This window comes from Aythya marila, assembly GCF_965140915.1.
Source record: "Aythya marila genome assembly, chromosome: 3".
NCBI lineage: Eukaryota > Metazoa > Chordata > Aves > Anseriformes > Anatidae > Aythya > Aythya marila.
The window spans coordinates 42,719,687-42,861,396 of record NC_139044.1 but is presented as its reverse complement, the minus strand read 5'-3'; the positions used below and the strand labels follow the sequence as shown (position 1 = coordinate 42,861,396).

Genomic DNA, 141,710 nt, shown 5'->3' with positions numbered 1-141,710 from the left:
CTGACATGCGACTGTGAATGTATTTTCATGGTCTCTTTCTTTTTTTCTTTTTTTTTTCCCCCTCAATAAAATTGGCCAGAAGAGCAATTACATTGAGACAAGGACTAAATTGTTTTGATTTAAGCCGTTCCCATTTGGAAAGGGGCATTACTGGAACAATGGATATAATAAAGCGATACTTGTTTACATGACTTTTCCATTAGCAGAGGAGAATTTGTGGGAGGTGTAAACTTTTCCAGACATTCAACTCGAGCTGCTTAATGAAACATTTTAACTAAAGCATCAGGATACGTAAGGGTGATTTACCACAGCTCATTGCTTCGTTGGGGTGGCGCAGAACGTCCTAAAAGAGTGTAAGCAACTGATCCCATAGTCTCCTTCTGCACATCTGGGTACTTAGCAGGTCATGCAGACTTCCCTGCTCTGTTACCCAGCTCCAAGCCCAGACCTCGGTCACCATCTCCAGGCGGTCCACGGCAGCCCCACCATGTCTGCTGAGGGAAGCAAACACTTCGCTCAGAAGCCTCTGGTCACGGGGCTGGGTCCTTCGAGGGCAGCAGGGCGCCTGTGTTGGTGGAGGCATCATTGCTGTGTCAATGCTGTGCAGACGGCAGCGGAGGTCAGAGTTGGTCGGGATGCTCCCGTATGGTCCAAGCATCAGGAAGCGCCGCGAGGAAGCATCTCTTGCTCTGCGTCAGGTATCGATCCATCACAGAGCTGCTGCTTGTGTAATTAAGTCCCCAGAGCAGATAAGGGAGAAAAAATAACTTGGGAAAAGAAAAGTATCAATAGCCGCAGCTGAGAAGCTAAAGGGTTTTATGGATTCAGGATGCGGGAACAAGCACCGTGAGCTTCTCTTATGGAGAAACAGACATTTCTTACACACACACACACACAGCCAACACCCAGAGGTCAGATTATGGTCCCAGCCATTTCAAATGGAGTTGTAAACGAGAGGAGCTTGTACCCTGAAGTTCAGCCTTTGGGCATATCTTCAGAAATGCTGGCTTTTGCTGGGGAAATACTGAAATTTCACCACGCACAGCAGCAGCCCATGGCCATGGGTGGCCCCGCTCTCCTGGGAAGGGCGAAGGGGCTCTGCTCCAGCACTAGGACACATTTCAGACCCACCGAGCTGAAGTTCTTGGTCTTCTCACAGTTTTCCACTACTGTAAATTTCTTCCAATAATGAGCTCTGACTGCATCACCACCAGGCTTGAAATTTGTGTGCATTTCTACCCTAACAAACCCTGCTCTGCCACACAAGTAGCCCAGCAGCACTAATTGCTCCCATTAGCTAATAGCGCTTGAATCATCTTTGTTGGTCAGCTGTGAGTTTGTGCACATGACATCTACACGTGGCATGGGAGAGGAGGTCCCTGCAAATACAATTAAAGAAAAGAAAAAACATGAAAGAGCAAGCAACACTAAAGAGAAATGAAATACGAGAAATACAAGTGATGAGGTGACACCGGGGTGGCCAATGCAGCCCTCTCAATTTTGAAGGACCTAGTGACCCCACGGTTCTTGCATTTGGCCCTACAAAACAGAGGAACTCTGCCACAGGAATAAATCACAAGTGCAGCAAGCTGTCCTAGGAGTAAATGTACGAAGAGCTCAATTTGTCCTGATGGATGGATAGACAGTGTCACAGTTCACTTCATCTGACAGGACTAAGATTCGTACACAGCACAAATTGATTCAGAAAAGAGAAGACTGCCATGTGCTATTACCGTTACATTTGATCTTAATAACTATGTACTATAAGCAGATTTTGGTGCCGGGCTTCTTCAAGGAGAAAAAAAAATACTAAAAACAACAACTAAGAGAAGCCCAGTGCATCTGTACACAGCAGGAATCGAGCCCCCTGAGCACGCTCCTGTTGAGAGAAGACTATGATGGGTGGGAAGAATCACGCTAAATCCTGGCCCATTTTCCCCCTTTCGTCTTCTCCCTCCACCCCCATCATTGCAGTGCTTGGTACTCCTAAAGGCTCTGCTAAATGCAAGGGAAGGAAGGCACATCGTTTGTGCTGCGTGTGAATCCAAACACTGTTACAGCTGTTAATTCTTCTCCTGCCCTGTTTACGGAGCAGTTCTGGTTTTGTTTACCCTCCTGTCACACGAGGCAAGCAGGACTTTAGGATTCCTATATGCTCTGGCCACTTGTCACGGTTTCTTTGCCTGGACATGCAGAATGGCTGCATCCCCAAAAAAGGGGGATTTAAGTGAGAAGAGGTATCACTGCAGAGTTAATGCAAAGTAGTTAACCCTTCTTTTGAATAGGAAAAAAGGAAAGAAAAAAAAAAAAAAAAAAAAAAAAGAAGGGAAAAGACGGCGTTAGCAGGGAGTTACAGGTTACATCCCTCGTTCCCTTGCCCACCACACGGCACACGAAATGCCAGACAAAACATCTCCCAGGTCCCACAGCCGGCGGTGGCAGCTGAGTGCTGGGAGACGTTTCGGGCAGCTCAGGAGAAGCCGAGCAGCCCGGCACACCCTGGGCTGGTTTCTGTCCTCGGAGAGCCCACCCCGGCCCTGGCTCCTTGCCCGCCTCGCAGTGCAACGGGATCCTGGCTGTGCCACTGCTGGTCCTTTTGCCGGGAGTAGAGCAGCCTCCCATGAGGAGTGGGGGGAAAAAAAAGACATATTTGTTTACATGCGATCGCTTACTGAATGTATCTGCTTTTTTTCTTTTCTCATGAATGGCTTTTATTTCTTCTTGGGCACTTCCTGCCAACTGGAGCAGAGGTGAAGGGAAACAAATCTAATCCGGGTGTTAGCAAAAGTCACCCTTTGCAACCAGAAAAGCCATAAACATCGTCCTTTTCCCTTTTTCTTCCTTTTCTCTTCTAAGCAAACAATCACATGCAATCCACCAGGGAGAGTGATTCACCATAAAATCTCTCTGTTTAATCAGCATGCCCAAGAAGATTGTCGTCTTCTTATAATTACGTGGAGCACACAAGTTCGAAGCCGTGCTCCCTCCCAGTCCGAGTGAACCGGGAGAGGAATCCCTTGGAGTCCCACACCCCATATGTGACGGGCAGCCTCATTCCCTAGTCACAAAGCCAAAATTAAATTCGGTGTCATTACCGCCAAGGGCAAGCAGCCTGACACCAGATTATCAGACTCCTTCCCACCTCCCGCTCCTCTCCTCGGCCTGCCACTTGTGGGTGTATATACACGTACACACTCCTCTCCCTCTCTCTCACACACACACACTTAGCCCAATTTCCTTATCTACGTGATATATCACCACTGGATTTTGACAGCTATACAGGTAGGGGCTGTGAGCTGAGAATCTTTATGGAGAAAATATTTAGCTGCGGCGTGTCAAGATAGAAGGCGAGGGAATTGGAGCAACGTAATGAAGAGAACGGCAGCAAATGAAAAGATGGAGTGGATAAGTAAAGAAGAAAGAGCCTTTAACAAAAATGCACAACAAATAGAGGAATGCAAAAGATTGTTTCTATGGCAATGTAAGAAAGACTGCAAAACTGCTGTCTGCAAGCAAATGTATTTAAAATGAAACATGAGGTAACTGAGGTAACAAAGCCTGTGTCACTGATGGCAAAGTACTTTAGCAGCAGTGAGCCTCCAGCGTCCCCTTCCCTTCCCACCAGCTGCAACACGAGAGCATGGCCACCACAGCTCGGCTGGGGGACTTGTGGCGGTGGCCCCACAGCTCAGGTGGCCAGGCTGCTCCTCGATCCTTGCCAGGAAAAGCCACCCTGCCCCTTTCTCACCCACGCCTCAAAAAAAAAAAACAAAATACACGTCCCTGGAGGCCCCCTTCCCGTGTGTGTACCTGAGGTGTCAACTCAGCAGCTTCAGCCAGTCCCCAAGGGATCCTCATGGGATGGGGCAGCCTCTGAGTGGGACTGGTGTCACCTGCTGAGCCCCCTCTTTCTCCTGCCTGAGACCTGAGGCAGGCGCTTGCTGGGGCCGTGAGGCTGTGTGCGCATAACGTGCCAAAAAACAAACCCCATTACTTTGCATATAAATTGACAGGTCAATTAGAATTCATTCTTAGGTCAAATTGGCTGAGATAAAAGCTGAAAATAGCGAGGAAACGAACTCAGATATGTCTACCTGTTGATGAACCTGTTCCTAATCCACTGCAAGGAAAAAAGAAAATTAAAAAAGAAACCTGAATTTCCTCTACACGACCCCTCTCGCAGAGCCCGTTTGTCTGCACTAAATGCTGCTGGGGGGGGTCTAAAGCACAGCAAGGGGGCTGTGGCAAGGCAGAGGATGTAAACAGAAGAGCAAAGAGATTACTTCAACACAAATTCTTATCAGTTTTGCTATTCAGTGCCTGTCTTTCAGCTATGTGGCATTTCGGCTCCCGAAACTCTATTATGCCCTATTTATATCCATTTTCTGAATGGTAAAAGCTGTAACCTAGCACCTCGGGCACTGGGCTGAGGCTTTGAAGAGTTGGGTCTGGCTTGTCACTGCGTATGCAGCCATAGCAATGCCTTTATCCAAAAATCAGGGATAATACATCCCTGCTGCAACCAAAGCCAGCTTATGAGATCCTCTTGTGTGGGCCCTTTAAGTGCCGAGGGCTTATGCTGCTGCATGTATTGCCTTTGAATCAAATTCAGCTTTCTTTCAACATGACAGCTTATTTATTCTTAGCGCTCTTATTTGTGCTAATGCCACTGTCATCTATCAAAATGCAGCTGGTGTCCGCTGTATTTCTCTGGTGTCAACCTGAGGAAAATAGCAGTGAATTAGGCCCTCTCCCTTCAATTAGCCACCTTTGTTCCCGCGAACACTCTGCCTGGATGTGCTTCCCGCTATATTGACCGAGCTGCGGAGCCTTCCCGTTGCAGCCCCTCTCCCCAGGCTGTACAGACACCACTTCTGGCTGCCCACGGTGCTCCTTGCTGCAGCACGACCAGAGACCGATGGCATACACAAGGAAAGGAAGAAGTGCTGGGGCCTGAAATACTCTGAATGAGTGATCCCTTCTTTGATTTCTCAGTCATCCAGGCTTTGCTTCACCTGTGCGTTCAGCAAAGCTACCCTCAGCCTGCTGTTAGGACGGGCTGACAGGCACCTTTCCTGCTCACAACAAACACACAGACACGGCACATCCAGAAAGACATCAAACTCTCCTTTCCCATCCCCTTCAAGTTCAAGGTTTGTTTTTTGTTTTTTGGGGGCGGTTCGGCCGTTGTAATCACGGCCCGTGTGGAAGCAGTCTGCCTGACAGCCTTGCTGACTGAAATCTGCTGTTTATCCACAGAGCAGGAGCGGTTTGTGCTGCTGGAGCTTTCTTATTCACATCACCTACATGCCGCGAGTCTGCTTTGAAGAGGCACCTCTAGGGGTGAAAGCATACTTCTGTCTCTAAGCTAAATTCAATCCCTGATCTCTTTGCAGAGACTAACAACAAGGGAGACATTTGGCATGATTGATGGGAGCCAAATGAATAATTCATGGCAGATCATTTATTTTGATGAATTTTAGCCTCTTTTTCTGTTTGCAAATTGTCTGCGAGTAGCTTATGAACATCTCAAATGTATATGGGATTTGAAATTAACTGCTGGATACTTTCCGGAAATAATTCCTAGCCAGCAGATTGCTCACCAACCATTCAGGGGAAGCATTTGAAATTTCAAATTCCAGCCATGTCGATTAGCTTTGATTGCTCTCATGAGCCAGAAGCTCATCCACAACACTGGTGTAAATGCAGAGGAACTCCGCTGACTATGCTGGAGCACGACTGCAGGTTTACTTTGGTGCTACCAGCCTCAGAATCTGCCCAGAGAACATTTCTGTTCTCTAGGCAGGTAGCTAATGTTTTAAATCAAGTGTCCTCAGTGACCGGGAAAGGAGAAAGTAAAACAAAATAATTATATGTTTACATTTCTTTTCCATGAATCACAAAATATTTTGCTCCAGTAACTCTCCCTGCCAGTAAATACCCATATCTTTAACATGCCTGGCTATCAGTCAGACACCTGTCATTTCTTACCTGATGCATTTCCCATCAGTTACCGTGACTTTCCTCCTTCTAGAAACCCATTAAATGAGTTTGCTGAGGCAAACCTAGAACTAGACTCCCCATCAAGCTCTGTTTTATGCCGGTGTTGCCAGCTGAAGCCAGTGGCATAATACTGGTGGGGTACAACGGGGAACCACACTTGCATCACACATGTCACAGTGCGCGCTGGTCTCTTTTGGTGCCTAAAGCTGCCTGGGTGCAGGGCCAAGCTTGGCACGGTGCAGACTTCATGTCCCGATGACCCAGTGGACCAGGCGCCTGGTACAAGGCATAAAAGGGTGCCTAATGCTGTCGGAGGGGAAACATCTCTGCCTCCAGACCCCAAATCTTCCTGACTGGGAGGAGAAACCGAGTTCAGAGGGAAAGAAGGGAGGGGTGAGGGACAAGCTGCGTCTCTGACCGACAGGATGAGGCTGAGGTGGTGTGTTTGGGGCCAGGACCAGATGTGGCTAAAGCAGAACAAGGACAGAGCACCAAATTCAGGAGCAGTAAGCCTGGGGGAACCCAAGGGACAGATTGTGTATTTTGGGTGGAATATCTCAGCTTTGCAAAGGGCGATGCAGTCTCCCGGGGTGAGAGGAGGAAGGAACTTTTGCTTTAATGTTTTAATTAGTCTTTTAGTAAAGCAGACCAAGAGAGGGCTGCAGTTAATGGAATGCTATTTTGGGGAAGCAGAAGAGAGAGCTCCGATTGGACTGGGTACATCTGGATACCCTGTCATTCAGTGCATGCAGTGTCACCTGGGCCCGGCAGTCCCTGTGCCAGACTCCTGCTGGCTCTCTGTGGACCACCAGGTCTATTTTACACAAAGCAATGAACAGCCAGGCAGGCAGCAGAACCTGCCACACAATTCACATCAGACATGCCAGCAGTGAAAGACTAAGGCACCCAGCCCCTGAGCAACAGTTGTCACTGAGAAGCAGGCAGGTAAGATCCTTAGTTAACTGAAAGCTGACAATCTGACCGAAAATCCTCTCCAGTCGGGTTCTCTGGCTTCAGTGAGGCCACAGCTACTCAAAAGTCAAAACACACTGCTCCAGCCGTGGAGACAGAGTCCCGTCTGAGCTCTGAGCGACAGCTGGGTGTTTGTTTCCTCCAAACCTCTCTGCAAACACAGCACAGGGAACATAGGAAGCTCTCCACCGATGGCAGCCAGCAGCTAATGCTGCTCCTTCTGTACCTTTTCCCACCTCTGCCCTTGACCCTCACAATTACAGACCTCTGCTGGCCTTCTTCCATCTGCCACGGCTGCGTTTCACCACGCCTGCTGCAGCCTATTTGTTTTCTCACCCCGTCCCGATTGCACCAGAATCCGCAGGACGCCGGAGGAGGAGAAGGCAGGTGCCAAACACGAGCGCCCTTCACTGGAGGGCTGGCATGGGTAAAGGCAGGACGGGGGTGACATTTCCTCATGGCAGAGCCTAAGCTGCGTGGCACTGCTGGCCCACCCCGTGCTTGCGTGAGCCTTTCACTGAAAAACTAAGCTTGTCATTGCTGAAGGCTTTTTGGCAGCCAAGTCTTAAATATAGATTCTAATCACAACTGCACATGCTGTACGATCAGCCCCAAAACTGATTAACTTTTACATAAGCTTATGTTCAAGGGGCAATTCAAGATGTGGGAGCTGGCACCGGTTCAGGGCCTGAGTTGGTGTCTCTACGCTGCTCATCCCATAAAAACAGCGTACTGCATGCTTAAAGAGAACCAAATTATATATAATGGGAAATTAAGACGAACAACCATGGAATAGCCTTCATAAATTAAGTAGACCATCAGGCTGTATTACATACACGTATGTATGTACATATAGTGTGATGGAATGAACCGCTGTGAAAATGCTTATTTTACTGAACTCAGCCTTCGTGTGTTTTATTATTCAGTAGTCTTATTTCACCAACAGGGGGGTTTTCATTTCATTTTGAGAAAAATGCAGGAGGGAATAATAAACCACTTCAGTCCATATTGTTCCTGTAGAAGGAAATGGATGGTGTGGGAAAAGGAGGCATTTGTCAGTGGATGTATCCAAACCCATCACGAAGGTACATAGCTCTGTGAGTTCAGCTCAAAGACATTGCAGTAGATGTCTGTAACACAGCTAACATCATAAGGGACAGCAGTCGTACCTCAGCACGTAAGCAGGTCTACAGCCAAGGTCCAGCAAGAAAATTCCCTCTGGAACTGAACTCCAGAGAACTCTGCACCTCCACTTGAAACGCAGTCAGAAGACAAGGAGTTTGACTCGATGGCCATTTGCTCTGTTCTGGTACTTTTATTGTGCACTGTGAGTTTCTGGTTTTCCTGAGCAAATGGACATTATTTTCCATGCAATCTTCCATGCAAAAATAATCCCTTTATGGGTCTGTAGTCCCCACTGGTCGTATTTCATATCCCAAGCCCCCAGCACTTCTCACTGACTCCTGGTACACTGAAAGTGAACTGTAAGGCAGCTAGTGTTTGAACAGCTGCCAGGAAGCGCTCCTACTCACAGGGCTACTGGCTTTCTTTCCCAGGCAGTGGGTGCTTCATCTTTAAAATCAATCTGATGCATTGGCACAAGCCCAGCGAGTGTTAGTCCATCTGCTGCCTAACTCTCCCGGTTTGTTTGCAGAGGCTTGCCATCAGCTGTTCAAATCCCTCCTTTTTCCCCTCCAAGGAATTTCCTTCCCCCCCCCCCCCAACTCTCCAGGATCCCAATAATCCCCACTTCACTTTCTCTCTCTTAATCAGCCTCCAGAAAACCATGGAAAGGAGCTTAGGAGCACACAGTGCAATTAACACTACTTCTAATTTAGCTGGCGTGGTGATCACAGTACAATGGGGTGGGTGAGGCGGGAGAAACCCAGGTCTCTGCGACAGTGCTTGGCACAGTTAATCCCCAAGCCAAGCATTATTTCTCCGTGGGGAGAGAGAATAGGCTCCCGCTCCCCACACTTCCCTCCCTCCTGTTGCAGTTAACAGCAGCCTACAAATCATGCCTGGTAAGAGACCAGTAGAAGACCCCATTGATTATCTGCTGCCTGCTCTTTTGGTGCATGTATCAGGAATGCAGCTACTGCAATTAGCCAGGAGAAGGGTCAGGAGAACGACCAGGGGCTGACTAGCTATGAGACAGGGTACTTCAGCCTGGGACCGTGGGGAAGGTTATGTTGCTGCTGTCTACAGTACCTTGTTCTGTGGCTGTTGACTCCAGTCTCTGAAGCCTCAGGGGACACACTTTTCACAGCCCAGTGTGAGCCTTGAGTCGCCTGGAGAGGGACTTTCTGGGCTGCCTGCAAAGGGTGTTGAAGTGAATGCTGGGCCCAGTGTTGAGCATGCCTCAGCAAAGGCAGGAGGGGAATGCCAGCCACCTGTAATTTCACCTGGTTGAAATCAGGTGTCTGAAGGAGGCACAGGGCCCTGCATCTACACTTCACACTCCTCCTCACCACCCTACTGAGGCCTCACCTAGGGAGGAGACCCTGCCCCAGCCACCTAACACCTAGTGCTGCTCAACCTCTCCCTGGCATCCCAGCTAGCTGCAAGAGGAGGACCTCCTGCATGGCTCGGCTCACCCCTGCCTGACCTTTCCTCCCAAATTCCCCTGGGAGAAGCACCAGCCCATTTCTCCTTCCCTTCTCAGCGCAGAGCTGAGGCCACCCCAGCATGGGCAGGCCCTGACCGCAGCCCCACGGGAGAGTCACTTGAGGATGGCGCTGGCTTCCCTTTGCTTTCTGGCAGGAGGAGGGCTTCTCGGTGTCAGGAGCACCTCCCCTGGGGCACAGGAGACACCGGGTAGGCCAGGGAAGGCCTTTCCAGCGTGTATTTTCTCTCCCTCCCCCCTCTGGTGCTTGTGGCAAAGCTGTGTGACACGGTGCTTTGGTCCCGATTTGCAGTGCTCCTGCTGCTCCGGCCCCGAACAAAGGCAGCCATTCAGCCCCAGCCACACAGCGGTTTCATGCTACAGATGAACATCTACCATTGTCGCCAGGACTGCAGCCCAGAGAAATTAGATGCAAATTGTCGTTGTTCCCAAGCACAGATCCCCACTTCTTCAGCACCAGGAGCCTAACAAACACCCTCTGTGCTCCCCATTTGTTCTCGGCGTATCACCTGCTTGTCAGCTAATGCTCTGCTAGGCTGTGGATTTAGCCATGGGCACAGGCTGGTTGTGTGTAACAGCATACAGATACTCTCTTAGGGTTGTAGCTGCGTATGTATCGTGTACAATGGGCATGTTTCAAAATAATAATAATAAAAAAAAATCTCAACCAGGGGTCAGCAGGCAACACGGGTAAACGCAGGAGGTTTCCTGTTCGTGAGGGAAAGGCATTGCTGCTTCAAAGCCTGACCATCCACAGCTGCTCCACAGCTGGGGCAACGCTGATGCTGTGCCTCCAAATCCTGATGCAAGAAATCCTGCATCTCCTACCACTGTCTCTTGTATCCGGGAATAAGAAGATAGAATTGATCCAGTGAAAGTCAGGCTGGAGATCAAAGAAAAATTTCCATTACATTAGCCTTCAAATGTGGGAAACAACTTGCTGAGGATACTGAGAATGCTCCATCGTTTGGAGCACTTAATCCTAGGACAAAGGAAAACAACACAGAAGGAAAAACCTTTCTGATGGTACAGGTGAGACACTACCCAGTTTACCAAGACACTTCTAACAAAGCAGAGGCACCCATCCTGTGAGGACCCAGAAAACACAGACCCCAGGACCCACAGAGAGCTCTACCATGATCAGCTGGATCTCCTTCAAACACAACCTGAAGCACACCCTATAACAGCGCCCTCTCCTTCTTTTGGCTGGATCACAGATAGTATTGCAACAGTTCAGTCTTGCAATAGCAAGGATGGGCCTCTCAGCCCCCAGTTCAGATAGGTGAGTTGCTATAGCTCACAAAGTATATCCGCTCAGCTGCACTGGCAGGCCGCATACACTCCTGGCCTATCGCAGACGTGAGATAAAATGTATTTGCTTAAATCATTTTCATTGAGGCTTAAGTAAATACACTTTGCCTTGTATTTGGTCACTATGTGCTTGCCCGTCTGAGCCTCCAGCTCACAGTGGTTTGTGCTGTAACATCCACAAATTGCAGGTTGGAGCCTAGATGATGATAGTGCTGAAGGCCGCGATGTTTTACCAACACAGGACACATGACCTGCACAGACCTGTCAGCTAGGCCACCGCTTGCATGGTTACATCAGGATTATCAGCACGTATCTGATCAGCTCTATCCACCACCAGCCAGCATGTGCCTCTGCACAGCACCAACATTCAGGTCACCAGTTATGCAATTTGTGAGCAATGAGGCAGAGTAATATCTGATATAGAATAGATGAACCTGCAATTGGCTGATGCATAAAATTAGCTTTATTTAAAATAGCCAAATATGGGTTTTCCCCCACATTTAGAAATCTGCACATTAGCTTATTGGCTTCCTCACACACACAGATTCACTCTCCCAGCACACTGGGGGAAAACTCCATTTTCATGAGTCAGTTCCTGTAGGGAAAGCACAGAGCTGGATTCTCCCTTGCCAAAAGGAAATGATTAAAGCCATAAATCAGCCAAAACCATATGGCATCGAACTGTTGGGGTCCATTACCCTCCCTCTGTTAGGGTAGGGCAGGGTTCTTGCAGATGTTGAAAATCTCTTGGCTTCCAAAATGTGGATTAGTCCATTTGTTCAATACTTAGATGCAGAAACACCCAACCCAAGACAGGAGGAGCAAGATGATCAGCACAGTAGCATGGCTTCATGCAGCTGGCATGTGCAAGAAAAGCTGTCACCAAACTGACAAGTGGCAGGGTTTATGCTTTGCATGATGCTGCAGAAGACCCCTGGGAACTGTTGCCACTGGAATCGAAGAAGGTGAGGGCATTTCAGAAGATGTGCATTGAAAACACAAGTTGAAAATATGTGGGACATTTAGAGCAAGTTAAGCGGCTCAGTGATTTGCTATAGAGCCTGCCTTCCCCTCAAGTGCCCTGATGCACCACATTAATTTCTCAGTTTAACATCTCAGAAACCTGAGAGCTATTGACACAGTTGCCACATCGTACTGAGGAGCATTTCACATGAAATACCAAGCTACAGCTTTTCTTTTCTTTAACAAACACAATAGCCTGCATTTCTGGAACCCACGGAATGTTGTACAGCAGGCAAAAATTATTTCTGTAATCGGTATGCAAACAGAGGAAGTGCACGAAGGGGTGAAATACTGCAGATGCTGGGATACAGCCCTTCGCAGGGAAGATAAGCGGCCTGCCAGAGACGACCGTGCCCAGTACCAAAGAGTAGAACCAGGACAAGATAAAGGCTCATGAGCCAAGGTATCCAAAAAAGCTGAGGACAAAATCATCTCAAGCTTTGGTCAAAGAGCAACAACAGACATTACCTTGTACAAGGCCACAACACAAGGAGCCCACACTCACTGCATCCCAGCTCACGCGGCAGTTGCTAACAGGCCACAGCCGAGCAGGGCTCGTGTCCAGTGCTAAACATCTTGACAGGGAAGAGCAGCGTGTCCTGTGGGAATCCAGGGCAAGGAAAGTGGAACCACCCACACCGTAACGCATGCCATGCAGCCTTCAAGAGCTGCTTTTCAAAGCTCAGGAAACCACAGCTCCAGCTAACATCTGTCAGCTGCAAGAAATTAGTCCCTCTGTTACTCACCTGCATTCTGCATCGGCTCTAAAGGAACAGGAAAAAGGGGCTGCCCCTGAACTGCCTTTTTGTTTCAACCTGTCCCACTCTATGCTGCAATTCCCATCCCAGCTGTCTCTCATACCAATAAAATAAAAGCATTCTTGAAATACTAAAAATAGGAACAGCAGGGCAGGCCATGCTTTGAACCGGGCTGCACTGGGAATTTCTACTTCTGCTGTCTGTGTGTGACTTGAACATTTCCTACTGGCTTCAAAACAAAATCCAGAAACATACTTGTGTTTGAATCCCTACAAGTTTCATTTTAAGACTGACTCGAAAGGATGGATTCCCAATCTATCTCGTTCCCAAACAAGTGTTACCATTGCACCTTTAAGTAGGGAAGCCTCAGTGGCTCATTTTCTTCTCATTCACTGAACCAGGGTGAAAGCTCAGTTCTAGCTACACAGAAGAAGCTGCACAACGAGCCCTACAACCACAAACTTCATTTCACTCCTTTTTTTTCCATTGCACTCTTTTTCTTCCCCTCACTCTGCTGCACAGTCAGAACACTCCCATGCTGCTGCAAGGAAGAGAATCTGTTCTTGTGCCCATGGCCAGGTTTTAAAGCCAAAGTATGCCCTGCCATCAGAAATATGGCTGCAGCACTCCTGGCTATGCTTTGGCCAGCTTTAATCAATGTAGCTGTAGTGGCAGCACCTGTGGTGCTAGGGCAATAAGGGCTAAAGCAAAGGCTGCATTCACAGCTAAGGCCATCAGGTAGCCAGGACTGAAGCCTGACTTTTCAGCACTTCAACATGCGGGACATCAGCTGAGATCTTGTTTGCCTGCTGGTGCTGTGAGTGCCTCCAAGTGACTGAGGTCACTTCTCAGCCTATTTGTTTGTTTCCCCCGCTCCTGCAGATGGCAGGCAGGCAGTGGCAAACTCTCCACAGCCAAAAGTGCAGAAGGGAGGAGGTGAGCTCCTGTTACAACCAGGCAGGTGGTTAAAAAGGATCCTTCCATTCCTGCCCTGACACGATTTTAAGTCAGCATTTTTTTCCTTCAAGATTTCAGACAAGCTTAGCTTTTTCAGTAAAAAAGGATGATGACAAACACGTCTTGGTCTGACAGAGTTTGAGTGAAGCTGTCAAAGTGTCAAATGCACATTAGCCAAAAGAACTCTTACCCCCCAAAAAATTGCTCTATTTGGCAAGCCACTCTCCATCAAAGCAGCACAGGCATACTACTTGAACTTTAAATTAGGCATTAAGATGTATAAGAATAGGGCTGATTGTTTATGTTGTTTAATAAAAATCTACAATCAGACTCATAACATTTATCCTGGATGCCACCAGCTGTAGCATTTTACTCCCTTACTACTTTATGGAGCTCAGTAACTATTTGCGCCTAACTGCAAATTTACATTTGCTGGAATACAGCTCCTAGCTATGTTTTTTTTTTTGTGAATTTGTTGTTGTTGTTACATCCTCCTCTACTGTATTAAACAACACTCAAATACCTGGTCTGTTGCCCTACAGAAGTATTTGCATACCAGAACTGAAAAAACATCTCTTAGTCTCCTTTCTGCAGCGATTCAGTTTATAATTCTGAAGGCTACAGATGATATATAGTAGTTGGCTTCACAGTTTTAAAGCCTTTGCAAGCTTAACCAATAAAATATTAATAGATTTTTCTAATTAAAATTATTGATATCACCCTTGTTTTTCACGGTGTTGATGTTGGTTTAATAACTACTCAGAACACACCTCCTGGCCTGAAGAGCTTAATGTCAAACATTGGGTTTGGTGGAAGACATGCTACAACTACCCACAGGTTATTGGGCTCTCTACAGCCCTAACTATATTAAGCTCAGTGGACTGCAATGTGATACACGAGAGGTCTAGCCAGACGATCTAGTTTGTAGTCCTCCCTGCTTATAAGCTTCTGGATCTAAATAAACAGTTTAGGAAGAAGACAGAGGTGAAATCATTTAGCAACCAGCAGAGCACTGCCCAATATACAAATCACTGAACTCACAGTGCAACACTCAAACCTCTAAATCACAGGGCCTCAGCGCTTTAGTGGGGGTATGCCCTTATTCAGAGCAAACATTTTATGTCCTTCCCCCAACATTTACTATAACAGTAGGAGCAAAACCAACATATGTATGGTAACATCTATATACTGTGCATTTGCATGTGCTTTGAGGATATAATAATGTTTGAGGGGTAAAGACGAGGATGGAAAGCAAGATTTCATTTGTTTTAGATTAAAATTTTCAACCTGAATAGAAAGGTGACCTGCCACGATCTTCTTTCATGACCTTCCTCCACCCCCTGAGTCCTGCAACTCACCCACTGTGAAATAACGTGCTAGATTATACACTAGTTCTCATAGAAACACTTTAGGCATTGAAAGCATACGTAATTCAAACATTCAAATAGGCTTTCTTCACCTTGCAACTGCAAGCTATTTCTACATTTCCCTTTCCTGCAGGTCCCCAACATACATGACCTCCTTTTCTGAAGTTGTGTGTGCTGACATAAAGGTTGGATAGATGTGTGATGACACGGAGGTTAGGGGAGACAGAAGCAACAAAGGCTGCACAGATGCCAGGTGGGAGTTGCAGGGGTAGGTGGAATTACACCAAGAAAGAAATTGCTCCTCTCTTTTCGCAGTGCAGCTTTATTTACCTTTGTCCCTTGTTCTTCCCATCATCCCTGTTCCCTTTCATGTCTTGGCTATTAACGTTATTAGGAAAATTATTCATTCGATTACTTGTAGAAGCTGCCCAAAATAAATACATTCCACTTAATAAACCTTCTTAGCAGGAAGGAAGGGGAGAATGCCTAATTAATGTATTAATGATTATAATGCACTTTGAAGATGAGAAGTGCCATGAGTTCTAAGGGCATGTTTCCGCCCTCAGAAGTCCCTGGGAATCGTGTGTAGAAGTTAATTCTGAACATTACCACTACTGCACTCTGGCAGGGAACAAAAGATGCACGTACAACTGCTTCTCGAGACCCTGGACCTACGTGTAGAGGTTGAACCATTTTTCAGGTACTGCCTCTGTGTTAAGACAACATTGCTTTATATTCATCTCCAAAACCAGGAATGAAAGAGTGCTAGGAGGAACCATTTAATGCAATTTATCCACGCTTTGTGGACACATGGCCCAGCTGTAATACCATTATACTTACCCAGAAAGAACAAGTCAAAACCTCAAGGCATTGAAGTTCAACACTACCACTCACTAATGGATTTTCCCAACTCATGTGTGCTCAGCCTCCCCTCAAATACGAGCTGCTGGGGCACAGTCCCCTTGCTAGTAGGTGAGAAGCGAAAGATCTGGTGCTGCTCCTACAGCAACAGCAGCTTCAGGCAAAAGCGAGGGCAGTAATACCATGAGAGATGATAATCCCTAGCTATTGCAGGGAGAGAGCGTTTGGGTCAAAGGAGATTTCCAGCTGGTGAAGTTTCCATGGTTCAGGAACAAAAGTATTTCTCCTCACCCAGACAATACAGCACAGGCTGAGATCTGAAGAACAGATTTGCCCCTTGCTGCAGTAAGAAATCTGCCTTTGCAGCAAGGGAAAAATAAGTAGCTTAGGAAGTCTCTCAGATGTCACTGCACAAACAAAATATGAGCTGCTAATAACAGGTTTCTTAGACACACATTTCTTTTGGATGTGCTACCAGGAGGCACACACTCTAGGCTCTCCCTGTTATGGGCTTGGGTTATGAAACCATTAATGAACATACTTTAAAATGTCAGTTTGAAAGAATCAGGTACCGGCAGCACACATTTGCATAGCCATCTCCTGAAAACACTGAGCGGTCTCGACAAGTCTGAGAAAAGAAAGTAAAACGCACATTAAGAGAACAGCAAGTTTCACGCACGGCTAGCGGGAGGGCAAAAGGGGCAGGAATTAGGCTGTCAGTCTACACATTTTCTGATAATCACTTGGGATATAGTGAATAAACGCAGGGATGCTGTACTGCTCACCTCTAGCACAAAACAAAACAAAGGAGCTCGTTTCAGCTGGGAACCCGTGGAGCACGTTGTGCAAACCTCTCAAGTCCTTTCTAGGGAAGACTCTCGTCTGCGCGAGGGCCACAGAAAGCACAGCCTAGGCAACACAAGTGACCTGCAGCAGATCCAGGAGCGAAGCCAAACGAAAGCTTTGAGCTTTCCTCCCAACAGAGCTGAGAATCAGATGCATCGCTGTGCCCCATTGTCAGGAACAAGCAGCAGTCCCTTTGTTGGGACATACATTATTTATTTATTTATTTTTTAAACCAGACTAAAAATCAGCATCTGTTTGCCCTAGTGCTTTTCCTCAAGTGATGAGCAAGGACGGGTACTTTCCCTTTTGGGCTGACAGCCACTGAGTCAGCCCTCCCTCCTGAGTTAATGCCCTGCCCGATAAAGCTGAGGCTTCCCCCGCGCAGGCCGTGTAATTCACCCAATGGCAGCAGCTGATCAGATTCGTTTTTATGGATTTTTCCGTCTGTGTCATAACACGAAAAGTTGATTATTTTGTAACGTTGGCATTTACTTTTCACTCCTTTTCCCAGAAAATTAACAAAGAAAAAAAAACAAACCCAGCAATACGATTCCCTGAGGTTACTGAAGGGAACTCCCACAAGCTGCTCTAAAACTGGCACGACAAACTGAACAGAAACCAGCCTCTCCTCCCTGCAATGTTGTTGCTTCTCCCACCCACTGTCTCTCACACCTGGTGGTGTGCTAGGACAGCGAGTGCCCGCTCACAGTTCACACCACAGCACACGACAGAGGTCTGTGACCAAAAGAGGTTTCTAGGTGCTTTCAATACCACAAATAAAGCAGCGGATGTTTAAGATGCTCTGAGAACCAGAAACAGCCTGGTTTTCAAAGCTGCTCTGCTTTCTGCTTACCAGAAGCTTCTTTATTTTTAAGCTGCTGATTTCCTACCCGAAACCAGATTGTTAATAAGGTCAGCTCATCAGCAAAGAGCCCCGGTAATAGTGTGGCTGCATCCTGAGCCTCCTTCCCTGCTCTTTTTCTTCTCTCCTTTCCAACAGCAGAAGCAGCCCATGGCCCTCACCCGTAGGACAGTGATGCTCAGTTTTGTCCCTGTTCCCGAGAAGCCCCAGCACAGCTCTGTGAATGTCTGCAGAACCAGTCCCTCAAGCTGGGGCTTGAGAAATAAAGCAAAGGCTGCCTGAACAAGCACAAAACTCAGCTGCTGCATGAATTAACAGGGGACATGTCCCTGGCTTCCCTCTCCTTTTCCTCTTTGCTTGCCATCCAAATCCTCTCCTCTCCACTGGCTATCAGCAGAAAAACTCTCCTCTGGCTGTGGGGGAAGAGTTGAAAAGATGTTACATCTGGAGAGAGATGGCCCAGAATCTGTGGCATCCTCCCTAAATGACATCTACTAGAGGGCAGAAGATCTGTGGAACATTTCCCTCCGGGAAGCAGTTTTGAATCTCATCTCAGCAGGAAGCAATCAAACCAATGCCAATTGCTTTGGGGCATAAGCTGGTCTCCATCAACCTTAAAAATGCCAGGACTGTGTCAGAATCAGGCTCTCCTATACCTAGCAAGAACCAAGCAGATGCTGCTGCCAAACTGCTGCAGGCCTGTACCTCTTGCCACCCCACCCTTGCATAAGATGCCTGCAAAAGACCAAGTGATTTTTGCCATTTTCTCTCCTTACTGTCTTTAGAAATAAGTACACAAAAAGTCAGCATTCTTCTGCATGAAGAAAGGGCTGGCAATACGGCGTCAGCACCTGGAGTACCTTAATTTATTCTTCCCAAATTCTTATGAAGAACTGATGAAGAGTTTGCTAGAGGGCTCTCCTAGACTAAAAGCTGTGAGAAGGTCAAAAGGACACGCTCTCTTTCACAAATTTTCCAGGCTTGAAAGTTACCAACCCCCTTCTTTCATATACTCTCACTCACATCTGATAATTTGTACAGTGCAGATGCAATAACACAAGCATCCTCCTTTTTGGGAACTTGAACCATTTGCAGGATACCTCACTAATCATCCTACAGTGGCAAAACAGCCCCGCCAGAAAGTGATACAGTGGCACTTTTATGCTTATTATTAAGTCATTTTGCTGAAAATAACTAAAAATATATATTTTTTTTCCTCACTTGCAACCACTACTTAAGACACAAATGCAGTCCCCATCTGAATAGCTAAAATCTACTTTGGGTTGAAAAGCAATTATGGCACCTCAAGGCAAGTGTCTTCACAAGTCAGTAAAACACAAAAGCCCCTTCAGTCCCACTACGGCTACCATCGCTGCCGACATTTATTGTTTCAGTAACAATGATACAGGAATCTCTGAGTCCTCCTTTGCTCGTGCCATTTTGTTTTAACCCAAAAGGGAAGCTTTGGAAGGAGACGTCTCTTATCCAAGCCACAGCCCCACAGCAAGAAGAAAAGCAAATCTGACATTCCTGGACCCATTTCAAACTCAAAGCAAAGCACTCGGTACGTTGTCTCCTCCCACCAGGTAAGAACAGGACAAATAACTTTGTAAACGAGCACAATAAACCATCTTGCACTATCATCTTTTGGGGTATTTCTATCCTGTAAAGCAAGATCAACTAGGAATCAAGCCCCACCCTCAATAAGTAGAAAAGTCTGACAATTTTCACAGCAGCTATGTAAAAATAAGGGGTAAGGAAAATCAACGTGATGACTGCCAGTTGTGACTGTTTTTCTCGCCCATCCTGTCTCTTACTTCATACCTGGGCTGATTTGGGCATAGGGGAGCCAGGTTCAGGTGCTGCCCAGACCTAAATAAAACCAGCAACCCCATGTCACAGGCTGAGCCTGGGGTGCAGCCATTGGGACCCTAAAAACCTCAGCCTGTCAGCAATACCTATGTGAGGCATTTCTGCAGGCATGGTAGCACAGAGAGAAGCCCTCGGAAGGGATGCACTGCGTCACAGCTGGAGCTCTGGCCAAGATGAAGTCCCAAAAGCCCCTAAGGACCACGCAACTGAAGCTCAGCTGGGAGGCAGGTGGTAATCCCATCCTGTAGTCGTCAGACGGGGTTTCTGCCAAGCCCCCTTCCCGCCTGGTGCTCCGAGCTTTCAGCTAACCCAGCCTGGCAGAGAGAGGACCCCAAAACCAGGAGCTCCCGAGCTGCTTCTGTACCTCTGCAGGATGGCTCCATCGTGCGACAGCAGAGGAGCGCTGCAGCCCAGTGGGAACGCGCTGGAGAAAACAAAGCCTGCTTTCTCAGCAGGTGGTCCTATGCCAGTGATTTAATTTATGCGAGCTAAAAAGCCCAGAGCAGCTCTTGGACAAAGACCTAGGATTAGCAAGTGAAATGCAGCCTTATTTTTAACCCCTCTGTAGCTTCCACGCTGAAACGCGGCTTTGTGCTTGCGAATTGGGATGGTTCGTCTGGAGAAGGGAGAGGGCTAAGGGATAAGCAGCGGTTGCATAGCACGCTTGTAATAAAGGTTTATTTGTGGCAGGGTTTCAATTTCGCATTCATTCAAGCTCCACGTCCTTTTTACAGCGAGAGTTTGTTCCTTCCACCACCGCTGGCCGTAAAAGGCACTTACACGTTTTCATTTCCAAGCCAAGTTAAAGCTGAGAAAGATTAAGGAGTTAATACAGATGAAATAAAATTGATACCAGCACTTTACCTCTTGTAAAGTGATGAGTAAGATGTTATTTACGCTGTGGTCTACACTCGGGGAGCTTTTGAGCTGTGTGTGTGGCTTGCAACCATATGGCTATATCGAGGGAGCCCTGACACTTACAAGCCAGAGCTGCTACCTCACTTCCTTCCTCCCACGCTTTAAACCTAGCCCTTTTTTCACTACTCTTTCCAGATCCTCTCCCACTGTCCATAACCCTCCTTTTACTAGTGTATCAGCAGCCTTCCCTTCAGCACAGAGGCTGCGCCCAGCTCACACACATTTCCCTTCTGAAACCTACCAGGTACTTCACTGCCCCACAGCCCTGGGGGCTCGATGCAGCAGGAATTGTTCTTCCAGTTCTGCCCCACAGCAGTGTTTCAGCTTTGAAATAAAATACAGAAGTGGCACAGGACAAGCCAACAGTGGCAGGCACCAGGAAGCTGCCCCAGGCACTGCTTGGAGCCACCGAAGGGGGCCACCCACCAGGGACCTGCCTCTGCTCTGCAGCCAGGGTCCCAGCAGAGGTTTGTGGCGTGCCAGAAGCACCCAGCCAGGGCTGCAGCCAGCGGGCAGACCAGGAGGAGCTCCAAGGCTTTACAACATCAGGCACCCAGGTCCAGCTGCCCCACAGCACCGCTCACTTTTTCCATCTTTGCCATGTGGAGCCTCCTGTGGCAGCCAAACTTCATCCTCTGGACTGGTGATGGCACTCCCCATGTCCCCAACAAGAAGCTTGGAGAAAAAGCCTGAATGCTGTGCAAAGACCATTCAGCAACAGCTGAAACATTGGCATGTTACCAACTTTTAACCACAAATGCAAAGGCCGCTACCAAAAGAGCTGCTATGAAGAAAATTAACTCCATCCCAGCCTGACATGGTACGTTCCAGTCTTCCTCCACATATATTTTAACACAGCTAATCACGTTAGAGTAACGAGGCCTAGCTACTAACTGTGTGCACATGTGAGGAGTTCCACCACTTACAGAAAGTTTGGATCTTTACTCTCTACCATTCTCAACACAATAATCTTCAGTAGTTTGGCTAATGAAAGACAGTTATTTGATGAAGCTCCTACAGGCTCGAGTGTGGTTAATTTACCACAACTTATTACTGTCAGCTGGGTTGCAGTAAGTCCAGGGCTTGCTCTTAACCTAGAGTGAAAGCAAAGCAACAAGGCTCGGCTTAGACCAAAGAGGTCTCAGATAGGCCTCGGTACCTAGCATTTATCACAAGCTAAAAATGCAATGTGAGAGCTAGCAGAGTTCAGATAACCAAGTGTAATTGCTTAATGACAGTAAATCGACCAGAGCTTTAAGTAATCAGTCTTTCTGATTATCAGGAGGATCGCAAGATATGTCAGTCGAGAAGGAAACTCAATAGGTCAGGTCGGGTTGCTCAGGATTGGACTCAGAAGCAAAAACAACCACGTAAAAATATAAGAGTTTTAATTAATATTTTTTTTTTTTTTACTATATTTCCACAGTATTGTGACAGTAGCCTACCACACAGCTGTGTGATAGTCACAAAGTTCCTCAGTAACAAATATGAATTATCACCATACAAAAATATGCATCTAATTGCTTTAATTCTGCTTACCATGTAAGTGAGTTACAACCCTCAGAGGCTTTTACACTAGGTTATTGCTTCCACAGAAAGCACCGTGATGTGCCAAAGCCTGAAACCCAACATCTGCTGCCAAGACTGCAGCAAGCTTCCAGAAAGTTCGCTTGGGGGCTGCACAGGTGCAGCAGTTCTGCCATTCATGGCACGGAGCAGGACAATCCTTCCTCCCTGATCCCCTTTTCCCCATTATGAAGGTTGGTTGTACAGAAAAAAAATGCAACACGTGCTTAAAGGACCCTCTTCAGATTTGATCTTACTCGTCATCCCAAAGCAAACTGAACTGAGGGTTTTCTGAGCACTGCTGGATCAACTCATAGCTGACCATGCAGCACCAGGCAGAATTCATCACGCAGTATATTTTTCCTCCCCCTGCTTTTTTGCTTTGTGGTAGCGGTTGTAATCATTGTACAGATCCTTAAAGACCTCCCTTACACCTGCTGGTAGCGACACATTTAAGAACTTGACGTCCCGCTCAATGCAAAGGTCAAGGATGTGATATATCCCCTCTGTGAGATGCTTCTTCACAGCTGGGTGCAAAGTCACCTACAAGAAGAACAAAACTGCATTAAACTTGAAGACAAAAAAAAAAAAAAAGCATGAAAACACCCTTTCCATGGCTAGTGTACATTAAAAGTGCTGACAACATGTTATTGAATGCATGAGACCACCTGGAATAATCCATTAGATAAAATCCAGCATGTCATCTTGTGTAGCATTTTCCTGATTTTTGCAAATATATTTTGCAGAAGAAGCATGTTCCTTGCAATAAAGTGCATGTGAGTGCTACTACACACACTGCTGCAGAGACAAAGACACTGATCATCTTTAGAAACAAATGAAAAGTCCTCAGCAGGAAAACTGTAACTAAAATATTTGCCCTGGATTACACATTTCTATACATTCTGTACATATCGTTAGCTGTATGCTCTGAAGTCCCAGTTTCAAACAAGCACTGACTTGAAGCTAGTCTATTGTTCACACTGGGTAATCAATCACTTAACAACTTGGTATTTATCTAACAATTTGTATCTGAGGATTTGAACGTGTAAGGTTTAGTGAAAGAAGCTTTCTGAAAGCTCAGGAGATGTGCATTTCCTTGATCTGACATTGCAAATCAAGTACCTCACCTGAAGTCACGCAGAAAGCTGACGGCAGAACTGGGAATACAACCAAAGACCCCTGACTCAGTGCCCTGCTCCTGCCATTATCCCTGCCCAACCCCACAGCCTGCTAACCAGCCACTAACCAGGCTAGTTAACCAGGCCACTGGAGGTGGTGGACAACCCTGGAGTCCTCTGGTGCTCCACATAAACTGGAATTTGTCCTGTGCACACAAATCACTTGCTAAATGCTTCACTGCCTTAGGCAGTGCTGGCCTCTGGCATAATCACATTATTTTTGCAGCAGAACCGCATCTTATCTTTGCTGAATCCCAAAATTAGCTTTATACCTCCAGACCTAAGCCTCTGCACTCCAGGCCTGATGAAAATTACATAAAAGGCTGCCATTAAAATTCAGAGTTCTTTCTTCCTCAGGCAACTAATAAACTTTCCCCTAATGAAGTGCACTCCTAATCACTGTGACAAGCTCCTGCTCTCCTTCTGCCCTAAACACAAAAGAGAGAATATATTTTATTAGGGCTGCTAACATAACTTGGAAGAACATATAACAGGCATTAAAGCACATAAGCCTTTCTTTTGATCTCTGACCCTGAAGAGTTTGCTTGACCAAAAGTTTGTCAGCCGATCTATTAGAAGGTTTGTAAAAGATGTTATTTCGCCCTGCCATGCACTAAAGGAACAGAACAGCTGAGCATCACAGCTCCCAGCAAATGCATTGGGCTTGCTTCTCCCTCCACAGAGCAGAGAAGGGATTGCAGGGAATAAGGCGAGGGAGACACACAGCTATTGACGACATGGATTAGATGGCCCACTTGGGATGAGCAGATACCTCAGAGCTACAGTTAATGGAATTACATCCTTCACTTTGCAAACCAGCCTGCACCCGTGCCTTATTTGGGCCATTCCTGCTTTGCCGTGCAGTTTCCTATAAACACCTGCCAATAACACCATGGGAAGCAAAAGCAAAGATTTAAACAGCTGCCACTACTAGCTGGCACTTAATTATGCTTCTAAGTGTTTTATGGTCTATATAGTTAGCACAACCAATTTGTCAAGCATTACAGAGCTCTTGATGTGCGACATTAAGTGTGCGAAGAGATATTTCACTATTGCTGAATCAAGCAACAGCTCATACACAACAAGGGAAGAGCGCTGTCAAGAGTATGAAGGAAGCTAGAGATGCCACCCACTTCAGCAAGAAATCTTTCTAGGTTATCACAAAACAATTTGCAAGTATATTTATTTCCTGGTATAAAAAGGACGCGCTGAGGGAACTATTACACAACTGCATTAGGAGCAAATAACTGTTTAGGCCAATGGTTTTAGTCTGCAGACCCTTAAAAAGGGTTCCATTAAGTGTGCAGATGCCTACGTGAAGATTTAAATTTATCAACAGCACGTTTTTCTCAGTGATATTTCACAGACACCCAAGGTCTTTGGACCATAGGCAGAAAGTCACTGATCTGGACTCGGATGAAATAAATGGCTAGAGTTTTTCTCTTCATCTGCAGAGCAACATAAAAGATATGTATGATATGTATATGCCCCTTTAGGACCAGCACGCTGAGTCCTCTCCTTCCTCTGATACCCACCAACTCTCACTAGGCTAATGGTGAAATAAATCACCACCTACTTGTGATCCATCTATTCTGTCAGAGACAGAAAACACCCCTTTGTTACAGCTTCTCACGGCTCACTACACAAATTCACCTTTCCACACTCAAATGCTCCACGCATACATTACCTATCTGCGGTTTCAACTATCATCCATCACTTTCCATTTATCATTGAAAGCATTACACAAAATTTTCCTAAAATCTTGTGAGACTTTGTACTCAGTCTTAACACTGAATAAGTCTCCTTCTGACTTGAAAAAGTCAACTTAACTCAAAAGGTCATTTGATAACTCAAGCCAGGCCCCATTTGAGGAAAGGCTCCATATTCAGTGACGAACAGAATTCGGAGAAGTTCAGAGCAAGTTATATAGAGCAGTAGTCTTAATTTATCCCTAGTTTTGCTGGACTTCTGCATATACTGTGGCACTGAAACAGGCTACCAGGACAGTAGTCATGGCACCCAGCCTGCTGGAGTTCAAGAAGCATTGGAACAATGCTCTCAGACATATGGTTTAATTTTTAGGTAGTTCTGGGTGGAGCCAAGGAATGGACCTTGGGAGTCCCTTCCATTATGGGATATTTTCTTCTGTTCTCTCCAGGTGCTGTCTGCCAGAGGCTCCAGGTGGGGTCATGCTCCTTGGCTATGGTGCAAAGCACTTTTTTTTTTTTTTACATCTTGTCCTGTCCAGACTGGCTCAAGGGCTACTGCATGAATTGCCTGGTTTAATTTGCTCATAGGCTTGTGGCTGGCTGTTCAGGGCCCCCTTTGAAATCATTCTCCTTCCAGGTCACTTGACAGAGAGGACTTACAATCAGACTGTAACTTGGAATATGCATTCAGACTGTACACTTGGAAAATCCATTTTCCAAAAACCCGCAACACCTAAGAAAGCTTGTGCTTGTTTGCTGTTAGTTGGTAGAGACAGCTGTTACTTACTAATCATATCCACTGGGGTCTGATAGCACCCATCTTGCTATTTTATTCTTAAAAACTGGTTCTCCTGTGCAGGTCCTTTGACCATATTTTGATTTATGGCAAAACCAAATTACAGAAGAATGTGAGGTTCAGACTAGAAAACAGCTTTCAGGTGAGCTTCAGACTAGATATTAGGAATAGGCTTTACACTGGAGCAGGCTTTTTAGTCAGTGGCTGATGCCCCGTGCCTGTCAATTTTCAAGAGGCATTCAGGTAATAATATGCTTTAATTTTTGGTTAAACCTGAAGGGTCAGGCAGTCAGACCCTATTCTGTAGGTCCCCTCCATTCTAATAACCAACACACCAGGAACAGTAAGTAACTGACATATCTTATTGTTTTACTCCCAAACCTCTGAAAAAAGCCAGGCAGGCAACAGAGAAGGCAGCTGAGTTTAAGCTTCAGTTTTCATTACTTACACTGCTTAACATAATCCTTTAGAAACATAGAACCAGTTAGGATATTTTTGTGGAAGGCCTAAAGAAGACTACAATTAATTTCTCTATTTTTGGCCCACGTCCAGGCCTGAGCCACAAATAATCAGTTTGCAGGTGCTGACAATGCAGGCAGCATTCAAATCCTCGTGAAATTTAAACCATTAGGTTGGAGGGAATGACAAGTTGAATTTAAGTCTGGATGTGAGAAGCTGGTGACAGGCTCTGGCATCAGTAATAGCAGGAATAGCTGTTTTCAGTAAGGATACTAATGATACCTTTGGTGTGGAAGGAGAATTACTGAAGAGCCAACAATTCCCCAGCTTGGTAACTTTTTTCCTTTCACTCATTCATTTAACTCAGACTAAAAGAGAGTTTCATGAAGGATTTTCCTTCATTACTTTGCCTAGATGGGGCTCTAACAGACATCAGGCCTGGACAACTGACACTGCCTGGGAGAAGAACCTGAACTACCACATGAAGAAAAAAACAAGACTCAAAACATGATAGAAAAAGCAAAAGTTATGTAAATAAGTATTGCATTGTTTTATCTAACACACACACACAAAAAAAAAAAACAACCCACTGCCCACTCCTTTAGAAAGTTTTTAGGAGCTGGGCGTTATCCCAGTTCCTAAGTCCCTGGATTCTGAGGGATTTGGACCAAAACTGTATCCCCATGAGGCACATGCCAATACCATGGCGCTTTTAAAGCCGATGAGAATGTATTACCTTCTGCAATTCGGTCACGTACTGAGCCACAATGAAAGCAGAAAACACAGTGAATTCCTCTGTTTTTGCAGCAATGTGACTATACATCCGTTCCACTAGGTGTGCACACTTCAGTATAACTTCAAAGTCATCTGTGTTGCCTGAAACAGAGAGCAAGTTGCAGTCTGGTATTTGAGGCTTTAAAATACTACTTAAAAATATTAAGCAATCTTCCATGATTCTTTAACTACACAAAGCCAACATCTGCTTGCCCATTTTATCTTATTTTCTTATCAAGCCACAGCTGAGAGACCCCCTCCCATGCTCACAACACACCATACACATCTCTTACAATGGCTAGTTTGTAAGAGCACACTAATTCCAACTTCATACGCACTGCAATGCTAGAAGTATTTGTTAGACATGCTGAGAAGTGAAAGCAGCAACTATGGTCCCTGCCATAATTCAGTCCCAGCTAGCACTGTGGAGGTGAAACCAAGGAAACTGGAAAATCATATTCTCTACCTGACAGAAAATCAGAAGACGTCTCTTAGAAACAGCATAGTAAAAAAGCTTTCTAATGGCATTTACTATGTGCAGTACAAGAGAAGAAGCCACATCACTGGAGACTGGAGAGAGCACTTGAATTCACTCTTTCAGTAGGCAGTGAATGAGGAGAATCAACACAAACAAGAAGGGAAATCTAGAAGTCATTTTCGTGTTATTTTTTATGCAAATAAAACAATTCTGCCAAGATAAACAGCATGTTTTTTATTTTGAGGATGCCATGTAATGATACATTTTCTGTGACTATTGTCTCACATACACACATTACAGAATGCAAATTCTCTAACAACTTCCAGTAGAGTCCTTTTTTTTTTTTTTTTTTTTTTTTTTGAGATACTTGAGCCTGTAACTTGAAATCCTTGACCACACAGATATATCATCTAATTCCAACATATACTAAAGATATGTAATGCCTTGGCTTTATGCTTAGCATAGACTAGTGAATATTCAGGTCTGAAGTAAATGGTTTCAGTCTCAAGAAGCTCCAGAAGCTCCATTCAGCACGACCAATTTGGGGTTATCACTCAGGTGTGCTAACATGTATCAGCAGAGCTCACAGCCACCCTGCTATGAATGTCTACACTACTTTCAGGAGCAAAAGTTGATAGGAAGAGCTGAAATTGGACACAGCAAGCCTTACTGGTTCCTGACCACTTGCCAGCCAGTTAGAGAAGAATACCTTACTCCCCCAAAAGCAGTGTTGTCTGGATGCAGCTCCAAAGGAGGCCTAGTTATCTTTTGAAGTCCAAGATGCTACGAAGCTCATCCTCAAATTCACATGCAAGACATGTAAATTTGGGACTGACGGTTTCCATGCCACAGCTAGGTTTCGAGGACTTTCCTTTTGGTGTCAGACTGCCTTCTTCTGCAACTCCTCTTGCAGAACACACAAAATTATTATGTGTATATACAGTGTGAAAATGGAAAAGATATGGTACCTCTGTCTCCTCTCTGCCGTCCTTCATGCATGACAGAAGCAACCAGGCGATGAAAACTGTTCAGAAAAGATGGTGCAGCTTTCAACATCACCTGCAAAAACGTGAAATAAAAACACCTGAGATTACGTAGTAAAGGCAGTGGAGAGGGCAGATGTACACTACCCCATAGTCGGGGGGAAATCAATTCCTGTGAAGGAGACTATAAAGCTTACACAGGTGTCAGGAGCACAGACTATCTTTTCATTCTGCATCTGTACAGAATCTAGCACATGAGAATCCTGGAAAACTACACTCCTGAGTGTATTCAAATGTAAGTAACAAGTAAGCGTCACGTTTCCTTTTTGCTTTCACCCCTATCTGCCTCTTCTTTGCATGAGCACCCCTGACCCTGTGCAAGCCCTGGCATGCTTTCACCTTCCCATGCCAGCAGGCTGACAAGAACACCCAGATGATACAAAGTCTGAAGGTCACCAACTTCTAACATGCCCAAGCCCCATTTTCAAAGGCCTGAAAAATCTTGGTCTCCCGTGAGACCGATTTGCTGGACCCTGAGCTATTTTTGCTTCCAGAAGTCAAACTGCATGGGATGTTTTATTTTAATCTAGCATCAGGTTTATAAGCAATCTGCTGCCAAAGACTAACAAAGAAGGCCTAAAACAAAGGAGGAGAGCAACTGACAGGAGGTGACTTCAAAGCTTTTAAAGAACAAGCTCTACAAAGTACTTATATACTACAAGGGGAAAGTGTATCAAAACCACTCTTTAAAAGTTTCTCATCACCAGCTTCTGTCTTGGTTCTTGACTTTTTTTCCCCTTCTCCTACCACCCCGGAGATGTACCTTTGGATGGCACTGTACGACAGAGAACAGCACTTCATGAACTCCCAGAAAGACACTGCCATAGTCTTCGGTCTTCAGATGATCCAGAGGGATGGTGAGGAGAATATTGAATGCCAATGCAACGTGGTGCGGATTCAGGAGAACCCTTTCTCCTTGCCTTAGCAGAGCTGCTGCAGTCTCCAGAATAGGCACAACTATGGTGGCAGTCAGTGACTGGTCCTGGCAGGCCTCTTTGGTTTGCATCTACACAAGGACAGGACAAAGAGGGAGTGCATTAGCCACCCATTGCAAGCATTCAAACACCAGACACTATAATGCTCTGACTTGAGTCAACAGGACAAGACTGGTGCAAGCTGGGCTGCAGGGAGACTCCTTCATTTCAGTAGTTTTGGTATAACTGCACCCTGGGCAGAGGATGCACGTGATGCATTTCAAGCAGGCACTGCTCTGAGTGCGGAACTGTACCTGTTTCCCAGTCCCCTGACAAGGTGGAAAGGCTACAGCAACCCGCACCTCCCCACAAGTGTACCAGTCCAGTTCTCTCCTGCCCAAGCATGCCAATCTAACAAAAAGGGCAGAAATTACAAGCTCAGTTTCCTGGTGCTGCAGAGCAAATCCTGGTCTAGAGACACCATCACCAAGACAGAAGGAAAACCTACATCACTAGGTTTGCATGCTGGACAATCAAGGACACAAAAACTGGATTTGGTTACTGCCAATTAAGTTTCCTATTCTAAAGTCAGTGACTTTTTTTTTTTTTTTTTAATATGAGTACTTTTTTCTTTTTGTTTTGCTGTCATTACTGTCTGCTGTAACACATGGCTGATAGTTTCCTTCTCTTTTGGACAGGAAGGAGGAGGATAGGAGACCCAGACATATCCGCAGCCTAACAAGCCTCTCCCAAACTCCAGGTTACACAGTTCAGCCCCAGAAAATTACTGATAAGAAACGTCTGACCTACACATTGCACCCACAGGGAGAGACTCACTTCAAGAAGGAGAGGAAAGATCTAAAGGAGACAGTGCCATAGTGCTGGTGAATCTGATAGGGGTTTGTCTAGCATCCACAGTTGTTTTGCTCCCATATTCCTCTGTGCTGAGTTACAGATGCAATCACTACAGACTCCAACAAATAAAAGGGATAGGTAATGAAGTTACAATAAATAGATACTTACAGCTAAAGCTGTGATTATCTGCGGGCTGGCAAACCAGAAAGCTTTCTCTTTGTCTCCACTTAATGGGCAGCTGAGCACCAATTTGATTAGCATAATAGCTGACAATACTTCCTGCAGAAAGCAGATTGACAACCAGTCACAGGTACAAGACTCACTGGCTCCTCTCAAGTACAAAAGAGCCCTTTCAAGGGCAGTGACAGTTTTGAGCATTACCAGAGCCTTGATACATGGAAGTCCTCCTACCAACACACCTCTTTGGAAATCGTGATGTAATCAGCAGCTCAATGAAATTCTTTGTGCCGAGGGCAGCACTGGCCCAAATGTGCTGACACTGCATTTATTTTAGAGTCAACTTACTGTACAAAAAGGTTTGAAGTGGTTTTTAAGAAAGGAAAGCCTTTTTTAACTGCCACTACACAAGAGAGGGAAGCAGGGGGAGTACAGGGATACTGGAACACTAAGAATGCTGCATTCAGCAGCAAGGTGGGTTTGGTTTTGTTTAAAAAAATAATAATTCTGACCATTAAGCCAAACTGATTAAAGAAACATACTACAAGCCAAAACAAATAGGTCTTATCAGTGTGTATCAACCCCAGAGTGCACACATACATATTCCAATGCTTATGGTGGCTGGACTTAGAGGCACACACAGGAATTCCAGATACACTTTGAAAAACAGGTATCAAGAATCAAGGTGGCATAGTCACATCTATTTCTGACAAGTATGACCGAATCAGATAAACCCCGATTTTAATCCCAGTTTTGATCTCAGGTCACTGGGCCTTCTATGAAGGGAGCAGCTGGCTTTTTAACCTCAAGTGTTCTGGGTGTTACCAGTACTGCCTAAGCTTCTCTGGAGAAAGACATAGTATTTAAAAAGCTACTGAGCAGTATCTTGTTATTACAGAGTAAAAGTCATTACAGAGACAAATGCTGAAAGCATGGGCACAGTTTTGGTTTTATTTAAAACTACTAACATATTTAAGAATGGCATGCCTTTAGCCCTGTTAAGAGCCATAGACAAACAGTGGTTAACCTCACTGACTGCCAGTGTCTGCTGTGCTACAGCTCTGATCAGCAAGGAAAAAAAAAAATTTCAGCATCACGTATAACATCAAAGACACAATTTCTGCTGACAATACAAGGAATTAAGGCTATTGAGTCCTTAAACTAGATGGAAAGACTTTCCAGGAAATTTCCATGACCCTTCCACCTCTCTCAGTTTATGTCCAGAACGCCACACAACCCACTTACCAAGCCCTTAATCACGTAGAGTTATTTGACTCAACCATAAAGCAGAAAGAGGAAAAAATCTTTAACCAGATGTCATTCAGCTAACACATTTCTTCAAGTTAGAGAAAACTGAAGAAAGAACTTGACAATAAACCGAGCTCATTCCTTACTTTAGCCTTCTGTTGCCAAATGGTCTTCACCTCAAGCCCCTGCAGCACCAGCCTCATGATGGCATAAAACTCCTCAGCAGAGCAGCTTCCCAGCAGCTGGGCGAGCACCTCCGTCAGCTCTGGCTCTATGCTTTTAATCATCTGGATTGTGATCGCAGGACCTGCACATTCAAGAGACACAAGCATGGCTCAACCAATTCCCCAAGACAGGGACCTCCACAGGTTAGAACAGGGGAAATCAAACCTTTAGACAGCTCTGTGCATGCTTTTTCACCACTTGAAGGCACAGAGAACCCCATGAATTCCCTTCTCACACACACACTAGTGCAATGCATTACCATTTTCAGGAATTTACTACCCTGGAGTTTACAGAGCAGTCGTCATACCAATAAAAAGCCCTCAGCAGCATGGAAAGGCTTCTTAGTTCTACACGTATCCACTGGATTTGTGTCAATGATGAAAGAGCCTTCTTCACCAGGAATCTGTATTTCAACTTACTTAATGCTTTACACATTTATTAAAGATTCTTATAGCTTTTACAGTGATTAATTATCCCTCCAGGCTAGAACACTTCACCAATGTTCAGTAAAGTTAGGCACAGGATGAGAGAGAGAAGTCAGCAGAACGATTACAGCAATTGACACCTCCTCATGGTCCCTAGTCCTGGTGTGAAACCCCTGCCCTCACAGAGCAAGAACAGATTTTCCTGCCATTTCTAGCCCCAGCTCTTTATTTGATGGGGATAAAGGGTCTGATCTGCCAAACTCCCCCTGATTTTGACAGAATTACCGGTGTTCAGCAACCTTAAAATCCAGTATTTCTGACAGTAAACCAATACTGAAGATTTCTAAAATAAACAAGCAAAAGTTATCCTTCTCTTCAGTGCAACACACAATAAGGAACTGTGAGATGCAGAAGACATGCACGTTTACAACATCCAGAAGATCCTTACCAGATTAGATGGCTGCTGTGGCCCAGGTACCACAACACTGCCTCCTTGAAAATTTTCTTGTTATGTATTTAAAAAAAAGGATAGCTTACTGATTTAACACAAGCAGAATTTTTAAAAAGCTGTATATTTTGCAAAAGTTTGTGTGGTTTTTTTTGTTGTTTTTTTGTTTGTTTGTTTGTTTTTAAACTTGCCTCTATCCTGCAAAATTAGCAAAAGAAGTGAAGAAAAGGAGTTTTCATACCAGCAAGAAGCTTGTTTATAGCAAAAACAACAGTGACTGCAGTTTCTTTCCCAGGACACAGCTCTGGCACCGAGCAGAAGACAGTCAGGAACCGCAAGGCAAACTGAAGGAACTGCAAGTGGCCTCCTGCAGAGGGCAGCTCTCTCAGTATCTGAGAGTAAAACTTCTGGTACAGTTCAACACGGGACGGCTCCAGAAACCCACTGGGCTCCTCGGGATTCTTCTGCCAGCCTTTTGTGACAGCGTGGCTCAGATCTGCCTTGAGAAGAGTCGTGACAGATGGTATAAACGCTACAGGCAAAGGCTGGTTTTGGGTGTTACTCTGAACACCGTGTTCAACAGTTCTTCCCATCTGCTGGACTACTGGCTCCAGCAAAGCAGACAGTATGTCTGTAGACTGCAGCTTCTTCTCTGGCTGCTGCTGAAGGTAGAGCGTGATGACATGACACAGAGTGGTGAATGACACGAGCAGTAACTGCTCAGCTGCAGGATTCCAGTTTTTACAGCATATGCTTTTGGCCACACCAACACCTGGCTTGCAGCTCACCAGGAAAGACATGAATTTTTCCAAGTTAAGCCTCGTACTTTGCCTTCTTTCAACAATCATGTGGAGAAAATGCTCCAAAGAGGCTTGGACTTCCTGGAGATACTCTGCCCATATAGGATCAGTCAAAGTATCACTGAAGAATTTGCTAACTGTAAGCTGGGAGGTTATGACGGCTTCCAGAACATCGCTGGCATGAAAAACCTTAAAAACAGAGTTGGCATTCCTGCCAGCTTGCAGGCACCTCAGGAGGTGGAAGCAGGTACGTAAAAATTTCAGAGATAACTGCTTGCTGCAGGAGGCGCTGGCCCTGGTATTGGCTACCAGGGACAGCAGCACCAGAAAACACCGGTTACAGTCAGAGGGAAAAAGGCTGTCCAGCTTCAGAAGAGAAGTAATTTCTAGCAAGCCCAGGCAGCTTTCTAGCTGGCTTTCCTTCAGGATGACAGGGGAACCAGTTTTTGTTAACTGTAAGATACACTGGGCAACTTTCTCCAGGGTTTTCCACGACAAACTGAGCTCCTCCTTCGGCTGATTGTTTCCTGGTGGTGCTTCTACCACACCAAAAGGTTTGGAAGGAGCCAGGATTTCTTCATGCCACGAGATATTACCTGCAGACAGCTGCTGAAGTGGCAGACCTACCGAATCCCTAGCAGCAGAGGGCAGCACCCGAGTGAACTGATGAATAAGGCTGGTCAGAAAAGCACAATGCAGAACCTTCATTTCTGGGAGAAAGGGACTGTGCATGAAACTGAGACAGATCTTTCCGATGCTGATGGAAGGCTCCTGGTCTGCAGCAGCTTCCTGAGCTCTGGTCAATACTAACGCCTCCAGAAGCACATCTGCAATGTACCGTACATCTTTCAGGGAAATATATGGCAACAGGATAGTCAGGTTGGAGATGACGAGGTGCCAGTGTGCTGTGGGGTAAGTAAGCTCATTTATTGTGCTGATATCTCCATCCCATGGTTGAGATTCTTCCCTGTTCATGGCGGCTCTCCCAGCTTCCAGGATGAAAGCTGCAGCACACTGCAAGGCCTGTACGTCACCATGAGCCTGCATTAAAATCATCTTCATTTTCTGAAGCGTGAGCAGTTCTAAGCAGTATTTACCAGTGGAGGCAAAACTACTCGCAAGTTCCACGACTCTCTCCCAACACTGCTCTTCCACACCAGGGAAGAAAGCTGAAACATCCCAGGGCTTTGCAGCAGACATAGCAGCAGCACCAGCATTTTCAGGCAATGGAGACTCATATTTGGTGCAGCTAATAGCAAACAAAGCATCTACCTCAATCCAGGTGTAAATGAGAAGGAGAGCAGAGTCGCTGGCCTTTCTTAGCCAAAGGTCTGGCTCCTCTTCCTCTCTCCCAGGAGCCTGCAGCAGCTCTATCAGCGGCTGAATTACTCCCTCCTGCATCTTGGCCAGCAGACCCTGGGTGCGAAGGACCACAGGGGCAGGAGTGATATCATCTAGGCTCCCCATGTTGAAGAGAAAAGCGTGCAGCACCGAGCTCACTGACATCAGCTTCAAGGCCATGTCGGCAGACCCTTCAACAGCAGGAACCAGGATCTGGCACTTCTCCACTAAGAGACCTACAATGTCCAGAACCTGGTTGGGCGGCAGCTCGAGGAGGCACTCGCGAAGCTTTACTGTCAAGCCAGCAGACAAGACGGGCAGCCTCAGTTCATCGACAGCGGGCCAGCAGATGACTGTCAGCACCTCCTCAAAGAGCCGTGGAAACTGCCGCAGCTTGGAGTACGTCTGAAATACGGCGTGGAGGAGAGCCTCCTGGGGCTTCTTCGTACGTAGCTCAGCGACCTTGGCATCCACCCAAGCAGAGGCCACCAAGTCAACCAGGTCTGGCTCTATTATGAGGTGGTTTAAGGATATCAAGAGCTTGAGACACCTGAACCAAGCCGGGATGGAAGCTTGGGAGTGACTCAACAACATCTGCGCCAGCTCACGGTAAAACCCAAACTGCACCTCCTTGTGCCGGATGCGGTCGCTGGCAACGTTGTAGATATCGCTGCTCAGCACCAAGCTCAGAAGCTGCTCCAAAGCAAGCAGCTCCGTGCTCCAGTCTGCAGGGGTCAGCGCGTCCTCCCTCGCTCCTTGCTGCAGGCCCGAGAGCCTGAGGCAGCCATACAGCCTGCTGAGCATGTGGAAACACACCAGGTGGCTTTCTGCTTTGCAGTAGGAGTCCAGAAAGAGCTTATATAGCAGGGACACCGAACCAGCCACCACTGCTCCATGGATGGCAGGTTCACAAAAGCCACTGGCCAGCTTGGTCTGCACGGTGTTTACTGGTAGCAAGAGGCTTTTCAGAGCTCCTTTCTTCTTCTCCTGGAGCTCCCGTTCCGGCAGCAGCTCCTCTTTGTAGGATGAGAAGAGCTCAGGCTGGAATAACCCAGCCCGCAGCAGTGTTTCCACTTGATTTCGGATTTCCCTGCTTAAGTGCTGACGCACGTGGCTGTCATCGGCCTGCGTCCAGCTCCTCGTCGTCAGCAGGTGCCTCAGGAGCAGGCTCGGCTGGAGCAAATGACTTGCCACTTGCCCAAACACCCGATTTGGGTTGGTTTGCTGCCTCTGGATCAGGAGGTACTGAGCAAAGGTGAGGTGGAGGATGCTGAACAACTGGGAGTCCACAGCATCATCAGAAGCCAGCTGCTGACACGCCAGCTCAGCAAGCTTGCTGAGGAGATCAACCAAGAGCTCACACTTTGCTGTGTAAATGATGGAGAGTGAGGGAGTAGAAAGAATGCCACTGGAGCAACTCAGCACCGTGCCAATGTTTTGCTGTGTTTTTTGGGAACAGGCCTCTGATAGCCTTTCATTGATGACCTGAAGGTTGAAAGAAAAGAAAAAAAGTTGATTTTGTACACAAAGACAAAGCTCACCATAATGAACTGATGTCATCTTCTAGGAGCTCTGGCTGCAAGCAGGAAGCACCAGGGACCTGCTAACAGTTGCTGCTGGGCTTCTCATATTATACATCTCAAACTAGGAACTCCTCTGGCCAAAAGTGTGTCCCCTCATTTGTTTGCTAAATAGGATATATGCGGAACCACTCGTTCAGTATGAGCATTACCAACAACAGAGCTAACTGGACACATTTTATCCTAATAAATAATCTTGCAGAAAGGGAAGAGAGAGAAAATTCCCTCCCTTCTTGTAAGGTCCCCCAAATTGTGTTCCAAACAAATTAAAACAAAGAAAAAATATTCCAACTTTTGATCCAAGAAGTCTACCATAAGCAAGCATGTCTATGACTAAATACCATTGATCCCTTCTAATAAAACCCAAAGTTTCCTGTACTGATACCTGGAAGACAAGCGTCCTCTCTCTTCTTTGAGATTCACAGTTCTAAAGAACTGAAGTTTAATCGAACTTTCACGTCCCTTCCTTTTCTCAAACTTTGTTTTGATTTTCCTACACTTTTCTCCATTAATTTCCCTTTTATCTGCTCCCTTTTCTCATCTCCAAATAGTTTTGTCTTTAAGCTACTCCAGCCTACTACCCAATCAGACAGACAAGTTTAAATTTGCACACTTGCACTGTAACTTCTCTGGAGCACAGCCCCTCTCATCAAACCAATTTTCTGTAGTTTGCAACTCAATTTCTGCAGGTAGACAGTCTTCTCCCATTTCCTTCCAACCAGAGCACAACTGAAAAGGTCATTTTTTCCAGCCATTTTGACTGCTAACACAGGCATCCATTAATTTTATCATCTCCGTAATCACGCAGCTGAATAAAACTATCAGGTTCAATTTTGAACAAAGTTCAATTGTAACTGAAGCTTCCCCCATCTATTTTCATCTGAGACTAGAATAATGATGATTAAGATCAATAATGATTTGATGTCACTACTAAACTGGTTTAACTTAGTGAGCAACATAATACTTTAAATGGGAAAGCTGTGAGACAAAACAGGGTTTCAGCTGACAAAAAAAAAAAAAAAAGTCTCCTGCTCCCTGCTCTCCTGCTTCACAGCCAGCCTTTCATCTGGGAACGTGACTTATTTCCAGTACAGCACAGTAACATGTACCAGATTCATGCAGGGTTCTTCAGATGAAGAGAAACTGGGGAGAACTGTGCTAGAAACCCAACACGTGTGAGATGTGTACCAATGAGTATGGGTTAAAGCCCTTTTTGATCTCCCACACGCATAAAGAGATAGCCCAGAGAAGCATAGATGTGGATGTGGCAGTGCACAAAGTTGGTCTGCTGGGGAGAGAGAGCAGAAGGGGAAATGAAAAGGGCATCTCGTTCAGAATCATCATAAAAAGTTGCAAGGTCCTAGGGAGGGCCTACTGAAGAGCACGTCACTCTGCATAAGTACTCATGCCAAACACACTGATGAGCCTCATGTTCAGGGAAAAATCTCTCCTTCCCAGGCAGAATAATAATATAAACAGTTATTAATATACAATAATAACATACGTCAATGAGCCTTTACTTACCTATTGAAATACGTAAACCAGTTCCTTCTCAGACAGTTTGGAGAAGTTAAAGACAGAGGGGCAGATTAACTTGGAGGTTACTGTTAGAATGCTCTGCCATTTTCAGTCTTAGTTCTGCACAAACACAAACTGTATTGCAGAACAGAAATAGGAAAGTTTGTAGTAAAGGTCCTAAAAAACATCAGCTTTATTATTATTTATTTCATACAACACCCTACGCTGCAAGGAAGGGTCGCATATTGTAGAAGACAGGCACTGCTATTCAACATATTACAAAATACCCATAGTTTTAGTTACCTGTGCAATTGAAAAGCTGAGAGTGATTGTCTTCCCACTCTTTAACAGATTCTGTAGTCTTCTACTGCGGATAACATCATCTAGATACGCCCAGAGCTTCTCGACAATTTCATCCTCCAGATCAAGCTTCTTATTGTAGTATGAAACCAATGTATGGCTTACCCAATCAAGTAATACCTGTTAACAAAATGGAAGAAAAAAAGTGAAAACGTGACAAAAGTAGTACCTCTTCACAACTGCAGCACTTGGGCCATGAGAACTGCTTTATATCTGAGTAAAACAGGCACTGAATAAGCAGAAAACTTCACTTTTGAAGGCTTCAGTCAAGGCCTAAATTCCTAAAACCTTTAATTCTTAATCCAGCGTTGGCCCCGTGCTCCCCTGAACCTTCTCAAGACAGCTTTCAGGAGCCGACGTCCTAATGGCTTTGCATCAGCTTCTTCAGCAGAGGCTGAAAGTCTGATTGTAGTTATTAATGATTGTTGTTGTTAATGAGCAAGGGCAATCTTTTGAATCAGAGGCCTGAAATCGTGGAATAGAGTCACAGAACGGCTTAGGTTGGAGAAGACCTTAAAGAAATCCGAGATGATCTTTGCTTTCTGACACTTGGTGTGCCTCTCAGATCTTCCTTTGGGCAGGTTCAGATTTACCATATAGAAATCCAGGCCTGGGAATTTAGAGGTGCAAAATGAAAAAGGTTGAAGGCTACTGATTTGCAGTGTTGATTTCAAAATAGGGTGTGTGGCTACATGTATTATCTAAGTAACTTAAAGGACGGGAATGCCAAACACTGGTGTCAGACGGTGCACACCCTGGGTTCCCACAAGACCACCGGGCTGGAGGCCCAGCACAAGACGCCCTTGTTTAAGGGAAACACCGACCTTTAGGGTGCAAACCAGAGACCTGAGGGGAGAGGCCTGGAGCTGCTGGAAGCACCCACAGCTCCGGTCAGCTCTCGCACCCTGAAGCTCTGCTCTCACCCAGCTCCGACCCAGCCGCAGGCTGCGCAGGGGCTCAGCGGGCACATCCCACAGGGCAGCTCTGCAGGCAGCGGCTTCCCCTGGAGCCACGAGGCGCCGCACACGTGCTGCCCGAGGGGCTGCCTCTCCGTGCCTTATCGCAAACCCTCCTGCCGATGAACCCCGCCGGGACATTTCCCCGCAGCACCAGCAGCTGCGTGCGCGCTCCCACCCGGCACCCACCCCCCCGCGGCGGCCAGCTGGGTGCCGGGAGCTGCTCCTGGAGGAGGAGGAGGCGGCTCCCCCTTCCAGCCGGGCACCCCTACCTGCTCCTTGTTGGGCAGCACGCACTGCTGCGACACCCAGGCGAAGCGGGCGAGCTTCACCTTCTCCCCCCACGGCGTGCGGCCGCTCTTCAGCTTCAGGTGCACGCCGGAGTACACGGCCGCCATTTCACCGCTCCCTCCCTCCTCCTCCTCCTCCTCGCGGTCCCTCCCCGGCTCCCTCGCCCCGTCCCGTCCCGTCCCGTCCCTCGCTGCCTCCCCCCGGTCCCTCCCCGGGAGGCGGCGCCCATCGTTGCCGGCCGGAGGGCGCCTGCGCGGGGGCCGCCCCGCTCCCTGCTCCCCGCTCCCCGCTCCCTCCCCAGCCCCAGCCGCAGCCGCAGCAGCAGCAGCCATGGAGCGGCCGCCGCCGGCCGCCGGTCCCCGGGCAGCCCCGGCCGCCCCCGCCAGCCCGGGCGGCAGCGGCGGCGTCGCCCCCGCTCGGTGCCGCCGGGCGCAGTGACAGCGCCGCCCGCCCCCCGCCTGCAGCCCGCAGCCCGCAGCCGCCCGCCCGCCGCCGCCGCCGCCTGCGATGCTCAGTGAGTGCGGGGACCCCGCGGGGACGCGGCGGGGACACGGGGACGGGCAGCGGCGCCGCCCGGCGGCGGGAGGAGGCGGCGGGGGCCGGCGGCAGCCTCGTGGCGAGGCCCCGCAGGCCCGGCCCGGCCCCGGCAGGAGGAGGCGGCGGCGGCGGCCGCGGGCAGGGCAGGGCCGGGGCTGGGCGCCGGGAGCCGGGCGCGGGGGCGCGGTGGAGGTGGAGGGGGCGGAATCCGCCCTCCGTGGGGTCCAAAGGGGGAGCCGGGCAGCCGGGGGGGCTCCCCCGAAACCCCGCTGGGGCCGTGGGGAGCGCCCCTCGGCTGCTCGGCACCCCCCCGGCCGCTGAGCGCGGGTTGATCGGCACCGTGCTGGCTGCCGAAGTTGTGCAGCTCCGAGATGAGCCGAGCATCGCCAAGCTACAAGCCAGGGGGATTCACGAGCTGAGGCCCGGGACGCTGTTTTTAGTGGAGAACGCTCCAAATGGGCTTTCCTGCCGGTGGCTCTCTGTTTGTTTGTATTGGGGTTGCGTGCTCCTGGTGGTTCCCTGCCCACAGGTCTTCCTGGGAGCGAGAGCGGGCTGTCCCAGAGGCAGGGCAGGAAGGCAGAGTCCCAAAAAGCAGCGTTTCCAACACTGGTTTTCAAGCTTTTTTTTTTTTTTTTCCCCCGTACGTCTGTGCTGGTGATGTTTCAGGGCCGGGGAATCTGCCTAAACCTGTATCCAAGAGGTAGGACAGGCAGGAAATGAACTTCCTTGGCCTAATGCTTGGTGCTCAGCTAATCTTCTAGGAAAGAGGAACTTGCGTTTTGTGCGATCGGTCTCTCTGCTGGGGTTCTTCTCCGTTTTTGGTTCCTCAAAGAAAAGTAACCCCGTACCCTTTTTTGGCTGCTCCGACTTGTGACACTTCAGCACTGTAGCTGGGCAGACCCTTGATGCGATATTTCTTCTCTCTTTCCTTACGTGTTTGGCTTATCGGTAGAAATAATGAGTGGTGTTAGTATTTATCGCTCTCTCTGGGTGTTTGAGAAGAGTGAGGCAGCTCAGCCTCGTGCACGATCGTTTCACGCTTTCTGCAGACACAGGCAGGGGTTGCTCCGTGCGTATTTTGAAGGTTATCTTCAGCTACGAGATCTAGTCTCAAAAGTGATGCAGAGGTTAAAACAGCAAAGTTGTCTTTTTTTTTTTTTTGTCTTTAAATTCTGCATCATTGACCTGTTGTGAACTGGCTCAGCTTGAACCCATTAAAGGCGTTTTGGCAGGCCTTTCTCCTGTTTATTTTATGATAAACTCTAGTTTCGAGGGCTTGCTAACGAACATTTGCAGGAATGTTGGTTTTGCTCTTCTGGCACTTTTTATTTTATATCTTTCACTGTGAGCGCGTTTCCCTGCTCCTGTGATGTTTCCTTATGACATGCTGAGGGTGAGAGATAATGGGAAGGTGAAAGAAACCTGAAATGAAAGTAGGGGTGGCAGTGTGGGTCCGGTGAAGACTTGTTTCCTGGAAGGCAGTTGCTGCTCTGTCACCTGGGAGTGGGGAAGAAGACCTCCTTGAGATGCCGCTTTAGCACTCAGTACTCTGGCAGCTAGGAGGAGCGCACAGAGTCTGCGAATGGAGCAAGAAAATGGACAGATTGCACAAAGCAAATGTCACCTTGCTGATCCTGGCTGAAGAAACTGGGGCTTCCCTGTTATCCCCAAAGCTCTGCAAAAGCTCGGACTTGAATCAGCTGCCAGTCACTGCTCCTTTCCCGGGCCCTTCTCTCTTGCTCCTGAAATACTTAAATCCTGGTGTTGGAATTTGAGGCTACAGGTTAATCAGTTGTGTATTTTTTTCCCTCTGTTTTCAAATGATCTATTTCTGCTGCTGCTCACCTGCCTCTGCTCAGCAGTTGAAGACTGATTTCGGTGCTCCTCTTGTTTGTCACTCCAAAGGCTGCCCTGCACTTCTGCGTTTCTCACAGATCGGTTTTCAGTTTCTCTGCTCCACGAGGAGTTAATGAGGAATGATCCGTCTATGCACGGTGTCCCCTAATGGATAAGGGCTTTCTCGCCAAGTCTAGTGCAGATTGGTCCTGTAACTACAGAAAAATGCACAGGCAAGGATATTTCTAGATTCTCTTTGTTTCTGAGCCACAGACCTGAGGCTGATTTGCCCAGTTTTGATTGCTAAACCACTTCAGAAACGAGGAGTTGAGTCTGTTCAGTGCTATTTTGGGAGCAAGTTTCTTTGGACTATAATCCAAATCTAGCAGTGTTAGATGCAAACCCTCCAAAACAGTTTCTAGAGCTGAAATGCACAACCAGGAGAGCATCACAAATTCAATTAGGTTGCTGCCCTAACCCAAGCTGTGTGGCAGACTGCATGCAGAAGCATTAGGGTGGACCTGGGTGGGAAATTCGTACACGAGCCCGTGCTGCTGGCTGAAATGCAGAATGTCAGTGTAACACGTTGTGAGGCTTAGATAAGAGCTGTTTTTTGGGAGGGTGCTCAGCTGCTGGTCAACCCCTGTGTCCACCCTTCTTTGTAGATTTCACTGGTGTTGTGTCTTCTGCTGTTTTGTGCAGCAGAAAAAGTGTTGGATTTGAGACAGGGTAAGTCGATGTAATTTATTTTAATTGCAAGGAAGATTAAAAGGAAATTTGTTTTTGGAGTGGAATAAGCTGTGGTTGAAGCTGATGATTTTAATAGGTCTATCTGGAAGTGCTTTCCAAACTCCACACCTGTTGGTGCCCCTTCCCCACCCTCAACAGTTACTTCACCTGTGAGAACAAATGGAAAGCTTTTTAAGGTTTTCCCCAGAGCATACGGGTTTGCAATTCCACGTATCTGTTTGAAGCGAGTTTTGCTAAAACCTTGCATCCCATCTGCCTGGAACTTCACAGAGAATTTATTGCTCTAACACCTGGGGTAAGCACTGGAGCGTGCATGGGTACTGTAGAAGGCATCATGGTTCCAGCCATGCTTTTAGAAATTCTCTTCTTAAGAGGGAAAAGAGAAGGCATCCCTGTCTGCCTGTCTTAGAAGCTGTGTTTTGTAGGATTTAGCTGCTCAAACCAGAAAGCAAGAGCACGTGCAAAACGTGTGCTGGTCTTCAGTAGCAGTGCTGTAAGGTGTGGAACTATTTTGAGGCAGCCAGTACCGTGTTGTTCTAGTAGAATAAAACTGTCGCTTAGTTCTTTTTGTTTTAAAGCCTTTCAGGTTGTCTGAAGTTGTCTGTAGAATCGATAGCTATTGCCTAAGGATTGCCAGGCCACTGACTACTGGTAGCTGCTCAAGTAGCAGGGGAGCTGTTGCATTCATCTTCCCGAGGCTTTCAGTACAAGGCAGAGGCTAAAAGCAAGCACCAGGCTCCTTTTGGCTTGGAGATGCTACCAGGTGGTGTTTGTGAGGATGGCTTTCAAAATCTATTTAGCGGAACCTTCAAAAGATTATATATATATATATATATATATATATATATATATGAGGGAAATGTACGTGTATTGGGACAGGTGTAAAAGGCAGAAGGCTTTGCTTTTGATTTTAGTTTCCTTGTTTTTTTCTGGGAGCTTACCTGACTGAAGCACCAGAAGTCTGGCTCTAACCTTTAAATTCAGGCTATAACCTATTGCTCCCCAAACAGTTCAAATAGGTGTGCTATTTAAAGCATTGTGATTCTGAAATTTTCTTCTTTGTATCTTAACTTCTCATTTCCTTGACTCTCGGTATCATTTGGTAGAGGAGAAACCTTCACTTTTTTAAGAATTGTTTTTAACAAAATCAAACACTTCAGCTGATCACTGCAGTTTTAGTCCAGAATCCTCAATGGTATTTTGGATTCCTCAGTGAAATTAGTAGAATTAGGCAGCAAAATATCTTCAGGGATCTGGTTCAAAGTGTCTGATTATGCCTTAGTACTGAGCCTGCAGGCTTTATTTCATATTTCAGTGATGAAGTTTTTTGACTTCAGCAATGAAAATGCTGAGCTGTTTGTTGTTTTTCGTACAGCTCTGGTGTATGTTGGTCTTAACAGATACCTACACAGTAACAAACCATCATCTCTTTCTTGTCTTTTAGGTCATGAAACGCGTACGCACAGAACAGATTCAGATGGCGGTGTCCTGCTACCTCAAGCGCCGTCAGTATGTGGACTCAGAAGGTCCCCTAAAACAAGGGCTGAGGCTGTGTCAGACTGCTGAAGAGATGGCAGCTAATCTCACAGGTAATCCTAATGTTTTCTGTGCGTGCAAGCGTGAGCAGATATGTTGGTAACTAGGTGAATTTGTACCTACGGGCAGCTTTCCTTTTGAAACAAAGAAATTTCCCAGTATCAAGTTGGTATGAAGTATGAGCCTTTAAAGAATGAAAATATGGATGGAAATGGAACAAAACAAGAGGCATGGGCAGTGAAACAGCAGGTTTGGATAGCGGAAAATACATGTTATATCCCAAAAAGTGTGAAGTCTGGTGAGTAGTGGTGCTTTGGGACAGAGGTGAGAAGAACCTACATGAATTAAGTAGAAGCAAGAAAATGTACCTTTGCACTCAAGGAGAGCGGTATCATGTAAAACCGGAGTGATGCAGGCTGTTTCATTTTCTGGCCTCGTCAGTTTCAAGTTGTGAAAGCTCCGATGTGTCACTTGGAAAAAAATTAAAAAAATAAAACCTTCAGTCCATGAGACAGTTTATTTCCCGATGTGCCCTTTCTCCTCTTTCTTAAAGGCTTCTGGATCCTGCTACACTACCAGCTGGTCCAAATTCTGCCTGTGACCATCTTCATAGGAATTATTATCTTTGTTATAAAAAACTATGCTAGTACTTGAGCAGGTACAAATGTTGAATGGATGCAAGCAATGTGGAGGATATAAAGATTAAAATTAGATTTAAAAGTAATAGAAGATACTAGGCCAAACTCTGGGTGAGAGAACAAGGAGAAAGTGTTTTCTTTTAATGAACCTGCTTGGTTTGTGACTGTATCCCAGGCTAAGACTGGTAGGGACCTTATTTATTTGTGATATAACTTGATCTGACACAACATCAGTTGCTGTATAACTCTGTGATTGTTGCTAGATAAGACCAGATGTCAAAATGGCTTTTTCTGCCCATATTTTGCTGTAATCACAATCCAAAGATGAGTGGTAGATAGGTAAATGTATAGGCTGACTTTTTTGGGGACCTGAAGGAAATTGAGTAATATTTTGTTATAAGAGGTGACTTGCACCTTCTTAGTACTTTTGATTTCCTTGCTGTTTTCAGAGTTAACAGTCAGACACGTGCTGCAACTCCCTGAAGTAATACTGGGGCGAGCTGGGGGAGAAATGGAACCAGAATAAAATGACAAATTGTTTTGGACTGGCTTTGCTTTGGTAAGAGGTTTTAGGAGAGAAGTGGATAGAAGGGTCGGTGTTGGAATGGAATTAGAACTTGAGACCAATCAATACCAGGAGGAGGCAAAATATCTCAATGAGAGCTGGATTGGATTGCAAATTCTTTCATTCACATACGGCATCATGCAGGAAAAGAACGTCAGTGAAGTGTGAATGAGTGTGTGATTGATTTTTGTCTTTTTACTAATCTTCCAACAAACGTTATTAGTAAATTTCTTATAATTAGTCTGTATCTTCATGCTAGCGTAAGGGCTTTGTGGCTGGTGATTCAGAACTTAGTCATCAGTTTTCATTAGAACTGAAAATGGCCTGCTATCATGTATTCTGCTGCTGCTGACTACTTTTCCACGTCAGGCATGCTGGTAGTAAGCTACCAGTGAATATGCTGCAGTTCCGTGAATGAATGTGCCGAAAAAGAAAATCCCAGCGTGTATGTATCCTGATAAAAGAGGCAGCTGAAGGAAAGCTGACCAGATTCTGAAGCCTGTGTTGCTTTATTTCAGGGAAAGCAATTAAGTATTTTTTTTTCTGAAGACGTCTTTGTTTGTTAACAAAACTCACCTTGCTTTTTCTGTTCACATCTTTTTTTTTTTTTTTTTTTTTTGCCTTTGAAAGTAGTCAGACTCTATAAATGGGAGAGTTGCCTACTTCTGTCTTTAATTCTGTGATTTCTTCTTTCGAAGTGAAAAGTGTCCGCTGGTTTGGGTGTTTTAAATAGTTTTCTTTTTCCGTTTTACCTTGGCATTTCTTTTTGTCTTACCCCAGAGCCGCCTCTGTTCATCCCTTCTCCGCACTTGCTATATTTGTACAACTCTAGTTTTTGCACTAAAACACAGCTCAGAGCTTCCTCGTGACAGTTCCATACTTCTTTAAAGAAGCGGAAGGGTGTCTGAGGGACAGAATAAGTGGCGGAGGAACAGGTTTCTCTGATGTTGTCCGCAGGATTCTGGCAACGCGTAGGACTGTCGGAATTAATGTAAAATTCCACTTGATCTCGCTCACATAAAAGAGGAGTCAGTTGCTGTGAAACGGTGTTGACAGTAGCAGAGGAGCAGCGCTGCTCCTGCCACAGCAGGAGACCAGGAGGGTGCTGTCAGTGTCCCTGAACTAGGAACGGGTTCCTTGGAATTTGCTCTCGAGTTGCAATTACAGGAAGTGCAGTCAAGGAGCAGATGTTTCCAGTAAGTGTTCGTAGGGCCACTGGGGAAACTGGAAAAGAAACTAGAGTGGATCTGTTAATGTGCAAGAAGGATACAGACAGTGTTCTACTTCCAGCAGGAGTAAAAAAAAAAAAAAAAAAAAAAGAAAAAAAAAACCCTGAAAATTTACTCTCTTGTTTTGGGATCAGTTGATCCCCCCAAAAAAAAAAAGGCAAGAAGTCCATCTTCATTTTGGAATTACATTATTTATACAGGGAAAATTAAGGAGGTGGCAAGGAGGGAGCACGTTATAAAACCAAAGAAGCACGGCTCGTGTTTGTGTGGCACAGGCAGGGTGGCAAGTCATGCATGTTCGTGCTGAAATGAGGCCACCAACATGCCGTGAAGAGTTGGCTGTTGCATGCAGCCCTGTGACAGCACAAAAGTCAAGCCCTCGTATTTCTGACTTTCTGGTGTCCTTTGCCATGAGTGATAGGGGTGACATTAAAAGCTGTTGTTAATTGTTCTGGAGTTGCCGCGTTTGTGTGCAGTGCAGAGTTTAATCAGTATTCATCATGAGAGAATATATTCATTTGTCAGCCCAAATAGAAAAGATTCTTGAATTAATTAATACCAGTATGCTGCGTTACAGAAATGTTAAAGAAAAAAAGTTGCTGCTTTTATGAATTGCTGCTCTGAGTTTTCATGCAAAGCCCTGAGCCTGGGACTGTTACCAGCACTGTGTATGAAGCAGCCAGGCTGCAGAAAGTGTGATGTGTCTGTGTCTTTGAATGGGGTGTGCTTGTTTTGATACTGACTGGATAGAAGATAAGGTGTTGGTACTGGGATCTGTATTTCTTTTCCCATGGGGGGATGATGAGCACAGCCCAGCTCTGTTTCTGAAGCTGAGTTCAGGGTCTGTACATACACTTTCTGTACTTCTGTAAGCTCTGGGAATATGGAGTGAGGGGAAGATGAAAACAAGATTAAAACTCTTTGATTCGTCATGTTTTTAGAAGAGTAGAAGAATTCAATATATCAGTTACAATTTAGAAAGGTAAATGTTATTTCAATTTCTAGTCATTAGAACTTGTGTAGGCTTAGGTGATGTTGGGGGGTGTTGTAAACTTGCACCAAGCCCCCTGTCAGGTTGTGAGTGTTTAACAGAAGAGCAAAGGTTTTGTGCCAGAAGAAGAAAAGCCGTTTTCCTTTCTAGGTAATTCAGAAAGACATTTACGAGAGCTGATCCTGACTCAGAAAAACAGTTTAATACCATCTCAGGTGACCGTAGTACTCAGAGGTGGTGTTACTGCACACCTGATGTCCTCGATGGGTGCTGGGTCTAGCTGAAGAACAGACTTTGTTTTGGAGGAAGATGTTGTTTGCTTTCCTCATCTTTTGACTGTGAAGCAATAAAGCTGCAATTATCTCGTAAAACTCTAAAGGGATCTGTGACAACATTGCTCTGTTTCTTGTAAATTCAGTGTTATATCTGAAAGCTTAGAAACATGTTTGGGGCAGTGGGGGAGCAAGCAGAAGCTAAGCTTTTTTTAAATAAAAAAAACAACCTTCAGTATAGTTCTCCATTCATGATATGTCTAGATTGTGTGACTTTAGATTAAATTTAATAAATGCTGTGCTTAGGTGCTTCAGACTGTGTCTTCCCTGGACAATATGAAATATAAAACGTCATCTTGGTGGCTGCATTAACTGGGGTTTTATGAGAAGCTTTGTTTCAAGACACACATGCAGAACTTCTTAAATCCTAATCTTATTTTATTTCGTTTCACAGTCCAATCTGAATCTGGTTGTGCCAACGTTGTGTCTGCAGCTCCCTGCCTGGCGGAGCCACAGCAATATGAAGTACAGTTTGGACGATTACGCAATTTTCTCACAGGTAAATATCAAGAAGCAAGAAAAAGAAAAGTATGTGAATTTTTGTCATTTCAATGAGTAAATGACAGAGTAATAAAATTTAAAGTCTTTTTTTTTTTTTTCTAACTGAAACTTTTGATTTCTAGTTTTGAGATTTCAGCTACTACAATTAGAAAAAATATGGATTTTCTTGGCTTTGAGACTAGATGTATATGACAGAAAAGGAAAATACTATCATTCTGTAGTGTGGTGCAGAGGACAATCATGTTGTGTTGGGTTTGGTTTTGTTGGTTGGTTTTAATTTAAAAATAAAAAATAAAATTGCTCCTGGAAATGTCCTTATGAGTGCCAGAGGTGGGAATAAGAAAGCAGACAAGATTATTGAGAATAGTACATAGAAAATAGAAAGTTAGGGAGGGAAGTAGGCAGGAAGAGAGAGGCAAAAAAGTCTTAGCCTTGCCCCTGTTTTCAAGGCTGAGCAATTTGGTGAGAATTTCCCTTGCTGCAGCTTGCCTGTTACCCTTCCCCTGTGCACCTCTGAGAAGGGGCTGGCTCCGTTTCCTCCATAACATCCCACTGGGTACTGAAGGCAGGAGTTAGATACCTACTTTGTCTTCTCCAGGCTAGACAGAGCCAGGTCCCTCAACCTCTCCTCCTGTCTTCTTGGAACGTTTTCATCCGTCCCATCTCTGCCAGCTTCCTACATCTTCCCCGTTGCTCCTGTTGCAGAGTGAGGTCCTTCCCTAGTTGTGTTTCAGGACTCGAGCACCTGCTGACATAGCAGGAAAAGAGCAGCTGCCAGCTGCTTCGTGCTTTTATTACATATAGACCACAGATTTCAGAATTCCCACAGTAATTCAGATGTTGTACTTGCACATCTGGGCCCCCAGTAAATCGTTGTTGTGGCCCCGTGTGGTGCCACGGCGTTGGGCAGCAGGGCTCAGCTGCGTGCAGCCCCAAGAAGGAGGGGTGGAGCTGTTGCCCAGATCAGTCTCTGCAAGGTACAGCATAGCCTAATCAGGAGTTGGTTACACTGTGTACAAGGAATTACTGCTGGGATTTGCCTTGGCAGAGACAGAGGGAGCGTGCTCATGAGCAGGCACAGAAATAAAACCAGCCCGGCGTACTGCAGTACGTTTTGGAAGCTGCAGCTTCCTTTCCCCTGGAGACAAATCAGTTCCATCCAAAGCACCACATGCAAGCTTTATTGAAACTGAAGAAAAAAAAGCCACCAGAGTTCAGGCCCACACAAGCCAGATAAATAATTTTGACTTCTACTTAAAATAGCATTTAATATGTTTAATGAATATATTTTAGAGTTATTGCAATAAACACTGTACACATTTTTTTCTTAAATACATGGGGGAAATCCAGTTGTCACGTAGCTCGAGGTGCTATTTTAATAAGTGACCCGCACCTAAAAGGGGTTTTGAAATCTCTGCCTTTAATTCTGATAATGTACCTCACTTTTAAATCTCTGGTGAAATCTGTAACAGATACCGGGTGTCCCCTCTAAGCAGATGAAGGGGTTCAGGTAGATGCACCTACAAAGGTCTCCAGAGCCCTGCTCTCTTATGCCACCATTGAGACTTTGTGCAGTAATTGACCTTGCTCTGTTTTATTCCTAGAAGAAAGTAGATTGAGAAATCATTCAAAGCTTGTTGCTTCTTTTTTTTTTTTTTCTTTATGTATAGATTCAGATTCTCAGCACAGCCATGAAGTGATGCCTCTTCTGTATCCCCTCTTCGTCTACCTCCACCTGAACATGGTCCAGAATGGCCTGAAAAGCACAGTGGACAGTTTTTACAGCCGCTTCCATGGCATGTTCTTGCAGAACGCCAGCCAGAAGGATATCATTGAGCAGTTGCAGACTACCATGACTATTCAAGATATCCTGTCCAACTTGAAGCTCCGGGCTTTTCTGGACAACAAGTACGTCGTCCGCCTTCAAGAGGACAGCTACAACTACCTTCTTCGCTACCTCCAAAGTGACAACAACAACGCCCTGTGCAAAGTCCTGACCCTGCACATCCACCTGGACGTGCAGCCCGCCAAGAGGACCGACTACCAGCTCTACGCCGGCGGGAGCTCCTCGCGCAGCGAGAGCAACGGGCTGGAGCCCAGCGAGGTGCCGGCCGCCATCCTGCAGAACGAGGCGGCGCTGGACCTACTGCAGGACAGCATCAAACGCGTCAAGGACGGGCCCCCTTCCCTAACCACCATCTGTTTCTATGCCTTCTATAACACGGAGCAGTTGCTGAACACGGCCGAGATCTCGCCCAACAGCAAGCTGCTCGCTGCCGGCTTCGATAACTCGTGCGTCAAGCTGTGGAGCCTGCGCTCCAGGAAGTTAAAATCTGAGCCCCACCTCGTCGATGTGTCCCGCATCCGCCTGGCTTGTGACATCCTGGATGAGGAGGTCTGGATACCCCTTCCCCAATTCCCCACCCCGCACACGTATCCCTTTCTGTTGAGGTATTTCTGACGTGCGTGTTTGAGTGTCTTAGGGGACTGCGAGGCCGTTCACAGCCTGTCTGCCCCGACACACAGTTTTCATAGCCTGCTCTTATCCCTATTCTTCCCTGCCGTGGTTGTAAGCACTGCGCTGAGGTGTAGTGAAGATGTTCTCAGGTCACAGTTTTAGTCCTAGGTCCTGATTTCCCTCTTTCTCTTGACCTTGACCAGATCCCATTATGCCGGCAGCCCGTTAAGGACAGGTCACTTGGGAAGGTTCCCTTCCCTAGGACGCGTGGAGCCTTCTTATGGGTGGGAGGGTGAAACAAGGAGATGTGGGCAGTACAAACACATTGTAGCGAATGGAAACTGGAAGACGAGCAATTCAGAACAAGCAGTCAGAAGGATGGAGAAAAGGAGAGAGAAACAGGAAGAGAAAAATAAAGTAAGAATGGTCTGAGGGCTCAGGACAAAGTACACCTAAGTGAAAAACTGTATTTTTTTTCACCCTAGTCACCCTAACAGAGGTGAAGAGTTAGTATGAAAAAAAATATGCAAAATAATTGTGTTAAAAGAGTCAGCAGGGTAGAAACTTCAGAGGATTCTCGCTTTCTCGAGTGCTGGAGATGAGGACAGGGATATCTGTGCCTTCGCATGCTGGGTTAGATAGCATCTTCTAGTGTTCTCTCTTTTTTTTTTTTCTTTTTACCTCCTAGTCACACCCTTCCACCCCTCGTCACAGCTGCCCACGTAGTGTCTTATATCTGGTTAGAGATCAGAATTTATGACTCCTCCTTTGTTTAATCACTCCCCTCTTGAAGGAAAAAAGAAGAAAAAACGCATTTGTTCTTCTGTTGAGCGTTTAGCATGGGAAGCATCCTTTTTTTTTCCACTGTTTTATTTTCTACCTGTAAAAAAAATACCTGGTGGCAAGGTTCTGTTTGTCTTGGAAGAATGCAGAGAGCTTGGAGTACGGAGGTGTCTGGTTAGGGATTGCTTTGTTAGTCAGCTGGAGACCTAGAGGCAGGCAGCCAGGTGAGATAGCAGAGCTCGCCACTGCCCAGGTTAACCCCTTCTGCTGAGGTAAGTGGGTCAGGCCAACCCAAGGTGAAGCTCCGGGTTTGTTTTCATTATGAGCTGCAAGAGTTCATAGGACACGTGACAGTGGATTGCATGTCATGGAAACCAAATGTACATAACCTGTGACAGAGGAGGATTTCTCTGGTAAACCAACAGGTCACCTTCTTTGGCTCCAGACTAGAGAAAAGAGAGAGCGCCAGGTTATCAGGAGCGTGTATGAGCTTTTTGTTGGCACATATTTGCATATCTTACATGCGTTAGGAAACAGCTGCAGGAGCTTAAGTACAAATGGCTGCCGTTGGTTATTTAATACCTTGTGTATCCCTCAGTATTTATGCACAGGTGTTAAAAAAAAAAAAAATGGTCAAAGACAAGCGCAAGTCAAAGTTGTCATTGCTCTGAACAACTTCACATGCTAAACAAATAGTGACCTGACCAGGAGTTCAGAGTGAAGGGGGAATACCAGCCTGAATGCGCTGTTGTGTGTCCTGAATGCAAACAAAAGCCTGAGGACTATAAAGGAAATAAATGCTGGTGTCTGGGAGCACTGAGTGAATATATCCAGGCACCTGTGGGTTCATGGGTGGGAGCAGACCGCTAGCTGCATGGGTACCACTGCAGCAGAAGCCACAGGTGCCAAGACAGAGCAAACAAAATCACCCTGGCCACAGCCATAAATTTGATGGAAACTGCGACGACAAAAAAATCCTGATGTGCTTTGACATTGCTTCAGTGAGTTCTGTAGAATAGCTTGTGAGGGTGTTACACTTGGCTGATTTTTGTAGGGTTTCTTCGTTCTGTTTGATTCCTGTATGGTATAATTAGATTTGGATGCAGTGTTACATTCAAGTAGAGCCCCAAATGATCAGTCTTTAGCTCAGTTTCTGACCTGCTGCAAGCAAAGAAGTCATTCTGTTTATGGAGAAGTTACAGATGTCTGGGACTGTGGTAGTTTCAGTGGATCTCTTCCAGGATGGCACTAAAATTACACTGTTGGGTTTATTAGCTCTTATTGTGTGTGTATGTATATATATATAGATGAGGTTGTAGTTTGACAAAAGTGTTAGAGATCAACAGTTTTTCCTAGTTGATGTAAGGTTCTTGAGTCAGTGAAGTCAGAGTTCTCTTCTGGGTGTTACCAGATGTATTTTTAGTGAATTTTGCTCAGCGTGATGCCCTGGTGTGCTTACCGGCCTTATCATTTGTCTCTTTGCACCATTGCCATGGTTGTTGCTGGTACTACATAAATCAACAACAGAAAATCATCTTTGTTCCAAGCCGTAATTGTGGCAGCCCTTTAAATTCTGGGGAGCCAGACTCGACCCCATTTGGCTTCACTTTTAGGGCGCTGAGTGGCAGTGGTCCTTCAGGTGGCGGTGCGCAGGGATGATGCTGACAGCTCGTGTGGCAGAGGGGAGAGAGTTTGGGAGGAAGCAGTGAAAATATCCTGCAAAAAAAGCCGGGGTGGCTGCCCTCTCACCTTTCCCTGCTAGGAGATCCCTGCTGTAGGCAGGTAATGGAGCTTTCCTTTTCACACCTTAGGAATGCTGCAGGATGAGAGAGAAGATGGAAACTTGTTACTGGTTAGAGCAAAATAAAGCTTATTTTGGGGTGGGGAGGGAGGGGCTTTTTGTTCTGTGGCTTATTTGGTTTTGGGGCTCACACATTCCCTTGCGGCTTATGCCGGGTGGAAGGATCAAGATAATTTCTGTCAGCTAGGTAATGTTTGCTCACAAAGTCAAATGCAGTAGAGCACGTAAGTTTTCTGGGTCCAGATAACTGCCATGTAACATCCATTGCTGATTTCAGCAATAGCTGAGGAGTTGGGGTAGCCTGTTCACGGGCAGCTCATTCAGAAGGTGTCCTATGTAACAAAACATGGCAATGTTTTAGTTTTTTTTTCCAGTTTCTTAATAATGTAACTTTGGGGAGTCTTGTACTTGCTGAGGAAGATTTCCTACTCACTGTTGAGGAGTAGAGCTCATTTTAATAGTGTTGGCTTTCCAGTTCTCTTCTATTACTTAAAATCTGTTTCGATAGTCAGTCTTTTCAAAGTGGGGAGTACAAATCATAAAAGCAGCTTCTAGGTGTGTCTGTAGGTTATTGATTAAAATAGGTGTATATAACTTAATTTCTTGAACAATCCAAGGAATTACAAACTGTTTGTGCTGACCGGCAGCAGCAACCACTTCAGAAGGAGCTAATGGCTGTCTCGGTAGTGCCCGGCGGTGTGTTACACCCAGGAAACATACTCAGTGCATGCAATGGGAATCCTGGAAAAAATAGTACGAAGAGGGTTTCCCTGCCCCCCTGCTGACTTATAGCACAGGCTGTAACCTTTCCGTAGCTGCTGTAATCGCTCGCCTACGTCGTGGTAGCCGCAGGATGCGAGGAGGAACGTGCTTGACCTGACAAAGAAAGGAAGATGGGCTCTGCGAGGCAGCAGTTCAGCGGCTGCACTTCCAGCTGCTGTGTTGATCTGGTCAGCAGACCGACTTGGACGGGGAGGAAGCCGAAAAATGCGGTGACTCAGAAGCATTATCGGTGCTCCATTTTCAGTGAGTTCTGACACAAGTGTGCAGTGTTTCTGCTAAGTGATTCCAACAGAAGAGGAAGATGAGACTTGCTACCTGCAACCTTATAGGAGTGTGGTTTTGAATGCTTCTGTAGCAGCTTATTTAAAAATACTGTAATGTAAGGGAAGAAGAGCGTGTGCTTGTAAGAGGAAAAAGTGTAGGGCCTCCTCTGCTAACTTGTCAGGAATCTTTTGGCTGTAATTAGGGAGTACAAAATGCTGCAGGTCCCAGTGTCTCTTTTAATGCGGTAAGGTAGCCTGGAGATGCCGTGGATCCCAGCAGGCAGCCAGCGCTGCTCTATCAGAGGCAGAAAAAAAATCCATTTGAATAAGAATGGGGCTCTGCGTGCTGGAGCCTGCAGTGCCTGGGTGCCTCACCTCTGTGGCGGGGATGGAGCTGGCTCCGAGCCATGCCACGGAGCTCCCATGGGCAGCGATCGCTGCAGAGAGTTAGCGCTGCTGAGCACGGCTTGCCATCTGCCCCTGAGTGCAAAGCTGGGAGGGCAGAGAGCTGGCAGAGATGCAGGGCGTGAAACCAGGGGGTCAGTGCTGCTAGAAAGGGTCAGCGTGACAGTCCTGAGCAGGGGTGGGCTCGAGAGACCAGGCAGAAGTATTCTAAGCCGTGGTTATCTTCTTGTACTCTGCCATGAGACCCCAACTTGCTGGGTGAGGACGCTCTTGGGTTGAGATGTGTTGCAACCTGTGCAGTCTGTAGCCTTGGATTATCAGGAGGTGCTGCTTGAGCAGGCTCTGGGGTTGATGCCCTCTGAAAGGAGCCAAACGTTCAGATTCCTTCAGCACAGCTCACCGAAAGGTCTTTAAACCTGGAAGCCTTTGCTTGGTGATCATCTGCCCTGGTGCTTGAATTGGAGAATTACGGGATGAAAAGGTTTCCACTGCTGTCCTTTTTGTGATTATTCATCCTCTCCTACCCCAAAATAGATCATTTGACCTAAATAAGCCGCATATATTTTTCTGTTCTTGAAGGGTGGGGATGTAAAAGCGTCCTGGTGGAGCTGGCACAGAGCAATGGATACCACGGCCTTGCTGCATCAGGTGTGGGGCTGGGAAGGAATTAGCAGGCAGCTTGTCAGATACGCCTTGTCCTTCCATCTCCTGCCTTTTGTTGAAGACATCTGGGTTTCTTTTCCTCTGCTGTGAGTTTCGTTTCCAATAATGACCACACTGAAAGAGCAGATGCCAAGATCTGTTTTAACATCTTAGCCAAAATTTTAGCAGAGAGCGGGCAGGGAGTAAGCAGATGTTTTTAGCAAGTGTTTTAAAGCGAAAGACGTTTGGAAAAATATCTTAAAATGCTGCTACTCTTTTTTTTTTCCTTATTTGCATACAGTCCCAGGTTAAAAGTGCCTTCTTAAGTGGGCATGAGGTCACATAAAATAAGGGTAAAACCTTTATTTAAAAAGTCTGATCTCCACATCTTTTTCAGCATTGCTTAGATGTAGCGGGCACGCCAGCAGCGTGTCTCAGAGTTGCACAGAAATGCGCCACGTCTAAAATAAATTCTGCTGTCGTAACGCCAGCCTGCTTTCCTCACGGCGGTTCCTGTATTCGCAGAACAGATAAACATGCTTCTTCTTTGTTTGTTTGTTTTTTTTTCCTCCTCCCCGACCAGGAGGAAGAGGATGACAGCGCCGGCACAGAAATGAAGATCCTGCGAGGACACTGCGGGCCTGTGTACAGCACGAGGTTCCTTTCGGACAGCTCGGGACTCTTGTCTTGCTCTGAGGACATGTCCATCAGATACTGGGACCTGGGAAGCTTTACAAACACTGTGTTGTACCAAGGCCATGCCTACCCCGTCTGGGATTTGGACATCAGCCCCTGCAGCCTGTACTTCGCCAGCGGCTCCCACGACCGCACGGCGAGGCTCTGGTCGTTCGATCGGACGTACCCGCTGCGGATATACGCGGGCCACTTGGCGGACGTGGACTGCGTCAAGTTCCACCCCAACTCCAACTACTTGGCCACGGGCTCCACCGACAAAACCGTGCGCTTGTGGAGCACCCAGCAGGGCAACTCGGTGCGCCTCTTCACCGGGCACCGCGGCCCCGTGCTGGCGCTCGCCTTCTCCCCCAACGGTAAGTACCTGGCCTCGGCGGGCGAAGACCAGCGGCTAAAGCTGTGGGACTTGGCTTCGGGAACCCTCTACAAAGAACTGAGGGGGCACACGGACAACATAACCAGCCTTACTTTCAGCCCCGACAGCAGTTTAATCGCTTCGGCCTCCATGGACAACTCCGTGCGGGTCTGGGACATCCGGAACACGTACTGCAACGCCCCTGCCGATGGGTCTTCCAGTGAGCTGGTTGGTGTATATACCGGGCAGATGAATAACGTACTGAGCGTGCAGTTTATGGCCTGTAACCTTCTTCTAGTGACTGGAATTGCACAAGAAAATCAGGAACATTAATCGTTGTGTTTTTTTGTTTTTTTTCTTAGGGAAGCGGGTGGGTGTGATGAATGCCAGAGTCCATTACAAGCTGAGATTACTGACTGTGAAACACTTTCTTCCTCTGCCCCCTTGGAAGGCGTGTTCAGAGTGATGCTAATGCTTTGCAATTTCTTGCCCACAAAAAGGCCTGTGCTGTTGAATGGAGTAAGGAGGGAGGCGGAGCGATGGAAATCTGTACACGTTCTAATCCTGTATTTGTAGGGATGGGGAAAAGGGGAGAGGAAGTCCAGTAGCTTGGGGAAACCAAAAGCCTGGTCCAGACAACCGAAGCTGCCAGCCAGATAAGCTGCTGACCTGCACTTAAATATCCTGCGTTGATCGATGGGCACACCTTACCTACTGTTAACTGAGGCTTGAGCGTGTGGAGAACTACTGGCCCAGTGTTTTTTGTTTTGTTTTGTTTTCCTGGTATTGCAGAGGACCAGCATTTGAAGACCCTTATATTAAAAGAACATTCTGTATTTTCTACGCCGATTGTGGGTCCAAATATTACAGCTCCCTATAGCACTTCTGCAATATTTTGGACGAGCTAAGTAGAAAATACCATCTTTCTTTTTGCATAAGGGGATGGAAATCTGACCTCAGTTGGGGCCCATCTCTGCATTGTCATTTGGGTTTGGTTCCTGGTACTAGCTGTGATACTTGTATTTATGTTCCATTAATTAGGGATCTTTCTGAATCTGGTTGCACTGTGTTTTGAGGGTGGGAGAGGACGGTGAGGGCTAGAGTGGTGGCTTTAGGGGTGATAAGTGACTTGCCTTGGCTGGAGGGAGGGCATGATAGGACTGAAGGGGCTAAGTTTGGACTCCAGTTTGGAGCAGGGCTTGTCAATCCACCACGGCACCTCACAGAAATATTTCCGTAAATGGAAGTTGGCAATCTAGGAAGAGGGAGACGGGGGGAGAGAGAGAGAGAGAGAGGCACACACAAAGTGACATGGGAAAAAATAGTATTACTAAATTATTGTGCATACGCAGAGGCAGCTTTGCCAGTGTTGGATTTTTCTCAAAATGTTGCAATATCAGTTTCATGAACACTTTGTGAAATAAATCATCAGCATTTAAAGCAAGGATCTGCAGAAAAAGCACGTTCTAATTTGTCATTTGGAGAGATTAAATATTTCTGCTTTCTGGAAAGAGTTATTTTGTATTTTGTTTTCTATTAAAAGCATTTAGTTTAAAAAAAAAATGGTTTGGTCCCTTTCTGGGGAACTTGCGTGGGAAGGAAAGGTCAGGAGCATGTTTTTGCACTGCTTGAGGCTGCTTGGAGGCTGAATCTGGTGGTCTTGGTGACTTGGTTTTTATATCCCCCTGCTTGTTTTCCTCAGAGCTGACCCAGCAGGTCGTGGTGTTCCTGACACAGCTTTGTAGGTCAGCTGAGATGCGTGTGAAGGAGCTCGGTCCCACCTGAGGTCAACACTGCACCGCAAGGCTTCGTTCTATAGGGCTGTGTTTTTGGTTTGTGGCTTGATGTTCTGAAACTCTTCCTCCAAGCAAAGGCACGATCCTAGTATCACCTAGACAGTCTGTATGGAAGCCAGTCATTTGGCTTCCCTCAGACTTTCTGGACCTTCATGAGCAAATCCTTTTGAGAACGTCAAACAGCCTAAGAGTTTAGATGACATGACGCCTCACAACTGTCTTTTAAAAATAAAATAAAAGCCTTCTTAGGTTGGTAAACGACAGAAACCTTTTATCAGAAAGGTGTGTGGCCTTTCTGAGACGAGTAACTGTGTGTGCTGCAGCTCTGCTCTGAGAGTACCAGAAGCTCCTTTGTACGTGTGAGTTGAATGGCACTGCTGATCTTCTGGCAGCTGGGTATCAAAGCATGCAGCAGCTCAGCAGTCCCAGTCCAGGACCAGGGATTTTTGAAAAAACAATACAGGAAACAGTTGTATTGCTGATGTGTTGTGTTGTACAGGTCTTCTGGAGAGATCTCATCCAGATTCACTGAGCTGAGGCTGCTCACCAGACCAAGCGCATTGTGTCTTCAACCCTGCAGTAACATCTGGGGTTATTTAGAGCATTTCTTGCTAGATTCTGTTGATTCTAGCCCAAATATTTCATTATGAAATGATTACTCTTGGATCTTAGCAAAGTATCAAAGCGGTTGGTTTGATAGCTGGGTGAGTACCTAGGAAGGCCATGGCTCATCAGCATTCACTGGAAGTCGTTTGCTGTTTGTTGCCACATCCTTAGCAGTGTTGAGCTTTAGGACAGTTAGGCTTTTGGTCCAAAGGCAGATCCAACAGCAACCAAAATGAGGGGAAAAAAAAAAAAAAAGGTGAGGTGGGCAGTGAACAAAATTTTATTTTAACATTTTTACTTTTCTAATGGAATTGGGCTTTTTATTGGTTGGGTTTTTCCAAGGTATTTTGCATACAAAAGTGATGTGAGAGTGAAGAGAGTTAGGAAGCCAATCACTGCATACACACATAGGAAAAACAAGCAAAAGTGACTTTCTGAGGTGTTAGGAAAATGGCACCACTAACGAGGTGCTTCCAACCTATCAATTTCTACTCGCTGTGTGGACAGCTTTTGTTTTGGTGCTCACAGGATCTAAACATTTTGAAGGCAGGAAGCCAGGAAACAATCTAGACTGTTTAAAGTAAAATAAAATAAAATAAATCTGCATATGATTGACAGCCTGAATTTCAACGCAGAATTAGGAGGGAAGTTTGAGTGGGAGGAAGAAGTACCTTTAAGTCTGGCAAAAATTGGGCAGTAATTTGTTAGCTGTGTGTTTCAAGTAACTGCATTTGCACAGACCTCTTCCTTATTGCACTTTAAATACATGATAAAACACATGAAAGCATTTAAGCAGGCTTAGCTCTGCTGGCTTCGTTTGCAGCCTGGATGCTGCACGAGGCACCGCGTGGTATCAGACAGTGGCTAGAAGCAGGTGCTCAGAGAAGGAAGATGAGAGAGAGGTTGTATAGACACAATCCCTCCATGGTTTATATACTTGGGCCTTCTTGAAGTTATTACTTTTGTTTTTAATAGGCCTCTTGAGCTGTAGGCTCTGTATCAGCAATAGCTGCTGATGGATTTGGTCTCCCATTAATTTTGTCTCAGCCCATTTATTAATTGGCCACATACTTCTAGCTTCTGCAGTTCTCTGCAGCAACAAGTTCTACACCTTGATTTTTGTGGGTGGGAGCCTATTTCCCTGTTTTTTGGCATCCCTTGACTGGTACTCTGTTCCCTAACCTCTTGAACTGATAAAGGCCTTGAACAGCGAAACACCCTTTCAGGTGTCAGGTAGTCCAGGACAAAATAAATATAGATGAAGTGAGGTAGAAGTCCATGCTGAGTCACTGAATGCTGGTGAAAGGAAAGGCTATTTGCTCTAATAAACAAAGTGCTGTGCCTATTCACGGGTCTATCTTAGAACTGCCCTTCCCACTTCTTACATTTGCTTCTCTGATTAGTGTCCCGCCTCACTTCAGTCTGAGTTTTCGCTCCCTTGGCAGTGGAGTTCGTATTTCTCCCCATTCAGGTTCTTTTGTTAAAAAGCTGTCTCCTACAAATGTCTTGTAAGTCTAAGAACGTGTTACAGAAGTGATATTTCCATTAGCAGAACCTTTGGGTTTGCCAAGAAAAATAAAGAGGGCTCCGGGCAATTCTGCTAACTTCGTTTTCTAACTGCTGCCGACTGCTCGTCCTCCAGGCTCGGTATGTTCTTCAGCTAAGTCCTGAAATGGCCTTCCCTGTGAGCGGTGTCTTGTTGCCAGCACTGAGCCAGGGTCTAAAACCGTACCATTACAAGACACCAATGTGACAGTTAAATTAACTGCCTGGATGTCCCTAGCCAAAGACTATCCCATCATGCTGCACGTAAGCTATGATTTATATTTTTATTTTTTTTTTTAAGTACTGGATAGGAGCCAGAACTGACTGAAATAACTCAACAATGCTCACCAAGCTCAGTGCATTTCAAGTTCAAAATTGTCTCAGGACTGATATTTTTTAATTTTTTAACAATCATAAGCTTGCATCTGGCTTTCTGTTTCCTCGGTGCTGTTATGCAGCAGTCTTCAGCAGCAGCTACACAGAGAATATAGCACATTCCCTATTAAGTGCCCGGTTTAAGACACCGTGTTATCCACTGCATCTATCTTCCTGCAGAAATATTCTCCTGGGACTGTGAAATTCTTGAATGAGGCAGCTGTAGAAGCTATTGCAATAACTTAATTATCATAGGTGTTGCCCTGCAACTAAAACCTGCATCCTGTTTCCAGACAGAAGGGGTCAGCTGCATTAGCTTGAGGTTCAGAAAAGGAGGAAGACTTGCTTTCTTTATCAGCAGCCCTGCTTTCTTTACTTCAGATCTTCACAGTTCAGTTTAGGATAGAGTTGTCTCCTCTTTGTGTAGGTTTGTAATCTTCTGTGAAGTCACGATCCTCCGTTGATGACAGGCCTGATAACAGCGCTACTTTTAGCATCAGCTGAGGCATCAGCTAAGAATAGGACTTTATGGTGTTTGGTAGTGTATAAGCATATTGGTTACCCCAGTTCAAAGAGCAATAGGGGTCAGCAGAGTGAGCTGTAGGAGTTTGCATTGTCAATTTGCTGCAGGATTAATAAATAAAAATAGAAATACTTTTGAAAGGGTGAATTCACCTTGTCTTTCAGTTAGTTGACAGGAAAGTCTTCCTCATTCTTTCACAGTACTGTGATCTTTTTGGAATCACTGTCAAGGTTTGGCACGTATGGAAGGAAGAGCCTGACTCTCTTCTCTCTGTGCACTTTTTCCCCTCAGGCCTCAAATTTTAGGGACAGCCTGTCCCTGGGAAACTCTGCGTTGTGGAGCAGAGCCCAGCATGATACCTCCTGACCCCAGCTGGTCTTCATCTCCAGACATGCCCCAGGCCCATGGGCAGTGCTTCTCTGATGGAAGGAAGAATCCCTGATTATTATTATTTTTTGTAACTGTGGCTTAAAAATAGTTTAGCACAGTTAAGTGGTAACGTACCTGTTTCTGTCTGACAGAAGCCTTTGATTTTTGTGATATTCTTTTGGATATTTGGGGGATATCCCACTTCCCCACACCCTCTAATTTGGAAGGTGCCACATCAGACTTTCACTTAGGTAAGCAGGCTGCCCAGACAGAGCCATGGCACTCAGGGTGTTCCTATAAGTGGTCACTAGAGGAGGGGTGGGTGGACAATAAGGGGAACAAGGCTGCTAGATTACTCTTATTACTTACACCAGTTACTCTAGGACCCTGGGTAGTAGTGATAGTACCTGTCTGCCATGGAAAGCAAAAATCTTTAAGGGAGAATCTCCAGTTCATCTTTTATTATTTTTAAACAACTTTCCTGTGAGAACTTCATGACAAAACACAGACAAATCAATTATTGGAAGCAGAGAAAGAAGGCTGTTCCTCCTCCGACTGCACCCGCTCCACAGTGTGAGTAGGGGTGGTTTGTTCCCTATTCACCGTATCCATAAGCACAGCCTGTGATGTCTGCCTTTGGCCAGCGCTGGACCTGGTTTTGTGATAGCTAGCGATGCTTCACAGGTCACGGAGAGGGTAAAGGTAAGTGCCGAAACTGATGTGTGCTTACTGCCGTGGTAAACTGGGAGCTGCAAGACAACCCCAGACAAAAGTTAGTGCTGATTGTGTGTTGAGGATGGCCCAGCATCTAGAAAAGCACAGCAAAGCACATATACTGATATTTTGTCCTTTAGGACTAGCACAAATCCTTCCTGAGCTGCACATAGTTCAAAAACAAAAAAAAAACAAACAGCCAAACCCAAGCTATTAGCTCTGACATCCCGAGGTTTGGAGTTGTGAGCGCACACATGGCTTTGTAGTTTTTTAGGTTAATACATCATTGCAGTCCGTGGCTGGAGTTGAACCAAGGGATGTTTGCACAGCTTTTGCTGATTTTTGTGCTGGTGAGCAGCTTAGCTGGAGACTTGCGTGCTGCGCTGCTGCTGCTGCCATTTGTGCTGAAGGCAGTAGCAGAGCAATCTGCATGTGGGGTAAACAAACTGGAAGAGAATAGCCAGAATTTTAGGCACCCTCTTCCCTCCTGGCAACTCCACTAGTGCAAATATCTCATGACCGCTTAGGCGGAGTGGATAACCATCTGTGAGTTTGGGGGTTGATGTGTTTTTTTTTTTAACACTTTTTTTTTCTTTTTTTTTTCAGAACCGAAGCTTAGGACAAGTTGTAATGTAAAGCTCTGCTGCATGTGCCTTCAGCTGGCTCTGCAGATGAGTAGGTATTGCGGGATCTGGACGTTTTATTTCGCTCTCGCACCGCTTCAACGCGGCTCGGGGCTCCCCCCCTCAGGGCAGCGGGCCCGCAGGCAGCCAGCGGCCGCTTCCCGCCCAGGCCGCGCCCCGCCCGCGGGATCGATTGGTCGCGCCTGCGGGCCGCGAGCGCCACAAAAGTCCCCAGGGCGGCCGCCGGGGGGGAGCGGCGTCAAAAAGCGCCTCAGGGCCCCCAGCGGCTGGGCCCTGCCGTGCGGCGCCTCGGGCCCCGAGGCTGCTCCGGGGGGCATCGAGGGGAGGGGTTGTGGAGGGGCGGCGTGTGAGGGCACCGGGCCCGCAGAGCTGGTTTAGCCCAGGGGTGGTGGCTCTCTGGGTATGCTGGCCCCAAAATGTCCCCCAGTGCAGCGGAGTTCGCTCGTGGTAGCCAGAGAGCGTGTTTAGAAATTGTCAACCTGCAGTGTCGCTTCGCCTCGTAGCGGTTCAAACGCTGGTTTTGCAAACCCAGTCTGGCAAGTTGGTGGTACAAATTGGCTAAAGTTTGACTTTTTTGACAAACTTTGACAAATGGTGAAGCGCCGGCTGGACTGGGTGGGAAGATGGGGACCCCACGTGCGGGTCAGCACGCTCGGTGGCATGGGACTGCAGGAAAACGTGTCCCTGATAACCCAGTTTCTTTAACACAAGGTTAAGGGCAGCTGTGTTATTGGGAAGTTTATTGGGAAGCGGTGTGTGCTCTGCGCAGCGATATGTATTAAAATAAATAATAATAATAATAATAATAATAATAATAAAAGAGAATGGAGGCTTATTTGAATGTATCCCATGCACAGGATTATTCCCATCAGGATTCACGGGGTAAATCCCCAGGGACACCACAGCCGGGGTCGGGCACGGCAGCCGCCGTTTCTCGTGTGGGACCCGCGGGGCAGAGCGGCCGCCGAGGCGATCCTGAAGGACCCGCCCGGGGCAGAGCCGCCCTGCCCGGCCGCCATCTCGCCGTGTCCCTCCCTCCCTCTCTCCCTCCCTCCGTGCGGGCGGCGGCAGAGGGCGCTGGCAGCGGGCGGCCCCCCGCAGCCTTATCAGCGCGCCGCAGCCCGGCCCCAGCCCGGGCCGCCGCCGCGAGGGTCCCGGCCCCCGGCCCATGGGCGGTGGAGGCGGCGGCGGCGGCCGTGAGGCGCCTCCTCCCGCCGCAGCGGCACCGCACGGAGCGCGGCCGGGCCGGCAGCGCCATGTCGGGCTACGCGCCGCGCCTGCCCTGGCTGCTGCCGCTGCTGCGCCGGGCGGCGCCGCCCCCGTGGGCTCGGGCCGCCGCCTTCAGCGCCCCGCCGCGCTCCGCCAGCGCCTGCGGGGCTCCCCCCGGGCCGCCGCCGCCGCCGCCTCCGTGCCCGCCGGGCCGCCGCCGCCGCCTCCTCCTCGCCCCGCCGCGGGCGGCCGGCGGCGCCCCGCGGCCCCTCAGCAGCGAGGCGCGGCGGGGGGCGGCTGCCGGCGTCCCCCCGAGGCTGCCCGCCAGCAGGCTGCTGGCCCTGGCGCGGCCCGAGCGCTGGAGGCTGACAGGTACCGGGCCGCCGCCCCGGGCTGCAGGGGGAGGCGAGGGGGAGCCGTGTGGCCGTAACTGGGTTTGTGTTTGCGGAGAGTTTCTCGTCTGAGGCTCGTGAAGGTGTTTGGAGAGCGCTGTGCTGCTTCGCGGCTTCTCCAGGGTGAACTCCTGCACCTCTGCGCCGAGCAGGAACAGGCTGCTCCCGCTGTCCCTGCTCACAGGGATCAGGGCGTGATAGCTCCTCGTAATAAGGAAACATCAGTGGTTGTGGGTTTTAATTATTTATATATTTTTAAGCACCTTAGTGGTGTACAGCTACATGGTGGCATTGGCCCTGTAGGGCTGCAAAGCACCGTAATTTCGTGGGGCATGTGTGCTGCGTGGCAGCGTTAGGGCTCTGCAGGGCACTCGAGTGGCTCCTTCCCACCGTGGACAGGCGGCCTTCCTCTCCCTTACCTTTATTTGGTAGCAGCAAAGAGGGGCGGCGGGGAGGCTGCTTCGAAGACGTGTCTGTGCGGCGTGGGAAATGCTCCTGTGCGAGTCTTTATTCACAGTGTGTAGCTACAGAGCCTCTTGACGTGTTAGCGCAGCCAAAATAACTTGGATCCAAAGGATTGTTTAAAAAATAGTAGTATTTCTGTGCCACGAGCGCCTGCTTCGTGCAGCTAACACAGCTGTCTTGTGTGTGCGGAGTGAAAGCAAGGAAAAATGGGTGGATGGAGGGAGCAAAAGTGGTGTGCAGTAAGGCTTCAGCCTTCCTCACAGTTATTTTTCTTTGCTGGCTTATGAACTAAAAGTTAAAATCCCTTTGCCAGTAACTGATGTCCAGCCTATTCAGATTCTGGTGAAGAATTGATCAGAGATTGCCTGCTGACTTTCAGTGAGGTTCTTATTTGTTTCCATGCACAGCCTACAAAAACAAAGAGACCAGTTGCTTTAAAGAAGGGTTTTAGGATTCAGGGGCTTAGAGCTGAGAACTCAGTTTACAGTTAGGTACAATAGTGTGCAATTGTGTTCTAAAATAGGGCTAAGTGTCCATCACCTGTGCAGTATCCTGGTGTTTTTATCTAAGTAAATTGACTGTCACAGTTACTGAAAATCAGCTACATGCAGTTTTATCTTTTGAGATAACAAAATGGCCTGAATTATTAAAATAATAATAATAATAATAATAACCTGATAATACTAATTCATGAGAGTGGGGTGGGGGACACATGCAAAAGAAATAACTACTTTTTTATTTGTCTTCATTCTGGGAACAAAGTGAGTTTGTGTAAAATTTTTCTTCCTTATTGACACATTAATTAAGCAAAACTTCTGTTGTTAAGTTGTAATAGAGTGGGAAGATGGAAAAGCAAACAAGGAAGGTACCTTAGGTTATTTCAGAGAGCAGGAATAAAAAGTATGTGTAAAAATGCTATTGTAGGTGGTTGTAGGGAAATCACATATGTGTGTTGTATCTAAAATATGTTAAAATACGTTTTCTCCTGTTCCTGTAATATCTCTGTACTACAACACTAGTCCTTACAAACTCAGCATCTTTACCTCTGTTCTCTAAGGAAAGAGAAAGGTTAATGGTTTCACAGTGCGAGACAATGAATCTAGGGTGAAACATTTAATTTCCTCCTCCAGCCCATGTAACAAATGCAATGGGATCTCCTAAGAAGCTTACAGGTGCAGTGTTGTTTTGCAAGAAAGTTGAGCTCTTCCAGACCTTCTGCAGGTTACGCAGCCTGTGGCTGGTAGCAGAGGCTTGTGGCATTGCCCCGTGGAGTCGCGTACCTCTCCTGTGGTAGCAGGTAGCTGTGATGTGCTGCTCCCTGTCATTGCTCCTTCATGTTCACAGTCACGGAAGATGGAGCCCTCACATTAATATCAGGGCTAGGGAGCAGAGGAGGATGATTTGTGAGGAAGAGCAGCTTGTGCAAGACTAGGTTCACCTGGGTGGGTGCAGGGGGGATGTGGTGTCAGCTGAGCAGGTGCAGAGGCAAAGGGGAAGGTGACCTGCCCTGGCTGGCACCAGAGGAGGTGTTTTCATCTTGTTTTACACATGGCCTCTTCCCTGTCTTTGGGCTGAGGAAGAAGTGACGTGCTCTGGCCAGGAGTTGCTGTGCACTGGCATGCAGCACCCCCTGCAATGCTTCCTTCCCAGAAGGAGGTTCTGGCCCTCCAGGGTCCATTAGAAGGGAAAACAGAAGTGAAAATTACCAAATGTCGTCCTGCCAAAAATACACACACACACTTATCTCAGTGTGATACATCCTATCTTTCATCCTCAGTTACTCCTAGAGCTGGCTAGAGTTTACACAGGACATGTCTGTTAAATATCGTAGTTCTTACTAACAGGGGTAAAAAGATGACTAAATACTACAATGGGAATTTACTCCATTAGTGGCTACATTTTTGTGCAGTGAAATTACGAGTTTTTAAATTCTGTAATACCTCCCAGATTTAACAAAGGTGGAGAGTCATTTCAAGAATTCTCCATCTAATGTTGTGCAGTCAGTCAGGTAAACCGGTGTCTTCAGCTAAACTCGGTTCCCAGGGAGCAGGATATAGCCATTGCTGAAATTACTAAATCCCACTGTTTGCGAGGCCACAGAAATGCCTTCTCAAAACTATCCTTTTCATTTCTTCCCACCTCCTTGTTTCTCCCTGTGAGAATCTGTCTGTTGCGCTTCATCCAAACCGCACGCCAAGTAAACAATGGCTCTATTGAACTGCAGGGTAAGCACAAGAAATTCTGAAATTTTTAATCCAGCAGCAAAGTGTGCCCTTTTCCTGTATAACACAGACTGAATCGAAGAAAGAAGGTTTGGTTTGTACTCAGGTCTTCTTTAAAGATGTGCACGAAATGTTATTTTCTAAGTTTCATTTTAGAATTTTGGGCATCTTTTTAACAACCCTATGAGTTAGGGTTGCCATGAAATCAGAGGAACGCTGCCTTGTTCGTAATCTGGTTTTTCTGTACTTTGAAGTTATGCCAGGCGATGCACTTTCTCATACTTGAACGAGGAATACTTGAATTGCTGTAATTTTTCCTTTTGTAATTTTTAATTAGGAATAAATCGCTAGAAAAAACAATTCTTAAAGAAAGGCGATTTAAAAAAAAAAATAGGATCAAAGTATTTTACCTAAGAGTACCTTAAGTTTTTACGTTTCTTTGTTATGTAGTTCAGAAACTATTTGAATAATTTACTAGTTCATTTGATTGGAGTAGTGAGCAACTTGACTTTTTATTTTATTTTAATTTTTGTACAGAATGCAGATAGAAATGTGGAGCGCATCAGTTCCCAGTATTACTACTGGAAGACCAGACTTCTAGTTATTAATACTTACAAGATGATTTTTTTTTGTCAAGTACTTGAGTAGGAGTATCTTTGATAACTTACATTTTTAGTTATTTTAGGAAATGAAATCAGGCAAATAATACGTATTTAGCTTGTAGTAACACTCGGTTAAATTTTGAAACTTTTGCTCTTCCAAGTTTTGCAGCGTGATTTTGAACGCCAGCAGGCAATCCATGCACTGTTTTAAAGATATATTTTTGCCTCTCCACTGAAAAATTAACTAAAAGACTTTGAAACAAATCAGTTTTCCTGCACTCGCTAAAACCTTGATGGCGAGTCAAATTAATTCTGTAGTGTGCATAACAGGAAGGAAGCTGGTGGGAGCCAAGGCTGACAGGCACCAGAACGCCCTTCTCTTTGGAACTTGGATTGAACCCCATGCTTGTAAATCTTGCTGTTTCGTGCTGCCACCCAGTAGCTAGGACATTCCTGGCCAAAATTTAGGTTTACTTCCCAAGTCCACGTAAGCGGCCACTGTTTTTTAGTACTACATTTCATTACTGTAAAGCAGTTCTGCTTGTGTAAAAGCAACTCAACAATCGCACCTTAACTTGAATTTTCTGAAGGCAATTCTTGTGGTTTTAAAATTGTAATTAATGTATGTATGGTACTTATAAGGGTAACGTGCTGATTGTTTTCTCATGTGCCGTGTGCCTTTTGTAGAAATCAAAGACGCTGAATTCCCTCTCCTCCCAGCTTTTTTTCTGATTTTTGTTGGTGTTTGTTATTAAGCTTTAAGAAAAGATTTGAGCAGCCTTGTAGCTTTATCACACACACAAAAAAAATCCATTTCTTTGGCCGGTTGGTGACAGTTCCTTATCTTAAGTTGGTGGTGAACTGTTGGTGAAGCTATTTCACCAGGACATTGCAGAAACACTAACTGCTGACCGCCCTCATCAATGAGGGGCTTGGGACTTTGTTTCTATGGGAAATGTTTTTGCTGCACTCTCTGTTTGAGGGAACTGTGAAGATAGAAGGAATAATTGCTAGGTTGGTCTGACGTAAAACCATCTTCTACACAAGATGAATATGAAAGAGATAAGTGCTTTATTTTTAAACATGTCAAAGGTAAATTAAAAAAAAATACTTCTCCTGAAAACCTTGAGTTATTTTGTGACTTTCCAACATTTGGTGGTTAAAAGCTTGGCTGGTTTTTATAGCTGAGGAAAATCAATATCATGAGAAAATAAAATAGAAGCTTTAAATACTTTCTTATTGGAAGGAAGTCTGGTTTTTAAATATCTCTGATTAAACACTGTGAGCCCATAATTAGTTGTTTAAGCTATTTTAACGTATTGTGGTAAATACACAGAAACTTCTAATGCTTTCCTACTTTTCTGAGTAAACTCTGTGCTTCTGCTCTACCTGAACTACAGACAGGTCCAGCATCCTGAAATAACAGCCAGGGAAGGTGCTGAGAACATACAGGGGATTCTGGCTGGGTAAATAAATGGGCCATCCCTTTGTAGTGGGTTTTGATAGGATAATAAGCTTTTCCTCCCTCCTAGCCCCAGCAAAGTAATTGCTTTTACACTTTGTGTGGGGGTTTTTACATTTTGTGTGTGCACTTTTACGCTTTGTGTGGGGGTTGCAAAGGTTTTCCACAGTGGCAGAAAGCTGTGGGGAGGCCTGTTTGTGACAGGCTCTCTGCGAGTGTCTTCAGGGACCAGCTTGTGGTACTGGGCGTGTTGATAACAACCCATTGTAAAACAGAGATACCGTGCTTCTTGAAAGAAAGTGCAGGCGTTTCCTTATAGTGGAGTCCGTCCGAGTCCAGCCTCCCTCATTGCTCTCGGGCGCAGGCTTTGCACAGCTGTGCTTGGGCCTTCAGGGCCGCGGGCCTTGCTGCCTCTTCCTCCTTCTCCCCTGTGCAAAGCAGCAGTCCTGCTTGCTCCTCCCTTGCTTGGGCTTCCTCAAACCACTGTGTTGTGCCTCTCTCATTAAGTATCTTCTCTGAAAGCTCTTCTGACAACCCCCCGTAACCTGCTCTGCAAAGGCTTGCTGTTATTTCGTTTGCTCTGTGGCGAAGGGCTCCTGGCAGGTCAGTCCAGTGAGGAGCTCCTGAGGGTGATTTGTGTGAATCCCAAACATGTCACGACTCGAAGAGCAGGCTTTCTTCAAGATGATAGACTTCCCTAGGTTGCATCATGTAAATGTGCTGAGCACAAGGGATGCACCCAGCCGATACTCGGGGGCTCTCTCCAGCACTGGCATCTATCTCGCTGTGCCCCTCAGACCCTGGGCACTGGTCTTATCCCTAAGAGAGACAGGCTGTACCTTCAAAATTACATCTCATTTAATTGCTGTTCCACAGCAATTTTCTCTGACAGTTCCTCCAAAGTGTTGTTGTATCATCCTGGTCAGTCAGATGACCCACAGCATGCCGGCCTTTTCGTGAGCTGTCTTCAAGATATTTTAAGTTGTGCAATGGTATTGTTGGTGCACCAAAAAAAAAGTCTTTGTCATTCCGAAACTTGAACTGTTCCTTTTGTGCTTAAAAAAAAAAAAAAAAACAAAAAAAAAAAACCACCAAACAAACAAAACACCAATGATCCAACAACCACATCAGACTGTCTTTAGAAATCTCCTATGCATTTTTTCTAAAACCCATAATCATCACAGAAAATAGTAACTTGCAAGATTCAGTATGTTGGCCACACCTGTGAATTAACACACCTGCACTAAGCGAGCTAGCAGCTTTCCAGAATGTCCTGGATATGTCCTACACAGCTGTGCTGTCAGACACATGCTGTATTTCTCCCAAGAACAGTATTAGAGTTATTCTTTAACGAACTAAGGAGGACTATTAGAAAATCCTTAATTGCTGACAGTGAATTCTGGAAGAAGATCTTCTATCCTGAAATCATTATTTGCAGAACTGCCTCTTCACAGTGTTGATAACAGCCATTCAGCCTTCCTGCATAATCCAAAACAAATTCCTTGTGGGCCAGGATTCCCCAAACAGAAACGGGCTTCACCTACCCAACAAACATGGCATTTATCAGTGGGTATTTCTACTCTAAAATAACAACGAATAGCCTGATCTCTGTGTGTGTGTGCATTATAGGAGATTTTATTCACCACTCCAAATACATTTGTGGAAATTCATTGTTAAGCTTAAAAAAGTCCATATGTACTGGAATAAAACTGTGCGGATAACTAGTAAAGGACAAGTATTCTCAGTTTCTAGTAGAAAAGCATCTCTTGCAAATCCAGAGCTCTGTCCTGCCAGCTCTGATGTTCAAATGAAACCAGGAAAATGCATGAAATATTCTGGGAGGTAACACCTACAACCTTACTGAATAGGAAAAGCTAGGTACTCCATTTGCTGTGTCAACATGTGTTGCCAAGCTTCATTATTACCTTGTTTTAATGTCCTTTGTCCCTTGATTAACTTGAATGATCGTAATTCTTCTGAGGTCAAATCATGATGTGTCTGTGTATAAAATTGCTTGCAGGCCTTTCTGGGAGAAGGGCTGTTTCTTTGCTTTGTACTCTTCCACATACTGTATGCAGTGAGAGGGATGCTCTGGTAAGGACCAGCGAAATTAGAGCTTTTCATAGCACTCTTGGTGGTGTTCCTGCTTGTAGAAAATGGGTATTATGACCCTTCGGAGTCACTCTGTCCCTGTTCTGAAGAGAGACTTCTGATAGCTCTGGCTAGTTACTGCTTGTAAATGCCCCAGTTTATCGGTTGGTGGCCTGTCCTCTGCGCCAAGAGCAGCAAGAGCTGTGTCTAGTGAAATGAAGTTGCAGATCTGCTGTCAACAAGCAAGCCCACTTTAGCTTTAATAGAGAGCACGCTGATCTCTGCAGCGATAAAGGCATCACTTTGCACAGCCAGCTAGGCTTCTGTGCAGGCAGACAAGCAAAATGTTTGTTTAAGATTTCCAGCAGGACTTCTCAGCCACTCCTGGAGCCAGGTCACCTTGTCTTTGCCTCTGCTGTCAATCTGACATAGTCCCAGGTTTGTAAGTCCCATTGATTTGCTTCACATTTTCTCTGTTTTCTTCTCATAGCCTGCAAAATTGATTTACTCTAAATATATCTGTATTTATACATATATATATGTATATATATATATTATTTTCATGAATGCACCATTTCATTTGACACAGCCTTCTAGCTAACAGAGTAGGCTGTGTGAAATGAATACTAGAAGTTTACTCTGACCTTTTTTTCTGTCACTGACAGCCTCCAGTGTCACCGAAGTGTCTTCCTATCTGCTTGCCGAACACCTCCCTTTACTCCTCCCATACTCCTCCCTTTAGCCACTTATCATAGTGACAGCTCTTCTTTGAGCGGGGAGATAGGACTGCTTGCTGATTACTTTTTCTTTAATTAGTCAACAGTTTAAAAAAAAAAAAAAAAAGATGAACAGCTTGGCATCCGTGCAATTTTCTAGTTATTCTGCTGGTGTAATCAAAGTGAGAGTTTCAATTATGGAACCTCATTTTGTGTGTGATTTGTGATTAAATTGCTGTAGACGTGCATACTGCTGAAGGGGAAAATTAAAAATAACAATCTGGATCGTGCGAGCCTTCATTTTCAGGGCTGCATTGTTCCCATATATTTTTGACACTTGAATATTGCAGTCGTTTAGTAGTCTTCAGTTTGCGTTAGGTACTGGTATTTACTTTTAGTTTGGGTAAGGCTGCTGGAGGTAATTACAGTGAAATCCGTGCTGTTCATTAAATGAAGAAGAGCTGAAGGTAAATGCAAGCCAGGAATGCTGTACCGCTAGGCAGGCGTACAGGATTTGTAGCTGCACTCTCCTCTTCCTTGGCTGAACATTGATGTGTGTAGCTGTCCAGTTTATCCATAACTGAGGAAAGGGCTGGACTCACGGACACTGAGCTGCTACACAGCACTGTGCCCGTAAAAGCAATGCTTTTGACCATCTTCCCCTGTCTTATAGAGCGTATTTTCCTGCCAGGTGATGACCCAGCCTTGTTGGATTTTTCCCTGCTGCTTCACAACCTGAATACACCCCTGCAGCCAGCCTGCTAATAAGGTCACTTGTTTGTGTGAAGCTTTAGCTACTAAATAATATGTTTATGAGACTTGTCTGTGTCATGGCTTACACAGGTTTGCAGCAGCAGTCTTTCTCCTTCTGCTCTGGTTTTGTACAGTTTCTGTAGCTTCAAGTTAAAGCACTTGCTTCAGGTGGTGGCAGGTATGCAGCTCTTTATACCTTGAATTCTTCATCATAAGTGCACAGCTGTATTTACACTTAAAGTAAAAACTGAAGCAAAGCTTTCCCTGCGTGTGTGGAGGTGGTAAGGGGCATCACACCCTCCGTGACAGATGTGAAGCATACTGCTCACAGCGGTGCACTGCTGGGGGCTCGCTGCTCTTGTCATAATAAAAGCAATAACAGAAGCTCATTAAAATGGAAGGAAAACTGGGACAGCTCCAGGATTTGCAACAGAGATCCTTTTTGCCCTTACAGACGTTATCTGCGAGTAGCTTTATCGTAGCCCCGTGAATGGTTGCTTTAAGTGTGGGGCTGGCTGTTTGAAAATTATGCTGTATAAATGGCGTTGTTTGTTGTGGTTCAGTGGTTTTCATATCAGGTTTGTTCAGTTTCCAATCAAGAGGAGTTTTTTCTAGCTCTCAGCCTTTCAGGCTTGGCTTGCCTTCTCAGAATCAAGCTGTGTTTTTGGCTCAGGAAAGCCCTTTGCAGAATAAAGTTCATAAGGCGAAGTCTTGGCCCAGTGCAGTTTCCATACACTGTGACACAACTTCGAACAGCTACACAGGTGATCTTGCAACAGGAATTCAAACAGACTTCTGTTTGTACTGATGCTGTTTTTCTTTTAGACCAGCAATAGTGAAGAGGAAAACAAAACAAATATATTTTTAATTTTTGCCTATCGAGAGTAAAACATACATAACTGCAAATAAAATCATATGGTGTAGATGGTTCTCAGGTGGATCTTTGCTTCAGTCCATTGCTCTCTCAGACTATTGGAAGCCTTAATATGATGATACGGTAATAAACGTGAATAATGGAATACAAACCAAACTGGAGTGAAGGACTGTGTATGAGATACAGAAAACTTACTAATTGTTGGGCTCTCTCAGGATAAGATGTAGAAAGTTAGCTTTGTCGAGTGTAAGGGGAAATGTCAGAGAAAAGGAACAATTCCAGGGCTGTCATTATATAGAGAAGTTTTCAGGATTTTAATATGTGCCTTGCCTAAGTTAGTTTATACAGTGACTTAAAATATCCCATTCAGAGTGGGTGCTAAAAAAAAGAATGTTGATTATGTAGTATTTAGTGCTGGCACTTAAGGGCTTAATAGAAATTTTGAGTGAAAAAGTATTTTGTATATATTATTAACGATCTTGCAAATTCACTCTTTTTTCCTTGCCCTTTCCATGTTGGTTTGCAGCTGCTGTTGGCTTTCTGACAGTTTCCAGTGTCATTACCATGTCAGCCCCTTTCTTTCTGGGGAAAGTTATTGATGTTATTTACACGAATCCCAGCGAAGACTTCACAGAGAGCCTCTCCAGCCTGTGTGCCTTGCTGAGCGGAATCTTCTTATGCGGTGCTGCTGCTAATGCTACTCGTGTCTACCTCATGCAGACTGCAGGTAAAAACAAAGAAGTGGACCTGTGCGTTATCTGGTTTTCACAGAGTCAGCATATCTAGCGATCTGAAATGAATTCTTGGCACCGGCTAAGAAATTGTCATGGAATCAGTAGCTTTTCTTACCAGATCAAAGGTAAATGAATAGCGAAAAGATAAGCACACTGAAATAATTGTTCATTTTTGTTTACTGTTATGTGATACCTCAAAGCTCCCCCTCCAGTGGTGTGTTAAAACTGTAATGTGACTGGCTTGGTGTTGTAGAGTTCAGCAATTTCTATATGGCTGGTGTGTGTAAAGTCTTGTATGCCGTGCTTGACTGCCTTCTGTTTCTGACAGGACAAAGAATTGTGAAACGTTTGCGAACAACGTTGTTCTCCTCTATTCTGAAGCAAGAAACTGCTTTCTTTGACAAGACCAGAACGGGAGAGCTGATAAACCGCTTATCTTCAGATACAGCGCTTCTGGGCCGTTCGCTGACTGAAAACCTTTCCGATGGGCTCAGAGCAGGAGCTCAGGCATCTGTGGGGGTTGGAATGATGGTAGGGTGGTCTCCTCCTTGCTTGTTGCTTCTTGCAGTTTCATCTTTGTTCCTCTTCTGTTTGGTAATGTGTGAATGCCATTCAGTCCAGCAACTGTTGTGTGTTCTTGGATCCAAGTGTATTTCACTGGTTATTAACTCATACAATAGCCTTTGTGCACAGCATTGCAAGAGGTAGTGTGCCTATAGCCACTTGATGTTTATTCATGAGCCAAAATATGGAGAACGAAGCTTTGAAATTAACTACTCTTGCTTCCCTAATTTATCAAGTGAAATTTTAGACAAATAATTGAACTCTGTTCTTACAGAAGATATTAAAATAAGTGATAATGTTCCCATAGAATAAGGTGTGAGGGGCTTGATGTGAAAGTCATTGAAGTTTGTTGGTTCTGGGTAAAGCCTACGTGAGCAAGAACAGCACTGAACTTCGAATTACTGCGGAAGATTTTAATCAGTGGTAATCCTTCTGCTTTAATCTGTCAATAAAGAACATACAGAATATATGAAATATATAATAGAATCATATAATAGGATCCTAGAATCATCTCAGTTAGAAAAGACCTTAAAGAAGACCAACTATCAGCCTCCCATCACTAAACCATGTCCCTTGCTGCTACATTTAGGTAGGAAGCATGCTAGCAAAAACTTCTGTGCAGGGCATCAGTTAATATTCCTCAGTGGTCAGTTGGTTTACATAAAAATCTGACTTCCAGTGGTGGTTTCTGTGGTATGAGTTTTGTTGTGCTTATTTGAGAGAAGATAAGTTGGTGGCAATTACCTTAAATGAAAGTATGGTAACTTCTGCCATCTACCTAGGGATAAAAACAGAGAGCAAAAAATCTCAAAACAAATAAACAAAAACTTCTAAGACTGATGTTATTAGAAATGGGTAACAGTTTCCATTATGAAGCTTTAAAGCTTTAATACTTTGTTGCTGATAACAATTCTGGTTTTCTGTCTTTATCTAAGCCAATAGAGTCTAAGGTTTATCGTACCATAGATTAACTAGAATAACCTTATATAAGGCATCTTGCTGAAAAATGCTACCATGATGCAGTCTTAAAAAGTAGACTGTAAAAGATTACCTAGAAGGAGGGATTATTGTAGAATAATTATAAAGCCTGTCAAATCAATTTTGAATTTCTTTTTTGAGATTTGTCTGGTTTGATTACAGAAAGCAAAATGAAGTCAAAACATATTACATATAATGTTAAATCATGAAAAGAATCTACTTAGGAGCTTTAATGATGATTGCTGTTACGAGTGATAAGGTATTGCAACATTAAATCCATTATTCCACGTTATGCTCATGAGTGCCAAGAAGTGCTGGTGACTCCACCTGTTCCTCAGGTACCCCAAAGAACCGTATGATGTTTCTCTACTCAAACTTTATTACACCATTTATTTAAAAGTTGTGACAGCACCTTAGAAACTATGTAATAGCTTGTGTCTTTCAGCATTCCCAGGAGATTTCCTGGTAGGCTTGTTTACTGGCAGGTTGAGACACTTGGCTGAGCCCACACAGCGAACCACTGAGAAAGCTGGACCACTTGACTTTTAATCCTTTGTTCTAGCCATGGGATACATTCCCCAAGTGCTATGGAGGAATAGATACTTTGCTTGGAAGAAATAAAACATGATAAATGAAAGCATGGCAACACTAAATTACAATCTTACTAATTTCAGAAAACTAGTGAGGGAAGTTGCAATTCAGTACCCAAGTGGTTTATTTTTACTCTGAACATAAACCCCTGATACATACCTTTTTCTTCTAGTTTTTTGTGTCTCCTAGCCTTGCTGCATTTGTTCTGAGCATTGTGCCACCCCTGGCTGTCCTGGCTGTGATTTATGGAAGATACTTGAGAAAACTTACTAAACTGACCCAAGATTCTCTTGCAGAAGCAACACAGGTAATCTTGTAACAGATACTTTCTAGCTAACTTAAATACACTAGAGCAACTTTGAAGTTAGCATCTCTGCAGCTACAGATATTCTGAAGATAATTGCACTGTTCGTTGCCCTAAGGCCTGCCGTGCCTGTAGTTTTGCACCTGAACAGTATGAAAGCTAAACTTTAACACTTATCCATTGATCTCAAAAACAACAGTGCTTTGGGGGGTGGGGAAACAAACAAACAAAAACCCACTGTCCATACATCCTAATGTGCCTTGAGAATTAAGAAATGTGCATTGTGGAGAGGATAAGGAGATTAGGTTAGAGCTGTGTGACAGTGTCAAAATAATCAATCTGTGAAGCCCTGGGTAATTTAGTACCTGGGTTTGACAAAGACTTTTCTTGGACTATGGTTATGAGCTTGAAGCCATCAAACTCCTAGGTAAAATAGCAATAGTTGTCAGCTGTTGTAAACTTGGAACGTCCTGCATAGGACTCGCGTACATTGACTCTGCAGTACAACAATTCTCTCTTCTATTCATCTGCCTCATCCTGTATCAAAATGAAGCTGATGTCTCTGAAAACCAGGTGTGGGAGCTCACATGAACAGGCAATGTTAGTGTTCTATTCAAATCTTCAGGCTGAATGGGGTGTGGAAGAGTAATTATATTTTAATCTCCTATTTTTAATTCCAAAAGGGGCCTTGTTTTTTGTCAGACCATCACAGTGTCTATTAACAACTTAGTCTAACTGGTTACAGTTGAGGTTATTTTAGAATTATTACTTTGCTGGTTAGAAGTTAAAATACTGAGCTGGAATGGGGCATTAGTAGTTAGATTAATTCCCAGTGCTGCTTTGTTTAAATGAGTGGAATTTTTTCAAGAAATAACTGCAAGGAGGGCATGAGAAAATTTCCAGTGTTATCCGAAGGAAAGTATTTGGAGCTGCTGGCTTAACTTTCAAATGTTCTATAATATGAACTTTCAAAATTGTGTGTCTGTGTGTATTTTTGGTTTTCGCTTTTATCTAGTTAGCTGAAGAGCGTATTGGAAACATACGAACAGTTCGAGCCTTCGGGCAAGAAATGGCTGAAATGGCAAAATACACCAATAAAGTTGATTATGTGCTGCAGTTGGCTAAAAAGGAGGCACTAGCTCGGGCAGGCTTCTTTGGAGCAGTAAGTATGCCCTGATGAAAGAAACCAACCACGCTATTCCAAGCATCAATTGTTTTAAAATTCATGAGGATACTTACAAATCTGCAAATAAATGAATTGAGTGTAAATAGAACCTCCATAGAACTGTGGGAATACTGAACTTAAATCAGTCCAAATTGCTGTGAAACTGCACCCTGAGATGAAGTGGTAGGATAAAGCAAGTTTAAGCCTCAATTGCTGCCCCACACCTTCCTTGGTGCTATTTATCTAAGCCCATAACTTTGATTCAGGGAACTAAACCAGTGGAAACCTTTCCCCCACCTTTGGTGTTTTAAAGTTTTGGCTTCCTGATGAAGCATCCGTGCCAAGGAAGGTGGGGAGTGCATGGGTAGAGGAGGGGGGATGGGATTGCATTTTTCTATACCGCTTGCAGTGAATTTGTTTAACATTTAAAACTGCAGTTTAACTGATGACTATCAATTCTTCTCCTTGAATTATGCCAATGTTTGGCATTCCTTTCCATCACGAGGAATGAGGTTGTTCTTTTTTTTTTTTTTTTTTAAGGGGGCAGTGGGGTTGTTCTTTGAACACTTGTTGGATAGCACAGTGTAGTGCTGCTGGGCTGTTCTGTTGGGCTGTCAGCTCGCTTGGGGTTAGAGTTGGTTTTGTTTGAATTTAACTCAGTACTCCAAAACTATATGTACACTTAGTATGGGAATTGTTTTATTAGAAGGAACGTTCTGAAACAACATTTTAGAGGATGAAGTTTAGGATGTATGTGACAGATCTCACTTTTTCTTTTTTTTTTTTTTTGGTTTTTACTTAGACTGGTCTTTCTGGAAACTTAATTGTCCTCTCAGTCTTGTACAAAGGAGGATTACTGATGGGCAATGCCTACATGACAGTTGGTGAACTCTCTTCATTCCTTATGTATGCCTTCTGGGTTGGAATAAGTATTGGAGGTATGGAATAAGAAATTAGATTTTGTTCACATCAAAGCATTACAGTCAGTATGGGGGTGGGAGGGAAGAAGATCTTAAAAGATCTGGCTTAAAACGTCTTCTCAAAATGATCTTCCCAAGAAACCATACTTTTTTTTTATGAAGAGTTAATGAAAATAATAATTTATAACTTAATATAAGCTTTGTATGTTCCCAAAAGAATACAGAGGTTATTTTTATCAATGTAGATATGCAATAGATAAATATTGCTCTTGTTTTCTTTGGATCTAAACTAAGATATTTGGCATGTTTTGTAAAGAAATAGTATTTGTTTTAAAATGGTTTCCTGCGTTAAACACAGTCTAGTTAGGCATGTAGAATTTACCTGTAACTCAGTATAAAGAGTGTCTTGAGCTGGAAAAAGTAAACAAAATGCCAGCAGAACACTACATTCTGGTGCTAACCTTTTGTTTTACCTTACTGGTTGACTCCTTTCTGAAGCTCAGACTCTGTAATCTACTGGCCCAGAAACAAACTGTTCATCTCTTTGAGAGAGCAGTCTTCACTCCTGCATGCAGGCAAAAACGAAGATAAGGTACTTTGAAGCCTGATAACTGATTGGAAGGGCTCTTCTTCAGAATGAGTGTTGCTTCTGATAGATTGGCAGGGCAGCGCAGCTCATCTGAACTCCTATTTTCTAAGACAAAGCCTGATATCGTGGGAAGCACAAAGATGTGCCTGAAGGCAAAATTCACAAAACCTGCTTCCGTGGATATCAAAGTCGCTGTGGCACCCATTCCAACCACCAAAACCCCTATCTTCTGTTTGAATCATTCAAGTTTGGTCAACAAACAGATACCTGGCACTTTGAAAACGTGGGAAAAATTAATATTAAAGATACAAAAATAGTGTTAGACACACTAAAAAATATGTTTGGCTAATATCTGCAATAAAAACATATTTTTAAATTCTACTTAAGATTATTTTGTGTCCAGTTCTGGTCTCCCCAGTACAACAGGGGCATAGAACTACTGGAGCGAGTCCAGAGGAGAGCTACAAAGATGATTAGAGTACCGGAGTACCTGTTGTACAAGGACAGGCTGAGAGAATGGGGCCTGTTTAGCCTGCAAAAGGGAAGACTGGGGGGAGACCTCATCAATGTGCATAAATATCTGAATGGAGGGGGTCAAGAAGATAGAGCCAGTCTCTTTCCAGTTGTGCCCAGTGACAGGATGAGAGGCAACAGGCACAAACTGAAGCACAGGAGGTTCTGTCTGAATATGAGGGGGCATTGCTGTGCTGTGAGGGTGACAGAGCACTGGAGCAGGTTGCCCAGAGAGGCTTTGGAGTCTCCTCGGGAGATATTCAAAACCTGCCTGGACACCCTTCTGCGCAATGTGCTGTAGGTGATCCTGCTTGGCTGGAGGTTTGGACTAGATGACCTTCAGAGGTCCTTTCCAACCATGGACCTTCTGTGCTTGTGGAATATAGTTCTGCACAGAGCTCATTCTCAGAGTCATAGAATATCCTGAGTTGGAAGGAACCCACAAGGACTGTTAAGTCCAACTCAGGGCTCTGCCTGTTAACGTGCTTTAAAAAGTCCTTTATATTATCCCCTGCAAGTACTTGCTAGTTTCAACCGAAATTGAGCTTTGGCTGCTTGAATTTTCTCCCTACAATGGCAAACAGCAATGCTGTAGTCTTCCTACCTCAATTCCAGTGGCTGTACGCTTTCTTTTTCTGCCTGAGCTCTAGAAGAATATCTCTGCTCAGCCAAATCAACCTTTTGCCCCAGCTGCTTGGCTTCCAGCATTTTGGAACTGCCTATTCCTATGCACTGAAGAGGTGGTACTTATTAATTGACCAGCACTGATAGACCCCAATGCCTTCAGATCAGTTTCCCAGGGAATCCTACTAACTAGTTCCCTGGGCAACCTGAAGTGCTCTCCCCATATTCAAGGTTGAAGTTTTGGTGGCAGGTCCTTGAAGAATAAATCATCGGTGTTATCATCCTGGCTGGGTAACCTACAGACTCCCACAACATCCACTTCATTTGCTTGTCCCTTACTACTTACCCAGAGGCTCTCAGCTGTGCCATTGTCAGCTGCGAGCTCTGTGCAGTCCAGTCCCTCCATTACGTACATCATGGGGACTCTGAAGTAAAGCTGTCGTGCCACAAGGTACCTGCCCTCCTTGACACCTACAAACAGAAATCTGCTGAGCACCAAGTTTGCTTGGTATATGCCATCATCAGTACATACAGGAGTTCATGCAGTGAGCTGTGAAGTTCATTGTATAATCTGGAACATTGCCCCCTTTTTTGTTTGCTGTGTTTTCTGTTTACAACAGTTTACTGTGTTTTCTACCAAACGCTGAAGACAGGTGGTGAAAATTGAAAACATTTTCTAATTAGTATTTGCTGTCCATATTATACGATCTTTTTTTTTTTTTTTTTTTTCCTTATGAGTGGTTGTGAATTTGCAAGCCTGTGTGTCTCAGTTTCAAGGGGCTTTGTGAGACTCATGCCTTCTCCTCCATGCTGTGCTATAGACTGCAGAAGCTTTGGGTTTTTCTTCCAAGCAGACAGCTTCTCGCCAAGCCTAGTGCCTTGTGCGGCCACCTTTCAGATAGTGCTCTGCAAAGCATGCTTTGCTTTTGAATAGACACAAGCTTTGATGTTTTAACTTCAATTTGTTTCCTTTGATTTTTTTTTAAAGATATAAAAAATGGTGAATAAGGGTTGTTGGTAGCTCTCAAGTGAGACTAGGTAGGATTAAAATCAACAAGTCTGATAATGTATTGGAGTAAGAGAATCCCCTATGTGTTTCCGATGCTTTAATGTTGATGTAACACAAAGTTAATGTCTCCTAATGTCTTCCATTCATAATTCTCTTCTGATTTTGTTTAGGTCTAAGTTCCTTTTATTCTGAACTAATGAAAGGATTAGGTGCTGGTGGACGTCTATGGGAACTTATTGAGAGGAAGCCCCAACTTCCATTTAATGGTGGGTCCTTGGTTCGTTATTGTTGATAGGTTGACTTTCCTCTGTACTTCAGAAAGAGGTGTGTAATATTTAAAGGTAGTATTAACTTAAATTTTTCAGAAACAAACAAGATACAATGGTAACTTTTCTGCCTTTTCCTAACTATGAAACATGATGAAAATTTCCTTTAATTGAGCTCAAAATTTCTTTTGTTTTGTTTTCTTCCTTTTTAACTGATTCAGGATATGCTTTTAAATATATTACTTTGAGAGTTCTGTGACTGAGGACATGCTCATTTCTAGCTCCTTGCTTTGATGTCAGCACCGCTTTCTCTTGGATCAGCTTTAGAGTTAAGAGTGGAAGGAAGAAAAAGAAGGGAGGAGCTCTGTTTGAGATGGCTGTATTTCCTATTTTCACTAAAAGGCTTACCATGCGCATCTCTAATGGCTAAGAAATTAGCAGTCTGAAAAAAGAAGCTTTCAAAACCAGGTATTTTTCATTAAGAGTATATCAAGTTTATGCAAACCATTCATATCAATCCAGTGAAAATGGTTCCGTGGTAATACGTGTCAATTTGAAAAGCACAACTTGCAGGCACAGAGTGTTTGAGGCCCTTGAGCAGCGTGCCAAACCGAACTTCTAGCTTTTCTGCTGTAGGGGGGCTAAGGTATGACTAGGGAATGAAAAGAAGGAAGGGAGCGGAGATGGAAAGTCCTTCTTGGGAGAGTGTAGGGTGTACAGGTACAGCAATTGTGACTTGTGGAATAATTTACGGCCCTCTCCTCCGAGTACCACCGCCCACGTTTCCCTCTTCTTTAGAGGAGGAAGGAGCCATTCTAGCACATGGTTTGCCTAATTCACCCATGGGTAGGGGAGTTATGGGTCTCTGTGCGTGAGCAGCTTTCCATACCAGGCAGTTCCCTTGCCTGGCGTGCATGGTGTTGGACCTGATTACACGGGCATAGTGTTTTTTGATATAATTGCAGTGCTCTAAGCCATGAACAAAAAAGTTTTGAAGGGGAGGTAATGTCCTTGATGTCCTTGACATTGCTGGAAGTGTGAAGAAAAACAATTTTTGTGACAAATCAGTCATTCACATCTGACTTTTTGTGGGCTGCTTTACGCCTAAAGATAGGTTTGCGTGTCTGAAATCACATCTGTTTTTATCAGTAGGTTTACAGAAAAAGGTGCTCACCTTTGAGAGGTGTTAGATTTTATAGAGGAATAGCTTGCTGATGTAGTTGTCAAATTCCCAAAAGAAGATATGCAAACACCATCTATAAACCTGCCTTTTTGCCCTTGTAATTTTTTTTTTTTTGTCAGCAACACTTAATTGACGGCTCTATTTTTTAGAAGCCATGCAATGCCCTCCAGTGTATAAACAGCATTTGCCTGTTTCAAAGTAGTTCACTAAGCTGCTTGTAGAAGATAATTTCTGTGTGATATTGCTGTTTTCTTTCATCAGCTGCATCCCATTAAGCAGAAATCGTACGCAAGTTTTGTCCAGCTCTGCATGCTAATAACAAACGCAATATAGTAGAGTCTAGGTGAGCCGTCAGCACTGTAGTTACTCTCTAATCTTTATCTGAAAATTTTAATTTGGAAACTGTAGGGGCTGGCATAAGAGGAAGAGGAGAAAAGAACATTCAACAGACCTAACAGAACTTTTGAGTGAGCCATGTGTGGTTTAGGGAACTGAGTTTTATCTTTGAGTTGGTTGATACAGAGGGGTATTTTTGAAATACTAAGCTTCAATATTTTTTTTTCAGTTTCTGTCTCCCTGTGCTGGAATTACTGGGTTCTTAATTTGACTGACACCAAGGCGCAGTCTGGCCTTTGTCTTATTTCTCTTTGCAGCTGCAAGCCTGTGTCTGTAGGATGCTTTTCAGTGCATATAGGCCTTACTTAGGCAATTAAAAGTACTATTGTCTCCAGTGGATGGAGGGGAGGTAAAGACTTAAAATAAAACCCATTGGTCCACGAGGTAACCACCAACTGGCTAATGAAACTAGACATTCTTGTCTTAACCAAGGAAGTTACCTTAAACTTGTGCTATGTCAGAGTATTATCCAGTGTTGCACTGCAGTGTGCTGTGCCCTATACAGATGTAGTGCAACTGTTGATTTCATCATCATTTGGACATGATTTTTTTTTTTATTTTTTTTAAATATGGATTATTTCGGTAGTCTTCATCTTTATGGTGGCGTCAGGGCAGAGTAAGCAGTAGTAATGGGGAAGAAGTTGGCTTTCCCCCGAAGGTATTGAATTGTTTAATTATACCATTTGTTTTCATCCAGAAAATGATATTTATTGTATAGAGTGAAAATAAATTGGACAAAGTTTCAGGTATCCACGTTGCATAGGCTTACAGAAAATTTCTTTTAAGTTTCTTTTTACTATAAACTAAATACCTAAGAAAAGATATGAACCTTTGTCTCAAGAAACAATTATAGTTTATATATCTCTCTCTTGGCTGCTTAGGTTTTATTTTCACTGAATTCAATATTTTTTTTTTTCTGGTGACAACAAATATTTCAAGAACTGATGATAATGTCTTTCTTTCCCCCATCTCTATAATCCAAACATAAATCAAGCACAATCCTGCATATAGCTTTTAGATGTTTTTACAAGTAATATTTAGAGGAAGGACTTGTGGTACCAGACTTCCTGTGTTGCAGGCCATGTAATAAACTGGAACTGAGAATAAAGATAAGTGATTACTTGTTGCTTTGACATAGTAAGAATTTGGCTGCTAGCAGGGGATTTAGCAAATGCATTTCTTTTCCCAGTGAAGGGTTTATGGGTTGTTGTGCTTCAGGTAGCAAACAAGTTACTGTGTGTATGTCCATAGATTAAAGTCTAGGAAGGAGTCTAAAATTGCATGTGCTTGCCTTTGCCATTTCTGTGCTGCTACCATTAAACTGAAAGCCTAAAGGCTGGGGAAGAGGAAGCAATCTGGGAGAAAGAAAAGCAGTCGAAATGGCTTGCCCTAGCAAAATCTTGACTGCTAGCGATTGGTGTCTGTGTTCCCTCTCCATCTCCCTCTCCCAGTTACCTGTTTAACCAAACAGGCATGTGCTACCATCTGCTGTGGCTACTTGGGGGTTACATCTGAAAACAATGAAAGGTCAGGGGTGATGTGGCTTTAGCTGAACACTTCTTGGGTATTGCTCTGGTGCTGCCAGTTTTCCCAAAACTGGCAGGAACTTCGAGTGAAGCTATCTGTTGATAATGCTGCACCACTGTCAAATTAGCTGACTTTGTATGGATATGTCTTGTTGGGATATACCTGGGCTTGAAGAAATTGTATTTCTTTATCTACTTTTATGCATTTCCGGTACTGTGATAGTGTTTTAAGATAATTGTCAAGTCAAATGTTGTGTTCCAGAAAGAAGTTCCTTTTATTTAACTTTGGCAATCATTCATTCATGCTGGTTTGTTATGGTGTTTCACAAACTGAAACCTTGCTTTCTGCAAACTGTTGCGTAAGAATTACAATTCTGGACTTTTGAATCCTCTCTTGTCTATAGTTTATTATATTTTCCAATTTATAAAAATACAAGTTGTAAAAATAGCCATTTATGCACAAACCTAGCAACAGTTTTGTTCTAGTGACAGCTTTTGCCTAAATGCTAAGCAATTAGCGGGTAGTGCAGAGTGAACGCTCTTATCCAAAGGGAAGGGCATTTCAGGTGACTGTGGCTCAGGGAGAGGCCAGTAAGGGATTTGCAATGTTTATCTTTTTGCATCTCTTCTATGGCAACAGGACTTTGGCCTTCAACAGTGTGTCATTTTATTTCATTACTTGTCATTGACAAATGTAAATTGCTTGTAATATGTTTAAAATTTCAGATTGTACTAGAAGTGAACACCATTAGTCGTTACATATTAGCAAGATGCACATTATTCCTGTTGCTGGAGCAGCCTAAGGCTTTACTGCTGGTGAGCAACCTGAAATTGCAGTCGGGTGTGAGCAGTGCCCCACACTGATTCAATCACGGCTGAAATATAATCCCCGTGGGCCACTGTTGTGGCTTGCAGCTATTCCTAGGTTTAATGAGGAGACAGATTTTTCTACTGAGTATCTGTAAGGCAGGTCTAGGAGGTCTGAGCTGATTTTTACTTCTGTTCAAATGTTTCTATTTAATTCTGTCATATAGAGGGAATCACACTAGGCAAAGCCACATTCAGAGGCGCTTTGGAGTTCAAGAACGTAGAGTTTGCCTATCCGACACGTCCAGAAGCATCTATTTTCAAAGATTTCAGCCTTTCCATTCCGGCTGGCTCTGTCATGGCTCTGGTTGGCCCAAGTGGTACCGGGAAATCGACTATTGTATCCCTTCTCCTGAGGCTGTACGATCCTATCTCAGGTATGTTCTGAGTGTTGCTCTCACTTGACGAATGATGCTTTGTGTCTTAGATACACCCAATAAACAAGGAGGGCTCCTGCACTGAGGTCCTGTTGTGACTCTCCCACTGATGTAGCGTGCTTCCCTCTGGGGTGTGCGATTACCTTGTGGTGGTGCCTGCATAGCTTTGCCTTTCTGATCTGCCCTGACAAGATGCCAGCTTGTGATTCCCCAGGGGTCTTTGTTCTCAACTGTTCCTTCCGCCTCTTTTACAGTACATGTCAGAACACACTTGACTTTACTGTTTCTTACTTTAAGGTACTATCACTGTTGATGGCTTTGATATTCGTCAGTTAAATCCACTGTGGTTCAGGACAAAGATTGGAACAGTAAGTCAGGTAAGGAAGAAACAAATTCTAAGTGAATGAAATAATTCTGTCTAAGCAACTTGTGGTGCCTCACTTTTCTTGTTTTTAGTAGTATGCAATCTTGCATCTCAGAGAAAACAGTAAAGCTCCTCCTTCTCACCATAACTGTTGCTATGCATGTTTTATTCTAAAAATAAGTATTCAGAGCTAGTCCTATTATTCTGTAGTCTGTTTTTTCTGTAGTCTAACTCTAGAGATGCAAACTATCTGCTGAAAAGAAAAATGTGCATATGGAGACTGGGAAGTACACTGTTGCAAATTATATGGGTTGGAGTACCTCGATGTTTGCTATGATTTGTTGAAGAGAGCAACACAAAACTTAACATTTAGTCATGGTTTGTATTAATGGCAGTTACACAATCATATTTTACACAACCATATGAAAAATGACCTGTGCTCAGTGTAATTTCCTGGCAAATGCAATTCTGTAACTGGGTATACATTGCCTTTCAAAACATCATCTTTATGTAGTAATGCCACCAAAAGGTTTTGTGCAAAAATGATGTTCCCTTGGACATATTAACATTTTTCTTTTTGAATGTATATATTTGATTTTATCCAGGCTGGAGTTACCAGTAGATTGCAGACTATAGCATGTTTCTTACATGTTATACCAGAGCAGACTTACCTTCTTCCAGACATTTTCCTATTTCCCCATCACTTGTCCTGTATGACAATCCTCTGTTCTGTTTTAAGTTTTAATTAAATGCACAAAATGCCATGAAATTTATGTAGAGATAGCTAAGAGAAGATTCAGTATTGTTGTAAATGACGATATGTAATAAAACATGAAGGGAGATTTTCTGATGTTTGGATGAATAGATCTTGCTGAATTCTTTCTCAAATATTATGAATTGAGGGCTATGTCATGTTTTGTCAGTTTTAAAAAAAAAAAAAAAAAAAACAACTTTTTTTTCAACCACCCATTTTGATGTTAGGAGAGTTTAGTTTGTATGTTGTTCTTGTGTTTTGTTTTGTTTGTTTGTTTTGTTCTTTGTTTTGTTTTTAAATTGATTAACTTTAGCATACATACAATGCTGGGTCTTCTAAGTGGGATTTATGTTATTTGAAATACAGACAATACGTGCATGTAATTACAAATATGCCACATTTTTGAATTTTTCAGGAACCAATTCTATTCTCCTGTTCTATTGCTGAGAATATTGCATATGGTGCAGAGGATCCATCTACAGTGACTGCAGAGGAGATTCAGAAAGTTGCTGAAATAGCTAATGCTGCTAGTTTCATCAGAGATTTTCCAAAAGGGTTTGACACTGTAGTTGGAGAAAAAGGCATTCTACTTTCAGGTACATTTTCATTTTATTCAAAAAAAAAAAAAAAAAAATCTTGCTGCTACAGAGTGAAGCCAAAATTCTATTATTTTTTGTTAATCGGTCTTTTCTGCAACTCATAGCCCACCATAAATATTAACAAATACTTCCTATATTTCTATTCCCCTCCTAAATTGCACATGCCTAATTGTGTTCTGGCCTTCAGCTAAAAGTATGAATTTACTGACTTTACTGAGATGAATTTACATCTATGAATTTACTGACTTTTTCCCCCAGGTGGACAGAAGCAGCGAATTGCTATTGCTCGAGCTCTGCTTAAGGTAAGACTGCACAGCTACTTAACTACTTTGTGGGGAAGGGGAGAGGATTAAAGAGGAGGAAGCCTTTCACTGGGAGGGTTGGAACAATCTTTAAAAAAAATAAAAAAATATACATATATATATATATATTTACATCTTTTGTATCAGGGAGTTTGAAAGTGCTGATTGGTTTAAATGCAGACAATTTACTTACGTAAGCACTTCTTCCTGTCTTTCAGTCCTGTTTTTCTAATGATAGTAAATCACCGTATAATGGCTTTCTTTCATAAGACCATGTCAAGGATGAAGGAAGGCTTTAAGAATATGGTGCGAGTAAACTTACATAATATAACTTTGTTTTATATATATATATATATATATATATATAAAAATTATTTTTTTTACCATATATAAATGGTAAAAAATGAGTTGTTGAGATACATGCATTTGGGAGTGCAATGTAGCCTCTTAATCAAGTAAATTGATAGTAAAATCTTTAGATTTTAACTGAAGGAGAAGGAAGTTTGGATTGTGTACTGTAGTTTGGAAAAGAATTCTTCGGCATTTGTATGCAGATGTTTCTATGTTTTTTAATTGGGAAGAGTTCTTAAATACTATGTATTTAATCTATGGTGAAGTACTGCTTGTTGGTAGATTTTTGATATTTTTTGATTCTAGACAGTTATATGTAGTAGACTGACTACAAGCAGTCTACTAGTTTGTAGCAACTGACTACAAGCAGTACTACTAGTTTGTATCTTTTAAATAGTTATCAGTTAATGGTGTTCTGTTACTTCAGCTTGCAAAATTTGAAGATGAGTTATTTCTTTTGTCCTCTAAGCATGTAGTCTTCTTAAAAGCAATGCTTTCTTTGAGTGACACACGGTTCTTCTGATGAAATATGTACTTGGAGTTTTCAGCTGTATGAATACTGTTGCTGTTGTTATGAATATTCAGATATCTAAGTGTAATTATAACCAATTTTACTTTCTTCTTTAGAATCCTAAAATTCTTCTGTTAGATGAAGCAACAAGGTAAGAAAGAAAATAGAAACTTAGAAATGATCTATTTGTAAAACTGAGATTTGGGAAGTGTTCATTTCCTTTATCTGCACGCCCTTGCACAAATTATCTAGCATCTGGCACCCCCTCATCCTCCTCCCAAAAAGTGTTTTTTAGGTAAATAGATTAAGAGACCTGTGATAAAAGCTTTCTTTATGCGAAGTGGAAGGTACTGGTACACTGTATTACAATATTTCGGTTAACTCTATGTAACATGCAACTTAGCTTTGAAACAGCTGTTTCAAAATCGTTTTGTATCTTTAGTTTAAATGATGAAGTTGATAGCATAGAAGACATGATTGCAGTGCAGCATAACTTACTTTTTTCCACTGAATTAATTTTGTGTTATTTCTTCATGCATATTTTTGCATATAAGAATATGTAACACGTATAACTTGGATGTGAGCACTATGCATGTTCATCAAACTTTTTTTGCTGTTCCATTCGTTCAGCTTCACCAACAATGTTAAGTGTTTGGAGTTTTAGCAAAATAAGCCTAACGCAAACAAAACTAACCTGTTCTTAAAATAACAAATATCCTCTTCTCCTCACCCCTTCTGTTTGTTATTTCTGATTAGTGCTTTGGATGCTGAAAATGAATATCTAGTGCAAGAAGCTCTGGACCGGCTGATGGAAGGGAGGACAGTCTTAATTATTGCTCACCGTCTGTCTACGATTCAGAATGCTGATTCTGTTGCAGTCCTCGGCCAGGGCAAAATCCTTGAGTGCGGAAAACATGAGGAACTGCTTGCAAATCCAAATGGACTTTTCAGGAAACTAATGCAGAAACAAGCATTTCTTCAGAATAGTGATGCTTTTGCATTAGATGTACAATCCAGAGAAAATAATCTATTAAAAGAAAATGTACGAGAGAATGTATGAGTAATGGAAGCTTACAAACTACAAAGAATATAACTTATGTTTCAGTTATTGTAAATGTTATATTTTTCCAAAATGTACAAAATATCCTTTTGAAACTGAAATGTGTTTAAACTTTTTATTGAGAGCTTTTTAATAATTATTATAACTTTTTAAAATGTCTATCACATTCAGACAATTTCAGTGTGTAGATTTTTCTGCTTTGTGTGTTACGTTAATTGAGACCATTTAGACTCGTTTGTTGTAATGCACTGTATGATTATGTGCTGCATTCTCAAGTAAAATCAGTATTTTAAGGGGAATTAAGTGTCAAACATCATTTTCATGTCATTGTCTCTTCCCTTTTCAAGGAATTTTTGTTTCATTGTTTGTTGCTAATCTTAAAATGCTGGAATTCAAAAGTGCATGTCTCACTGCTCTATCTCAGAGCAAATGCTAAGTTGATTATGGTCACCATCTACAGTTAATATAGAGAATTACAAATGAGAACTCATTTTTAGAGAGTATGGAGGAAAGTTATTAAAAAAACAACTAGCTGACTTTGTATATGAGGACAGATGCATTGTTTTTTTTTTTTTTTTTTTTACTGTTTTTGGTTCACGATAGAGAAATCTAGAATTTGCATACATCTTCCTTTCTCTATTTTCCCAGTTCTTTAGTTTCATTTCCCTTTCTGAGATGACGTCCAAAAGCAGTTGTTATATATGTAAGTTTTTGTCCTCTTTAAGGCATGTACAAGTTTGGTTTTATTGTCACTCTCTCAATGACAACTGGTAAAATAGTAGCATTATAAAGTAGGCTTCATGTTTCTAATTTAAGAACTCTAATGTGCCATTATAATGGCACTTTGTGAAAATACTAATGAGATCCTTGCAGTATAAAATGAAAATAAAATTAATTCCAGATAAAATTATGCCTTCTGATATAGTCTTATTAGAAGCAGATATTATATAGATATGATAAAGATATGCCAAAAATACCACTGACCAAACATTTAATTTCAGTGTTGACTAACAATAATTGCCTTGATACTGTATTTAGAGGAGCTTGAACTTTAATCTCTCTCCTTATGCAAGTGCAATGAGCCTTTTTGTTTGTGAGTTTAAACTGTGATATTATGGGGAATTAATTGCAGCTGAACTTAATGAATGTTTTATGTCTGTTGATCATTAGTTGTTCGGGCAGGTGTTGCAGTCTACCATAAAGTGAGAAAAGCTACAGAAAAGGTCTTGTTCAAAGAAAGGTGAATACTTGTTATAAGAGGTGCAGCGGATAGCAGACCTTATAATATTCCTTGGACCAAACCAAGATCTTATCAAGGTGAGAAAACTTTGCTAGACAAGTACAGATTATTATTTTACACACCTACAATGCATGTGGCACTGCCTCTGTGTGCACGTGGTGTGCTGTATACCTCCCCAGCAGTGCCAGGCAGTGATGGATGTGGTTGCACTTTGAACTGTAGGAGCTCTGTTAGCTTAATAAGAAAATTTGATCCTTTTGTTGGAGGAAACGGAGACAACATTTAAAAAGGAGAGAGAAATGAATTAAAGCACTGTATTCTGCTTTTGTTATAAGAGTTTAATGTTTTCCTGTCTAAGGTGGAAACCAGTGGTGCATCTCTAACAACCCTGCTGGGTGTTCTTTGTGAAGGACCATCACCCCACGCTGCTGCCTTGTGCAGCATGTTCCATAGGGCAAAAATGGACCACATGTCATAGAAAAGACTTAATGTGAGAGTATCTGACTGCATCAGAAAGCACTATAAAACAATCTCTATTACACTTTGTGACTGCATTTTTTTGTGATTGCCTCCTTCATGTTTTAGTAATGCTGTGTATCATAAAGGTAATGTGTAAAACATTTACTGCTTCATGCTATACTTCTGTTGCTGAAAAGATTAAATAGACCTTTCAGAAAATAAATTCCTCACCCAAAACTTGACATTTCAAACCTAACCTGTGCTATGTACAAAATACTATTTACTCTGAAGTCTTGTAAAACAAACAAACAAACAAAAAAACTGAAAGAATATGTTGTTATAAAGTATTACACAACAGAAATATTTGATTGGCTAGTAAGCATTTGACATTAGGTCATGGTTCACCTAAAACAGGTAATGCAGAACTGAACTGCCCAAGTTTCAAATTCCACATCAAGTCAAATCTTGCTTCTCAAGACTTTTGAGGGGGGGGGGGAAAAGTTCAGTGATCAGTAAACACTTGACATAAAAGCAGTGGATGAAACTAGCTCGAGGCTTTTCTAATTTTAAACTATCATTCTTCCTCTTCTCAAAAAGAACATCATTTATCTAGATGTCAACAGCTGCTTACTGCTCAGATGCTCGATGCACAGATAGGAGACTGTTTTGCCAGACACCTTGACTTTTAAACTTGGTTGAGAAGCTCTCTTTAATGGGGCTGTAATTGCTACATTGAAATGTGCTGACAGTTATATCATTGTGAAAAACCCCAGCTGTAATATGAATTGGCAAGGTGCTGTAAGCACTCTTCACTCCAATGTATGCAATCCATTTTAGTGATTTTAGCGCTATTGTTTTTTTATGGTTATCCTAACAAGTACAAAGAAGACAAAATAGTGAAAAGTGGTAGTGTTCTTTGGGGTTGTAGAAAAAGGACTTGAAGAGGGTATAGGTCTACTCTTTATATGAAAAACAAACAAACCAAAAAACAACCTTGAAGCTCATGTTGCCAGCTGTTGCTATTTGTGCCCTAAATCTTGCCTCTTCTCTGCTCTCTGCTGTTTGTTTTGTTTAAGCTACTTAAGCTAAGTTAGTAGCAAGAGGTTCAGTTCCATGAATATGGTATTAACATGCTCAAAACACAGCTGTGTTGCTACTAGTACATTACAAAGGCCAGATGGTACTCAGAAATGCCTTTGATCACAGGTGAATACAATATAATAAGTCAAGCTCATCTGACATTTCCTGAATGAATTTCACGATTGGTAGTTTTTAAAGTGTTTTTGTAGCCTTGGAGGACATTACAAAAGACCACCTCACTTCTATGCTGCGTGCATTGGTGTTCTGCCTTTGCCTAAACATATCTTCTCTGTATAGGAATGAAGATTCCCAGACATATAAAAAAATGTAATTACATTTACGTGTACACAGAGATACGTAGTATAATGATTTTTCAGCATCTATCATTATTTTCTGTATTTAACATGATAACTATGGGCATAATCTCAAAGTCTTATTACTACTGATGTAGTTACTACTAAGACTTTTTCACCTTCATCTTGGAGGCTAGAACTATTTCCTTTCATAACATTTTGCTACCCAGTCATGACTTTCAGGGCTCAAATACTGTTTCCAAGTGCTTTCAAAACTACCTTGCTAAATACATCAAACACCTTACTTATGGCTGTGTACTTTCTGTAACCAATTTATGAGAATGTTGTTCACAGATGCTGCTAGCCTTTCAAACTAATTTTCTTTCTAAATAGGTAGGCAACTGTTTGCAGCTAGTCTACCTTGGCAATATTTTCCACGCGTTTTTTCAAGTAATCAATCAAAATAGAAGTGTAAAAAAAATTAAAATTCTTATATATTTTGAAGTTGTGGCTCTAATAGGAGGTCTATTTCCATTCTCCCAGTTCAAGTCCTCGCTTAGATCAGGCTCTCTCCTGAAGATGAAGCCCCAACACAGGGCTGGGCAGCAAAAGGGGCCCAAGTAAGGCACTGAGGAAGAGGGACGAGGCTTCAGGCAGCAAAGGGCTGCTGCTTGCACTGACTGCACCGTCTTAAGTGTTTTAGAAAGGAGACGTAGAAGGGAGTTATCGGTTTTTAAAACAATCTGAATGTTACTGTTCGCGGACGTTGGGAACTGTGGGTGGCAGCTTGAATTTTACTTTTTTTTTTTTTTTTTTTTTTTTTCACATCTGTGCGCACATTTTGTTTTTGCTTTGTGGGTTTTCCTCACCAAAATTCGCACGGAGCATTCTTTCTTTGGGGGTACTTTTTAATGAGAAAACTGGCCGAGCGCAGGTGATTTTAACGAACGGGCGACTACAGGAACACGCAAATTTCACCCAAAAGCACCAAAACAGCGCTTTGCAGGGATCTTTCAACGACACATGACAAAACCAGCAGCACCCTTTACGTTTCAGCACCCATCCGCCCGCCGCAGGGCTCCGCCGTGAGGCGACCGTCTCAGCGAGCGGTTGCCGCGGGGTCTCCCCGCCCTCCGCGCAGGGCCCGGCCGCGCTCGGCAGTGACGCGAGTCGGCGGCGCCGGGCAGGCTGAGGCGGGCTCCCCGCGGCCGGTGCTGCCGCTGTCCCCTCAGCCATGTTCCCCTCGGCTCCCGCTTCCCCGCGGACCCCGGTCGGGCAGGCCCGCAGGAACCTCGGCAGCGCCGCCCCCAGCCCCCTGTCCCGGGCTGGCGGCAGGAAGGGCCTGGCCGTAGCGGCCGCCGCCGTCTCCCCCGGGCTCTTCTCCCCGGTGGCGCGGAGGAGCGGCTCCATCTCCGCGCGGTGAGGCGTCGGTCCTGCGGCTGGCGGTCCCCAGGGACCTCTTGCGAGGTGTTCTCTAGGCTCTGAGCATCCCTAAACCTTTTATTTATTTATTATTTTTATTTTTTTTAGTCCACGATACGCTTTTGGGGTGTGTGCGCTAGGGCACCATCGTACTTGTGAAGCTGTCGTGCTGTGTGGATTCGTTACGCTATTTTCTGTTCTACTTTTTAGCCTTTTTTAATAGCTCAGCCTGTTTTTTTTATGCTGTTTGGCCATCCGAGGTCATACAGCCGTGTCAGCCAGCTGTCACTCTGGTACTTGGCTCCTCATGCTTGTGCTGAAGAACTTGGGCATCAGCACGGGTCCTATAGGACGGGATCTTTCTTAAAGTGTATACGTTAGCCTCTGCATTATTTGTGTTTATTTTTTTCTTTGATACAGACTTTTAAGACTTCCTCCTTTCTCAAAGCTTGATTTTGTGAGAAATATGTGATAAAGGATCTTTTTGAGAGAGAGGGAGAAATTTAAGTGCTTAGTAACGTCTCAGTTGTGTTGATTGATTTCTTTTTTTTTCCCAAAAAATTCGTATGGAATCGTTAGGCATGACTTCCCTGTATGAAAATAACAAAAAAAAAATGCTGGTTACTAATATAAAATATTCATTTACTCTACTATAGAAGCAGTAAGACTTTATTGGCCTGTAGTTTCTTAAATGCTTCTTTGTAGGCTGTTTGACATCATCAGTTCTCATAGTACCAAACTCTGACTGAAACTTGTTATAGCTGAGCAATTTTCTGGTTCTTCTATAGTTTAAAGTTAAATGATGCAAGTTCAATGTGTTTGAAATATCTCATATTAGGGAGTTCCTCAGCTATGTCTGTGGTATAGGACGAACAAGAACCTATGCATGTAAAACAAAACAAAAACATTCAAAGCTTACGCGTTTAAAGCAAATGTTGAAACTCCGGGAGAAAGAATGGAAAACTAATCACAGCTTTTGTTTTGTTTTTTAAGAGCAACTCCCACCAGAGTTATACAGCATCCCTCAGCAAGCGACACTATTAACTATGATGTTAAGGCTTTTGGATCTTCTCTGCCTGTTAAGGTGATGGAAGCCCTGAAGAAGGCTGATGGTAAGAATTGATTTTATCTGTTATTTCCCTCACGAGAGTTGACAGGTGGGGGAAAAGTTAATGTGGTGATGATGGTATTTAAAAGTTGTCTTTGCAGTGTAAAATGCGTGAGTCTTGGTTAGAATTCAGCAAGCTTGTTTGGAGTCTTGTTTCCTGGACTGGATGCTCTAATTTTATTTTTTTAGTCCATGTACTCTAAGCCATTAAATGAATACATAGTTTAATTTAACCTCAGCTCACGTTTTTTCAGCAGGTAGAAAATAAAGAAACAGTAGTGGTGGTTTTATTGTTTTTAATGGTGGTTTTATTCTCACTTCTAAAAGCCCCGGTAATACAAACTGTTCCCTGAGTTAAAGAAATTACTTGCTTTGTTTCTCTAATAGAGATAATAGGAACCAAAAAAGTGTAACTTTGTAACGGATTTGTAAGTTCATCAGTTTCTAAGGTATGAATTATCTGCTGTAAATTGATGGAAATGAAAAGCTGCTAGGATTGTCTTGCTTTTCACTCTCAAATGTTGAGGGTTTGTCAAATGGATTTTAAACTATATCTAGTAATTTGGTCCTTTGGATATGTAGAACTTGTGATGCAGAATTTAATTTCAGTACAAAAGATACTTCTTTGCATATGAGAAAGAAGGCTAGTTGGTTTTCAGGTTATTCCTGCAGTGTCTTAAAGTATTAATCCTTTTTATGTAGCCGATGACCAGCTGAGCGTTCAAGTGGATGAAAGTGGATGGGCCTGGCTGGTCCATAGAGAGAAGCTGATCATTTGGAAGATTGGTCAGTCTCCGGTTGCAAAGGTAAATGAAAGATCAGGATGGAGGCATTGCTGTGTTTTATGCTAGTTGAACAAGTTACCCAGTTGTGCTGTTTTTAAATCCAGGGTTTCCTTATAACTTAAAGTTTGCCCATTTTCTACCAAAAGCAGCATTTCGTACGAGGTCATGGTAACAACAGTAATTAAAGTTTTGGAGGGAGCTTGGCAGTTTTAGATTTCTTTCTTCATTTTAATTGTCACCTTAACAGCAAGGTTTAATCTTTGCATCTTAATAGGTTTCCTTTTTTTTTTAAATGTTAGATAGCCTTAATAAAGTTCATTCCAGTAGTTAGAAACTAGTTGATATGTTACAGACTGGATTAGATAATTCTGTGAGTGACTTTCAACTGACTTTTAGCGGCACTGAACACATTTCATTTAGTTTTATGCCAATAAAAATGTTTTTCTGCAGAAAAGTTTTTCTAATAGCAACATATCAGTGCATGTAGAAAGTGTAGTCAGAGGAACTCTGTAGTTGAAAAATCAGTACCTTCCAATTAATGAAAAGCTTATTAATTATACAGATTCTGCACTGAGGCTATGGAAGTGCAGAAGTGTCAGGAATGTGCATTCTGGTACTTCTGGAGGTTTTTGAAGGGATCATATATTTTCTGATTGATTCACCTTGTTTTGGGGGAGAGTAATGTTTCTCCTTCCCCCCAGTCTCTGTGAATACCTAGTGAGCTTTTTCAACCACTTTCAGTTTAATTTTATTTTGCTGTTAGTATATTATCTTAAGGAATGTCCAAGAAATTGCAGAGAAATAATTCAAAATGGTAGTATTTTCAGAAACAGAAATAACAAAAGGAAAGCAATTATGTTTGAAAAATATTTAAATAAGTGTGTTTTAGCTGTTTGATTGTTGTGACAAACATGCTGAAAATCTCTTTTCTTTTTTTTCCACTTTATACAGTGTTCAAGCTAGTTTAATACTGCCGTGTCACAAAGTCTCTAGAATTTTTGACACTGCTCAATGAGTTCTTGCATGTCTCATCTTTATAATCGCATCTCTTTCTTACAGTTATCTCTGTGTAAGGAACTGCAGCTGCCACCCAGTGATTTCCAGTGGAGTTCCAGTTTAGCAGCTATATCTTGTCACAGTTCCTCAGGCGAAGCGCCTTCCCTGCAGGTGATCAACTTCAAAAGTTTGGGGTTAAAAATGCTTTTGGACTAACTTTGAATATATTTTATTTTATCAAGTATTTATTTGCAAATTGTGCGCTTGGTATTGTAATATATATTCCAAATGTCAGGGTTGTTAATATGCTTGAAATATAATCCTGCTAGTCTTTTCAATTTCTGCCATCTATCTGTTATAGGATCAGATTGAATTAAGAGTTTTCGTGTGGATTACTTAGCATGCTTTCTTAACAAACTAAGTCAGCTAAGAAGTATTGTGTTTAACTGACACTAGCGCTTTCAAATATTCAGTCTAAGCAAGAGTGATTTAAATGCATGCTGGCTGAAAAAGTTGTTCAGCTCTCTTTTAATTCTGGGTACGTGTGGCTGAAAAGCAAAAACCAGCATCCTCCCTTTATCTAATCTTCATAATGAAGCTGACATTGGAAGGGCAGATGGCTTATGTTTTGACTGATGATTTTGCTACATACATTTTCTTACCACAAAGTGTGAGAGGATAAGGTTTGATGATCAGCTAAGTTTTGTGAAAGTGCCAAGTGTGTTTGTCACAATCACTTATGGGAAGAAGAAGAAAAAAAAAAAAAGAAACCTTTCATTTTCAGCTTGGGCATAGTTTAGAGTTCATGCATACAGTGCCGTAATAGAACCGGATAAGCAGTTGTCCTTGGAAGGAAGAAGCTGTGCAAAAATATGTACTGGGAACTTTTCTTCTTACTTGTCATTATGTTACACTTCCAAATGATGAAAGCTATCTTTCTTTCTTGTGATTAACTCATAGCTCATAGTGTCCTATGACTTTTTCAGACACAAAGAAGTTTCAGGAGAAACAATACATCTTAACAATGATTTTATTTTTTTTCTTTTTAATTTCATCTTTCTTTAGTTTGGAGCTATGTGTGGATACTATGACTTCATAGTCATAGAAATATGCTAGGAAATATTTAAGTAAATTGAAAATTATTAAGTAATAGGCAGGAGTCACCAAGGGCAATGCGTTATGTAGGTTTTTTTTATTGTTCTCATGTTGATTAGCCAACCATTCTCCTTTGTGCACATCTGTGTCTAGTTAAAAATCATCTAGAAATCTCACAGAGCTCAATGACAGCTCTCAGGTACTGTTCTTCTGTTCTGTGATTTTCAGCAACCAGTTGCTTAGGTACAGTGCAAAAGATTTCTGTGTGAATCTTTAATTGAGCACAGTCTCTTGCATTGTGCTTTGAATTTGGTATCTGAGTGATTTTTGGAGTTAGAAGCCCTAATGGAGGTACACAGTGGGCTTAACATCTTTTTGAACAAAAGAACAACTGCGTGACTTAATTCTTCTGTTAATGACTCTAGAGCAATTTCTTTCTTAAATTGTAGTCTGTTTTTTAAGTCTTTCATAGTAGCTTGTAACTCTTGGCATCTGGAACTATCCAGACTTCTTCTTGCAACTGTAAATTTGGTTTGATTTTCAGTAGCAGACCCTGAATTATCAGGAACTAGAACCCATAACAAAGTATTGTTAGCAAAATAAGCAAATATAACGTTCCCTGCATGTGCTAGGTTATGCTGCAGAATCATTTTTGCTGTTCAGTTCTCTGCTTGTCAATGAGCATACATATTTATTACTTATTTGTGTGTTAAAAATCATGTTATCTTTATGTAAAATAACATTTAGTTAAAGCTATGGTGTGATTATTTTTTTATTTTGCATGTTCTGATAAGTATTTTCTCCCTTCAAGTCTCTGGCAATCATGGTTGCTACCAGCGAAGGTTCTGTGCGCTACTGGCCCAACGTTGCACACGAAGGTTCCTATACGGAGACATTCACAGACTTTGGAGGCTCCCTGTGCAGTTTCCTAACAGCAGTGAAGGTACAGTGCAATGTGATTTATGAAATAATACTGCTTTACTTCCTAACCTAAACATCAAAGATCAAATGTTCCTTGTTTTCAGCACTAAATCTCCAATGAATGTCACAAAGAAAGCCATCAGATGCTCTGAGGAGGAGTTTCAGAGATTGTTGGTGATATTAAGTGGCAGAGATGAGTGGCAGTCATAGATTTCTGTTGGAGAGGTTGTGGGGTTATGAAAGTCAGAGAGGCATGCAGGACTGAACCACGGGGTTATCAAGCCTGGTCTCAGCTTGTGATACCCCTCTCTATCAGAAAAAAAGAGGGGACTGCTTCATCTGAACTCACAGTCTACGTACTCAGTGTCTTTTGGTAAAGCTCACTAGTGGCTGCATTCAAGAGATTTTAGTAGGGAAGTAAAGAAAAGCTGTACTGTGAATTCCATTTTCTGCTGGTGATGTGTTTAAATGGGGAAGAAACTCTCCAAATAGAATATATTCCCGAAAAAACCAGCAAATGTTACACTATTTGATATCTTAAAAACGAATTATTCCTAATTATATTGTTTCATGACCTTTTCAACAAGGCAGCATAATGTTCAGTGTTTATATCCTATATTATAAATATTTTAGGGCATCAACACATCATAAACATTTGTAAACCTAATCATAAGCCAGTGATCTTATTGGTGAGTTTGTTGAGAGTTTCAAGGGGTTAAGAAATACTAATTGGTATCTACCCTCTTAGAACTGAGTTGTGCCCAGTTTTCAGGTATCAAGTTGAGGAAAGCAAAGACATCACATTGATGTCAATGTTAAAACTATGAGAATTTAGAGCTAGAGGAACATGGTTTTCAGAGCAGAACCATTTTATTAATAAATGATGATTTAAAAACTCCATCATTACATATATGACATATAATTAGTCATTCTGTTCCTAAACAAATCAAACATTTAGCATAACTTATATGGTATGATTATGAAAAATTAGTCTGTCCTTTTATTCTGTGAACATTTCTTGTAGAGGTAAGCAGTCTGTTCTTTCAGCAACCTCCAGGCCATTATCATTTTAACAAAGAATTTTATGTGACTATAAGATGGCTTCAGGAACGTGCTTTTAATTTCTTAACGTAATTGCTTTTTCTTTTTGTTAGGGAGGAAGCTTTATTTTATCATCTTCTAGAGGCCAGCTAGTTCGATTGATTCCAGATAGTTCTGGCAAGATTCATCAGCATGCCCTGCCACAAGGTCAGGGCATGTTTTCTGGAATTGGACGAAAGGTTTCTTCTCTTCTGGGAATATTGTCACCTGGAAATGATGCTGTGGTAAGCTTGAAAAAGCTCAGATAGTAATCTACTTTAATTTCTGTAATTTCTGGTCTCAGCCTTTTGGAAAGGAAAAAGAAAATTCTGTGTAAGGATGTATGATAACAAAACAAATACAGGCCTCTTAACTGATTTATGTTATTTATATTTTCTGGAAATTAAAAAGGCAGGCAAAAACTGACTAAGTATGTATATTATGTAATGGAGAACACTGACTTGTTCTTTAGATCTGAATAAAAGTAGGCTTTAAAGTAGTAACACCTCTTGGGCAATTTTGCAAAGCATCAAAATCTTGACTGTTCCTAGTGATAGCTTCACTGCTACTTGAAGAAACTAGCAGTTACCTGTAAATATGCTTTTCTGATAAAGGGCTGTGCAAGGTTGAGGATTAGGTTGACCATTGGCAATGAATTCCACAGAAGGTGTGAGAAACGTACTCATTATAGATGCTCTTAAATCTATAAAATAAAACTTCTTTTAGAAATTATCATAATACGCTGACCAATATAGCCCCCGCATGTTGCCCAAGGAAGTGATTTTTATATGAACTGAGAGTGGTATAGATTTTTGTATCCTCACAGCAACGTTGTCATTTAACCTTTAAAGATCTTTCTTTTTTAAATGCAGATTTCTAGTGTTCTTTGGGATAAAGAGAGATCGAGTTTTTATATGCTAACGAGTTCAAATCTAAACAAATGGGAGATTGAAGATACGTCAGAACGTTACATTCTCAGCTGGGATGTCAACAGAATCCTCAAGGAACACATTTCAGATGCAATTTGGGTAAGAGCATGCTCACCTGAAAAGTGTTTTTTTTTTTTTTTCTTTTGCTATATTGTCCCTTAATAAGTAACTATGTATAGTTACAAACCAGATTCTGTGTTTGTTTGTTTTTTTTGTTTGTTTTGTTTTTTAGGGTTCTGAAAGTAACTATGAAGATATTAAAGGAGGAGTAAATATACAGTATATGGATTTGCAGCAGAATCGGTAAGAAAGTACACTTGCTTCTGGTAAAACTTAGATTAATGAGGTATGTTCTGTCTTCTTGCAAAACCTTTTTGAAAGACACTGAAAGTCAGTTTTACTTGACTGCCAGCCAGTATTGATAAAATAAGCGTGTCAGATAACTAGATAGTCATAGGTTATCCTATGCTTCATGCTGTTTAGTATTATCAATTCTTTACCTAAGAATTATTCCTTTCATTATGTAATGTCATTTTGGGTAATTACATTTTTCTTGATATTAAAAAGTAAGTAAGCAAATGTTGCATTCGTACCAGCAAATGCAGAGAATTCTTTCTGTGTCTCTTATATTTTGTTTAATTACAATAAATCGCAACAGCTGGGTTGGTTCAGTTTTGTGCTATAATATGCATACTGCAAATGTTAATAAAACATCATGAAAGAAAAAATAGGATAGTCTTTGCTTAAAAAAAGTGTAACATTGGCAAGCATTTATTTGTTATCATACTTAAGTATCTTTTTTCTGAATGGTAGAGCTCAAGCAAGTGAAATACGTAATAATCATCTCACAAAGGGGTGATCTCTCTTCTTGAACAGTGACGGGCTGGTGATACTTGCTGCAGCATGGCATCCTGGAGACCATCCATGTCTTGTCTACTACACTCTGATAACGGTAGAAGATAAAGGCTACCAGATGTCTGATGATATTGTTGTGGAAGTCACACAGTATAATCCATCTTTTCAGGTGTGCAAAGGAAGGCTCTAAAACTACTTCTGAGCAAAGAAAGCACAGTGTTTCAGAATGTTCCTGTACATACATCAGCTGTCAGATTTTCTCTAAAGGAAACTCAAATTCTGTCTTAAGGTTGCTCTTGGAATTTGTAATGTTCTGAGGAAAATATATATTACTGTTTAATAGTAACTTTATGTGAAGTTTATGATATTTAAAGTATAATATTAAGAAAAGTGTCTCACAAACAGAAGTCTAAGTATCAGATTATTACTGACCTGTTTTAATGTTTGTACTGTCTGTGAAAGCTTCTACAGAGTAGTTTCATAGTATACTCTTGCAATCCATTTAGAACAGACTTTGCAGAGACTCTTGCAGCAGGACAAGGAGTCAGGAGTCCTGTACCTTGGTCCTTGCTGGACAGCAGCTGGTTTGGTGGGAAGGAAGGGCAAATTGGTTGTCCTTACAGAACCTCAGTTGTGATTTCTCTTCTGGAAGCACAGGCTTTGGCATTAACTTTCCTTTGGTAAACTTCTCACACTCTCCCAACCCCTTCTACTGGGACGTTTCATAATTGAATTTGAAAATGGAAGGGGAGTGAGTGTGAAAGTGGTAGAGTAATTTATTTGTTTACTTCACCTCTTCATTGAAATCAGCAAGAACTTAACGTATGTGGAAGTTTAAAAAAAGTAACAAGAGTGATCTTAAATTTTAGGGCAAATGAAAAGTGTTTTTTTGGGTGTAGAGTTTTCTTTGTCATTTTATTCCTGTCTTACTAAGAAATTAAACTCTAGATCAGCCTTTAAAATGTTATATGTTTTTTAAGGTTCTGAATATATGTGTGATTGTTGATATGTAATGCTTTCAGTCAGAAGACGAAGTGATGTGCTGTCTGGTAGTCCCAGATTTCTTTAGCCATGCTGCTTACCTTTATAAGGACGATGAAGTGTTTGCTTGTTCCACCGGAACTGGAAGAATTTCTTTACCACAGGAGAAAATTGTATTTGGCATACAAGGTAACATATGGGGGGAAAAAAGTCAGGTTTCGTTCAATTAAAAATTGAATGTATTTACATCGTTTTATTTCTTAGATTGTAGAATCATTTTTATGTTTCTTTTTCTCTGTATTTTTTCAAACTGATGTTTTTTGTAGGTGTACAGAAAAATGCTGAAGTGACCTCTGGTATTGATATTGCTTACTCTAGAGCATTTTGGATGAAAATGAAGTCAACCTGTGCTCTTGATATATGAAAGCCTGAGTGGATGCTTAGAATTTGACACTTTTTTATTTCTTCCAGTGTTCACTGTGGATTATTTTGTTTTCTTGAAAATAACTTCGTTTTGAGTCTCAGCTTAATGTTCATCCTAGGTCCTTGTGTTAGGTGCCTCTAAGTATATTGTCCTTAACCTTTCAGAGGTGTTCTCTGGTAAGAAATTGCTCCCTAGGCAGAGTTTGAAACACATGAATCGTAATTGTACTTTATATTTTTTTAACCTTGCAGTACCTGGAGATTTACATCATGGGTAGCAAACAGTATCCATGATTTCTGTTAAGCCAGGTGCAGTTGTCAGAATTGCTGTTGGTTCTTCACAAAATTTGATCACTGTCTATGGAACTGTGTTGCACCTTGTCCTTACAGTTGCATTTACGTGCTTTTTTGTTTTTTCACCATTTTAGGAGATAACATTTTAGGAGCAGGTTCCTGTACAAGCCTCCCCATTTTCTTTGCCAAAAAAAGTGGACTCGTCACTATCTTGTCCAGAGAAAACGTTTCTGTGCTTCCTGAAGACCTTGAAGATTCTCTGTCCTCTTCTGTTGCTGGACCAAGAAGTGAGGTACTAATTGAAAACTGAGGATAGAATTTTTTTTTTTTTTCTGTCAGTTTTGTATTTTCACTGTGGAAATCCTAGCTTGTTTAAGGTTTTGGAAGTTTTTTTGTTTTTTGTTTTTTTTTTAATAGATTTGAACACTTTCAATGAAGGCAGTTTTCAAGACCCAAGCATTTTTACAATACGTATCATTTTGTGTAAGGTGGTTCTTCCTCCCACCCCTTGTTCTGAAGTAGCAATTTCAATGAAATAATATAATTTTTCATGTAGGTACATTACTAGATGTCACTAGGCCTTATAGATAACTCAGATGGAACTGCAGAGACTGAGATTTTGTTGTCACTTTTCTATCAAGGTGGTCTCTTCAGTCTTTTGTCTATTCCTTTATAATAAACACCATTTTCTTACTGCACTATGGAAAGCTTTGAGTCTAAGAAGTCCCTTACAGTGGCTGAGTATTGTTTCTGCTCTGGTACCCGTTTTCGCTTTAATACAATCTTACTAAAACACGTGAAAGTATTTTTATTGATATTTTCTGTAATGTGTGTTTGGTAAGCTCTCAATTACATCAAACATGTTTTCTTTAAAATGTGCATAGAATTTGTTGCCAACATGTCCCTGGAGTAAATGGGAAGAACAGAAAATTTGTTAAAATAGAAAATAGAGAATATTTTCTATATATAGAAATATTTATTCTGAAATATTATATATACATATATATATAATATATATAAAAATATTTATAATATATTTATATATAATATAAATAATAAATATTATAAATATAATATATTTATAATAATATATAATATATAATATAATATTTCAGAATATATTCTGTGGGCTAATAGTTTCAATTTTTATTCCAATTAAATCCCCTTTTTAGATTAATTATTGTGAACTAGTATTTTAGTAGAAGACCTTTGTGGCGATACCTCAGATGGATCTATACTTTTCTTACTTAATTAATCTGTAGTTAGATTTGTATGCACTCTTTTTTTTCTGGGAGATAGAACTCATGAATACCTTTTTAAATTCCATCAAAAATGTTGGTTTTGAATGTCTAATATACTAGAATATTATATAAATATATGCATGCTTGAGGTCAAACTGCTACTTTAATTGTAACGTATCTCTTTGGCTAATCTTTGGCTTAATAAACACAACTGCTTCCAGGTGGCATTTGTGTTTTGACTCTATACAGTTGGGAAGAAAAAGAGTTTTAATTTCATAATGAAGTTTGATATTTGTCTTCCAGCTGAAGTTTGTATTTTGCATTTTCAGAGTCCTGCGTTTGATGTAACCAATAGGCTTGAAATTGTAGCCCAAGAAGATAAGACTAAATTACTGAAAGCTGCTTTTCTCCAGTACTGCAGGTAGAAATTGCACTTGATCTTTGAGCCTTTGTTTGCTGTTCTTGAAGGCACATTGGTGCTTGAGTAAGAGATTGTCTGGGTAAAGATAGTATTGTGCTATTTAATTGAAAGTTATTTTAATGGCACGTGCACTTCTTTCTTAGGAAAGCATAGATATAAAAGTGGAAAAAATGTATGTTTTTGGGGAGTGGCAATGCAAGGAAAGGCACTGCTTTTCAAATTATCCTGATTAAAGCAACCTTATTGCTGGGATGCATGGAATGCCTCTAAAAAGTTTTCTGTTTGGTTAGATGACTGATGTAAGAAGTGGAGGTAGAGAGATGAAAAGATACGCAGAGCTGCAGAGTTGGATTAGTTACATTTAAAAGGGATTCTTTTAAATATATATTTATCACTAGCAGACAAACAATACTATTCAGACTAATCTCCTTAAAGAGTCTTAAGATTTGAAACAAAACAATTTAAAAAAAAACAATTTAAAATAACATTAAGTAAGGTGGTTTTTGTTTTTCTTTTTGCATAGAGCTACATGTTAGATAGGAGATTGTGAAGGAGATTAAGTGCACAGAATAAAGAATGCCAGGACAAGATGTAAACTTGCACAGGACTAAGAAAGAAAGTCTATGTGTATTCATTTGGTGCACAACAGCTGCTGAAGAAGGCTGCAGTCCTGAAAGAGTATCAGAAAATGCTACAGATTGAGTAGCTCTTGTTCCTATAATCCTATCGGTTGTTTTTATTTCACATACATTGTATTTCTTTTATTTCAGGAAAGATATAGTCAATGCACAAAGCATGGTAGTGGAACTCTTTCCAAGCAGTGCAGATTTGGATTCTGATGCTGAACTGGATAGGGCAGTGACTCAGATCAGTGTGGACTTAATGGATGATTACCCTGCCTCTGATCCACGGTGGGCTGAATCTGTACCTGAAGGTAAGCATAACGGTTGGTTTGTGAAAAACTGTTCTTAGTACTCTAGATAAAATCAGATTTTAAATTTGCCAAGAAGGCATCGCTGTTTCATATCCTTCTCCATCACTAGGTATATTTCCAGAAAGGCATCTTACAAGACTGCCAGCTAAACTTTCAGTCTACTGTGGTTAGTTTGACTTCATAGAACAGCAGAAACAACAAAGGAAATGTGCATTTCTGAGGATGGTACCTTCTGCAGGGTGCAAGTGGTGCCACTTTAGTGTTTCCAGGATTATCTGGATAGATCTAAATTAATTCCTGCAGATAGGTATGTTAAGAGAAGGGTTTTATTTGCTCATGATTAACACGTTTGTCAGCATGGCTGCACAACTTCAGAAAGGTTTAGATCCTGGGTAGAGTGAGCTCATGTCTTGTGTTGGTATTAATGTTTGCCACAAGAGAAATTTATTTTGGAAACTTCTGCTGTACATAAAAAGATTTAAGCAGACACCTTTTCAGAAAGAAACATCTTTGTTCATGCTTCCCTGTTCCTTAGAACAGCATGTACTTGAAGCTGTCCCCAAGACCTCTAGGCAGCAGTTCCTGGTTTCTGAGCAGAGACTTAGATTGGAAGTGGAAATACTAACATTTGAAATCTGCGTATGCAGATGGATGATGCTTCCTGCTGTTGCTGCTTCCTGGCAGCTAGTTAGAAATTGTCAGGCATCAAGTCTTTAGTATTTTCTGAATCTTAATTTCATCTTTAACTTGGCAATTTATCTGCATTTATTCCTGGCTAGAGGAAGAAGGGAAAGTTCACTGCTTCTTGAAAACAGTTTTGCTAATTTTGCTCATAGTGATAGTTCTTCTGAGTTTTCTATCTTAGTAGTCTTTGGCTTAAAGCATATGTGGAATATAAGAAATTTTTAAAATAAGAAAATAATTTCACCTCTGGAAAGTTCCACTGAGGTGAGCTACCTGTGGGGATGCTCATGGAAAAGCTTCCATCGCCCTTGCTGACTCCTTAGAAGACGTAATTTTTGGACAGAAGAATATTTCTGTAAAACACTTCTCAGAAGCAATCTCATTTGAGGAGGAAGAAAAGTAGCGTGGTGTTGGGTAGCTACTTATGTGGTGCAGTGGAATTGTTCGGGCAATTAGGCATTAGGCCTGAGTACCTCTTGCTGCACGCTTTCTTTTGTAGTAGCTGTGGTCTAGGGCATAATAAATTTAGCAATAGCGAGCCCACCATGATGATAAAAATCTTAATTATACTAAAACTTAAGTAAGCTGCTGTTTTAGCAGCGTAATGAATTAATGAGCACTTCAGAATAGTCGTGCTGATCTAAAGATATTTGACTTCTAAAGGCTTTACTTGAAATATGGCAGAGCTCAACAGCCACATTAAAGAGCATGGTAAGCAATAAGTAAATGTTTGTTCATATATTTAAAGAAAAATACCAGTGTGGTAGCAATATAGAAATTTACAGAAATATGTTTATCTCAGAGGCAAAGATAGTGGTCAAACAAATGAAGATATAAAATATTCTATGATTTATTTGTTTTCCTTTCTAGAAGCAGCTGGGTTCAGCAACACATCCCTCATTCTTCTTCATCAGTTAGAGGATAAGACAAAAGCTCATTCCTTCTTCATTGAGTTTCTTCATCAGGTAAGACTTTTACTGTTCTTGTATCAGCACACACAAGAATTCTTAAGAGAAAAATAATTCTTGCTAGTTCATTGTTGAAAGTGTATGTCATGTTTTTTTTTGTTCTGTTTTGTTTTTTAAAAGGTTGGCGTATTTGAACGACTGGGCAGTTTTCCAGTCCGAGGGATGCCAATGGCAACTCGATTGTTGCTCTGTGAGCACGCAGAAAAACTAGCAGCTGCCATTATTCTCAAGAATCATCACTCCAGGCTGCCTGATTTAGTGAATGCTGCTATTCTGATTGCCTTAAACAAAAGGGAGTGCGACATTCCTCCAAGTCTTACTCCTGCAGATGTTTTCTTTCGAGAGGTAAGAACAATAGACTGAGCAGAACGAACCCTTTTATTTCTGAATTACTGTGTAGTATAACATGTAGTAGAAGTTGGAGTACTTTGACGTATACTTTGATTTTTTATTTTTCAATTTTTCTTTCTGTTTTAAGGTGTCCCAGATAGATTCCATTTTTGAATGCTTACTGGAAGAGGAGGAGCAAATCTTGAAAGATACACATATTGAATCAGTTGAGTGGGCCCAGATAGTTGTCAATGTGAACAACATCATTAAGGTACTGAAGTGCATTAACTAAAATGGTTTTGGGAAGGGAGGGTCAAATGTTAAGGAATTCATTTGAGCTACTGACATGAGAAAAGTGAATACAAATTTTGCGTGCCTGAATATATTAGGAAAAAAGAGATGGTCCTCTGTGGAATTAGGGGCCTTTTCCTCCTGAACCACTGAAGAAGAGTTTGAGAAGCTGTGAAAGCATGTGTACGTAGCAAAGAGTGAAGAGCTTGTGCTTCAGAACAGAAGTTTCTTACTCAGACAGCGTGTACCTTTCTGTATAACTGAGAAAGAAGGGGCTATTAAAATAATGCTTCAGGATTATAAAAGACAGCATATTTTATAGCCATGTATATGCAGATGAACTAAAACATTTATTTCCTTACCTTTAAACAGGATATGCTGCAAGCTGCCTGCCAGTATCGTCAATCTAGAGCCTCTTTATATAAAACAGGAGAGCTTCCAGAGAGAGAACCTGAATATATTCCATGGACAGGTGAGAAATCTCTACTACTTATTTAGTAAATATGAAAAATATTTTTTGTTTAGTAGAGATGTGTTCTGGAAAATGTGAATTCCAGTCTGAATATTAACTTATTCTTAAATTTTGTCAGTAAGGATGGGAGAAGCTGGAGGTTTGATCAATGAAACTGAGTGATTAAATGGATACGTTTAACATTAGAAGGAAGATGGGAGTATGTGACCTGCAGGATTATTCTAGTATTGTTCTGATTTTGACCTTAAGATACTTATTAGCTTTTATTTTTCTTTTTAATTGTACCTAGCAACTTTTTTATACTTCAGGATGGATTCCTTTGGTGGTGAGATAGTTGTTTTAATATTTACTGTGTTTTTTTTCCAAGCGTCTAGCAGCTTACGTGCAGCAATAACACGCCAGCATGGGATCATTCTGAAGATGGTGTATCCTCAGGTGGACAGTAACTTACGGAGCATTGTGGCTGAACAGTTGGTGGCACTGCTGGATTGCTTTCTAGATGGCTATGTTTCTCAGCTGAAATCTGTGGACCGACCTGCTGATCAAGAGAGATACAGCAATTTGGAAATGGAATATGTGCAGAAAAGATCAGAACTCTTGTCTCCTTTCCGTAAGTAACGTTTGTTTTCCTTTAATGCAAGGATTAAATGTTCCATTTCATGAGGAAACGATGCAAACCTAATAGAGTAAATGGTATTTGTGTATGAATTCAATTTGTTTCACATTTGCCTTCAGAGTATTAATGACTAGTTTTTCTGATTTAATGGGATATTTGCAAAACAGATGGCAGAATTCCATACAAGATTGCATCCATGCCCATACCTCTAATAAAGCATCCCTGCTTTAATTTTTTAATTCTGCTGACTTGTTACATTTTTCTGGCAGGATTTATGTCCTGTGCTAGATGACTGAAAATGTAATAGACTTTTGAATGTTTATATTGTTGATAGTTGGAAACAAAAATTATAAACATCTGAAACCTTTTTTAGTGTTTATCAGAAAAAAGTGTTAATTTTAGAAACCTGATTATGTAGCTAGGCTTGTTTAACATGTCAGATGTGGTCAAGTCTTTAATGAGTAACTGACAGCAAAGCCCCTCTTGTTGAGTGGAAATAACTTGAAAATGTACTTCAGTAAACTTAGACTTTATTTTTTTTTAACTAATAATGAATAATACTCTATAAATAAGACTAAATATGTTAACAGTCAGTGATTATTAGACTAAACTTCAAGAAAAATCTCTTAACTGTCTCAGTTTTACTGACATTCATGGGCTATGTTAGTTTGTAAATACATAAGTTAACAGAATACTTAGTTTTGTTTGAGAGGAAATATGAACTTTTGATTGAACATAAGATTAAAATGTATTTAATAGAACCAAAAAGTAAGTTCAAGCAATATATTTTGAATACAGGTTCCATAGTGTTTAGTTCTATGTGTTATCAAAAGTTTTTGCCAGCTCCTTTTTTGCTTTGTGTAACTAAATGGTTATTAATCAAGATACTAAGTCACTTGTTGACGTCTGCCCCTAAAAAAGATTTTGTATTTTAAACTTCTCCCCTCTTGTACTGTGGGACAGAGGTGGTAGGTGTGTAAACTTGCATGTGTGTAGGGGATGTATGAAATATTTCCTTGATGTGAACACCTGAAATTTGTTTTCATTTTACTCAGACATCCTGTAACAGCTGAAGATGAGCATGTGTGATATAAGTTCTTTTTCTTCTTGGTTACATAGTTTCCCTGGGACAGTATCAGATGGCGGCTGCTTTAGCAGAGAAGTACTGTGACTTTGATATCCTGGTGCAAATGTGTGAGCAGACAGACAACCAGGCCAGATTACAACGTTACATGAGTCAGTTTGCAGATCAGGTACCTCTTTTTTTTTTTTCCCTGTTTCCTTTAGACAGCGTTTGATAATAAGTTTATGCCTGAAGTTTTGAAAAGAAAAAATAATAATAGTAATATTTGTTTAGTGTGTGTGTTTACATATACGTACAGAATGAAACGTGGAAAATTGGGACTGAGATTCATCTTGCAGAACTTAATGGAGTATTTGGACCTGAGCTTTAAAAAAAAAAAAAGTCAACAGAAATATGGATGTTAGCTGTATAGACAAAAGGGTTTTGGGGACCTTCGTGCATCACTTGCACTGTGTCACTCTTGACGTCTTTCAGCATTTTGTAACTTGTTTGCTGAAGTATTGTAGTCAAAAATTTTGTTTTGTTAAACTAATGTAATACAAATTTAGGGATAACTTCCAAAAGAGGAGAGGAGATTGTTAAATGTATAAATAGAGTTGAGAAGAGTAGGAAGCAGAAGTGTCGCTGTGTTCTTTTTTGTTGTCATGTCAGTTGCTTGTTGGGCAATTTTTCCAATATCTGTCAAAATTCAGTGTAAACATTTTTACATGTACTGAAAAATTGGAAAATGGAAGGAAAAAGGTAAAGAGACTACTTGAGGTCAGGGAGGTTGGGGAAAAAGGTTTCCAAATTTAAGAATTAGTGACCTCAATTTTTGTTTAGCTTTCCATAACAGTTATGGAATGAAGAATGCTCATTATTAGGTTTCCTAATGAAGAGAGTACAAAAAGGGTGTTTAATAAGAACCATTTAAAGTATCAGTAGTGGACAGAAATGAAAGCAAACATTTTTAGTCGCAAGAATCAAATACACACACTGCTGAAGAATTCTCCATTTGTTCTCAGTTGTCTCAAATACTGGTGGTGCTGTGGATTTTTTATGTTTTGTTTGTTTTTTTATTACTTAAAAAAAACTTTCTGAAAAGAAGTTAACATGACAAATGTAGAGCAGAATAGATCAATAGATAAAGTCTTCAGACTATTTTTTTTAATTGTTAATGCAATTAAAGCTTAGCATTATTCCAAGATTACTCTGAGAAGTCTAAATTAAATCATAAACATAAATCCTGATCAGTTATCTCACACTGAAGTTCTTGAGGATAAAATAGTTTTGAGGGATGTTTTTGGTTACAGAACAAGATTTATTTTTTTCTAACAATGACTAGGAGAAGTAAGGTTGCAGGTTCAGCTGGAGATAGGAGGGAATGTTTCAAAACAGTGATAGAAAAATAAGCTTTCAAGTATGAAACGAAGTAGTTAACACAGAGTTCTGAGCGGTGGAAAGGAATGAGTGGTGGAAAGGAACAGGTGAAGACGTTAGTTTGAATTTGTGAGTGAGGTGATACCTGTTTTCAATCTTGAGGGTTACCAAAGAATTTGCTTGGCATTTCCTTTATTTCCATTTAAGGACAAACTTGGATGCATGTATCAGCATCCGTAGCAGATGAATTCTTTAAAGCTTGTGTTTCTAACAGTACTTAACTCCTTTTTCATCAACAGTATTTTTTTCAGTCTTTTTTTTTTTTTTAAGCAAGTTATCCCATGTTGTAACCAGTTGCTTCACAGAATGTATTTTGCCTTTAAAGACAAACAAAATATTTAAAGGTAAATTTTATAATCTGTTTGTTTTCCTATTCAGAATTTTTCAGATTTCCTGTTTCGCTGGTACTTAGAAAAAGGGAAGCGAGGGAAGCTGTTATCCCAGCCTATTGCTCAGCATGGACAGCTGGCCAGTTTCTTGCAAGCGCATGAGCATCTGAGCTGGTTACATGAAATCAATAGTCAGGATTTGCAAAAGGTAGGCTTTCTTAATGCAACCAAACTGAAACATCATATGGTAAAACTTTCAACCACTGTGTCAGGTATATGTTCGAGTATGCAGGTTACCTAATTCTTGAACAAAGGAATGATGCTTAACTAGGTGAGCGAGGAGAGAAATGTCACAGATTATTAATGGAGTACCAAAAGCCCCCCTCCAGGCACCATCTGGTGCATCATATAAGCCACTGCATCATGTGATGGAAATTAGGGCTGCTTTTCAACCATGCAGTAAAAATTAGTAAGAAAAAAAACATTCATGTATATTCATAATTTGAAAGCAGTTTATTTTTAGAGGAGTATGTGGATAGATTAATGCTGTTTTGGTTTTCAGCTTGGTTCTTTTGTAGCCTTGTAGGCTGCACCATTCTTCTCCTACTTCCTGTTGGTCAGTCTTCCTTCTGCTAGATGTATGAATACTTTTCACTTTAACATAGATTTAGATTGTTTAGATAAACAATCTAAAGAAAATGGCCAATTCTTCTTCCAATTCATATGCACGTTCATTAAATATGCAAAGGATAGTAACATCCTATTATAAATTATAGGTTGAGAATCATATACCCATTTAAAATAAATAAATAGGAAAACACAAAATATAAGAGTTTGATCAGGAAGGAATCTATATATATTACAAGTAACTGAAGTGTTTGGGAATCTATTACTTACTCAATTGGTGTAGACTGAGTTTTTTTTATAGCAAAGCACTACGAAGGAGGAGGCCAGGATTCTAGAAGTAATTCAGTCTGGATTGCTCATTTCGGAGTAGGTGCTCAGAATTTTTTTGTTCCTTTGTCAGAAGTACAAGTAAATTCTTGCACATCTGTTGGGTTACTACAGGGGTTGAAAAATAGTTATATGTATGCCAAATTCCTGAATTAACAAATAAATAATCTGTATGCAAAGTTGTTCTGTCAAGGCATATTTGCCTGGATTTTATGGTGAAGTCTTTAATAAAATCCCAGAGGAATAATATGTGAAGTTGCAGCTTATCTTTAATCACAAGATAGTTTTGAGAGGTGTTACCGAAAGAGAGACCTACATGTCTTCCTAAATAGTGTAATGCAGCATTTTAATTTGCAAGTTGCATGACTTCTAATAAATAACACGTTATAGTACTATAAATCATAAATAGCTGAGACTGCAGTTCAAGTTAGGTCCTTCTTGCCTCTTAGCCTTCTGATGTTAACTTCTACAGCTGATCTCTCGCATGTTTATTAATTTCAGGCTCACAGAACATTGCAGACTTTAGCAAACATGGAGACCAGGTATTTTGCAAAGAAGAAAACGCTTCTTGGCTTGAGCAAATTGGCTGCACTGGCATCTGACTTCTCAGAAGAAATACTGCAAGAAAAGATAGAAGGTAAGAAATAAAAACAGAGTAATGTGAAGAATAGATTAATGAAGTTACTGAATTAAAGTCACATTTTTGTGAATAGTTCATTTTCTGAGCGTGAGGGCTCTGGCTTAATGTGGTAAGGTTACATTGGGCTGATGGCTTTACTCATTGTGGGAATGGTGAGGAAAACAGCATAAGGCAATAACCTCCATATTCACCTTCCCCTGTGAGTTAGGACTGTGACATTGGGAAACTTTCACCTTTTCACTTTTCCTGATAATATGCTATTACCATAAATAGCAGGCTGCAAAGTTGTTGGTTTGTTTGTTGTTTTGTTTGTTTGGAAAAGTCATTAGACAGTTCTGAAGCAGCTGAAGCTTCTAAACCATTCACAACATTTTTTTATGAAGCTGCATTTTATATTTCATATGCAAGGTAAAAATAAATCAACTTCTTAAAGCCTAATTATTGAGGAGTTATCAATTTTGAATTCCGCTCAGGTCCTGAGACCCTTAGGCTCTAAGGAAATGGTGTATATATGTTATATTGTAATAGTGTTACCTGCAAATACGTAAATTTGTGATCAAGAAGTGCTTCCTCAGTACTTTCTAGCATGGCTAGCGGCAGTGTTTCATTATGATCTAACTGAAAAGATATTAATGGAAAAATTGGGAATTCCTGCTCTGCTTCATTACCAAATACAGCAGTTCCACTGCTCTGACCTCACTGTCACGCTTGAAAATACCCCTTTCCTGCTGTGAGTTTGTGGAAGAGTAAATATTCTACACTAATAGTTAAACTAATACTGGCCAGCAGGGGGAAGCTTTAAAATATTACTGAAGATTGTATCTCAGGCTTGCTTCTATGAAACTGCGTGTTTATCTACGGCTGTTAGGTACAATTCTTGAATGAGGTCTTGTAGAAAAAGGCCTAGAATAATTGATAGCTAAGTAGGTGTCACAAATTTATTTTTAGATTGTAATAATAATTTATTGCTTGGCTTTTAAATTATAAAACGTTGCATCTAATCTCTGTATGAATGCAACATTCAAAATATATGCCAATGCTGATGTGACTAATCTCATCCTTAAATAGGAAAACCTTAGAAAAATGGGGAAAGCAAAGCTTTATTTCAAGACTGACTACCAAAATGTGGTGTGGATTTTATTCTGGTACGCACTTCTGTATGACAGAGGGCATAGCTTTTTAAATGTATGCTCTTCATGTATAGGCTTTGCATTTATAAAGAAGGAGTAATTATTTTTGCCACATTCTGCTCATCCACTTGAACAGCTAAAATACTCCTTCAGAATTATTTTTCCATTTTTACCGTGCAGTGGACCTGGGAGTGGAATTCATGTACTGTGGGTGAAGTTGCTGTGTTGATTCTGTTTCAGCCTAATAGGTTTCAGGCTGTACTGAAAAATAAATCAATTCAGAAAGGAATAATTCATGGGATGCAGCAACTCCATTGCACAGATATTCAGCCAGAATGTGACTCTTATAAATCATAGCCGGCTTGCTTTCCTGCCTAGTGCCATAGCACCCCTCCAATCCTACGTATCTGTTTTTTGGTTTTGAGGGGGGGAAAAAAAAGCTATCAGTCAGCTTTGCATTGGGAACCTGACTGGAAAGTAACAACTAGTTTGCTGGGATGACAGTAGTGCAGTAGAAGTATTTCTGTGCATAAGCAACATGTAAGTGTCCAAATTCATAAGAAATATTTGTAGACCTGAAAAATATTGTGACTTGGCAGTTGTTGCTGTGCCGTAGGATTTATTATCACATTTTAATAACATGAAGCATTTATTTCCTTAAATGACTACAAGAAATATCGGAACAGGAACGCTTTTTGTTACATCAGGAGACACTCCCTGAGCAGTTACTGCTAGAGAAACAGTTGAATCTCAATGATATGCCAGTGCTGTCTGCATCTCAGCTCATTGATGTAAGTATCTCCTGTTTTCTCCATTACATGAAGTTCCAGTATATTTTCTACTCTGGTGTTATAAAATAAATGAGATCATGGCTGTTTTTATGTCTTACTTGACTTGCTAACAGCCTAAAGATCTGACATATGAAATTGTTTATATTTTTCTTTGTTTACCTACAGCAAATTTCAAAATATTTTTTAGTGCAAAATTTCCTTGTTGCACGTGTGGTTTTGAGTGCTGCTAGGAGAAGCTGCAGATCAAATCAGTGCCAGAAGCTGTCTTTCTGGTCTAAACCAGTTTTTGGAAATGAGATAATTTTTACCTTCTGTCACATCCTCAGTGGGGCAAAACAAGAAAAGCAGAGGGAACAAAGAATTCCAACTTAATGAAGATCACAGAATCACACAGAATCACAGAATTTTCTAGGTTGGAAGAGACCTCAAGATCATCGAGTCCAACCTCTGACCTAACGCTAACAGTCCCCACTAAACCATATCCCTAAGCTCTACATCTAAACGTCTTTTGAAGACTTCCAGGGATGGTGACTCCACCACTTCCCTGGGCAGCCTGTTCTACAGTCTACAAAAAGAAAGGGCTGGAAGCAAGAAGGGGCTTTTGGTCACCTGTTGCAAAGAGCACCCACAGTCTTTCTGTCTTTAAAAACAATGAACAACAGCAACAAAAAAGCAACTTGTTCCAATTCTGCCATCAATAGAGCTGACTGCTCCTCCACCCTCCTTTCTGGTGGGAGCTGGGAGCCAGTAGCCTTATTTTATCATCCAGTGATGCATACAAAAATATTTGTTGACTAGCAACAATATGGTGTAAAACCAACCACGCCTTGTCTGTTAATTTAGCAACTCATTAATTTTCTGTAATCTTGTGGAAAATTAGGAGCTGGTATTGCACCTGTTAGAATCTTCCCTGTTTTCTTAGAACAATGTGAAGAGTCAATAGATTCTGAAGTTGTTACCTCTGTCTTTCAGTGAAGCTTCTCTGTGGGATTACAGAAGAGTAAGAAGTGTCATGTTTTGACAAGTGCTGGCACCGTGCCAGCGTTCCTTCCGAATTGTCTCTGTCAAACCCATGTTCTTACTTGCTACTTGCAATGCTAGAATGAAACTTGGAAAGTGTAAACAAACAGTGCATTAATATTAGTTTTTCTTTCAAGTACTAATTTAAAACGTTGTTTATGGGGAGGGAGGTGAATGAAATGTGAACAGCAAACATACCTGTTTGTAAAAGGTGAAAGGCAGTATGTGTGCTTATGTACTGCTTCCAGCTTTAATTGCCAAAGTGATTCTGAGAGCTCATTTTATTTGTGGAGCTGAGCTCTAGCTCCAGTAGTCCAGGAATGTTACAGCCTTAAATGGCACTTAAATTTGAAACCTAGCAGCCTTATATCCAATGTCATTTGTCCACAGACCATTGTCATGTACGTGGAATGCTGCTCTAAAACCTTAAGTATATTCCTTACCATAAAAATACTTGCAATTGAATCAAGGCATATTTTCATGAGAAGGTCACGTAAGTGGAAAATACATGGTGGTCTTCCCACAGTGAGTTGTTCGTGATATCAGTTACATTAGTGTGTAGGCTAAAAATAATTCTCTACGTTAATCTTTCATGTCGTAGATGTACATATGTGATGAGAACAGAAGGGCCAACGAGTATGACTTCAAGAAAGCGCTTGATCTACTGGAATACATTGATGAGGTAGGAAAAGGTTTTGAAGAGTTTCTAATCCAGAGACCTTTTTTTGATCATTTAAGCGAGGATGTTGCATCTGTAGTTAGTTAAGAACATATTGGCTTAGTGTACGGTAGTTAAAAATAGTCCCTAATGTGTTTTTTGGTTTGTTTTTAAGTCACTGGAGATTTAATGCCAAGTGTGGTTTAGATCATTGAAGAAAAATGACACTCCTCTTCTTCAGTTCCCATTTATAGTCTAGTTTCTTTTTTAGAGCCTTGCTTCCCTACAGGCTTCCTGCAAACAGGACAAAAATTATCTGTTTTCAGTTGTTCAGTTCATGCATCATCCCTAGTGGCAGCTTCTCTGGTTGTTTATGAGATAACGTGGAATAAAGGACACCAACTTTTTAACACGTAAATAGCACTGAACCACAGATTTGTTATCCTAAGCTCGAAGTGCTCGCTGCATCTCACTGTATGATCTGGTAACTTGCCAGGAGAAACTTTCCAGTAAGTATGAATAAATCAACTTCTGAGAAACATCAAACCAGAATTAAAAGCAACCTTCACTAAAAAGCAGCAGCTGTATTATTTCAGCAAACTATTTCAGATTTCTCTTATTGATCAGTTGGACTGTATTCCTTGGTAATTGAAAATGAGAGCTTTTTTCTGATTATCCCAGCTCATGTTTGTCTGGGTAGGAGGAGTCCAAGTTGAAAAAAAATAACTGATTTTATTAGTGCTTTATAAAACCATTGTTCCATTTCAGTAATGGAACTTCAGTAATTTTGGTTTGATGACTATAAACATCTCTAACTTCAATTTTTTTAGCTGCTTTTAATTAAATTTTTAAATCGAATTTTCTTTTGAATAACATTTATTTACTATTTATTAACTAGTATTTATTACCAGGACAATATATGAATCTGTTCATTTTTCTTGCATTCACTACTATACTGTATTTTGTAGCGTGGAGTATTACTGCTTTGTCATTTACATTGAGTTGCTTTTTAGTTCAAAAAAAAAATTCAGTATAATTTTCTGATTTTTCCCTTCAATTTTACAAAGTAGAGTTCAAATTTTGCATTAAATTATTAAAAAATAGGGTGGTTTTTTTTGGTAGTAAAATAAATCTGACTAAACTCATTTTGGTTCAGTCTTTAATTTTAAGTCAAACTAATTTTCCTCTTAAAATTTGACTCCCCATTTCACCACCAACATCAAGACAACTATATTGGCTTTTTTATGTCTTTGAAGAAGGAAAAAGGAACATGAGATCTCAAAATTATTTTTTTGCTCTGATATTTAAGTCTCGTAACTTAGGTAGAACCATTCAGCAAATGATGGCTTAGCTTAGTTTTTGCAGAGATGAGTTCAGCTAAACGTAGGGTTCGGTTTGGTTATCCGTAATGGATACAAGTGCAATTTACAGCACTTTAAGAATGCATATGTGTTCACCAGTTTACCTAGCTTTTCTCCAGCAAAAGTCTAAAGACAAGGCCCATCCTCTTGCTTCCAGGCTCCTAAAGGCAAGAGATTTTAGCTTTATGAGGGGAATTTAAAATATCTGTGATGCTTTAGGACATTGGGAGGTGAAAAAAAAATGCATGGCCTCTTCTGTCATTAAATCTTAAAAGGGTCTCTGACACCAATTATCTCAAAGTTTCTCTGCAAAGAATGGACTGACCTTTCCAAGACAAGTGTATATTTTTTGAAGACATTTATTAATGTAGTCATAAAATACACATCCTAATTGCATGTGCTAATGCACGTCAATTAGCTTGGCCACACCAAGAAAAGAGCCTTGAGTTCAGTCACCATTTAAGAAATGTTAAAATAAAACTTGCCTAGAATAAACTGTTTTACATATACAGATAGTTGATTGTGCTTTGGACTATACCCTTTTTTCAAATAGTTGGTAGTTGGTCTAAAGCAATTGTGTGGGGATGTAGAAAGCCTGAGCCATGTCTTCAAATGGAAATGAACTGTCTTGAGTGGTTCAACAGTATCAGCAGCTCATCTGTTAAAACAGGAGGTGTTTTAAAAAAAAAAAAAAAAAAAGTGCAGTACTTGAAGAATCTAATTGATTGGTGTAATCTGTGTGACACAGTGATTGCTTTTTAAACAAATCTTAAAATTACCTCTCTTTTTTTCCTTACGTGATGTCAAGGAAGAGGAAGTGGATGTAAATGATCTGAAACTTAAAATTCTCTGCATGGCTCTCCGAAGAGATGGGTGAGTGCAATGTGAATAAAAATTACCAGGAGTATTTGTGATGGTTTTTCCAGAACTACACATTGGTGTACTATTCTTCAGCTCATTGAAAAGATTTAATTTCATAGTGTGAGGTTTATACAGTATAAAGTAACTGGTTAGAAAGTGTGTGGAAACCTCCATTTAAAAAAAAAAAAAAAAAAAAAAAAAAAAGTAATACTTTGCTTAGCTCACTGGCAACCTCCTATGCATTTCAACACCCGAGAAGCAGAGATGTAGCCATACAGCTCTCATTCTTGAACCCTGTGCAAAAGTAAAAGCAGCGATCAATGTTGAAACTTTGAAGCATCTCAAGATGAAGCTTTTTAAGAGCAACTAATGCAGATATCACTTCTACAATTCTGTTTTCTTCCTTTCCTGTTAATTCTTTCCTGTTAATTTCAAGACAGAGGTATCTAGAATCCCTGCGTGGCACCAAGCCAGTAATTGGTTTGTGTCCTGTCTACCCTGAACCAAGAACAGATTTGGATGCAATATTCAAACCATTCAAATTATGTACAGTGCTGACAACGTGTTGCCTGCTCCTCTAGCTAAACAGGTACAATTTGAGATCGCTTTGTACTAGTTAGTGTTTGGAAAGCTTGATCTCCCAGTTGAGTTTCCTGTCCAGCAAGGCTCACAAAGGCTTACAAAGAGGTCAGTCACTGTTTCAAAAGGTACTGTTCATTCTGTTCATTAGTGTCTGAAATGAAGTATTTGATGTATTACAGAACCTACCTTTAAGGGTGGCATCTGTTTTCTACCTGTTTTTGGTTGAACGTGTTCCTGCCATTCTGGTAGGGCTCTCATTATCCCTCCTCCTCAGTGCCTAGGAGAAGGAACCATCATCACCCTTTCCCCCTTCACTGCCTCCTTCCCTCAGACTCTTCTCAGTAGGGTTAATGATGAAGATCTAGAAATTTTGGAGTGAAAGTGACATCCGGGGTAAAACTGTGGTTTCAGTGAAGTATGGAGGATTTAGCAGTAAGAGTCTGGGAGGCAGGTCCACATCTGAGCCACGTCTTCTTAGCCAAAGGAAAATTCATGTTAGTTTAGGAACTGACATGACTGTTCTCATATGGTGGTTTAACATAGGGAGCAAGGAGTTTTAAGAACTGAAAGGGCAGAACCACAGCAAAGTAAGTTAGGCTGATGTTGACTTAAAGCTGCTACATATAGAGCTCTGTAAAAATGAAAGTGTTCCTTAAAATAACATTTCTCTTAGAAAAATGTTTGGAGCTTTCTTATCGCAGATGAGACTTGCATTCATAAGTTTTTTGCATTTAATCACAAATGAAACTCGTATTCTTGTTTGCCTGCTGTTACAGGACTGCAACTTGTATTATATATTTTTTTCCTCACATTTTGAAACCAAAATTCGAAACCATTGAGCAAATTCCTGCTCTCGGTTTATTCTACCAGAAGATAAATCTCTACTTTCATCTCAATCAGTAATTACCGAGAATAAGTAATTTTTGTCTTGATGGGTAATACTTGTGTTTTTATCAAAGAAATAATGTTTGTGTTTATGATTTAGAAGGCGGTAAGCATTTCCATTGTCCTTCTAACTAGACCATGTTATTGTAGTGCGGTTATTACAGTCCTACTCTTGGAATAAGTAACTCAGGATAAAGAAACCTCTTGCTCTGAGGTATAGCCAAGCACATAACGCTTATGTGAACATAATCACCTTTGATAACTCACTGGATTTTCTGTATATTTTTTCTTATTTGCATTTGATTTTTACCTATGCAATTCTCTTAACAAATTATTCTTTGACTTGCAGATGGTCCAGCTCAGAAGGTAGAGATGATCCAATTGAAGCATCTAAAGATAGTATATTTGTGAAAATCTTACAAAAACTATTGAAAGAAGGTAGTGTACTTCAGTGTGAACTTGAAAAGATTAACTTCTTGAAATGTAGTGTTTCAAAAACTACAAAACTACTTAAAATGAACACTAATATATAAGAAAAGAAGCATAAGTGAATTCTTAGAGTAATACAAACCTCCATATGCATTCCACTAGATAACTAATTCCCGTATTATTATAATTCTCTCTGTGAAATGCTGAGGACATGAAAGAGATGAGCTAATTTCTTGGTTACAATTTCAGTGCCCTCAAATTATTGGCTTAGTAGGGCAGCTGTCAGATTTTGCATGTTTTTTTATTGCGTAGTAAAGCTTGTCTTCTGCAGTCAAATGCGTATCTTCTGTAAGATAAAGGATTAATATTTAATCATCTGTCACTCAGAAGAGTGTGAACTATTTTAGCTTAAATGTTTTTTATGTTTTTCTTCCAAAAAGCAAAATCAAGGTGCATGCCACCATGACTGCCACTAAACTAAAAATGCCCATAAGAAGCTATGGTCATAGAAGTTACAGCTTTGGGGAGGGAATGGCAGGGAGGACAAGGAATAAGCAACTTTAAAGTTTTAAAAATAAATAAATCAGATTTTAATACTACTACAAATGCCCTCTTTCCAGATTCAAGACAGCACCACACCAGAAATACAAAAATTACATTCTTCAGAACAGTTCAATCCTATCAATTTCTACCCCTCTTGTGAGATTCTCACAGCTTAGGCTGAAATGTTGCAACTGATAACTGGAAGTATTTATTTGACTGATTTTCTATTTCCTTTGTGAAATGATACATAATGATATAGATTTCATGTTTAAGAATTTTATTTTTAATAATGAATTTAAGGAGAAAATCACTGGGGATCTTTGTTTGAGCAGGAAGTATTTTTTGGACTCAGTTTTACAAGATACCTAATTGTTATTGCATTTCTTAACGTGCATGCTAGAATTTGATCCTCTCAATCCCAAAAAAGGCGGAAGTGAGTGTTTACTTAAAATGATCTTAAACGCTAATGCAAAGTACTTTTATCAGTTCGGTAATTTAAGGTTTTGTTTTGCAGGAGTTCAGCTAAGCGAATATTTACCAGAGGTGAAGGACTTCCTGCAAGCAAATGAACTTGACCACTTGAAAAATAATCCTTACTTCGCGTTTGTGTTAAAGGCAAACTATGAATTCTACGTTCAGGGGCAAGCATGATGACTGACACTTTTAAAAATATTTTTTTCTAAAGTACTGTCGAATTCACGTATACGTTTTTTTACATTGTTGTTTTGCTAAAACTTTGTAATAAAGGCTATGGAGAGTAATATACTTGGTCTTAGTTTTATAAACATCGACACACCACTCAGGAGAGTCGGGGTGCATTTTAAGGCAAAAGAAAAATAAAGTTTTCATTTTCCATACATCTTGTAAACTTGCTATTTCATTTTATATCTTCATTAGTATGAGTCCTACCTGACAGTCAGATACACAGACACGCGGGGTGAAATGTGGAACCCACTGAAGGAGGTGTTAACTCTTGCTCTCACTTCACAGGGGCTGCGATTTCAGTTCAGAGAACATACTGAAAACATTAACGCTGGATGATTGTATAGCTTGCTGAAGAAACAATTATATAAAATAGCTCCATTCCCAACACTCTATGTGCATTGTGCAATGTGTGGATATACCTTCTGCTGTAGAAACTAGGTAATTTAAATTTTGCATTAAAGATTACTGTAAGGAAAGCTGGCTTGTCGTTTGTCACTCAGCTTGTCAGTGACGGCCATAAGGCACAGTTCTCATTGGCAATCCCCTGCTCCAGTAGGAATGCCATTCTTTTAGTATTCCTGGTTTTATGTTTTATAATAATTTTTACAGTGTTTTGAAAAAATAGATGGATAAAAACCTTGCAACTTTCACATAAACTGTATCAGTATTTCTAGAACACATGTTAAAAATGAGATTTAATAGCTCACCGGGCAGTCATTCACTGTAACGGCTTGACTGGCAAGAAACCTAGAGAGCAGTTAATGGAAGTGAGAGTCCGGCATGATCGTCCTTACTTGGCGACTTGTTTCTTACTAGTTGATGCTACTGAGAGTCTCCTTTTTTTCTTTTTTTCTTTTTCTTTTTTTTTTTTTTTTTTACCACCACATTGTCCCCGTTATCTCTAATGTGGGAAGACAAAATCAATAAATCCATTTTAGTTATTCTGGGTGGTAGCAGATTTTAATTTTTAAGTTAAATCAGTGTTAACTTTAATCTGTCACGTTGCACCTTTCCTTTGCAAGTAGCTTAACATGAAGAGAATGAATGCAGAGCAAGTTGCATGCCCTTATGTTTTACTTGTCTGGCGAGATGCCTGCTGCAACAACTTGATCCAACAGCTGAGAAGGTCAGAAGTTAAATCGGTTGAAGAGAATCCAGTTTCTAGTTTTAAAAGCGCAGCTCCCCTTCCGTTGCTTCCCCTCCTCCCTGTACTAATACAGTAAGCTGGGCTGAGAGTCTGAACATGTTTGGAAGAATAGCTTTATCTAGAGAGGTTCTAACTAATATGGGAAAGAAATGCATTAGCAGTCATCTTCTAAGATTGTTCTAAGAAACGAACTCTGCTCTTCTGCTGTCTTACGTGGTTGATTATGAAGTGTGGGTCCAGCTCCTAGCTGTGGTTTCAAAGAAGTGGGTCATTTAAGGCATTAGAAAAATCCCACCTCTTTGTTTAAATATCACTTTAAAGGTGGTTTCATGTTATTGACAAACATAACGCTTTAAGGGAAAGGGAATACTGTAACAGATGATTGACGTCCCCTGCTGAAATATGTTCTACCTGAACTTTTACTAGACACGTTTTGCTTGAGGAGGAATCTCTTTAATTGACTGTCCGCAGTAAAATCCTTCAGGGATATCTCATGCCTTCCTAGACTGTCGGCTGCCTGGATTCTGTTAGGACTGACAGGGTAAGCCCAGGAAAGCTTCCTCGAGAAGGACGCATTTCTGTCCACCCGTAGCTATCAGTCTGCTTCAAAGCTCTTGGCTTCCTTCGTGAGATGTGTTTATTCCGGTTGGTGTAAAAGCACTCTGCAAGTTCTCAGGAAGCGATCAGCCCTGTAGTCTTCACAATTAACGTTTTATTCTACTGCAGGGTTAGGAGGTATTTGGCATTTGTACAATGCCTTTCATCTGTCTATTGCCAAAACAGAAGGCTACGGGCAATGGGTTTACTTAAATAAAACCTCATTAAAATAATTTCCATGCCTAAACTGAAGTTAAGTGTTCTCTCGTGCTAGGAATGTTAAATTGGTTCACTGGTGTGTTAAGGAGCTTGAAAAGTCGGGGATTTGGAAATGGCGAGGAGGAATAGCCCCGTTTCATTATGTAATAAATCGCTCTTACACAGAACTCTTGTCTCGGGTTACTGTATGGGGAGGATGCCTTCATTTACCACTGCATATCAAAGGTCACGCAGGAGCTCTGGTTTTGCCGCACTTGGAAACAATTAGGAAAGCTGGAACATAAAACAGCAGGTTTTGACTGAAACAGCTAAAGGAGTGTGGACAGCTCCTTTAGAATAAGGTGGTGTGTCTTGTTTCTTAAATAGTTACTTCTTCGTTGATGGGCAATACACACGGTACAAAATGCTCATGCTTCTATCCTCTGTTGTCATAAGAGTAGCAGGAAAGTTTATCAATTTCCATTTGTGGTAGGTTTTATTAGTTGGTCGTTGTGTACAGTGGTTTTCTTTGTGCTCTCTTTCGGAAACTAAAATGTTTTCTGACTGACAGCCTAAATCAGATTGATTTAGTGAGTCCAACACTGTCACTGTTTTGCTTTGAACTGTATTTGGGTAAAGAGAAAATTAAGAGAAACCACAGGGAAAGAGTAAGTTTAGGCTTGTGTCTGCTTTCCCTGAAGGACCATTGAGAATGTTTATCTTTCAGCAGCGTTAATGTTTTAGGCGGGATTTCTGTTACAAACACAACTTGATTTCAGAGTCACAGCCTAATCAACACGCCTGACTGTATTTTGGAAGCCGGGAGTCTCACAGCTCTGCAAATAAATGTGATGGCTGTGATTCCCTTAAGTGCTTTCGGGCTTCTGGTTTGTGTACTGCCAGCTGTAGATGACAGAACTGAAGAATAATAACGCGAGTTGAAAAATAGCGTGAGGGAACAGCATCTTTTATCCCCCGTATAATTTAACACAGTAACATGACAGGGAATGAAAATGTATAGCAGAAGGAGACAGGGAGCTGCCAGAGGTAAAGAACGCTGCCAAGCCAGAGGATGCGGGCACGGAGACGAAGAGCTGCTCGCTTCTGCACTGACCCTTCCTGTGCTGCATGGCAGGGGAGGCAGTAACTCCAGCACTGCCTTGCTTTCAGGTGGCTCCTTGCAGCGGGAACCCTTCTGGTTTACTCTTTCTTCCTCCTCTCCTGCCTCCCCTGTGTTAGAGTGTAAAGGGATTTTAGAATTTAGAAGGGTTTAGAAGGATTTGCCTTGGCAAGTTGTGCCTTTAGAGCACAGTTTTGAGAGCTAAGTGATATGGTTTAGTGGGGACTGTTAGTGTTAGGTCAGAGGTTGGGCTCGATGATCTTGAGGTCTCTTCCAACCTAGACAATTCTGTGATAATTCTGTGATCTGCGTGGCCTCACCGGCCGGGCTGCGACCCCTCGAAGCCTGGTCACCAGCGAAGAGCAGAGCCGCTCTGTGAAGCCTCACAGGCAATCTCTGACCAAACATTAATTTAACGTGGCGCTGAGGCGCTCCTCCTGGCGCAGCACCCTCACCCCCGGCTCCCACCTCCTCGCCACCGCCCTGCCCTGCCCTGCCCTGCCCGGTGCCGTCCCCGGGGGCTGCTCCGCGCCCGGTGCCGGCCGGGGGGGAGCCCCCTGCGGCCGCTCCTTTTACGGCCGGGCCGGGCTCACCTGGGCCGCGTCCAGCAGCGCCTTCTTTGGGCAGCGCCGGGCCGGGGCCGCGCCGGGCCCCGCGGCCCAAATATGGCGACGGCCGGGGCCGCATTCCTCAGCGCCGCGATAAAAGGGCGGCGGGGCGGCCGGGCGCCCACCCGGCACAGCGCAGCCCCGGCCCCGGCACGGCCAGCGGGAGGCTCCTCCGCCGCCGCCCCACGCGCAGCACCGCCCGCAGCCAGCACCGGTAAGTCGGGGAGGGCTCGGGGCGGCCGCCGGCCCCGCACGGCGCAGGCTGAGCCGTGAGGCTGAGCCGTGCCCTGCCCGCCCCCGCAGCCCGCCCCCGCCATGTGCGACGAGGACGAGACCACCGCGCTCGTGTGCGACAACGGCTCCGGCCTGGTGAAGGCTGGATTCGCCGGGGATGACGCCCCCAGGGCCGTGTTCCCCTCCATCGTGGGCCGCCCGCGCCACCAGGTATCGTGAGGGGACCCTCAGCTGGCCGCGGACCCCGTGTGTGGACGCGTTTTGAGGTCACTCAGCCCCTTTCTTCCTTCCCCCGCAGGGCGTGATGGTGGGTATGGGTCAGAAGGACTCCTACGTAGGAGACGAAGCCCAGAGCAAGAGGGGTATCCTGACCCTGAAGTACCCCATCGAGCACGGCATCATCACCAACTGGGACGACATGGAGAAGATCTGGCACCACACCTTCTACAACGAGCTGCGCGTGGCCCCCGAGGAGCACCCCACCCTGCTCACCGAGGCCCCCCTCAACCCCAAGGCCAACCGCGAGAAGATGACCCAGATCATGTTTGAGACCTTCAACGTGCCCGCCATGTACGTGGCCATCCAGGCTGTGCTCTCCTTGTATGCCTCCGGCCGTACCACTGGTGAGTGCCAGCACCCCGATGGCCCCTCGTCCCCGGGGACACCCAGGACGTGTCCCCTGTCGCTGCCCCCCGGCTTGGGGCTGTTCCCGGGCCGTGTCTCAGGTGTCTGCTCTTTGTGTTCCCAGGTATCGTGCTGGACTCTGGCGATGGTGTGACACACAACGTCCCCATCTATGAAGGGTACGCCCTGCCCCATGCCATCATGCGCTTGGATCTGGCCGGCCGCGACCTCACTGACTACCTGATGAAGATCCTGACTGAGCGTGGCTATTCCTTCGTCACCACGGGTAAGCACCGCTCCCTCCAAAAAATATCCTCCCTCGTTTCCAGCCCTTGCACCTCTGGGGATGCTGCAGCCTCTTGCCCCGTTGCAAGCGCTGGGAGTGCTCCCTGTTGGGCGTTTGCGTGTGGTTAGGGGTCTGGAGACCCAGCAGACCCGTGGAGGAGCTGCAGGTGTTCTGTTGCTCTTCTGTTTCTCCGTTCTTTGCAATCACTGATGCCTTTGCTCCCCCTGACAGCTGAACGTGAGATTGTCCGTGACATCAAGGAGAAGCTGTGCTATGTGGCGCTGGACTTTGAGAACGAGATGGCCACTGCCGCCTCCTCCTCCTCCCTGGAGAAGAGCTACGAGTTGCCTGATGGGCAGGTCATCACCATCGGCAATGAACGTTTCCGTTGCCCAGAAACCCTCTTCCAGCCTTCCTTCATCGGTGCGTGCCCCCCTTCCCTCTCCCCTCCCCAGCAGCTCCCCCCTCTCTGCTGAGCCCTGGCACAGAGCTCCTGCTTGGCGCTGAGCTTGTCCCTGCTCTTCACCCTGCCCCCAGGCATGGAGTCCGCGGGCATCCATGAGACGACCTACAACAGCATCATGAAGTGCGACATTGACATCAGGAAGGACCTGTATGCCAACAACGTCATGTCTGGGGGTACCACCATGTACCCAGGTATTGCTGACCGCATGCAAAAGGAGATCACAGCCCTGGCCCCCAGCACAATGAAGATCAAGGTAAGGCTACAGCGTAACGGATCCAGGCACAGGTCTCCGAGCACAGCCTTCTTTTTGCCCTCCTGCAGCGCCTGCAGCATTTACGTGCACTGATCTCATCTCTCTCTCTTGGCTTTTTCTAGATCATCGCCCCGCCTGAGCGCAAGTACTCTGTCTGGATCGGTGGCTCCATCCTGGCCTCCCTGTCCACCTTCCAGCAGATGTGGATCACAAAGCAGGAGTACGATGAAGCTGGCCCATCCATTGTCCACCGTAAATGCTTCTAAACATGTTTACATGATCACTTTGCCAACCACTCTCAGGATGACAATCTTGTAGGTTCCAGCCTGCTGAGGACCTGCACCAGCCATGTAACTTTCTATTTTGTAACAATTTCTGGTTACTGTTGCTGCAAAGCTCCACGTGACACAGTGTATGTAAAGTGTACATAAATTAATTTATTTTACCTCGTTTTGTTTGTTTTTAAAACCAATGCCCTGTGGAAGGAAACAAAAAACTTCAAGAAGCATTAAATCATCAGTCATTCTGTCATACCCCTAACGCAGTTCTGTCGTCATTTCCTTGGCTTCTTCCATCGCTCGCTGCCATGGCACCTCGGGGTTGGGAGCAGGGTGGGAGGCGGTGGGCTGGGGGTTCTAAAAGCACTGGCAGGACCCCGTGGTCCAATTTTGGGTCACAAAAAGCTCAATTGTGCAGAGAGCAGCCCTGGGGTGGCTGCGTGCTGCTGCAGGGTGGGTGCTTGCTGCGCTGCGCCGTGCTCCTCCCAGCCCCGGGGGGAAGGGGTTACCTGGAGCTTTCCAACCCTGGAGCTTTCCTCACCCGCGGTGGCTCGCGGAGGATTTTATTTGGCTCAGCCTGCGGCAGAAGTAGCCCAGGCATGCCTGCACAGCCCCAAGCCCTGATGGACAGAGGCAAGGCCGGGGCTGAGGGCAGGTGGCGGGTGCAGGTTAAATAAAGAGCTTTCCACTCCGCTTATGGGAAACCCGCCCGGCTCACCCCGTCCCCGGGGGGCTGAGGGCACCCAGGGCCACTTCCTCACCCTGTCTGACACCCTCGCCCTTCCCCTGCTCATGCAATGGGGTCTGCCTGCAACCACAGCCCCTCCCGGGGCCAGGTACCTCCCAGGGGGCTTCCCTGCTCCATGCGAGTCCTGAGGAAGATTTCAGGATCTTGGAGACAAAAAAAAAGACAAGCAGGAGGCAGTCGGTGACCTTGCACTTGCCGTGTTTACAGGCTGCTGTGGTGGCACGTGTCCCGCTGGCAGTGCCGCGGGACGTGGGGAGCTGCTCACCACACGGCAAATCCTCACCGCTAGACCCCTGGTCCAGGGTTCAGGCGTGGCTTAAGTGGTGCTATGAGGTGGATTTTAGGGCCTGCTTCTGTTTAGTTGATGAAAAGGCTGCTCTGGAAGTGCAGATAAAAGTTGGAAAAGCAGCCTCATGGATCAGACAGTGCTCGCTGTGGGGTAAGGGCACAGCTCCTCCACGTCTGTCATCACAGCCAGGGTCCAAATCCCCCGACAAGAGGGGCTGGGGGGGAGCAGTGCCAACCTAACCCAACCTAACCCAACCCAACCTAAAACCTCACCTATTCATGTTTCAAAACACAACACTTTCTTTGACCTGAAACTAGCCTTTCACCCAGGCTTGGGATTTTCAGAAATCGCAGACAAAGATTGTTTGGAAACAGCAGAGCTGCGTTTTCACATGGGTGAAAATTCACAGTGACACCAGCCCGGGTCTGGTCCTCATTGTGCATCTAACAAGAATTTCATTGTCCCCCTCTGTTGTTGGCAGGAGACTACGGATTGTCAGGACAAGCATCCTCTGTTTTGAGAGAGGGAAAGCATTAAATCCGACCAGGGAGGAGTAAAGATTTAGTAAAAGGATAAAATAGAGCTTGCTTGCAAATTACTTTTTTCTCCCAGGATGCCTTCAAAACACAGTTGTTCAAAATTTCAGATATCTTACAGATTTGCTGCATCTATTAATTAATCCTCAGGAAAAAAAATAAATAAACAAATGGAACATTACCTGCTAGGGTTTCTTTCTTTGTTTTTGAATGGAACAGGCTTTTTTTTTTTAATTTAAAAACCAGCTGAAATAACTGTTCAGATGTATAGATTTCCATGGTAAGTCTCCTGGGGCTGGAAAAGGAGCACATAAGGGTGGCCACCACCTGTTGCCCAGTGCTCAGTGCAGGGATACGCTCCCCTGTTTGGGGTGGGGGCACAGGGAGCAGGTAAGCGCGGTGCTGCCCTGCCAGCAGTGGGGCAGCCCTGTCTACCTGCAGGCATCTCCCGTGCTGTGGCTGCCCAAAATGAGCAGCTGCAGATCTGTAGGAGACCGTGTTTTTTGTCTTTTCAGTACCTGAAAAATAAAGCAGCTTCTGATCTCTGTGCATTGGGGGAAGCCAGGGGTTTCACAGGCTCGCACAGGGGTGGTGCTGTGTGTGAGTGTGTGATGGGGGAGAGCGGATGCTTGGAGGAACATATGATGTCCCCAGGGATGTCCTCCTTCCCCACGCAGGGCTCATCATCAGCCTCAAAAGTCCACAGCCAGAAGCAGAGCTGGGGCCAGCAATGCCCAGACTTCTAGCACCGGCCACCCCATGTAGTTTATCCTGAAGTGCCTGCAGGGACTGCAGCCAGGCTCTTGTCCCGGCCGTGCTCTGAAGCTGATGCCAGTGGCCTGGAGGCTGCTGTGGCCCCGGCTGCTCAGGGAATGCCTCAGACGGCCAGGGAATGAGGCTCTTCTGTAACCCCACCTCGCAGAGCTGCGTATATATAGATCCCTGGAAGCAGCTTTCCTCCTTGGCACATCCCTGCAGCCCGTAATACCCTGCAAGCCCGCCTGCCCTGTCCCCTGCTGCCTCGCTCTCAGCTTCCAGCAGCTTCTCCCCACTGTGGGGAAAACAAGGTTTTGAAGCTGAGAAGAGGGAGAAGAGGGAGGACAGCCTTACAAAAGGGCTCTCATGCTCAGGGATGAGCAGACCAAAGCCAGCACCACCTGGCCTGAGTGCCCGACCCTGCTCGTGGAGCCGCCACAGCCCTTTCTGCACTGCTGGGCTCTTCCCTGAGGGCCTGAGCTGTACCTGTGGAGGTGGACATGCCTACTTCAAACGACACCTCCTGATCCCTCAGCCCAGACACAGAGGTCGCCTCGTCTACCTGAGTGCAACGTACGACTGCTTTACATTGCCACTAACTGGCCAGAAAGCTGCAGAATGGGATGCTGCTTTCCTGGGCACCCCCACATTGAGCCTGTATTTTAATAACCAGCTTTATGGCTATATGTTTTTCTTTTGTTGAAGGATATGATAGCAAAACAAAAGAACAGAAAGCTCCCAGAATGCCCTGATCCCAACCAGTGGTGGTGCTGCTTCACCCCAATCCAAGCAGCACTGCTCCAGGTGATGCATTGTGTTTCATGCAGGAAGGGAGTGGTTGCACAGGTGCATTGGTTTTCTCTCCCTTTTTTACTTTCCCACCCCAAGCCCAACATGCTTTTCCTCTGTGACCACAAACAGGTCATGGCTCTGTTTGTTACCAGCAAAGTGGCTTTTCTGTTTTCTGCCTCAGAGGAAGATGATGAGGAACAGCTAGTGTTCGTGGAGGGTTTTGAGGTGTTGTCATAGAAGGTATTCGGGGAACGGGAAATACTTGGGATTCTAAATTTAGCTCTGAAAGTCATGCAATCCAGTTTCCTGGCACAAATACCAGAGAAAGTCTTGAAGTCTGAATGTCTTCCAAGCGTGGCCGCAGCCCCGAGGCTGTGGTGGCCACCAGAGGTGCCGGCGCCACCGGCTGTGCCGCTCTGCCTCTGCTCTCCTGCTGCGGGCAGGAGGCACCAGCAACCTGAAGCAACTCCATGGTGATGTTGTGCCATGGCTCTCACTTCTGTGCTGTGGGGTAACAGAGCCCTGGCACAGGCTGCCCACAGAGGCTGTGGGGTCTCCTCCAGGGAGATCTCCAAAAGCTGCCTGGATGTGGGGCTGGGCAGCCTGCTCTGGGTGTCCCTGCTGGAGCAGGGGTTGGGCCTGGTGGGCTCCAGAGGGCCCTGCCCACCTCAGCCACTCTGTGATCCTGTAATAACTCCTGTCAAATCCTGACCAGGCTCCAGAAAACAAGTGTAGCTCTGCCCAAACTGGCAATGGTGGGTTTCGTTACAATCTGCAGCTTGCATGGGCAAAGGCTGACCCAGAAGTGCAGGCAGCCCATGGGGCACACCTGCTGGACGTGCATCATTGTTTAAAAATAAAAGGAGTAGGTTGCTGAGAGGGGAGAGCAAAGAATAACACAGAAAATACTGCAGGGTCAGCACATGGTGTGGAGAGTGCTCTTGCTGGGGCAGGGGTCTCCGGGCAGGGACAGAGCAAGCAGTGAAAGCTGTGGACGTGGAGGGGTGGCCATGGAAGGAGAAGGGGGCTGGGGTGATCGTATGGGATCATCTGAGATGATCGCATTAATGATGTGCTTCCAGATTAATACAAATTAATGCAGGCTCCCAGGGGCCCTGTATTGACATCGCACTTAATTTCGACCATCTGTGCAGGTTATATTTGCCTGATCACACCTTGCAGCAAAATGTCTGCCCATTTATCAGGTCTTAGACACTGGGTTAGACAAACTCTCAGTTTAACTTTTGGCAGACATGCTGGAATTGATTTATGTGAGTGATCCTCCCTGAAGCCACTGAGAGGACAAGGGATTTGGTTAAAGTTTAAGTGTTGGCATGATCCGGTCCCAGATTAAGAAATAAATCCATAACAATAAAAGCAATAACATGAGGAATTCGAAAGGGAGAAAGAGAGAACAATTAATTTTATTTCTGAAAGTCCAGAAAAATGGCTTGAGACTATGAAGTGAATGGTTGGAAGTAAACCATTAATATATATATTTATATATTCCTGAAAATTGTAAAGTGTATGTATTTAACCTATTGCCTGTTCTGTAGGGTTTTGTATTGCTGATTTCATGACTGATATCTGTTTTTCACCATTTTGTGTGGAAGAATCAGTCCGAACTGAGGAAGAGATAAGGGGTATAGAAGGAAATCCACCGCAGCGAGGCCTATGTCTGGAGCGCAGATATTCCTCAGAAGCAGCAGCTTTAGCAATTAAGATACACGGGTGGAAAAGAAGTATTTAAGGAGATAAATGTGTCGTGACACAACCGTAGGGTCTGATACCCTCAGCGGTCACATCGGCTTTGCCCTGGCCGTGCTGAGGTAGGGCTCTGGGCGCGAAGCGGGCCTGCAGTGGCTTTTCCCTTTGGGACCCCGGTTTGCCTCTGGCCAGCAAGAGGCCCGTTTTGGAGAAATGGCCGTAGATACACCGGCCACACATGGGCATGATGTTTTTATATGGTAAGTGTAACCGTGAGCAGGGGCTGGTGTTGCTAAATGAATATTTAAAGCAAATGTCTGATAAGTTCTTCGCTGTCAGTTTGAGCCGTGAGTCACGTTGCACAGTCCCCAGCCATGCCCCTTCTCTATTTATAAGTTCATGCCTTGCTATATCTGACTCGCTAAATAACCCTTCCAAACTGTGGAAGGGATTCTGGGGGCGTACTATGGGACGCAGGCAATAATTCAGAGGAGCGAGGGGAGCCAGGGAGGGCACAGCCATCTCGGCACGCGTGGCAGCCCTGGCCTGCTGGGTGCAGGGTGGGCAGAGACCAGCAGAGGCAGGGGGCTGCAAACCCTGGTATTACCCAGCATTATTTTGGGAACACCGCGCTTCATATCCCCTCAGACACTTTCCCACCAATTTCTCTGACTCTTTATTTTACACAGAACAGGGAGAGACAGCATTGGGTCTGGAAGGGAAAGCAGGCTGCCGTAAGGTGAAGTCACTGTGACCTTAACATCCAGGCACCTTAAACAATCTAAAGAAACAGAGGTGAAGGGACAAAGTTGACTCGGGGATGAAAAATCTAAAAAAAAAAAAAAAAAAAAAGATGGAAAAATGGATTTTCCAGAAAGATTTTTTTGATCAAAATGACAAATTAAATTAAGGCTTTGAGTTGGCTTATCTATTGAGTTATTATTATTTATTATTATTTTTAGATCATCTTTCATAGATAAGTAAGCAAATATAAGGGTTTTAGGGTTGTCCTCCTACAGCAAATTTCCAGGCCATGATCTGCTGTTTGGCTCTGTCCAAAACATTTTTATTTAAATGGTTTTACACCTTCCTTGAAGGGAAACCTCGATGAGTTAGGAGTAAATACCTTCTTCACGAAGGAAAGCTTGGTAGCACGTTGAAGGAATGGAAGGATTGTTTCTCTGTGGGATTTGTCAGATGCCTGGCATTGTAGTTTCTCCACCAGAAACCAGGAAAACATCTCCAGCCCACTGGGATACAGGAGAAGGATCCTGACCCTTTCTGCCTGTCTCCTCTCCACAGGCAAAGGGCAAAGAGGGACAAAGGCATTCGAAGAGTTTTTAAAGAGTGGTTTGGATGAGTGCATGATCATCTTTTTCCCTTTTGGTTATTTTTAAGTGGTGGCCTTCCAGTCTGCTGGTGGACTGGGCAAATGAGGCCAGGGCTGGGTGTGGGCACACACAGCCAGGCTCAGCGCCACTCTGCCTGTTGACCACAGAGCTCTGCCTTTGCACAGCTGCTGTGCTTTGGGAAAGGAGGACACTCACTGTTTGCTGTATTTAATGGTGGCTCCTACTTTGATTTCTTGGCCAAACCTGTCCCCTGGGACATGGGTGGGGAGAATCTGGGGTTTGTGTGCCCTTGATCCTGACAGGGAGACCTACTTGCCCATCTTCCTTGGCTGTAAAATTAAGAGTATCAATGTAGGCAAGTCTGGCATGTTCATAATCTTCCTTGGAAAGCAGAGCTGCCACACATTTGTGATGAAAGTGACTGATTTTATTCCTGTTTGCCTTTTTCTGCATGTCACACGGAGCTAACTGCTCTTTGATGGACATTGATACTGAAGGACTTTACAGAAAGGCAATTTCTCTCTGGCCCAGCGTAGCAAGGCAGGGTGCAGTAGTGTTCATCCAGCATCACCTGCAGATCTCCTTCACAGGCAGAGAGCTCTGAGCCCTGCTAGGACAGCATAAGGAGCAGCCATGTGACGCTGGCCAGGCTGAATGGTGCTGCTGCAAATAAACAAGTGTTTCCCAGCCTGAGGAAGAGGTGGCTCTGCCCTTGGGTGGATGGTGGGAACAGCAGTATGGGGAAGGCAGGGATGCCCACCTGACTGTGGGATCAGCACCTAGAGTCGCCAAATCCCTCTTTTCTCTCTCCAGCATAAAGCCACCCAGCTGGTCAGCAACTGCTAGCAAAACACACGGCTTGTGGGTCATGCTGGTGTTTCCTCTCAGTGAGTGTGAAGCTGGTGCCCAGCTTCCCTGAGAGCAGAACTGATGCTGGCTTTGTGCGTGGCACTGGGGACAAGAAGGGGCAGCTGCCTGCCCCCTGCCCTGTGCCACCGTGCACTTGGGGCACGATCTGTGTGGGGTTTGGTTTGCTGGCAACTGGTTCTGGATGGAAACCAGCGAGCTCAGGAGATGAAAGTCATCTGAACAGCACTCTCCAGAGCCAACAGGTCCCTCACGCCGAGCAGATAATCCATTGTAAACAATGCAAGCGGATGTCAACGCCCTCTGAGCGAGGCGCTCACAAGTGGTGCGTGTTTTTTTTCATGGACACACATTTGTCAAAACCGTTCTGGGGATAATTGCTGGTGCTCTGCGGGGATGCAGTGCTTCACATGCTGGCTTTTGCCACCAGGTGCACAGCTGTGCTTGGCCCCCTTCCTCTGAAAATCAAAATCCCAGCACCAACCTGTCTGGTTATGGATCTGAAATACTCTTTTTGTAAGGATGCTGCTGTGTCTGTAGCTGCTGTTTGAGAGTGGCTGGACTTTTTGGTGACTGCCCGTGTAAGAAGGCTACTTTGGTGGAGGATTTTAGGATAGAGAGTACTGGAGAGGACAAAAAGGCATCCAGAGACAAATGTATTAACAATTTAAACTGGAGAAACTCACTGTAATGATTGCTTTTATTTAAAACAGGCACTGTGCTTCGCTGATCAGCAATCCTCCGGGAAGCCTTTAAGACCCGATGGGAAATCTCCAATTAAATGCTGAGTGGCGTGAGGGGCTGCAGACAGTTTTGGGGATGGAGCAAGCCCAGAGCTCTGGGTCCATGCTGCCTGCTGCCCATGTGCGAGGGCCGGCACCCAGTGCCGTGATGCTAACAGAGATGATGAGCCCCAGGGCAGCAACATGTGCTGTACCAGCTCCGTCCTGCTTGGAGCAGAGGCTGCAAGCCGGGCCAGGCTCTGCCCAAACTGCAAAGCTGCTGTGCGGTCGGCAGCGCTTAGCACATGTGTGTGCATTCAGGCTGCTGGCTGGGATTGCTAGGAAGCCAAAGGAAGAGACACCCTAAGACTTTAATCTCCCTCCTATCTGGAGGCTAAATTAACCCTGACTGCACTGGCATTTTCCAGCCCGATAGCCAAGCGGCCGATTACGTGCCTCTTGCTAGCAGTAGAGACTTGCACAGATGGGATTTGCACATCCGCAGGTTCCGAGGGGTTAAAAATAAATCCCCCCCTGCTGATGGCTCGTTTCATGTCCATTTAGAGGTGTGCCATGCTTTTCATGCATTTCCATTCTCATACTCCCGTGTGATACCTGAGAAAATGCCTTTACAGTGGTGACATTTTGTTCAAGGCAGGGTTGTGTTTTTTTTTTTTTTTTTTTTTTTTTAAACTATGGCTATCTGGGCTAGCTCTCCTCTGAAGTATTATTTCACCAGGACTGCATTCGCCATCTATGTGCCTTGTTCTAAACTGGGTGCTACACCATGTTTGCTCGCACGTTTGTGGCTCTCTCTGCCACTGCCGGGGCGGTGGCTGCCCCGGCGCACGGTCAGCAGCTGGCGATCCTTTTTGTGTTTCTCAGCAAAATGGGGGCTTGGTCGTTGGAATGGGTAAAACACTTCCCATTGCTTTTCTTCTTCATTTTTTTTAACCACGGTGCTGGGATGGTTTGTTCAGAGGAGCACCATCTCTCCTACCAGCACGTGCATTACTCTGAGCATCCGCCTTTCTTACCGTTTGCTTCCTGGGATGTCCCAGCGAGCGTGTCCTGTGCAGGAGGAGCTGTGCCCTAGAGAACAGCTGGGTCTGGACCCACAGCCTGTGGGGCAGGGGAGGCTGTTTGGGATGAGGATGGGTTAAGGGGATGAATGTAACACTTTGGTGGATGTAGAAGATGAAAAAACAAAGTAGTGGTGCTGTGGGTCCTGCCGCGGCGGGGAGCAGTTGAGGTTGTTGGAGGAAGGGGCCAGCACCATGGCAGCCACCTGCATGCTCTGGGGAGGCTGCTGCTGAACCTTCTGTGCTAAAGGGGAAAGGGTGGGAGGAGGGAAGGGGCAGGCAAGCTGACAGATGTGGGAAATGCAAAAAGGGATGAATTCAGAGAGCCCCTTCCCCACCACACAGAGAGGGACAAAGCTCCTTGCCTGAGTGCCCACTTCTGAAGAGACTTTGTGAGGAACTTCTCTTCCTCTGTCTTTTTCTTTTTCTTTTTTTTTTTTTTTTCCAGTTTTGCCAACTAGGAGCAGAACAAAGCTGGCAGGCGTAATAAAGCAAGGATTTAACAGAAAAGCAGTCAGAGCAGAGCATAGGCTGGGAGTCCAGCGTGGCCGTGCTGCTTCTGTGGCTGGAGTGGAGCAGGGAGCTCAGGGCAGGGGGCTGGCTGGGGGCAGGTGTCCCCTCCCCAAGCAACGCTGCACGAAAACGGGCTTTTTCTGCTGATGTCCACCACGTCCCGGTCGCTGTCGAGTCTTACCCAGCCCAGGCAGCCGCTGCGCACCGCGTGAAACCCAATAGAGCCTGGACGGTCTCCAGGAGGCAGGCAAAATTCCCATATCGAGCCCGCCTCGCTCTCTCCCCGCTAAAACCCGGGAGGGTTTGCCTTTGTGGGGGCTTTTATAAGGGGCTGCATTCCTCCCAGGGGAGCCCCCAGCCAGTCAGCGCAGCTGAGACCATATTAGGGGCACCGCTCACCAAACCCCGGCCGCGTGCCCCCCTTGGCGTCCCCCCAGCAGGGCTCTCCGCGAGGTCCCCCGTGTGCTGGCTTAAAGACGTAGCCAGGGCAGTGGAGCAGGCGAGACGCATGCCCAGGGCATCGTGGCCACTGGGGATTAGTGTCCAGCTGCTAATCCTCCCCGCCGATGCTCTTCCCCATTAGGTGGAGGTGACAACAAGTGAAGAGGCAGCAGGGAGGGAAGGGGGAGCTGTCACCCGGTCCCCGGCATGCCGCTGCTGCTGGCTCCTTGCGGTGGCCTCCTACACATGTTCTTGGGACCACGAGCTCAAAAACGCCTTGCACATATTGCAATTGACTGTGCTGTGGTCTGCGTCTCCATGCGTGGTGATTTGCACCCTCAGAGTGTCCGACTCGGTGTTTAATTCCATGGCACCCGGTTCTGGAGAGCCCCTCAGCCTGGGGGATGCTCTGCAAGGGAGCCGCTGGGGCTTCTGATCCTTCTCCGTGATGGCTTTATTCTGGGGGCAGCTGGTACAAACCTAAAAGGGATAATAGCCCGTGAAACCAAAGCCCCTGCATCTGCTGGATTAAGCAGGCTTCTGTGAGCAGCGTGGGGGCTTGTTCTGTGAGGTGGCTGGGACAGCCACCCCCAGGGCTTGGCAGTTTCACCAGCAGATACAGACCTAGGAAGCCTGTGTCAGAGTGTTATTTTCTTTCTCTGGCAGGGAAAGCCTTGCTGATTTGGATTTTATGCTGTTAAATATTTTAAAAAGTACATTCATTTATAAGAAAATGCTTCTTTCTTTTCCCTGTTTCCTCCCTCCCTCAGACTTTACCCAAGAGGTCTCTCAGCAGCCCCATTTCAGATGATGACTGCTCCTGTTTCAGCTGGGAGTCAGCCTGCTGATGTGAAAGCAATGTTGACATGTAATTTTCCAGCCCTGCTTCCACCTCTCCTCCCCTGGTGCCCGCTGCCACGGAGAGGTGGAAGAAATCAGGGCTCTGGGGCTTGGTTCCAGCTCTGCCATCGATCTGGTGTGAAACTCCTGACTTACCTGGCCACCTGGCGTGCTACCTGCAGGAGAACAATAATAAGGATTAAGATGCAGAAATAAGATCCTCGGGGGAAAAGGGATTTAAAAGCAGGATTCAAATTTCTGTTTTGGTTTGAATGGTGTCTTTACTTGTTTTTTTAATGAAGGAAAAAAAAAAAAAAAAAAACAGCAAAATTTGTAAGGGAGGAAATTCTCAGGCTCGTAAATATTGTAGTTCCTCATTCAGGCATCTGTGGAGCTGCAGTTGCTTAATGACTGGCTACTCTCAGCCCATGGAGGTCTCTGCCCTGATGTGCTGAAGCCAAAACTCATTAGGATTAAAAAAGTAAATGTTTATATAGCTACGCTGAGATCATCCAGAGCTGCTGTGCTGAGGACTGGGAGCGATCCCTGGCTGGGGCACATGGAGCTGTTCAGCTCCAGCTCTAGGAAGAGCTGTCCTTCGCCTCCTTCACCCCGCACAAGCCCAGCATCCTCCCCCAGAGCCACTGAACGTGCTCCAGGGCTGGTTTAGGATGGGGGCTGCCTGGAGGGACACCGGGCCCTATTGCCTGGTGGCTCCTGCACTGCTAAGGCCTGAAGATTGATAGTGGCAAGCTGTGCAGAATGTGCCTTGGGTAAGGTGTGGCTTTTGGCTTCGGTGTTGTTGGGTGTCTCCACAAGCTTCTGTTACAGGTCTTTTAATACAAATTGTCCCGGGTTATTTCCCCAAGTCTGGCTGCGGCCAATCTGCCCATCACTGCGGGGTGTGTGTGCGAGGAATGAAAGGGATGTGCTGAAACCGGGGCGGGAGCATGAGGACACGGCTTACCTCATGGCACACATGTGGCTGGGTGCTTGTTTTCATGCCAGCCAGGGCAAATGGCCCCAAAACAAGGCTGGTACAATGGAGGGAGGGGCAGGGGCAGCTGACAACAACCCTGCATTGCTTATAGTGTGCTAACATCTTGTGGGCCGGTATGAGGAGCAGCTACCTGCTCTGAAGGGTGCAGTTTGGGGAGAAAATGCAGAAGATGGGAGCTTGAGTTGTGGTGTTTCGTGTACGAAGGCTGAGGCATGTGTTAATGGCTGGGGGCAGCCTTGTGGGCACCCAGGGGGAGTTCGGCTCTGCAGCTCGGCAATCCCTTCCTCGCTGTCGGGAGGGGAAGCCATGGATTGGAGTGTCCGTGAGCTGTGCTTGCCTAAACTGGGGGCAGAGCCTTTTTGGGGAGGAATAAAGAAAAATTCCGTGCACAAATGTTGCTCGGAGCTGACCCTGGGTGCCGGCAC

General features: G+C 43.6%; 5 protein-coding genes across 9 annotated transcripts; 4 read left to right on the top strand and 1 right to left on the bottom strand.

The window, feature by feature from the left end:
- Window positions 1–21,573: 21,573 nt before the first annotated feature.
- URB2 (URB2 ribosome biogenesis homolog) lies at window positions 21,574–39,624 on the bottom strand (the record flags this gene model as incomplete). 3 transcript variants are annotated; one of them, XM_082756782.1, is made up of 9 exons in its annotated part: window positions 21,574–22,485; window positions 26,821–26,960; window positions 28,305–28,395; window positions 29,143–29,385; window positions 30,317–30,427; window positions 31,720–31,880; window positions 32,913–36,297; window positions 38,214–38,390; window positions 39,499–39,624. In XM_082756782.1, 9 exons carry the CDS (start codon window positions 39,622–39,624, stop codon window positions 22,288–22,290), a joined length of 4,632 nt encoding a protein of 1,543 aa, XP_082612908.1. In that variant the 3' UTR covers window positions 21,574–22,287. The 3 variants fall into 3 exon arrangements, with proteins under 3 accessions (XP_082612908.1, XP_082612909.1, XP_082612910.1); XM_082756784.1 differs by lacking the exon at window positions 21,574–22,485 and adding an exon at window positions 23,272–23,548; XM_082756783.1 differs by lacking the exon at window positions 30,317–30,427.
- Window positions 39,625–39,797: 173 nt separating this feature from the next.
- On the top strand, window positions 39,798–59,617 carry TAF5L (TATA-box binding protein associated factor 5 like). Of its 3 annotated transcripts, XM_082756076.1 has the most exons (6): window positions 39,798–40,031; window positions 44,085–44,229; window positions 48,326–48,430; window positions 50,103–50,827; window positions 56,151–56,843; window positions 56,978–59,617. In XM_082756076.1, exons 2-6 carry the CDS (start codon window positions 44,088–44,090, stop codon window positions 56,993–56,995), a joined length of 1,683 nt encoding a protein of 560 aa, XP_082612202.1. In that variant the 5' UTR covers window positions 39,798–40,031; window positions 44,085–44,087; the 3' UTR covers window positions 56,996–59,617. The 3 variants fall into 3 exon arrangements, with proteins under 3 accessions (XP_082612202.1, XP_082612201.1, XP_082612203.1); XM_082756075.1 differs by having other exon boundaries at window positions 56,151–59,617; XM_082756077.1 differs by lacking the exons at window positions 56,151–56,843; window positions 56,978–59,617 and adding an exon at window positions 54,290–56,086.
- Window positions 59,618–64,259: 4,642 nt separating this feature from the next.
- Window positions 64,260–92,446, top strand: ABCB10 (ATP binding cassette subfamily B member 10). Its single transcript, XM_082757390.1, has 13 exons — window positions 64,260–64,768; window positions 74,500–74,700; window positions 75,036–75,238; window positions 77,013–77,147; window positions 78,160–78,306; window positions 79,112–79,247; window positions 82,135–82,230; window positions 86,370–86,579; window positions 86,877–86,956; window positions 88,113–88,293; window positions 88,555–88,598; window positions 89,577–89,611; window positions 90,217–92,446. The coding sequence occupies exons 1-13, from the start codon at window positions 64,444–64,446 to the stop codon at window positions 90,518–90,520; spliced, it is 2,097 nt and encodes a 698-aa protein (XP_082613516.1). The 5' UTR covers window positions 64,260–64,443; the 3' UTR covers window positions 90,521–92,446.
- A 2,326-nt stretch (window positions 92,447–94,772) lies between these two features.
- NUP133 (nucleoporin 133) lies at window positions 94,773–123,987 on the top strand. Its single transcript, XM_082755916.1, has 26 exons — window positions 94,773–95,011; window positions 96,008–96,126; window positions 96,825–96,928; window positions 97,967–98,074; window positions 99,810–99,941; window positions 101,074–101,244; window positions 101,872–102,027; window positions 102,161–102,231; window positions 102,805–102,952; window positions 103,806–103,953; window positions 104,616–104,773; window positions 106,052–106,143; window positions 106,914–107,077; window positions 108,632–108,726; window positions 108,850–109,074; window positions 109,208–109,330; window positions 109,723–109,822; window positions 110,190–110,432; window positions 111,558–111,691; window positions 113,320–113,478; window positions 114,726–114,861; window positions 116,667–116,785; window positions 118,407–118,487; window positions 120,633–120,697; window positions 122,502–122,590; window positions 123,639–123,987. Exons 1-26 carry the CDS (start codon window positions 94,827–94,829, stop codon window positions 123,773–123,775), a joined length of 3,462 nt encoding a protein of 1,153 aa, XP_082612042.1. The 5' UTR covers window positions 94,773–94,826; the 3' UTR covers window positions 123,776–123,987.
- A 3,577-nt stretch (window positions 123,988–127,564) lies between these two features.
- On the top strand, window positions 127,565–129,906 carry ACTA1 (actin alpha 1, skeletal muscle). The gene is made up of 7 exons (XM_082757755.1): window positions 127,565–127,713; window positions 127,803–127,943; window positions 128,032–128,356; window positions 128,482–128,643; window positions 128,875–129,066; window positions 129,181–129,362; window positions 129,485–129,906. The coding sequence occupies exons 2-7, from the start codon at window positions 127,815–127,817 to the stop codon at window positions 129,626–129,628; spliced, it is 1,134 nt and encodes a 377-aa protein (XP_082613881.1). The 5' UTR covers window positions 127,565–127,713; window positions 127,803–127,814; the 3' UTR covers window positions 129,629–129,906.
- Window positions 129,907–141,710: the final 11,804 nt, after the last annotated feature.

Coding starts and splice junctions, on each gene's coding strand:
- TAF5L (XM_082756075.1), top strand. CDS start 44,088: ATGAAACGCGTACGCACAGAACAGATTCAGATGGCGGTGTCCTGCTAC. Junction 44,230..48,325: donor GATGGCAGCTAATCTCACAG/GTAATCCTAATG, acceptor TTCGTTTCACAG/TCCAATCTGAATCTGGTTGT. Junction 48,431..50,102: donor ATTACGCAATTTTCTCACAG/GTAAATATCAAG, acceptor CTTTATGTATAG/ATTCAGATTCTCAGCACAGC.
- ABCB10 (XM_082757390.1), top strand. CDS start 64,444: ATGTCGGGCTACGCGCCGCGCCTGCCCTGGCTGCTGCCGCTGCTGCGC. Junction 77,148..78,159: donor CTCTTGCAGAAGCAACACAG/GTAATCTTGTAA, acceptor GCTTTTATCTAG/TTAGCTGAAGAGCGTATTGG. Junction 88,599..89,576: donor TTGCTCGAGCTCTGCTTAAG/GTAAGACTGCAC, acceptor TTTCTTCTTTAG/AATCCTAAAATTCTTCTGTT.
- NUP133 (XM_082755916.1), top strand. CDS start 94,827: ATGTTCCCCTCGGCTCCCGCTTCCCCGCGGACCCCGGTCGGGCAGGCC. Junction 95,012..96,007: donor AGCGGCTCCATCTCCGCGCG/GTGAGGCGTCGG, acceptor TTGTTTTTTAAG/AGCAACTCCCACCAGAGTTA. Junction 96,929..97,966: donor GTCAGTCTCCGGTTGCAAAG/GTAAATGAAAGA, acceptor TCTTTCTTACAG/TTATCTCTGTGTAAGGAACT.
- ACTA1 (XM_082757755.1), top strand. CDS start 127,815: ATGTGCGACGAGGACGAGACCACCGCGCTCGTGTGCGACAACGGCTCC. Junction 128,357..128,481: donor TGCCTCCGGCCGTACCACTG/GTGAGTGCCAGC, acceptor TTGTGTTCCCAG/GTATCGTGCTGGACTCTGGC. Junction 129,067..129,180: donor CTTCCAGCCTTCCTTCATCG/GTGCGTGCCCCC, acceptor CCCTGCCCCCAG/GCATGGAGTCCGCGGGCATC.